Raw genomic sequence first — 144,179 nt, 5'->3', positions numbered from 1 at the left:
ATTAGGCACCTTACGAGGTCCCTTGAAGTCCTTTGGCAACCGTTCATTACGTATGGCCGTCATTAAGCAACGGACACCTCCGGTTCTTGTGGCCACTCCTGCCTCAACCGAGGTTGCTGGATAAGCCGGAAAAGTCTGATGAGCCACCTGCGCCGCTGCCAGTTGAACCGCTCGCTCAACCTCTTGTTGGATCCTCTCCTGATTTGCCAAGTTAAGGGCTCCAGCCTGTACCGGCTCATGCCTATGCGGCCGGTTGCGGCGTTGAGCATTGCTTGACATGTTAGCCGAGTCCATATGGCCTACTATAGTTTGGGCTCCCGCTTGGGCGAGAAGTTGAATGGATCCTGTCTCGACTGTAGGAGTACGCATCCTGCTGTGCCAGAGCTGTTTGAAGAAGTTCTCTCAACCTTCGTGTTTTGATTGCCACCGGCGAGTCGCCTTCCATCGGGAGAGCCGCCAAATGAGCCGACGCTGCAATGAGGTTTTCCAAGGGATTGGAGAAGTGACCCGGCGGTGTTGGTACATAATGAGGCGGAGCGGTATGTACACGAGGTGGTTCCATGGCGCGCGGTTGAACCGGTGCCCCGGGCGTCGTGCTCCGATTTGCCTCCGTCGGGTTGCTTGCTCCAGCCTCGGGTGTATGAAAAAGGTTCCTAGGATCGAGCGTCAGAGGTAGACGTGACTGAGTTTTCTGATGCCTTCTTCTCATGACCTCATTTGACGCATTCAGATCCACCGAGAGCCGGAAAGTCTCCGCTTGAAGCTGTTGCGCAAGAACGTCCAAAGCCGCCCGCTCCGCTGCCATCCTGACCTCCTCTGCCGCTAAATTTTCTTTAGCTTGTACCATCTCTTCACGTACGCGTGCCACCTCTGCGTCATGCTGGGCTCTATCCGCCGGCTCCACCACGGCAGTCAACAGAGTCGTCAATTTATCCGTGAGGTCCATTAGAATCTGAGCCGGGGGGCGCGCAGGGTCTCTGATACGTCTACAACGTATCTACAATTTTTGATTGCTCCATGCTATATTATCTACTGTTTTGGGAAATATTAGGCTTTATTATCCACTTTTATATTATTTTTGGGACTAACCTATTAACTGGAGGCCCGGCCCAGATTTGCTGTTTTATGCCTATTTCAGTGTTTTAAAGAAAAGGAATATCAGACGGTGTCGAAACGGAAAGAAATCAACTGGAGAAGTTATTTTTGGAAGGAAGCACACCTGATGGACTTGGACCCCACGTCAAGGAAGGAACAAGGTGCTCACGAGGGTGGGGGCGCGCCCCCCTAGGGCGCGCCCCCTGTCTTGTGGGGCCCTCGTGGCTCCCCTGACGTACCTCCTGCACCCATATATACCTACGTGACCTAAAACTTCCAGAACGCATATTAGATCGGGAGTTCCGCCGCCAGAAGCCTCCGTATCCACCAAAGTCAATCGGGACCCTATTCCGGCACCCTGCCGGAGGGGGGAACCCTCACCGGTGGCCATCTTCATCATCCCGGCGCTCTCCATGACGAGGAGGGAGTAGTTCTCCCTCGGGGCTGAGGGTATGTACCAGTAGCTATGTGTTTGATCTCTCTCTCTCTCTCGTGTTCTTGAGATGATACGATCTTGATGTATCGCGAGCTTTGCTATTATATTTGGATCCTATGATGTTTCTTCCCCCCTCTACTCTCTTGTAATGAATTGAGTTTCCCCTTTGAAGTAATCTTATCGGACTGACTCTTTAAAGACTTGAGAACACTTGATGTATGTCTTGCCATGGATATCTGTGGTGACAATGGGATACTGCATGCCACTTGATGTATGTTAAGGTGACCAACTTGCGGGTTCATGAGCCTATGCATAGGGGTTGGCACATGTTTTCGTCGTGATTCTCCGGTAGAAACTTTGGGGCACTCTTTGAGGTTCTATGTGTTGGTTGAATAGATGAATTGAGATTGTGTGATGCATATCGTATAATCATGCCCACGGATACTTGAGGTGACATTGGAGTATCTAGGTGACATTAGGGTTTTGGTTGATTTGTATCTTAAGGTGTTATTCTAGTACGAACTCTAGGGCTGTTTGTGACACTTATAGGAATAGCCCAACGGATTGATTGGAAAGAATAACTTTGAGGTGGTTTCGTACCCTACCATAATCTCTTCGTTCGTTCTCCGCTATTAGTGACTTTGTAGTGACTCTTTGTTGCATGTTGAGGGATAGTTATTTGATCCAATTATGTTAGTATTATTGAGGGAACTTACACTAGTGAAAGTATGAACCCTAGGCCTTGTTTCAACACATTGCAATACCGTTTATGCTCACTTTTATCACTTGTTACCTTGCTGTTTTTATTATTTCAGATTACAAATACCTATATCTACTATCCATATACCACTTGTATCACCATCTCTTCGCCGAACTAGTGCACCTATACAATTTACCATTGTATTGGGTGTGTTGGGGACACAAGAGACTCTTTGTTATTTGGTTGCAGGGTTGCTTGAGAGAGACCATCTTCATCCTACGCCTCCTACGGATTGATAAACCTTAGGTCATCCACTTGAGGGAAATTTGCTACTGTCCTACAAACCTGTGCACTTGCAAGCCCAACAATGTCTACAAGAAGAAGGTTGTGTAGTAGACATCAAGCTCTTTTCTGGCGCCGTTGCCGGGGAGGTTAGCGCTTGAAGGTATATCTTTAGATCTTGCAATCGAGCCTTTTAGTTTCTTGTTTCATCACTAGTTTAGTTTATAAAAGAAAATTACAAAAAAAATATGGAATTGAGTTTGTCTCATATGCTTCACCTTTTTAATATCTTTCGTGAGTATGATGGAAAGGATAAGTGTGCTCATGTGCTAGAAGAAGAAATCTATAGAATGTTTGGCACTAAATATTTGAATGATGAGCATGATTTCAATGTTGTTAGTATGAATTCCTTGAATATCCATGATGCAAATTATATGCAAAGCCACAAGCTTGGGGAAGCTATGTTTGATGAAGATGATATTTTTTGTCCCCCAAGTTTTGATGAGCAAATTTATTGTGATGAAAGCATGCCTCCTATCTATTATGATTATTGTGATGACACGTATGCTTTAAATAATAATGATAACCATGAAACTTGTCATCTTGATATTAATTTTCAATCACATGATAGTTATCTTGTTGAGTTAGCTCCCACTATTATTCATGAGAAGAACTTTGATTATGTGGAGAGTAGTAAATTTTGCATGCTTGTAGATCATGAAAACAATGCTTTAGGTGCTGGTTATATTGTTGAATTCATTCACGATGCTACTGAAAATTATTATGAGGGAGGAATATATGCTTGTAGGAATTGCAATAATATCAAGTTTCCTCTCTATGTGTTTAAAATCTTGAAGTTTTGCTTGCTTTACCTTCCTATGCAAGTTGATTATTGTTCCCATAAGTTGTTTGCTTACAAAATCCCTATGCATAGGAAGTGGGTTAGACTTAAATGTGCTAGTCATATTCTTCATGATGCTCTCTCTATATTTCAATTCTTATCCTTTATGTGAGCATCATTGAAATCATCATGCCTAGCTAGGGGCGTTAAACGATAGCGCTTGTTGGGAGGCAACCCAATTTTATTTTAGATACTTGCTTTTTGTTCCTGTTTAATAATAAATAATCCATATAGCCTCTGTTTAGATGTGGTTTTATGCTTTTAATTAGTATTTGTGCCAAGTAGAACCTTTGGGAAGACTTTGGGAAAGTCTTGTTGATCATGCTGTCAAAAACAGAAGCTTGGGGATGCCCATGGCACCCCAAGGTAATATTCAAGGACAACCAAGAGCCTAAGCTTGGGGATGCCCCGGAAGGCATCCCCTCTTTCGTCTTTGTTCATCGGTAACTTTACTTGGAGCTATATTTTTATTCGCCACATGGTATGTGTTTTGCTTGGAGCGTCAATCTATTTTGTTAGGATTTGCTTGCTGTTATTTAGAATAATGTTTTTCATCTTTTATTTCAATAAAAGTGGCATTAATAGTCTTTACTATGCCTATGTTACAAGTATACATGTTGCTGTTTGAAAACAGAAAGTTTACCGCTGTTGCAATAATTCCGTAGAAACGTCAGAATGAGATAAAATGTTGAAACCTTTTGCATATTAAGATCTGGTAAATTTACTACAGTGGGAATTTTATTTCATAATTTTTGGAGCTAGTGAAGTATGGATGTTGCTGCATTCTTTATAGACTATCCTGTTTAGGCAGATTGCTGTTATGTTTGCATTGTTTGCATATGTTTGCTTCTTTAATGATTCTATTTGAGGATAGGACTATTAAATATGCAGAGGCATTTAGTATTCAATGTTGAATGATAATTTTAGTGATTTGCTACAGTAGAGTATAATAAGGTTTTGGCAATGGTTTATACTAACTTATCTCACGAGTCCTTGTTGAGTTTTGTGTGGATGAAGCTTTTGAGATTTAGGGAGACCGTGATATGAGAGGAATTAAGGAGACACAAAAGATCAAGCTTGGGGATGCCCAAGGCACCCCAAGATAATATTTCAAGAATTCTCAAGCATCTAAGCTTGGGGATGCCCCGGTTGGCATCCCACCTTTCTTCTTCAACAACTATCGGTTAGTATCTGTTGATCCTAAGTTTTTGCTTCTTCACATGATGTTTGCTATTCTTAGATATCATTTTATTTTTCTTTGCTTTCTGTTTGAATAGAGTACCAAGATCTGAAATTATTAAATGTTATAGAGTCTTCACATAGTTGCATAATTATTTGACTACTCATTGATCTTCACTTTTATCTTTCGGAGTAGTTTATCATCTGCTCAAGTGCTTCACTTATATCTTTTAGAGCATGGTGGTAGTTATATTTTGAAGAAATAGATGAACTCTCATGCTTCACTTATATTATTTTGAGAGTCTTAAATAGCATGGTAATTTTCTTAAAATCCTAATATGCTAGGTATTCAAGAATAATAAAATTCTCTTATGAGTGTGTTGAATACTAAGAGAAGTTTGATACTTGATAGTTGTTTTGAGATATGGAGATGGTGATATTAGAGTCATGCTAGTTGAGTAGTTGTGAATTTGAGAGATATTTGTGTTGAAGTTTGTGATTCCCGTAGCATGCACGTATGGTGAACCGTTATGTGACGAAGTCGGAGCATGATTTATTTATTGATTGTCTTCCTTATGAGTGGCGGTCGGGGACGAGCGATGGTCTTTTCCTACCAATCTATCCCCCTAGGAGCATGCGCGTAGTACTTTGTTTCGATAACTAATAGATTTTTGCAATAAGTATGTGAGTTCTTTATGACTAATGTTGAGTCCATGGATTATACACACTCTCACCCTTCCACCATTGCTAGCCTCTCTAGTACAGCGCAACTTTCGCCGGTACCATAAACCCACCATATACCTTCCTCAAAACAGCCACCATACCTACCTATTATGGCATTTCCATAGCCATTCCGAGATATATTGCCATGCAACTTTCCACCGTACCGTTCTTCATGACACATTCATCATTGTCATATTTCTTAGCATGATCATGTAGTTGACATTGTATTTGTGGCAAAGCCACCGTTCATAATTCTTTCATACATGTCACTCATGCATCATTGCACATCCGGGTACACCGCCGGAGGCATTCATATAGAGTCATACTTTGTTCTAGTATCGAGTTATCATTGAGTTGTAAATAAATAGAAGTGTGATGATCATCATTCAATAGAGCATTGTCCCAAAAAAAGGCCAAATAAAAAAAGGCCAAATAAAAAATAAAAAAATAAAAAGGGGCAATGCTACTATCCTTTTTTCCACACTTGTGCTTCAAAGTAGCACCATGATATAGCGAGTCTAATATATTGTGCTTCAAAGTAGCACCATGTTCTTCATATAGAGAGTCTCATATGTTGTCACTTTCATATACTAGTGGGAATTTTACATTATAGAACTTGGCTTGTATATTCCAATGATGGGCTTCCTCAAAAATGCCCTAGGTCTTCATGAGCAAGCGAGTTGGATGCACACCCACTAGTTTCTTTTGTTGAGATTTCATACATTTATAGCTCTAGTGCATCCGTTGCATGGCAATCCCTACTCAATCACATTGATATCTATTGATGGGCATCTCCATAGCCCGTTGATACGCCTAGTCGATGTGAGACTATCTTCTCCCTTTTTGTCTTCTCCACAACCACCATTCTATTCCACCTATAGTGTTATATCCATGGCTCACGCTCATGTATTTCGTGAAGATTGAAAAAGTTTGAGAACATCAAAAGTATGAAACAATTTCTTGGCTTGTCATCAGGATTGTGCATGATTTAAATACTTTGTGAGGTGAAGATGGAGCATAGCCAGACTATATGATTTTGAAGGGATAACTTTCTTTGGCCATGTTATTTTGAGAAGACATAATTGCTTAGTTAGTATGCTTGAAGTATTATTGTTTCTATGTCAATATTAAACTTTTGTCTTGAATCTTATGGATCTGAATATTAGTGCCACAATTAAGAAGAATTACATTGAAATTATGCCAACTAGCATTCCACATCAAAAATTATCTTTTTCATCATTTACCTACTTGAGGACGAGCAGGAATTAAGCTTGGGGATGCTTGATACGTCTCCAACGTATGTATAATTTTTGATTGCTCCATGCTATATTATCTACTGTTTTGGGCAATATTGGGCTTTATTATCCACTTTTATATTATTTTTGGGACTAACCTATTAACCGGAGGCCCAGCCCAGATTTGCTGTTTTATGCCTATTTCAGTGTTTTAAAGAAAAGGAATATCAGACGGAGTCGAAACGGAACGAAATCAACTGGAGAAGTTATTTTTGGAAGGAAACACACCTGATGGACTTGAACCCCACATCAAGGAAGGAACGAGGTGCTTACGAGGGTGGGGGGCGCCCCCCCTAGGGCGCGCCCCCTGTCTCATGGGGCCCTCGTGGATCCCCTGACGTACCTCCTGCACCCATATATACCTACGTGACCTAAAACTTCCAGAACGCACAATAGATCAGGAGTTCCGCCGCCAGAAGCCTCCGTAGCCACCAAAAGTCAATCGGGACCCTGTTCCGGCACCCTGCCGGAGGGGGGAACCCTCACCGGTGGCCATCTTCATCATCTCGGCGCTCTCCATGACGAGGAGGGAGTAGTTCTCCCTGGGGCTGAGGGTATGTACCAGTAGCTATGTGTTTGATCTCTCTCTCTCTCTCTCGTGTTCTTGAGATGATACGATCTTGATGTATCGCGAGCTTTGCTATTATATTTGGATCCTATGATGTTTCTTCCCCCCTCTACTCTCTTCTAATGAATCAAGTTTCCCCTTTGAAGTAATCTTATTGGATTGAGTCTTTAAGACATGAGAACACTTGATGTATGTCTTGCCATGGATATCTGTGGTGACAATGGGATACCGTGTGCCACTTGATGTATGTTAAGGTGATCAACTTGCAGGTTCATGAACCTATGCATAGGGGTTGGCACACGTTTTCATCGTGATTCTCCGGTAGAAACTTTGGGGCACTCTTTGAGGTTATGTGTGTTGGTTGAATAGATGAATTGAGATTGTGTGATGCATATCGTATAATCATGCCCACGGATACTTGAGGTGACATTGGAGTATCTGGGTGACATTAGGATTTTGGTTGATTTGTATCTTAAGGTGTTATTCTAGTACGAACTCTAGGGCTGTTTGTGACACTTATAGGAATAGCCCAACGGATTGATTGGAAAGAATAACTTTCAGGTGCTTTCGTACCCTGCCATAATCTCTTCGTTTGTTCTCCGCTATTAGTGACTTTGGAGTGACTCTTTGTTGCATGTTGAGGGATAGTTATGTGATCCATTTATGTTAGTATTGTTGAGGGAACTTACACTAGTGAAAGTATGAACCCTAGGCCTTGTTTCAACACATTGCAATACTGTTTACGCTCACTTTTATCACTTGTTACCTTGCTGTTTTTATTATTTCAGATTACAAATACCTATATCTACTATCCATATACCACTTGTATCACCATCTCTTCACCGAACTAGTGCACCTATACAATTTACCATTGTATTGGGTGTGTTTGGGACACAAGAGACTCTTTGTTATTTGGTTGCAGGGTTGCTTGAGAGAGACCATCTTCATCCTACGCCTCCTACGGATTGATAAACCTTAGGTCATCCACTTGAGGGAAATTTGCTACTGTCGTACAAACCTGTGCACTTGCAGGCCCAACAATGTCTACAAGAAGAAGGTTGTGTAGTAGACACCAGTCTCCTGACCCGGCTGCGGCCGACCCGGTAGTTGTTGTTGCTACTGTGGAGTTCTGCCCGGGCTGTGTTCCTGCCATGAAAACTCTGGCCCAATTCGGCGGCTCAAGGGGGCCCAAAATACAGCTGCCATCGAAACAGCCCCCGAGCATGCCATCCCGCAGCTGATACAAACAGTCCATCTCACCCATTGATGATGTAGCGTCAGAATAGATGGCCGTCTCAGCGCCTTCCACCGATCCTTCAGAGTATTCACCGCCATGGACGCAGCCTACGAAAGCATGCTTCACGACAGATTGAACACGGGTGGTCCTCGCGCGCTGCCGTTTCGACGAGGTTGGTGTGGATGTCCGGCTCAGGGCCCTACTCGCCGATCCGGCCGTTGAAGACATTAATTCCGCCAAAGGAGACCCAGTACCCGTACTCGATTAAGCAGGCCTCGGGTCCCCAGCCTTCGTCGTCGATGTAGAGCTTGTCGCGACGACTCTTGGTCATCCGACCCACAGCGTATCCCTTGAGCCCTTCGAAGTTGCCCTTCAAGAACTCAAATCCACCGTGCGCTGGCCCCACGGTGGGCGCCAACTGTCATGGAATTGTCATGGCAGATGTCCTAGTGGAAGGACATAGTCGTAGGGCCATCGCAACTAGGAAGCTTAAAGGGGTTAATCGGGACAAAGGACACAAGAGGTTTTATACTAGTTTGGCCCCTTACGATGAAGGTAAAAGCCTACGTCTAGTTGTGTTGGTATTGCTGGGGTTTCGATTACCAAGAGGCTAGTTCACCGACTTGGTTCTTGATCTCTTGTTTCTTACCCTAAGCTGCCACCGGGTCGTCCCCTTATATACACGGGTTGACGCCTGGTGGCCTATAGAGTCCCAGCCGGCTCATAAATCGTGTCCGGCTCGGTGACTTCTTTTACATGCCTTTCTTTACAAGTCTTTCCTTACATACGACAGTTTACAATATTGGGCCTTAAGCCGCCTCTAGGCCTTTAGGCCTTCTATAAGATTTGATAAACTATCGCCCTGAATGTTTACTGAGCTTCCTTTGTAACCCGCCATTGAGGCTGACCCGGCCCCTCCTGGGCGGGTCATAACTGATAGCTATATCCCCAACATCCATGGTATAAGATTTATCATAAAGATCAAACAAGACAATTTGAGAATTGCATGATGATGAAAATCCAAACCTTCTCACAAAGGAATCTGTGAGGTAGTGGTACTAACGGGCGACGACACTTATCTTCCATGAAGTTCTCAAGATAGGCATTACGCACATATGCTTCAAATTCCTCCTTGATTCCTGCTTGAACCATGAAGTCCTCTAACGGCCATTCACAAGGCCGCACTTGAGCATCCCTCGATTGTTCATCGTCTAGCTCACTCATTGCGGGCCTGGGTCCTTGCTTCCTTGAAGAACCACCTTGGTACATTTTCCTAAACATATTTCCTCCTCTAAAACATTTCTGAAATTCTTAGTAACTTCAAAATAAAAGTGAACCAAACTCAACAAAATTGATAGCAACTACTCCCACAAGTGCCTAGAGGCCATATCATGCATTAAAACTACTTTTGACCACATAAATTTGACATGCAAGCTCAAGAACAGGGTCACCTAAGCAGAAAAAATTTGCAGTGAATAAAGCACTACAACAAAAACTAATTGGACCATTGGAGGAGTCACATACTGAAGAACAATCCCCCAAAGCAGTTTTGTGAGAGGAGCTTTGAGCAAGGAGATCAAAAATGGCAGCAAGATGAGCAAGAGCTACGGTTTGAGCTGGCTAGTGATTTTTTTGGGAGGAAGGAGTGTGTGGTGGCTGGAATAAGTGGAGGGGGGCCACTAGGGGCCCACGAGGCAGGGGGCGCGCCCAAGGGGGTGGGCGCGCCCTGGACCCTCGTGGCTAGGTGCTGGCTCCCCTTGATGTGTTCTCAGTGCCAGATATTCTCAAATATTCCAGAAAAAATCATATTTAAATTTCAGGGCATTTGGAGAAATTTTATTTTTGAGGTATTTTTATTGCACGGATAACTCAGAAAACCGACAGAAAATACTATTTTTGCTTTATTTAATATAAATAACAGAAAGTAAAAAGAGGGTACACAGAGTTGTGTTTTCTAAGTTCACCCATCTCATGCTCATCAAAAGGAATCCACTAACAAGGTTGATCAGGTCTTGTTAACAAACTCATTTCGAATAACATGAAACCGGAGAATTTTTGAATAACACTAGGTTACCTCAACGGGGATATGCACATCCCAAACAATAAGAATATCATATTTCTTCTTGACAGTAGGAAGAGGAAATTCAAAACCTCCAAAAATAATCGATGAAATTTTCCAATAGAATTCATACTGTGGACTTGAGGTTGTTTCCTCGAAAAGTGTACCATATGCTCATTACCATTAAGATGAAAAGTGACATTGCCTTTGGTGCAATCAATAACAGCCCTTGCAGTATTCAAGAAGGGTCTTCCAATAATAATGGACATACTATCGTCCTCGGGAATATCAAGAATAACAAAGTCTGTTAGAATAGTAACATTTGCAACCACAACAGGCACATCCTCACAAATACCGACAGGTATAGCAGTTGATTTGTCGGCCATTTGCAAAGATATTTCAGTGGGTGTCAACTTATTCAGATCAAGTCTACGATATAAAGAGAGAGGCATAACACTAACACCGGCTCTAAGATCACATAAAGCAGTTTTAACATAGTTTCTTTTAATAGAGCATGGTATAATTGGTACTCCTGGATCTCCAAGTTTCTTTGGTATTCCACCCTTAAAAGTATAATTAGCAAGCATGGTGGAAATTTCATCTTCCGGTATCTTTTTCTTATTAGTCACAATATCTTTCATATATTTAGCATAAGGATTCATTTTAAGCATATCAATCAAACGCATACGCAAAAAGATAGGTCTAATCATTTCAGCAAAGCGCTCAAAATCCTCAACATCCTTTTTCTTGGATGGTTTAGGAGGAAAAGGCATGGGTTTCTGAACCCATGGTTCTCTTTCTTTACCGTGCTTCCTAGCAACAAAGTCTCTCTTATCATAACGTTGATTCTTTGATTGTGGGTTATCAAGATCAACAGCAGGTTCAATCTCTACATCATTATTATTTCTAGGTTGAGTAGCAACATGAACATCATCATTAACATTATCATTGGGTTCATGTTCATTACCTGGTGGTGTTTCAGCATCAGAGATAGAAATATCATTAGGATTCTCAGGTGTGTCAACAACAGGTTCACTAGAAGCATGCAAAGTCCTATCATTTTTCTTTTTCTTCCTTTTAGAAGGACTAGGTGCATCAATGTTATTTCTCTGAGAATCCTGCTCAATTCTCTTAGGGCGGCCCTGAGGATACAAAGGTTCTTGAGTCAATTTACCTCCTCTAGTTGCAACTCTAACAACAAAGTCATTATTCTTACTATTCAATTCATTGAGCAAATCATTTTGAGCTTTAAGTACTTGTTCTACTTGAGTGGTAACCATAGAAGCATGTTTACTAATAAGTTTAAGTTCACCTTTAACACTAGCCATATAATCACTCAAGTGTTCAATCATATAAGCATTATGTTTCAATTGTCTACCAAAATAAGCATTAAAGTTTTCTTGTATAACAATAAAATTATCAAATTCATCCAAACATTGGCTAGCAAACTTAGCAGGAGGGATTTCAGCTTTATCATATCTATAGAGAGAGTTTACCTTTACTACTTGTGTCGGGTTATCGAGACCGTGTGTCTCTTCAATAGGTGATGAATTAAGACCATGTATTTCTTCAGCAAGAAGTAAATTCTTAACATCTTCAGCTTTTATACCCTTTTCTTTCATAGATTTATTTGCCTCTTGCATATCTTCAGGATTGAGAAATAGAATACCCCTTTTCTTTGGAGTTGGCTTAGGAGTTGGTTCAGGAAGTTTCCAGTTATTTTCATTAGTCAACATATTATTCAATAGAATTTCAGCTTGATCAACTGTTCTTTCCCTGAAAACACCACCAACACAACTATCCAGATAATCTCTAGAAGCATCGGTTAGTCCATTATAAAAGATATCAGGTATTTCATTTTTCTTGAGAGGATGATCACGCAAAGCATTAAGTAATTGGAGAAGCCTCCCCAAAGCATGTGGGAGACTCTCTTCTTCAATTTGCACAAAATTATATATTTCCCTTAAAGCAGATTGTTTCTTATGAGCGGGGAAATATTTAGCAGAGAAGTAGTAAATCATATCCTGGGGGCTATGCACACAACCAGGAGCAAGAGAATTAAACCATATCTTAGCATCACCCTTTAATGAGAATGGAAATAATTTAAGTATATAATAGTAGCGAGTTTTCTCATCATTAGTGAACAGGGTAGCTATATCATTTAATTTAGTAAGATGTGCCACAACAGTTTCAGATTCATAGCCATAGAAAGGATCAGATTCAACCAGAGTAATTATCAGGATCAACTAAGAAATCATAATCCTTATTAGTAATAAAGATAGGTGAAGTAGCATAAGCATGATCATATTTCATTCTAGCATTCAAAGACTTTTCTTTAAGGTTAGCTAATAATTTCTTAAGATCACTTCTATCATTGCAGGCAAGAAAGTCTCTAGCAGTTTCTTCATCTTTTGTCCTACCCTCCCGTGGCAGTGGGGTCCTATTGGAAACTTAGGGATATTAAGGCCTCCTTTTAATAGAGTACCGGACCAAAGCATTAACACATGGTGAATACATGAACTCCTCAAATTACGGTCATCACCGGGAGTGGTTCCGATTATTGTCACTTCAGGGTTGTTGGATCATAACACATAGTAGGTGACTATAGACTTGCAAGATAGGATCAAGAACTCACATATATTCATGAAAACATAATAGGTTCAGATCCGAAATCATGGCACTCAGGCCCTAGTGACAAGAATTAAGCATAGCAAAGTCACATCAACATCAATCTCAGAACATAGTGGATACTAGGGATCAAACCCTAACAAAACTAACTCGATTACATGATAAATCTCATCCAACCCATCACCATCCAGCAAGCCTACGATGGAATTACTCACACACGACGGTGAGCATCATTAAATTGGTGATGGAGGAAGGTTGACGATGACGATGGCGACGGATTCCCCTCTCCGGAGCCCCGAACGGACTCCAAATCAGCCTTCCTGAGAGAGTTTAGGACTTGGCAGCGGCTCTATATCGTAAAACACGATGAATCCTTCTCTCTGATTTTTTTCTCCCCGTACACGAATATATGAAGTTGGAGTTGAGGTCGGTGGAGCGTTAGGGGGCCCACGAGGCAGGGGGCGCGGCCAGGGGGGTAGGCGCGCCCCCACCCTCGTGGACAGGGTGTGGGCCCCTTGGCGTGGATTCTTCGTCCAGTATTTTTTATATATTCCAAAAATAATCACCGTTGATTTTTAGGTCATTCCGAGAACTTTTATTTCTGCACAAAATTAACACCATGGCAATTCTGCTGAAAACAACATCAATCCGGGTTAGTTACATTCAAATCATGCAAGTTAGAGGCCAAAACAAGGGCAAAAGTGTTTGGAAAAGTAGATACATTAGAGATGTATCACCTACATATATGCGGTATTTACCTATCATTCCAAGTAAATTTTCATGTGCCAAACTCTAAACCTTCAAATAATAATTTGTTTTGTATGCCCAAACCGCTCATGTAGCGACTGGGGGCTATTAGTATCTTCCATGCTAGGTGGGTTATTTATTCCCACGATGAATGTTTATTCACTTGTCACTCACGAGAAAGTGGCTGGTACTCGGGATGCCCAGTTCCATGCTCAAAATCAAATCAAAATATAATAATCAAACAAAACTCCCCCATGACTATTGTTGGTATGGACGGTACCCGTGGATTCGGCTAGTCGTGGAGTCTGATTGTTGGTGGAGGGGTGATACGTCTCCAATGTATCTATAATTTTTGATTGTTCCATGCTATTATATTATCTGTTTTGGATGTTAATGGGCTTATTTATACACTTTTATATGATTTTTGGGACTAACCTACTAAACCAAGGCCTAGTGCAAATTGCTATTTTTTGCCTATTTCAGTGTTTCGCAGAAAAGGAATATCAAACGGAATCCAAACGGAATAAAACCTTCGGGAGAGTTATTTTTGGAACAAACATGATCCAGGGGACTTGGAGTGGACGTCAAGAAACCAACAAGGAGGCCATGAGGCAGGGAGGCGCTCCTGCCCCCCTGGGCGCGGCCTCCACCCTCGTGGGCCCCTCATGGCTCTACCGACCTACTTCTTCCTCCTATATATATTCATATACCCCGAAAACATCCAGGAGCACCACGAAACACTATTTCCACCGCCGTAACCTTCTGTACCCTATAGATCCTATCTTGGGGCCTTTTCTGGAGCTCCGCTGGAGGGGCAATTGATCACGGAGGGCTTCTACATCAACACCATAGGCTCTCCAATGATGTGTGAGTAGTTTACCGCAGACCTTTGGGTCCATAGTTATTAACTAGATGGCTTCTTCTCTCTCTTTGGATCTCAATACAATGTTCTCCTTGATCTTCTTGGAGACCTATTTGATGTAACTCTTTTTGCGGTGTGTTTGTCAAGATCCGATGAATTGGGGGTTTATGATCAAGTTTATCTATGAACAATATTTGATTCTTCTCTGAAATCTTTTATGTAGGATTGGTTATCTTTGCAAGTCTCTTCAAATTATCAGTTTGGTTTGGCCTACTAGATTGATCTTTCTTGCAATGGGAGAAGTGCTTAGCTTTGGGTTCAATCTTGCGGTGTCCTTTTGTAGCGACCCGACCTTAAACGGTCAAGTCTCCGTGCTTCAGTGTCATCACTGGATAGGTAATGCTGACACACACAGTACTCGAAGGATTTATAACAGAGTAGCAATCACACACTTATTACATCGAATGTCTCCAAAAGAGAACTTATTATAATAAATATGGCTTAAGGCCATCTAATACGTTAATAGCGGAAGGCTTGGAAGATAAAGTGAGTCCATCAACTCCAACGACATAGCTGAGCTGCACAGCAATGACCTAGCGAACCTTACTCCTCGTTTGAAAAGTCTGCAACATGATACGTTGCAGCCTGAAAACGGGTCAGCACATGGAATATGCTGGCAAAATAACATAGTAGAGCAATGAACAGAAATAGGCTATCACTATATGCATATATGGCTGGTGGAGGCTCTATGGTTATATAGTTTTTGCGAAAAGCCAATTTTTCCCTACAACAAAGGAATAAATTTTATTTAACTATCATGGTGGTTGAAACATCATTGAGAAGGTTACTCCAACTCAATACCAATTAAAAGTAATTATCAACCCAACAATTTAATTAAGAGTGATGAGATACAATAGGAAAATCCAAGTACTAGATACTCAAGATGTCCATAACCGGGGACACGGCTAACCATGATTAGATTGTACACTCTGCAGAGGTTTGCGCACTTTTCCCCACAAGACTCGATCTCCTCCGTTGGATTTCTCGCACTACATGGTGTTTGAGAAATGGATGACCGAAACACTAACTCTTTACACTGGGTGGACAGTTACACCTACTTTTCCCTACATCTGCTAGCCCACCACTGAGAGATGTCATGCAACATACTCAGCTATGCCAGAGCCCATAATGGCTTGTGTCTGCACACGGAAGTTTCTAGCATGAATAATCTTATGATCCCTTTGAGCCTGGGTGGAGAACCATAGGATGATCACACGGGTACTCCGGGATATCCTAGGACAACACTGGATTCTCTAGGTGCCCAAACAAGCCAATCCACCCAGATGTGCATTAAAGTTTCCACCTTAAGTTGAACCATTAATTAGCATCTCACATCTGTCATGGATACAGTCAGACCCAATCCACGTCTACGAGCATAGCATGGCAATATAAGCAGAACGTAGAAATAACTCCCAAGGTTTGCTAACAAAACAGGGCATTAGGTTCTACCTCATCAACTACTTCCCAAACCCACAAGTTAATCACATCCTAATCATGCAGTGTTTGTGGATTGGAACTAATGCATAAAAATTGGGTATGAAAAGAGTATGAGCAATGTGTTACTTACCTTGCTGACGATCCGCAAAACCGAGGGACTCGTAGTAGCATGCTTCGCACTCCGGGTGTTCTATCGCAGACAAACAATAGCATACATAAGCAATCAAGCAAAGATGCACAAATAAAACTCAAATAAGAAGAATTAACCAGAAAGTTCAACTTAAGAACTCCGGTTTGCAAAAAGAATCAAATCGAACGGAGCAACGAAACACAAACTGCGAAAGAAACAAGATCCAATTACTAATCTGGACTAAAGTCAAATTTCACAGTACCAAAATCTTGTTCAAGTTGGTTAAATGAAAAGAGGGCTTCGAGACGAAGATCTAGGCGCTTAAATCGCCTGATGCCGATAAACGGGCGAAAAGGAAAACTAAAACGAAAGTCGGTTCAGAAATCGCGATAAAAAATAATCGCAGAAAACCCTAGAAAAAGAAAAATGGACGAATAGGCTAACGAACGAAGTTCATTGTCTGTGACTAACAGGCGAAAACCGTTCATTAAAATGAATGTATAGACGAAGGACCGCTGAATAAACTAAGACGAGAAAACCAACGAACTGGTCTAAAAAACACAACTATGTTTTTTTTAAACGGCGGTTTTTACCTAAACCAAAAAAAACACCAAATGGCGAGATTTTCGAACTCCGGCGCGGCTTCGGTGGCTTCCGGCGAGCGGGCGGCGGTGCGGGCGACGGCGGGGTGCAGCGCGGGGCGGCGAAGGGTGGCGCGGCAACGGCTTGGAGACGGCGCAGCAGCAGGCGGCAAGCGGCGGCGTGCGGCAGCGGCGCGACGCGGCAGGGCTTGCGGCATGACTTGCGGGGCCTGGCGGCGGTGGCGGCTTGGGGCTCCAAGGGGGGCCCAGGTTCGGCTTTGAAAGGGGGGAGGCGGCTTGCAGGAGGGGGCGAGGCCATGGTGGCGGTGGCGGCTCGGACTCCCTCAAGGAGTCCGGCTCGGAGACGACGGCGGCGTGGGGCTGGCTGGGCCAGCTGGGCTGCGGCCCAGTTCGATCCGGCGGGCTTTCCCTTTTTTTAACATATTCCGCCGAAAAGAAATCCAAGAAAAAAAATCTAAGAATACCAAAACAAATTTTCACCATCTAAATAGAATATTTAAAACAAGGTGAACATTTTCTTGGCCTAAAATGTAATTTTTGAAAAATGCGTATTTTTTCCTATGCAAATAAAAATAGCAATAAAATCCGAATAAAATCAAAAAGTTGATTTTAATATTTTCCTCCAATATTTCGTTTATTTTGGAGAAGTCATATTATCTCCTCTCATATATTTTAATATGAAATATTTTCGGAGAGAAAAATAATGAAACAACCGATCCTCGTTTCGATATTTGATAATATTCAAATATGAAAACCGTGAAATCCCCAACTCTCTTCGAGGGTCCTTGAGTTGCTTAGAATTTCGAGGATCGTGAAACGAAAAGTAAATAAAATATGATATGCATGAATGACCTACGTATAACATTCCAAATTGAAAATTTGGGATGTTACAAACCTACCACCCTTAAGATGAATCTCGCCCTCGAGATTCGGGTTCGCTAGGAAATAGGTGTGGGTGGTCTTTGCGAAGATCATCCTCTTGTTCCCAGGTAGCTTCATCCTCGGTATGGTGGCTCCACTGAACTTTGCAAAATTTGATATCCTTGGTGCGAGTAACTCGGCTAGCAAACTCTAGAATCTTGACAGGCTTCTCCTCACACATCAAATCATTGTCCAACTGAATTGCTTCCAGGGGCATTGTATCTCTCAGATGAATATCGGCCATCTCCGCATGACACTTCTTCAACTGGGAAACATGAAACACATCATGTACTCCTGACAGTCCTTCGAGTAACTCCAACTTGTAGGCAACTTCTCCCATGCGTTCCAAAACATGGTACGGTCCCACAAATCTCGGGGCTAATTTCCCCTTAACACCAAAATGTTTAACACCTCGAAGAGGTGATACTCGCAGATACGCTCTGTCTCCGATTTCATAGACTACCTCCTTGCATTTTGAATCTGCATAACTCTTCTGTCGGGACTGAGCTACCTTTAGTCTATCTTGAATTAGCTTAACCTTCTCTTCAGACTCCTTAATCAAATCTGGTCCAAACAACTGGCGGTCTCCAACTTCATCCCACATCAACGGCGTCCTGCACCTTCTTCCATACAGGGCTTCAAATGGTGCCATCTTCAAACTGGCGTGGTAACTGTTGTTGTATGAGAACTCCGCATAGGGCTGATTGTCATCCCAACTAGATCCATAATCTAGCGCACAAGCTCTCAACATGTCCTCCAGAATCTGATTGACTCTCTCGATCTGTCCATCTGTCTGCGGGTGAAAAGTTGTACGGAACTCCAGTCTGGTACCCAAGGTCTGGTGCAACTGATGCCAAAATTTTGAAGTAAACTAAGTTCCTCTATCTGACACGATGGTCCTCGGAACCCCATGCAGACATACGATCCTGGTCATGTATATCATGGCCAACTTCGCACTTGTATACGTGGTTTCTACGGGGATAAGGTGAGCCACTTTCGTCAAGCGATCAACTACTACCCATATAGAATCATATCCTGATTTGGTCCTGGGCAATCCGGTGATAAAATCCATGCGAAGCTTATCCACTTCCATTTGGGTATGACATAGGTTGTAGCAATCCTGCTGGCTTCTGATGTTTTGCCTTCATTCTCTGACATACATCACAGACGGCTACATACTCGGCAATATCCTTCTTCATACCAGTCCACCAGAAACGCTCCTTCAAATTCAAATACATCTTGGTGTTTCCGAGGTGTATTGAGTATGGTGAGTCATGAGCTTCCTGTAGTATCAACTTTCTGATCTCTGCATTATTGGGCACATATATACGGTCCTCAAACCACAAGGTGTCGTGCTCATCCTCACGAAACCCTTTGGCTTTCCCTTCACTCATCTTCTCCTTTATCTCAGTGATATCTTTGTCATCCTTCTGAGCTTCTCGAATCTTTTCCAATAGTGTTGATTTAACCTCCAATGTTGCTAAAAAACCCTTTAGGAACTATTTCCAATCGAAGTTCCCTAAAATCCTCGGCTAACTCCTCTGGCATCCCTCCTCTTACAAGGGTGTTGACATAACTCTTACGACTCAAAGCATTTGCTACGACATTGGCCTTTCCTGGAAGATAATGCAGCTTCATATCATAATCCTTTATGAGTTCTAACCATCTCCTCTGCCTGAGGTTCAGCTCCTTCTGTGTGAAGATGTACTTCAAACTCTTGTGATCTGTGTATACATCGCAACGGTTTCCATGAGAAAATGTCTCGAAGTCTTCAACGCATGCACTACGGCAGCCAACTCCAAATCATGCGTGGCATAATTTAACTCATGCGGTTTCAGTTGTCGTGAGGCATACAGAACAACTCTTCTGTCCTGCATCAGTACTCCTCCAAGTCCTATGCGAGAAGCATTGCAATACACTTGGAAGTCCTTGCGTATATCCGACAGAATCAACACTGGGGCTATAGTCAAAGGTTTCTTCAACTCCTAGAAACTTGCTTCACATTCTTCAGTCCAATGGAATTTGGTGTCCTTCTTCAACAACATAGTCATAGGCTTCAGAATCTTAGAGAAATTTTCAATAAATCTCCGATAATATCCCGCGAGTCCAAGAAAACAGCGGATCTCTCCAACTGAGGTGGGTGCCAACCACTTAGTGACTGACTGAACCTTGGTTGGGTCCAATTCTATACCCTCTCCTGATATAACATGTCCAAGTAATCCAACTTCCTTCAACCAAAACTCACATTTGCTAAACTTGGCATACAACTGATGTTCCCTCAGCTTCTTGAGAACTAAACGTAAATGTTCCTTGTGCTCCTCTTCACTCTTCGAGTATACCAAGATATCATCAATGAACACCAGAACGAACTTATCCAAGAACTCCATGAACACCTTGTTCATCATACTCATGAAATAAGTAGGGGATTTAGTCAATCCAAAAGACATGACCGTATACTCATACAGCCCGTACCTTGTGGTGAAAGCTATCTTAGGTATATCCTTCTCTCGAATCTTCAGCTGGTGATATCCTGATCGCAGATCGATCTTCGAAAACACTTTAGCTCCTTTCAACTGGTCAAATAAATCATTGACCATCGGTAGGGGGTACATGTTCTTAATCGTCACTTCATTCAACGCACGATAATCAACAACCATTCTTAGAGACTTATCCTTCTTCTCAACCAAAAGCACTGGGCTCGCCCTGGTGATGAACTCCTTCAAATATAACCTTTCTCCAACAAATCCTTAATCTGCTTCTTGATCTCTTCTGGATCATTTGCGGGCATTCGGTAGGATCTCTTTGATATTGGCCCGGTACCTGGCAATAGCTCTATCAAAAACTCGATGTCTCGATCAGGTGGCATGCCTGGTAGCTCCTCTGAAAAAACATCTGGGTAATCCTTCACTACAGGCACTTCCTCCTGAACAACTCCCGTGAGGGTATTTACTTGGCTCCTCCTAGGCGCACGCCTAGATACATACTTAATCCTTTTTCCCTCCGGGGTGGTGAGCAAAATTTACTTACTTGCACAATCAATGTTTCCCCCATACATCGATAGCCAATCCATTCCCAGTATCACATCCAATCCTTGTGACTCCAAAATTATCAAGTCTGAGGGGAAAACATGGCTTCCAATGGCTAATGGCATCTGAAAACATCCATTGCTTGCCATATACTCAGCTCCGGGTGAGGTTACTATCATAGGTGTCCTAAGAACTTTAGTGGGCAGTTTATACTTATCCACGAATCCCCTTGATATGTATGAATGTGATGCACCAGTATAAAAAAGAACGATTGTTGTAAGTGACTTAACCAAAAACTTACCGATAACTGCATCAGGCTGCTCCTCAACCTCCTCCACGTTCACGTGGTTCACTTGTCCCCTGTTGAAAGGGTTGGGCTTCTTCCCAGCGCTTCCATTACCATTCCCATTCTTCGCTTCAGGGCACTCGGTGGCGTAGTGTCCAGTCTTCCCGCACTTGAAACAAGTAATGTGACTTAGGTCCTTCTTGGCGGGTGTGGCTGGGTTAGAGCGGTTCTGATTACTACCTGCTCCATTCCCGTTTCCATTCTTGGGGCCACTATGGTTGTGAGAACTCCCTCCATTGTGAGTGTGACCTCCATGGTTATGGACAAGTCCTCCTGAGTTCGGGGTTAAACAAGGCTTCTAATGAGCTCCTGAGCTGTACCTTCCTTGTCCATACTTCCTTTTGCGGCTCTCAATTTGCTGCTGCTTCCCTTCAATCATAAGAGCCTTGTCTACCAACTCCTTGTAGTTGTTAAATGTTGCCACCATCAACTGCATGCTCATCTCATCATTTAGCCCTTCCATAATCTTCTCCTGCTTTGCGACATCTGTGGCCACATCATCAAGGGCATAACGAGATATCTTACTAAATTCATCCACGTACTGCCCCAGAGTATGGTTCCCTTGGCATAAGTTGCAAAACTCTCACTTCTCCATGCTCATAGCTCCTGCTGAGACGTGGGCTGTGCAGAATGCTTGCTGGAACCAGTCCCATGTAACAGTGGCTATGGGATAGGTGACGGTGTAATTCTCCCACCATGAGGCTGCTAGTCCATCCAATTGGTGTGCGGCAAAACGCACCTTCTCTGCATCAGTGCAACCAGTGGTGGTCAACTCCCTTCCTATCCGGCGTAGCCAGTCATCCGCAACTATTGGCTCGGTGCTACTGGAAAACATCGGCGGCTGTAACCTCAGAAAACGAGCCAAGTTGTCAACTGGTGGTGGTGGCGGTGTGTTGTTGTTGTTGTTTTTGTTGTTGTTGTTGTTGTTGTTGCCTTGGTTTTGAACTAACAACTGCATCAAGGTATTCTGCTGCTTGATCAACTAAGTGAGCTCCGGTGGAAAGGTAAATCCGGGGTCACGTCTCGGAGGCATCTGGGGTTTTAGAGGGAAGAGAATAGAATAGAATGAGGTCTAGTGAGGAAACACTACCCATATGCACATGAGACAAACACAATCATATCACTCAATCAATCAAGCAAGAGCATACAATCGGTCTAGAACTATCATTACAAAAGTGGTCGGACTATACTTTATACATGGTGGAATACTACTACTAATATGGTGGTCGACTAGAAATTTTGATCGGTCGAAGACTCCATGATATCTGCTCCAGCTTCGTCTTCAAAGTCATCATCACTGTCGTCGGGGTCGGAGTCAGTGTCGTCGATGATGATGTAGTCTTCAGAACGAATCTCCTTAGGTTCGCCGTCTTCTCCTCCTAGCGCGGTGTCAATACTCCCAGCTTCCTTCTTAGATCGTCATTCATCTCCACTAGTATCGTCATCTCCTCCTCATATCCATCGCATGTAGACTTGAGTTCTTGTTCAAGCTCGGTGATCCTTGTCATTGCCTTCTTCAAATATATCATGCCTGCGCACATCTGATTCTCCTGGCGACGAATGTGCTGGTTTAAGTCCTGGATGAAAGCTGCGATTGATCTATCCTTCCTAGTGTTGATCATCTCCCATTGCTCATCTCGGCGCCCACAAATCTAGTAGATAGTATCCTTAAGCTCCTTATGGTAAACTTCTCCAATGCGTCCCATGGTGATGTGGGCTGCCATACTCTTTCCTAGACTCCAGGTTGGTGCATCAAAGGAAAACTCTATGGGCTTAGTGACAGGTGTGAATGTCCTTCCTAGAACTTGAACTTGAATCATCCATTGCTCCTCTTCTGGTAAAGTGGCATTGTAAGTTCCGGTGAAGCTTGGTATTCCAATGTTCAGGTACTTAGTGACTTCCTTCAAGTGTCGTCCAAAAGGTGCTTCTTCATCCGGTTGTGCAAACTTGTTACTTGCATCCGCCATCCTAATGAGTAGAAAATGGAGAGGTGTCAGAAATATGAAGAGAGTAGTGATCTAGGGCTTTAGCTTAGTGGTCGTGTCCTACACTCAGCGTGTGCTCTGATACCATCTTGTAGCGACCCGACCTTAAATATCAAGTCTCTATGCTTCAGTGTCATCCCTCAATCGGTAATGCTGACACACACAGTACTCGAAGGATTTATAACAGAGTAGCAATCACACACTTATTACATTGAATGTCTCCAAAAGAGAACTTATTACAATTAATATGGCTTAAGGCCATTTAATACAATAACAGCGGAAGGCTTGGAAGATAAAGTGAGTCCATCAACTCCAACGACATAGCTGAGCTACATGGCAACGACCTAGCGAACCTTACTCCTCGTCTGAAAAGTTTGCAACATGATACGTTGCAGCCCGAAAACGGGTCAGCACATGGAATATGCTGGCAAAATAACACAGTAGAGCAATGAACAGAAATAGGCTATCACTATATGCATATATGGCTGGTGGAGGCTCTATGGTTATATAGTTTTTGCGAAAAGCCAATTTTTCCCTACAACAAAGGAATACATTTTATTTAACTATCATTGTGGTTGAAACATCATAGAGAAGGTTCCTCCAACTCAATCCCAATTAAAAGTAATTATCAACCCAACAATTTAATTAAGAGTGATGAGATACAATAGGAAAATCCAAGTACTAAATACTCAAGATGTCCATAACCGGGGACACGGCTAACCATGATTAGATTGTACACTCTGCAGAGGTTTGTGCACTTTCCCCCACAAGACTCGATCTCCTCCATTGGATTTATCGCACTACATGGTGTTTGAGAAACGGATGACCGAGACACAGTCTTTCAGAAACACTAACTCTTTACACTGGGTGGACAGTTACACCTACTTTCCCTACATCTGCTAGCCCACCACTGAAAGAGGTCATGCAACATACTCAACTATGAAAGAGCCCATAATGGCATGTGGCTGCACACGGAAGTTTCTAGCATGAATAATCTTATGATCCCTTTGAGCCTGGGTGGCGAACCATAGGATGATCACAGGGGTACTCCGGGATATCCTAGGACAACACTGGATTCTCCAGGTGCCCAAACAAGCAATCCACCCAGATGTGCATTAAAGTTTCCACCTTAAGTTGAACCATTAATTTGCATCTCACATCTGTCATGGATACACTTAGACCCAATCCACGTCTACGAGCATAGCATGGCAATATAAGCATAACGTAGAAATAACTCCCAAGGTTTGATAACAAAACAGGGCATTAGGTTCTACCTCATCAACTACTTCCCAAACCCACAAGTTAATCACATCCTAATCATGCAGTGTTTGTGGATTGGAACTAATGCATAAAATTTGTGTATGAAAAGAGTATGATCAATGTGTTACTTGCCTTGCCGATGATCCACAAAACCTAGGGACTCGTAGTAGCACGCTTCACACTCCGGGTGTTCTATCGCAGACAAACAATAGCATACATAAGCAATCAAGCAAATATGCATAGATAAAACTCAAATAAGAAGAATTAACCCAAAAGTTCAACTTAAGAACTCCGGTTTGCAAAAAGAATCAAATCAAACGGAGCAACGAAACACAAACTGCGAAAGAAACAAGATCCGATTACTAATCTGGACTAAAGTCAAATTTTACAGTACCAAAATCTTGTTCAAGTTCATTAAATCGAAAGAGGGCTTTGAGACGAAGATCTAGGCGCTTGAATCGCCTGATTCCAACAAACGAGCGAAAATAAAAACTAAAACGAAAATCGGATCAGAAATCGCGATCGAAAATTATCGCGAAAAACCCAAGAAAAAGAAAAACGGACAAACAGGCTAACAAACGAACGTTCATTGTCTGTGACTAATGGGCGAAAACCGTTCTTTAAAACGAACGTACGGACGAACGTCCGCTGAATAAACTAAACCAAGAAAGCCAACGAATCGGTCTAAAAAACGTAACTAGGTTTTTTTTTAAAACGGCGGTTCTTACCTAAACCGAAAAAACCGAACGATGAGATTTGCGAACTCCGGCGCGGCTCCGGTGGCTTTCGGCGAGCGGGCGGTGGTGCGGGCGACGGCGGGGTGCAACGCGGGGCAGCGGAGGGCGGCGCGTCAACGGTTCGGCGACGGCGCACCAGCAGGCGGCGAGCGGCGGCGTGCGGTAGCGGTGCGAGTCGGCGGGGCTGGCGGTGTGGCTTGCGGGGGCTGGCGGCGGTGGCAGCTTGGGGCTCCAAGGGGGGCCCGGGTCCGGCTTTTAAAGGGGGAGGGGAGGCGGCTTGCGGGAGGGGCGAGGCCATGGCGGCGGTGGCTCGGCCTCCCTCGAGGAGTCTGACTCGGAGACGACAGCGGCGCGGGGCTGGCTGGGCCAGTTGGGCCGCGGCCCAGTTCGGTCCGGCGGGCTTTCTCTCTCTTTTATTTACATATTCCGCCGAAAAGAAATCCTAGAAAAATAAAAAAAATCTAAAAATACCAAAACAAATTTTCATCGTATAAATAGAATATTTAGAACAAGGTGAACATTTTCTTGGCCTAAAATGCAATTTTTCGAAAATGCATATTTTTTCCTATGCAAATAAAAATAGCAATAAAATCCGAATAAAATCAAAAAGTTGATTTTAATATTTTTCCTCCAATATTTCGTTTATTTTGGAGAAGTCATATTATGTCCTCTCATATATTTTAATATGAAATATTTTCGGAGAGAAAAACAATAAAACAACTGATCCCCGTTTCGATATTTGATAAAATTCAAATATGAAAACCGTGAAATCCCCAACTCTCTCCGAGGGTCCTTTAGTTGCTTAGAATTTTGAGGATCACGAAACGATAAGCAAATAAAATATGATATGCATGAATGACCTACGTATAACATTCCAAATTGAAAATTTGGGATGTTACACCTTTCCCAGTGAGAGCAGGGGCAGCAAGGCACGTATTGTATTGTTGCCATCGAGGATAAAAAGATGGGGTTTATATCATATTGCTTGAGTTTATCCCCCTACATCATGTCATCTTGCCTAATGCGTTACTCTATTCTTATGAACTTAATACTCTAGATGCATGCTGGATAGCGGTCGATGTGTGGAATAATAGTACTAGATGCAGAATCGTTTCGGTCTACTTGTCGCGGACGTGATGACTATGTACATGATCATGCCTAGATATTCTCATAATTATGCACTTTTCTATCAATTGCTCGACAATAATTTGTTCACCCACCGTAATACTTATGCTATCTTGAGAGAAGCCACTAGTGAAACCTATGGCCCCGGGTCTATTCTCCTTTATATTAATCTCCCGTAAACATGCTATTTCTATTACCGTTTATTTTGCAATCTTTACTTTCAATCTATATCGTAAAATACCAAAAATATTTATCTTATTATTATTATCTCTATCAGATCTTACTCTCGTAAGTGACCATGAAGGGATTGCCAACCCCTTTATCGCGTTGGTTGCGAGGTTCTTATTTGTTTGTGTAGGTATGAGGGACTTGCGTGTAGTCTCCTACTGGATTGATACCTTGGTTCTCAAAAACTGAGGAAAATACTTACGCTACTCTGCTGCATCACCCTTTCCTCTTCAAGGGAAAATCAACACAATGCTCAAGAGGTAGCAAGAAGGATTTCTGGCGCCATTGCCGGGGAGATCTACGCACAAGTCAAGACATATCAAGTACCCATCATAAACTCTTATCCCTTGCATTACATTATTTGTCATTTGCCTCTCGTTTTCCTCTCCCCCACTTCACCCTTACCGTTTTATTCACCCTCTTTTCCGCTTGCCTCTTTTTGTTTGCCTTTTTCTTGCTTGTGTGTTGGCTTGTTTGTCACGATGGCTCAAGATAATACTAAATTGTGTGATTTTTCCAATACCAACAATAATGATTTTATTAGCACTCTGATTGCTCCTCTTACCGATGCTGAATCTTGTGAAATTAATGCTGCTTTGCTGAATCTTGTCATGAAAGATCCGTTTCCGGCCTTCCTAGTGAAGATGTCGCTACCCATCTAAACAACTTTGTTGATTTGTGTGATATGCAAAAGAAGAAAGATGTGGATAATGATATTGTTAAATTGAAGCTATTTCTGTTTTCGCTTAGAGATCGTGCTAAAACTTGGTTTTCATCTTTGCCTAAAAATAGTATCGATTCATGGAATAAGCGCAAAGATGCTTTTATCTCTAAGTATTTTCCTCCAGCTAAGATCATCTCCCTTAGAAACGATATTATGAATTTTAATCAACTTGCTCATGAACATGTTGCACAAGCTTGGGAGAGGATGAAATTAATGATACGTAATTGCCCTACACATGATTTGAATCTTTGGATGATTATACAATTTTTTTATGCCGGATTGAATTTTGCTTCTAGAAATCTTTTAGATTCGACCGTGGGAGGCACTTTTATGGAAATCACCTTAGGAGAAGCTACCAAACTCCTAGATAATATTATGGTTAATTATTCTCAATGGCACACTGAAAGGTCTACTAGTAAAAAGGTGCATGCTATAGAAGAAATCAATGTTTTGAGTGGAAAGATGGATGAACCTATGAAATTGTTTGCTAATAAGAGTGTTTCTTCTGCTCCTAATGATATGCCTTTGTCTACTTTGATAGAGAATAATAATGAATCTATGGATGTGAATTTTGTTGGTAGGAACAATTTTGGTAATAACGCGTATAGAAGTAATTTTAATCCTAGGTCGTTTCCTAGTAATTCCTCTAATAAATATGGTAATTCCTACAACAATTCTTATGGAAATTATAATAAGATTCCCTCTGATTTTGAATCTAATATTAAAGAATTTATTAGTTTGCAAAAGAGTTTCAATGCTTTGTTTGAAGAAAAATTGTCTAAGATTGATGAGTTGGCTAGGAACATGGATAGAATTTCTCTTGATATTAATTCTTTGAAACTTAGATATATTCCACCTAAGCATGATATCAATGAGTCTCTCAAAGATATGAGAATTTCCATTGATGAGTGCAAAGAAAGAACCATTAGGATGCATGCTAGAAAGATTGCTTTGTGAAAGCGTGTTCTTCTAGTTTTGATGATAATAAGGATGAAGATCTAAAAGTGATTGATGTGCCCCCTATTTAATCTTTGTTTTGCAATATGAATCTTGATAATTATGGTACTGGAGATGAGTCAACTTTAGTTAAAAGGCGTCCCAATGATTCGGAGTTTTTAGATCTTGATTCAAAAATTAACAAAAGTGGGATTGGAGAGGTCAAAACATTACATAGCAATGAACCCACTATTTTGGATTTCAAGGAATTTAATTATGATAATTGTTCTTCAATAGATTGTATTTCCTTGTTGCAATCCGTGCTAAATTCTCCGCATGCTTACAATCAAAATAAAGCTTTTACTAAACATATCGTTGATGTTTTCATGCAATCTGATGAAGAAAAGCTTGAATTGGAAGTTTCTATCCCTACAAAACTTTATGATGAGTGGGAACCCACTATTATAATTAAAATTAAAGATCATGAATGCTATGCTTTATGTGATTTGGGTGCTAGCGTTTCCACGATTCCAAAAACTTTGTGTGATGTGTTAGGTTTCCGTGAATTTGATGATCTTTAAATTTGCACCTTGCGGATTCCACTATTAAGAAACCTATGGGAAGGATTAATGATGTTATTATTGTTGCAAATAGGAATTATTTGCCCGTATATTTCATTGTTCTTGATATTGATTGCAATCCTACATGTCCTATTATTCTTGGTAGGCCTTTCCTTAGAACGATTGGTGCAATTATTGATATGAAGGAAGGGAATATTAGATTCCAATTTCCATTAAGCAAAGGCACGGAACACTTTCCTAGAAATAAAATTAAATTACCTTATGAATCTATTATGAGAGCCACTTATGGATTGCATACCAAAGATGATAACACCTAGATCTATTCTTGTTTTTATGCCTAGCTAGGGGCGTTAAACGATAGCGCTTGTTGGGAGGCAACCCAATTTTATTTTATTTTCTTGTTTTTTGGTTCTGGTTAGTAATAAATAATTCATATAGCCTCTGTTTAGATGTGGTTTTATGCTTTTAATTAGTGTTTGTGCCAAGTAGAACCTTTGGGAAGACTTGGGGAAAGCCTTTGCGATCTTGCTGTAAAAAAATAGAAACTTTAGCGCTCACGAGATTTGCTCCATTTTTTACCGGAGAGTGAAATTAGGTTGATTCTTTTTGGAGATGATTAATAGATAAATTCCTCACGTTCAGAAATTTATTTTAGAATTTTTGGGGTTACAGAATTATTCTAAACCTATAGATTACTACAGACTGTTCTGTTTTTGACAGATTCTGTTTTTCGTGTGTTGTTTGCTTATTTTGATGAATCTATGGCCAGTATAGGAGGTTATGAACCATAGAGAAGTTGGAATACAATAGGTTTAACACCAATATAAATAAAGAATGATTTCATTACAGTACCTTGAGTGGTGGTTTGTTTTCTTATACTAACGTAGCTCATGAGATTTTCTGTTTAAGTTTTGTGTTGTGAAGTTTTCAAGTTTTGAGTAAAGATTTGATGGATTATGGAATAAGGGGTGGCAAGAGCCTAAGCTTGTGTATGCCCATGTCACCCCAAGGTAAAATTCATGGAAAACCAAAAGCCTAAGCTTGGGGATGCCCCGGAAGGCATCCCCTCTTTCGTCTTCTTCTATTAGTAACTTTACTTGAGGCTATATTTTTATTCACCACATGATATGTGTTTTGCTTGGAGCGTCTTGTATGATTTGTGTCTTTTCTTTTAGTTTAACACAATCATCCTTTCTGTACACACCTTTTGGTAGAGACACAATGAAACGAAATTTATTAGAATACTCTATGCGCTTCACTTATATCTTTTGAGCTAGATAATTTTTCTCTAGTGCTTCAATTATATCTTTTAGAGCACGGTGGTGATTTTATTTTATAAAAATTATTGATCTCTCATGCTTCACTTATATCATTTTGAGAGTCCCCTTGAACAGCATGGTAATTTTCTTTGGTTATGAAACTAGTCCTAATATGATAGGCATCCAAGATGGGTATAATAAAAACTATCATAGAAAGTGCATTGAATACTATGAGAAGTTTGATACTTGATAATTGTTTTGAGATATAAAGGTGGTGATATTAGAGTGTGCTAGTTGAGTATTGTGAATTTGAGAAATACTTGTGTTGAAGATTGCAAGTCCCGTAGCATGCATGTATGGTAACCGTTGTGTAACAAATTTGAAACATGAGGTGTTCTTTGATTGTCTTCCCTATGAGTGGCGGTCGGGGACGAGCGATGGTCTTTTCCTACCAATCTATCCCCCTAGGAGCATGCGCGTAGTGCTTGGTTTTTGATGACTTGTAGATTTTTGGAATAAGTATGTGAGTTCTTTATGACTAATGTTGAGTCTGTGGATTATATGCACTCTCACCCTTCCATCATTGCTAGCCTCTTCGGTACTGTGCATTGCCCTTTCTCACCTTGAGAGTTGGTGCAAACTTCGCCGGTGCATCCAAACCCCATGATATGATACGCTCTATCACACATAAACCTCCTTATATCCTCCTCAAAACAGCCACCATACCTACCTATTATGGCATTTCCATAGCCATTCCGAGATATATTGCCATGCAACTTTCCACCGTTTCATTTATGACACGCTTCATCATTGTCATATTGCTTTGCATGATCATGTAATTGACATCGTATTTGTGGCAAAGCCACCATGCATAATTTATCATACATGTCACTCTTGATTCATTGCCCTTCCCGGTACACCGCTGGAGGCATTCATATAGAGTCATATTTTGTTCTAGTATCGAGTTGTAATCATTGAGTTGTAAATAAATAGAAGTGTGATGATCATCATTAATAGAGCATTGTCCCAAATAAAAAAGAAGGAGAAAGGCCTAACAAAAAAGAAAGGCCAAAAAAAGGAAAATAAATAAAAGGGGCAATGCTACTGTCTTTTTTTCCACACTTGTGCTTCAAAGTAGCACCATGATCTTTATGATAGAGAGTCTCTTGTTTTGTCACTTTCATATACTAGTAGGAATTTTTCATTATGGAACTTGGCTTGTATATTCCAACAATGGGCTTCCTCAAATGCCTTAGGTCTTCGTGAGCAAGCAAGTTGGATGCACACCCACTTAGTTTCTTTTATTGAGCTTTCATACATTTATAGCTCTAGTGCATCTGTTGCATGGAAATCCCTACTCCTTGCATTGACATCAATTGATGGGCAACTCCCTAGCCCGTTGATTAGCCTCATCGATGTGAGACTTTCTCCTTTTTTTCCTTCTCCACATAACCCCCTATCATTATTCTATTCCACCCATAGTGCTATATCCATGGCTCACGCTCATGTATTGCATGAAAGTTGAAAAAAGTTTGAGATTACTAAAGTATGAAACAATTGCTTGGCTTGTCATCGGGGTTGTGCATGATGAGAGCATTCTTGTGTGATGAAAATGGAGCATGACCAAACTATATGATTTTGTAGGGATGAACTTTCTTTTGCCATGTTATTTTGAGAAGACATGATTACTTAGTTAGTATGCTTGAAGTATTATTATTTTTATGTCAATATTAAACTTTTGTCTTGTATCTCCCGGATCTGAACATTCATGCCATAATAAAGAAAATTACATTGAGAATTGTGCTAGGTATCATTCCACATCAAAAAATCTGTTTTTATCATTTACCTACTCGAAGACGAGCATGAATTAAGCTTGGGGATGCTTGATACGTCTCCAACATATCTATAATTTTTTATTGTTCCATGCTATTATATTATCTGTTTTGGATGTTAATGGGATTATTTATACACTTTTATATTATTTTTGGGAGTAACCTACTAACCCAGGGCCCAGTGCAAATTGTTGTTTTTTTGCCTATTTCAATGTTTTGCAGAAAAGGAATATCAAACGGAATCCAAATGGAATAAAACCTTTGGGAGAGTTATTTTTGGAACAAACGTGATCTAGAGGACTTGGAGTGGACGTCAAGAAACCAACGAGGAGGCCACGAGGTAGGGAGGCGCGCCCTTCACCCTCATGGGCCCCCCCGTGGCTCCACCGCCTACTTCTCCCTCCTATTTATATTCATATACCCCGACAACATCCAGGAGCACCACGAAACCTTATTTCCACCGCCGCAACCTTCTGTACCCAAGAGATCCCATCTTGGGGCCTTTTTCGGAGCTCCGCCGGAGGGGGAGTTGATCCCGGAGGGCTTCTACATCAGCACCATAGCCTCTCCAATGATGTCTGAGTAGTTTACCTCGGACCTTCGGGTCCATAGTTATTAGCTAGATTGCTTCTTTTCTCTCTTTGGATCTCAATACAATGTTCTCCTTAACCTTCTTGGAGATCTATTTGATGTAACTCTTTTTGCAATGTGTTTGTTGAGATCTGATGAATTGTGGGTTTATGATCAAGTTTATCTATGAACAATATTTGATTCTTCTCTGAAATCTTTTATGTATGATTGGTTATCTTTGCAAGTCTCTTTGAATTATCAGTTCGGTTTGGCCTACTAGATTGATCTTTCTTGCAATGGGAGAAGTGCTTAGCTTTGGGTTCAATCTTGCGGTGCTCGATCCCAGTGACAGAAAGGGAAACGACACGTATTGTATTGTTGCCATCGAGGATAAAAAGATGGGGTTTTTATCATATTGCTTGAGTTTATCCCTCTACATCATGTCATCTTGCCTAATGCGTTACTCCGTTCTTATGAACTTAATACTCTAGATGCATGCTGGATAGCGGTTGATGTGTGGAGTAATAGTAGTAGATGCAGAATCGTTTCAGTCTACTTGTCACGGACGTGATGCCTATATACATGATCATGCCTAGATATTCTCATAATTATGCACTTTTCTATCAATTGCTCGACAGTAATTTGTTCACCCACCGTAATACTTATGCTATCTTGAGAGAACCCACTAGTGAAACCTATGCCCCCCGGGTCTATTCTCCTTTATATTAAGCTCCCGTCAACAAGCTATTTCTATTACCGTTTATTTTGCAATCTTTACTTTCAATCTTATATCATAAAAATACCAAAAATATTTATCTTATTATTATTATCTCTATCAGATCTCACTCTCGTAAGTGACCATGAAGGGATTGACAACCCCTTTATCGCGTTGGTTGCGAGGTTCTTATTTGTTTGTGTAGGTATGAGGGACTTGCGTGTAGTCTCCTACTAGATTGATACATTGGTTCTCAAAAACTGAGGGAAATACTTACACTACTTTGCTGCATGACCCTTTCCTCTTCAAGGGAAAACCAACACAGTGCGCAAGAGGTAGCAAGGGGGAGTAAAAAGTTTACCATTCTATTTGGGAACCGCCTATAATGTATCTAGCATGGAAGATAGTGGCATCTCTTGGTTGTTATGTTGACAATGAAAGCATACCTCTCAAAATTATATTCATCTCTGTTTTAAAAGCTCAAGCTCCCGCACCTCTACAAACCCCTGCTCCCATCTGCGAAGGGCCTATCTATTTACTATTGTTGAGTCATCATCCTCTTATAAAAAGCACCAGCTGGAGAGCACCACTGTCATTTATATGCTTTGTTTTTAATTGATGTTGAGTATGAGTGTGACTGGATCTCTTTTTCCATGAATTATAATGTCTAGTCCATCCTTGATCTTCAGGGGTGCTCTGCATTTATGTTTTGCAGTCTTAGAAAGGGCTAGCGAGATACCATTCTGTCATATTATATCATGATTATTTTGAAAAAGTGTTGTCATCCGAGATTTGTTATTATTACTCGCTAGTTGATTATGCCATTGATATGAGTAAAAGTGAGACATAAATGTTATTGTGAACATGGTTAGTTCGTTATCTTTTCTAAAAACCTGAATATTGGCTAGACATATTTGCAACAACAAGATCAAACAGACTTTGTACAAGTTTTTCTTTATCACTTTCAGTTTGTCAACTGAATTTCTTGAGGAAAAGCAATGGGTTAAGCTTGGAGGAGTTGATACATCTCCATCGTATCTACTTTTCCAAAATCTTTTGCCCTTGTTTTGGACTCTAATTTGCATGATTTGAATGGAACTAACCCAGGCTGACGTTGTTTTTAGCAGAATTGGCATGGTGTTATTTTTGTGCAGAAATAGAAGTTCTCGGTTTGACCTGAAAATTTATGAAGAATTTTTGTGGAATATCTAAAAAATACTGGCGCAAGAAGTTACCAGAGGGGGTCCACCCAGAGGCCACAAGCCTGGGGGCGCCCCCTGGAGCGCGCCTAGAGGGCTTGTGGCCCCCCTGGACCTCCTCCGACCCTAACTCCAACTATATATAACCCTATTCGGGGAGAGAAAAACAGAGAGAAGGATTAGTCATGTTTTACGATACGGAGCCACCGCCACCTGCCGTTCTTCATCGAGAGGGCCGATCTGGAGTCCCTTCGGGGCTCCGGAGAGGGGAATTCGTCGCCATCATCATCACCAAGCTTCCTCCATCACCAATATCATGAGGCCCGCCGTCGTGTGTGAGTAATTCCATCGTAGGCTTGTTGGGCGGTGACGGGTTGGATGAGATTTATCATGTAATCGAGTTAGTTTTGTTAGGGTTTGATCCCTAGTATCCACTATGTTCTGAGATTGATGTTGCTATGACTTTGCTATGCTTAATGCTTGTCACTAGGGCCCGAGTTCCATGAATTCAGATCTGAACCTATTATGTTTTCATGAATATATTTGTGTTCTTGATCTGATCTTGCAAGTTGTAGACACCTATTACGATTTCTGATCCGAATACCCCAAGGTGACAATAATTGGGATTCTTTTCGGTGATTGTCGTAGTCTGAGGAGTTCATGTATTCACTAAGTGCTAATGCTTTGGTCTAATTATCTATTAAAGGGAGGCCTTAATATCCCTTAATTTCCATTATGACCCTGCTACCACGGGAGGGTAGGACAGAAGATGCCATGCAAGTTCTTTTCCATAAGCACGTATGACTATATACGGAATACATGCCTACATTATATTGATGAATTGGAGCTAGTTCTGTGTCACCCTAGGTTATGACTACTACATGATGAATATCATCCAACAATATTATCATTGTCGATCCAATGCCTACGATCTTTTCACATATTGATCTTTGCTAAGTTACTTTCGTTGCTACTGTTGTTACAATCACTAAAAACTGCTATTGTCACTTTTGCCACTGTTACTGTTACTTCCATACTACTTTGCTACTAAATACTTTGCTGCAGATATTAAGTCTTTCAGGTGTGGTTGAATTGACAACTCAACTGCTAATACTCGTGAATATTCTTTGGCTCCCCTTGTGTCGAATCAATAAATTTGGGATGAATACTCTAGCGTTGAAAACTGTTGTGATTCCCTATACTTGTGGGTTATCAACGCCCGCGGCCATGCCCACGGCCACACCCGCGCCCTCCTTTGTCGCGGTCGTTGGTTGGAGAAGCGGCTGGGCCTTTGCCCCGGTCGTTGGAGGCGTGATCAGGTACCCACTCAATGGGGACGCCACTAGACCCCTGTCCGATGGTGAGTGCGGTGGTCGTGGCTTTGGGACGACCGTCCAAGCATGCTCGCTCGTTGGCCGATATCTCCTCCATGAGAAACCACGAGCGCGCTTGCACGAAGGTGGGAAAGGGAGATTGCATCGGCAGTAAGGTCACTGTCGGTGTCAAAACCGGAGGATCTCGGGTAGGGGGTCCCGAACTGTGCGTCTAAGGCGGATGGTAACAGGAGGTGGGGGACACGATGTTTACCCAGGTTCGGGCCCTCTCGATGGAGGTAATACCCTAGTTCCTGCTTGATTGATCTTGATGATATGAGTATTACAAGAGTTGATCTACCACGAGATTGTAGAGGCTAAACCCTAGAAGCTAGCCTATGGTATTATTGTATATTGTCCTACGGACTAAACCCTCCGGTTTATATAGACATCGGAGGGGGATAGGGTTACACAGAGTCGGTTACAAGGAAGGAGATCTACATATCCATATTGCCAAGCTTGCCTTCCACGCCAAGGAGAGTCCCATCTGGACATGGGACGAAGTCTTCAATCTTGTATCTTCATAGTACAACAGTCCGACCAAAGGATATAGTCCGGCTGTCCAGAGACCCCCTAATACAGGACTCCCTCAGTAGCCCCTGAACCAGGCTTCAATGACGATGAGTCCGGCGTGCAGATTTGTCTTTGGCATTGCAAGGCGGGTTCTTCCTCCGAATACTCCATAGAAGATTTTGAACACAAGGATAGTGTCCGGCTCTGCAAAACAAGTTCCACATACCATCGTAGAGAGAATAATATCTCCACAAATCTAATCTGCTAACACGTTTAGCAACATGAAATCATGCCATGGCATGTCATTATTCGAACCGTTTTTCTCAACCAGCACTGCACATATCGCGAGGCGGTTTTCTTGACATGTCTTGTTGAAGCAGAGATCGTGTCCCCCTTATTACATGATTCTCATCAATACGGACGTGGGTAACCCAATCGTGCCCGTTGGTATGACTCCTTGATTTTAGGCAAGTCCCAAACGGCCACAAGGGGGGCGCTTGATATTCACCCTCTTTATAAAGAGGCCAAGGCATGTCCTTTTTTCCCGCTCGTACTCAATTGAATCCATCCCCCGCCTCGAGTTCCAACACCCAAGGCTCAGGTCAGGCACTTCGCACCTTCAACCATGTCCGGATCCAACCTTCAAGGTCGGTGGATGCCTTCCTCTGTCACAGAGGAAGACATCAAGAAGCTAAGAGAGGCCAGGTATTTGACCAGCGAAATCTCGCACAGGCTGCCTGCTCGAGGGCAGGTCATTCCCACTCCCGAACCCGGCGAGAGCGTTGTATTCATCTCTCACTTCCTCTGAGGGCTAGGCCTCGCTCTCGATCCCTTTGTTAGGGGGCACATGTTCTATTATGGGCTGGATTTCCATGACCTGGCCCCGGATTCCCTCCTTCACATCTCGTCGTTCATCATCGTGTGTGAGGCCTTCCTCCGCATTACCCCGCACTTCGGCCTGTGGCTCAAGACTTTCAATGTGAAGCCGAAGATGATCGAGGGGTGTCACGCAGAGTGCGGAGATGCCGCAATAAGAAAAAGCGCCGATGTTCCATGCCAGAGGGTTCCTTCCCAGAGGTGTCCTGTTTATGGCAACATGAGTGGTTTTATATCACAGCTCCCTGAAGTACCAAGTGGGTAGCCGCCCCAGCCTTTCACTCGGGCCCCCACCACAACTGACGTCATGGATCAACATGGGGATGGACTGGGGGCCAGTAAATGATGTGCCGACATTGTAGAGTCGCATCCGAGATCTCTTAGAGAGAGATGTCAACCTGGCCACAGTAATGCAAGTCATGCTAGTTCGTCGAGTCCCGCCTTGCAAACGTCGACCCCTCCGTATGTGGGAATTCAACCCGGAAGGACCGCGAACTATTCATCATTTCCTCGGCATGACGCTCGAAGAGAGGTATAAATTATTCTTCAGACCACAAATAAAGTGTCTAGACGCCACCGAATATGCGGGTCTGAGCTGTAATCGCCCGGATACCCCAGTAAGTAATCCCGTGGCCGAACACACTGTCTTTTTATTTATCACAACATCATTATGAAAAGTCGCTCTTTGACCAGGACTGGGTAACAAAGGCGAAGATGATTAGGTGTTCGGCCCCCCTTCCGAAGGCTCGGCCGATCCAGTACTAGCCAAAATGCTTGAGCCGGTGCCTTATCAGGCACCCTCAGGGGAAGATAAAGGGGGGAAGAAGGAGGCTGAAAGCAGGCCTCACTCATTATTCATCCAAACCAGGGGAATTAGCGCCTCCATGAAGGAGGATAGCCAGGGAGAAGAATCTGAAATTCCCTCTCCCCAAGGAAGGAAGAGGACCAACTCTGAAAACCCGGAAACAAAGGTTTCCAAACGAGGGAAGAAATCTTCGCCAGAGGGTCCTGCCTCGGAGGGTACTCCTGCCGCACAGTGCCTGCAAGGGGATCAGCCCTCTACCGAGCTATAAGTAAACAAAAAGTACTTAATAGTAAAAATATCCTACATTACCGAAGCATATAGCTTGTAGTTCGGATCGCAGCCCTTCTCGACAGAGTTTGTCTTCGGGGGATCTTCTTCCGGAGTTGATGGAGAGCGAAACACCTCCCCATGCCACCCCGCCTCATGAGGCGGGCGACACTGAAGTGTCATCGTGGAGGGTTTCTCCTGATCCGCCAAGGCCAGAGCGTAATCCTTCGGGCACCCAAAGTCCTCAGTATTCGGCTCCTAAAGAGATCAACAGAAAGAGTCCGGAACCGTCTGGTGTGCGATCGGACGCACAGAAGGATCTTCTGGAGCAAGCGGCCATCTCAGAAGCGCATCGTACGCTAATGGGTACAGTGATTGAGAGGATTTCATCCACTGAAAGCGGGTTGCATGAAGCTTTTATGAGTCTGCTGAAAGGCTTTGAGGTACGTGAAATAGTGTATGTTTTTGACAGTACCGCACACGTTAGGTGTGCCCTATGCAGATAGTAGCCACTGAGATTCTGGTTGCCGTCGAGAATGGCGGCAAACAGAGGATCATAGTCCCAGGTAATAATCAGGCTGCCTTCATGTACAGGTGGCTAGCCGGACTAGTGAGTTTGCCGAAATGAAGCGGCAACTTGATGTGGCAGATGCCGACATCATGCTTGTCAACAAGCGGCTCAACAAGGCACAGGGTATGTGATTTCTCCGGTGATCGACACATAGTAAGAGGAGCATGATGCTAGTATCTTTAATATGTTGTGACTGTAGATGGAGCTGCCGCCGTGGAGACCCTTCGGGCGGAAGTTGCCCCAGCAAAGGAACAAGCCAGGAATAGTGATGCGGCCGCTCTAAAGGCGGTCGAAGAGCTGAGGGCCGAACAGGCTGCGCATTGCCAAAGCAAGGAAAAATAGCCAAGATGGCCGTTGAGTTGAAAGATGCTGCCGACCATTACCATCTTCTTGAAAAAGAAAGCCGAGCGAAGGGGACGGACTTGGAGAAGGCCATGGTAGCAGCCAAGGAAGCCCGCTCTAAAATCAGAGCGGCGAAGGAGGAGCTGCGTCAAGCTAGAGATATCGCGGCTGGGAAGCCCTTTTTGTTGTGGACGAAGTTTGGAGATCCAAAGTATGCCCCTCTTTGTCAATTATGGAGTTCTGCAGACGCATACGTGGATTTGGCAGCCAGTGCTGCTAATGCGGCCGAGTACTTCAAGGATCAAAAAGATCGTGAAGTGGAAAGGCTATTCTGGTCATAGTTCCATGTTCCAGTGCGTCCGCTGCTGTTGAATGAGCGAATGGCCGAGTGGGCCGAGCTCCATAGGTTGTCCGGGCTTGCCATGAGGTCTGTTGTGGATCATCTGTGGCCGGAAGGGCCAAGGCCGAATAGTTATTTTAGTTTAGTGCAACAGTTCCTTGGTGCTGTGCCGCACATCGACGCTATGAAGAGGTCGGCGTGCATAGAGGGTGCACGTATGGCACTTGCCTGTGTCAAGACATACTGGGCAGAGATGGAGGCCACTGCTATTGCAACCCAGAGTTCGGCCGTAGGCCGAGTATCTTCCAAGCACTACTTTGAAGAAGTCCTTGAAGGCTCTCGTTCAATAGAGGCTCAGTGCTCGAAGAATATTATGTTCTAGTGACATGTATTCCCATTGTAAAAACAATGTTTTATTAAATTATAAAGGTTGTGTTTATACTTTTTCCTAAAAGTATTATGATGCCTCCTGTGCGGCCGTTTATGTATATATGTATATAACCTGAAAGTTTGCAGTCGTCGGCTTCAGCCCCCATGCATATAATGCGGGGGTGTTCGCAAAAAACGCATATTCACACTTGATCCAACGTGGGACTACTATATAGCCCCTGGTACCTCCGCGCTATAGGTGGTGGCGCAGCGAATGAGGCAATCAGACTATATTGCTTTAACACTTTCACTTAGCCATAGGAGTTTGACGGTGGGACTACTATATAGCCCCTGGTACCTCCGCGCTCGTCCGAATATGGTGCACGGACGTACATGACCGGGAAACAGCCCTTCGTTAATGCGGAGGAATCCCGAAGATTCCGCTAAGTCATCGAGTGGTTGACTAGTCTCGCGCTTTATCATGAGAGTCAGTTTTCGGCTTTCTCTACTAAGGTGCTCATCCGGATGAACCAGGGCAAAATCGCAGTAGTTCTCCTTCTGCCGCCTTAGCCGATAGAGCGGAACGTAAGGTAGCAAAACACGGGAGTCGGGCAAACCCAACATTTGACAAAGACATGATTCGAAGCTGATGCATATAAGGCCAAACTCGCGACACCGAACACTCCCTAAGGTATTCGATCTTTATAACATATTCCGGGCTGAACAATGCCCTTAATAATAAACCCCGAGTGTCCAGGTACGTGCAATATTCTGACATGGCAAAATGCCAATAACGCCAGCATCCTTCTCGGTTGTATTGAGTATCCGGAGGATGTGAACAACAAGAGACAGTAAAAAAAGGTTTATGCTAGGTCTTAATCTGAAAAGAAACCTTTGGGCGGGTCCCTGCTGCACGTTTGTGCCTGTGTCTCCATTGTGCCGTGTCCTGGATGGGTGTAGCACAATTGTCATCTGTAAAAGAGAAGAACTTAGGTGAAAGTTGTCGTGCCAAAAAAATTGGTTATTCTCGATAAACCATTAAAATACAAAATAAGTCAAGTTGAGCCGAACTAGCCCTGATTACACGCGGGAAGCCCCTGGTACCATCTATGAGGGTTTAACCATCAAACCAATATCTGGCATATCTAGTGACGCGCCGGACTCGTCTAACCGTGTCCGCGGTCTTGACGACCTGTCGTTTATTCTGGTTGGTGAGGTCGTCTAGTGCTCGGCTGTTAAAGCCACCGCACGTTCTTCCGCGCGTAGAGAACGTTCAATATTTCCACTAACTGTGATGGTGCCACGTGAACCAGGCATCTTAAGCCCAAGATAAGCGTAATGTGGTACCACATTAAAACGAGTGAATGCTGTTCTTCCGAGTAGTGCTTGATAGCCGCTTTGGAATGGAGCAATGTCGAAGTCTAACTTCTCACTTCGGTAGTTGTTGGATGAACCGAATACAACCTCTAGTATTAGAGAGCCCGTGGAGCGGGCCTCTGGGCCTGGTATTACTCCCTTGAAGGTAGTATTACTGTGGCTGATTTTTGTCGGGTCTATCCCCATTTTGCGGACTGTGTCCTGATATATCAGATTTAGACCACTGTCGCCGTCCATAAGGACTCGTGTGAGATGGTATCCGTTTATTATTGGGTCTAACACCAAGGCAGCCAATCCTTCATGCCGGATGCTTGTCGGGTGATCCCTGCGATCAAAAGTGATCGGGCAGGCCAACCAGGGGTTGAACTTAGGGGTGACGGGCTCTACGGCGCGTATGTCTCGGAGTGCATGTTTGCTTCTCCTCTTCGCCACGTGGATCATGTTTACTGTTTTAACCTCTGGTGGGAATTTTTTCGTCCTCTAGTGCTTTGCTGGCGAGGTTCGTCCTTGTCTTCGCTTGGTGTCTCCCTCCCCTTGTGTTTGGCGTTTAGCTTACCGGCCTGCTTGAAGACCCAGCATTCTCTATGGGTGTGATTCGCAGGTTTATCGGGGGTGCCATGAATCTGACATAGTTTGTCTAGAATCTTGTTTAGGCTGGACGGTCCATCTCTGCTGCCTTTGAAAGGATTTTTTCACTGACCTGGTCGAGAGCCCCTGAATCCGGCGTTTACTGTCGTTTTATCTGGGCTATCTTCTTTATTTCGACGCTTGCTTTTATTGCGTCGTGGTTTTCCATTTCCATCCCTGACTTCGCATGTGCTTGGGTCGCTGGTTCTACTGCGGGTTAACCAGCTATCTTCGCCCGCGCAAAAGCGGGTCATGAGGCTTGTCAGGGCTGCCATTGTTCTTGGTTTTTCTTGGCCGAGGTGTCTGGCGAGCCATTCGTCTCGGACGCTGTGCTTGAAAGCTGCTAAGGCTTTGGCGTTTGGGCAGTCGACGATTTGGTTCTTCTTAGTGAGAAACTTGTTCCCAAGCTTTCGGGCTGACTCTCCGGGCTGTTGAATTATATGACTTAAATCGTCTGCATCCGGAGGTCGGACATAGGTCCCTTGAAAATTAGCCCGAAAAGTATCCTCAAGCTCCTCCCAACTTCCAATTGATTTTTCGGGGAGGCTTTTCAGCCAGTGTCGAGCTGGTCCTTTAAGCTTGAGGGGCAAGTACTTGATGGCATGGAGATCGTCTCCACAAGCCATGTGGATATGGAGGATAAAGTCCTCAACCCAGACTCCAGGGTCTGTGCTCCCATCGTACGCCTCTAAGTTCACTGGTTTGAATCCTTCTGGAAATTCGTGGTCCAGCACCTCATCGGTGAAACATAGGGGGTGTGCGGCACCCCTGTATTTGGATGTATCATGGCATTCAGATGGTTGTAGTATTCGGTTTTGATTTTGTGCCGGAGCGCGCTTCCTAGATCCATAGATGGTTCTGGTCATACTTGATTTTTGGCGCAAGTCCTCATGTAGATCGTGTGTTGACTTATGTGCGGCCTCGTTAGCTGCTCTATCACGGCCACAAGGTGGTTGATCCGGCCGGTTGACCATTTTATTTTTCGGTTGTGTGGGCTCAACGGCCTCATCGTCGAATTCAGGTAATAGCTTGCGCTTTGGGTAGCTCTTTGTGTGGTAACTTCCACCATACTTTTCTTCATTGTCGAGCACTTTGTTCCACCTGCCGTTGAGCGTATTTTGTGCGGCCTTAAGCCTTTGCTTCTGCTTCTTCAGACTCCTCACTATGGCAATAAGCCTTTTGCGGAGGTTCTCTTGTTCCAAGTGCCTTTCCGGGAGGATGTGTGCATCTTCGTCCGGACTATTTTCCTCCCAGAGGGGGTTGATTAGGTTTATCCTCGGCATCATCGTGTTCGGACATCGGATCCGTACTATGTTCACCATTTGTAGTTTCATCGTGCTCTGCCGTTGGGTCAGTGTGGTAGTCATTTCCTCTGGAGTCGACTGGAGTGTTATTTTCTCTTGCGCTGTTATCGATGTTTTTGCCGAGGCGGGATTTTGCGCGGCGCCTATGCCGACGCTTTGCTTGCTTCTCGAGGGAGCTATTCTTCGCTGCATCCTGCCGTTCTTCGTCATTGTTTTCTTTGGGTGTATCCACCATGTATATGTCATGTGGTGAAGTGGTTGTCCAGCACCCTGTGGGCACTCGTTCCTGTTCCTCTCCTGCATCGTCGTCCATGCCGTCAATGTCTTCGGAATCGAAATTGAGCATGTCAGTTAAATCGTCAATAGAGGCTACTAAGTGGGTGGTGGGTGGGCAGCGAATTTCTTCGTCATTCGCATCCCATTCTAGCCGGACATAGTTCGGCCAAGGATCTCCTGACAAGGAGAGAGACCTTAATGAATTTAGCCCGTCGTCGAAAGGTGAGTGCTGAAAGATATCCGCAGAGGTGAACTCCATGATCGGCGCCCAATCGGATTCGATAAGCACGGACGCAAGCGGCTCGGAGTCCGTGGCCGGAGGCGAATCCAGTGGTTCGGCAACACGGCTCTTGTGAGGGGTGAAGTCAGTATCCGGCTCCATCGCCACTGAGAGTGCGACCTCCATGGCGGGGTCTATCCCCCCGTCCTCGGATGGTGCAATTTGCTTCGGATAGAGGGCCGGAGTAGTTGCAGGTGTGATCTCCCGAACATTGTCCGACGGTAGAGTTACGTCATGCTCGTCGTGATTGTGCGGCGCACCTGACATGGGCTTGAATCTGTCAAAGATCAAGTCTCCGCGGATGTCGGTGGTGTAGTTTAAGTTTTCGAACCTGACCTGATGGCCAGGGGCGTAGCTCTCGATCTGCTCCAGATGGCCATGCGAGTTGGCCCACAGTGCGAAGTCGTAGAATACGAAGGTCTGTCTGGGGAGGAAAACCTCACCCTGGACCGCATCGCTACCGATGATCGAAGGAGCCATCCAGCCTTACGAGGACGGCACAGTGGAACTCCCAATGAAAGCACCAATGTCGGTGTCAAAACCAGCGGATCTCGGGTAGGGGGTCCCGAACTATGCGTCTAAGGAGGATGGTAACAGGAGGCGGGGGACACGATGTTTACCCAGGTTTGGGCCCTCTCGATGGAGGTAATACCCTACTTCCTGCTTGATTGATCTTGATGATATGAGTATTACAAGAGTTGATCTACCACGAGATCGTAGAGGCTAAACCCTAGAAGCTAGCCCATGGTATGATTGTATATTGTCCTACGGACTAAACCCTCCGGTTTATATAGACACCAGAGGGGGCTAGGGTTACACAGAGTCGGTTACAAGGAAGGAGATCTACATATCCGTATTGCCACGCTTGCCTTCCACGCCAAGGAGAATCCCATCCGGACACGGGATGAAGTCTTCAATCTTGTATCTTCATAGTTCAACAGTTCGGCCAAAGGATGTAGTCCGGCTGTCCGGAGACCCCCTAATCCAGGACTCCCTCAGTCACCATGACATGGTACTTACGGTTGAGCCCACGGATGAGTTGGAGAGTGAGGAACTGGTCGGAGATGTTCTCGTCGACATCCGGTAGTGCGTCGGCAAGGGACTTGATCCGCCTACTATATTCAGTGACGAAGAGGTCGTCTTGGACAATATTGCGGAACTCTGCACCGAGGATGATGGTGCGCCCGGGCTGGTTGTCCATGAAGAGGAGATGAAGCTGCGTCTAGATGTCATGGGCGATGTTGGTCGGAATGGTGACGACGTCCAAGAGATCCTCATCGACCACGCCGTGCATCCAGAGCACCATGGTCAAGTCATCGTTGTGTCGCATGGTGCTCTTACCGAACGGCTCGGTGGCGGTGTCCAGGTGATGCTGGACCTCATACTGGCAGGAGATGGTGTAGAAGAGCTGGCGCTACTGAGTGTAGTTTCCCGCCTCGAGCTAAAGCTTGGAGGTGAAGTAGTGTGCGGTGGAGGGCGGGAGGCTGGCAAGAGAGGAAGGGCCAGCGTCGGAGCTGCTGACCCCGAGATGCGGGACGATAGCACCGCCCAGTGCGGGGTGGGGCACAGGAGTGCTGCAAGCGGTCCGAAGGATTCCTGTGGCAGGTGCATGATACGTCTCCTTCGTATCTACTTTTCCAAACACTTTTGCCCTTGTTTTGGACTCTAACTTGCATGATTTGAATGGAACTAACCCGGATAGACGCTGTTTTCAACAGAATTGCCATGGTGTTATTTTTGTGCATAAATAAAAGTTCTCGGAATGACCTGAAAATCAACAGAGATTATATTTGGAATATATAAAAAATACACCCACACCCTGTCCACGAGGGTGGGGGCGCGCCTACCCCCTGGGCGCGCCCCCTGCCTCGTGGGCCCCCTAACGCTCCACCGACCTCAACTCCAACTCCATATATTCGTGTTCAGGGAGAAAAAAAATTAGAGAGAAGGATTCATCGCGTTTTACGATACGGAGCCGCCGCCAAGCCCTAAGCTTTCTCGGGAGGGCTGATCTGGAGTCCGTTCGGGGCTCCGGAGAGGGGAATCCGTCGCCATCGTCATGATCAACCTTCCTCGATCACCAATTTCATGATGCTCACCGCCGTGCGTGAGTAATTCCATCGTAGGCTTGCTGGACGGTGATGGGTTGGATGAGATTTATCATGTAATCGAGTTAGTTTTGTTAGGGTTTGATCCCTAGTATCCACTATGTTCTGAGATTGATGTTGCTATGACTTTGCTATGCTTAATGCTTGTCACTAGGGCCCAAGTGCCATGATCTCAGATCTGAACCTATTATGTTTTCTTGAATATATGCGAGTTCTTGATCCTATCTTGCAAGTCTATAGTCACCTATTATGTGTTATGATCCGTTAACCCCGAAGTGACAATAATCGGGACCATTACCTGCGTTGACCATAGTTTGAGGCGTTCATGTATTCACTATGTGTTAATGCTTTGGTCCGGTACTCAATTAAAAGGAGGCCTTAATATCCCTTTTTTTCCAATAAGACCCCGCTGCCACTGGAGGGTAGGACAAAAGATGTCATGCAAGTTCTTTTCCATAAGCACGTATGACTATATTCGGAATACATGCCTACATTACATTGATGAACTAGAGCTAGTTCTATGTCACCTATGTTATAGTTGTTGCATGATCGACCGCATCCGACATAAGTGGCATCACCGATCCAATGCCTACGAGCTTTTCATATATTGTTCTTCGCTTATTTACTTTTCCGTTGCTACTGTTACAATCACTATAAAACAAAAAATATTACTTTTACTTCTTTTACCACTACTATCATATTACCTTGCTACTAAACACTTTGCTGCAGATATTAAATTTCCAGGTATGGTTGAATTGACAACTTAGCTGCTAATACTTGGGAATATTCTTTGGCTCCCCTTGTGTCAAATCGATAAATTTGGGTTGAATACTCTACCCTCAAAAACTGTTGCGATCCCCTATACTTGTGGGTTATCAGCTCAGGGGCGAGGTGGACTACACAGGGGGCCGAGGAAGACAAGGAAGGGACCGCCATGACCTCGGGGACGGTCTACTTGCCCCGATCGGTGAGGGGCTTGCGGTGCGGCATGGGGGCATGGGGAGAGGGGCGGCCGCAGGGGGCGGGGGCTGGGTGGTGGAGACGGCCGCGGCTGGTGGGGCTGTGGCAAGGGGACGGGGCCGAACAGGTTGGACGCCAGGGAGTCAAAGTCCGCCGACAAGGTGCTGCAGAGGAGACGGTTCATAAAGGAAGCGAGAGGTGGAAGAGGATCGGAGAGACTCGGCGTCTGATGCTAAGATAGATTATGCACAACTCACACACTGCTATATTCCTTCGAGTAGGGTACATATATACTGTTACACAGGAGGGAGAAGGAGAGCAGAGAGAACATGTGAGAGATTACAACAGCCGTAGCTGGATCAGATCCTGCATGCATGGGCAGGTACGCACGTAGTGTAAGCAGTCGTTGAGGTGCTGGTGAACTGGGCTGCATAGTTAGCCACTAGGTGGTGTGGGCGTTTTCCAACACCCATAAGGCCAGGCCGTGCAGACAAGGGGTGGTCGCGGCCCCCGAGCTTGTGGATCCCACATGCATTGTCTTGACCTGATTCCACTGCCATAATTTCCTATAAATACTGAAACCATCAGTCATTCCCTAGAGAGAATTTTATTGCCGCTGCAAGCCTCTATGCCAAAGAGAGCCCATCTAGAGCCCAATTTCAGAGTTCTGTCAGAGGGGGCACCATTGGAGGGAGCTTATTCTTGAACCTTGCTTCCTCCATGATGATGTGTGAGTAATTCATTTCGGACCTAGGTCCATAGTAGTAGTAGCTAGATGGCTTCTCTCTCTCTCTTCGATCTTCAATACCATGTTATCCTTCGAGATCAATCTGATGTAATTCTTATGGTGTGCTTGTTGGGATCCGATGAATTTTGGAATTATGATCAGATTTTTCATTGAATACATTTGAATACTTTGAAGTTTCTTTGATTTGTAATTGACTAGCTATCTATGCTTTCCTAGTTATTTGTCTTCTCTGGCCAAGATAGATGGGTAATTCTTTAGAGGGAGTGGTGCATAGTGGTGGGTTTAATCTTGCGATGTTCTATATCCTACTGATAGAAAGGGATGAGACACATATTTGTATTGTTGCTGCTAAGGGTAAAAGGATGGGGTTTGATCTTACTGCTAGATTTCTTCCTCTCTACATTATGTCATCTTTCTTACCTCATTGCTCCCTTTTTAATTAAACTTAATACCTTGAGATGCATGCTGGATAGCGGTTTCATGAAGGAGTAAAAGTAGTAGATGCAGTCGGATAATGGTCTACTTATCATGGACATAATGCCTATGAAAGATTATGCTATGAATGATCATAATCATGAATGCCACTTTTCTATCAATTGCCCAACAGTAATTTTTTTACCATGCCATTACCTGCTTCCGAGAGAGATTCCACCAGTGAACCTATGTCCTCTGGGTTCATTCTCTGTTAATACTTTCATTTACATAATTGGTATTTTATTCACTTTCATTAGGTTGCAGTTCCACTATATCATTATCCATCCACTAGTTGCTTTTAATCTTGTAACTAGCAATACGAGAGGATTGACAATACCCTTGCCAACTTGGGTGCAAGCTTTTTTTTTGTGCAGATGTTTCTTGTCATCTTAGCTTATTGACTTCCTACTGGTTCGATTAAACCTTGGTTCTTAACTGAGGGAAATACTTCCTATTGTTGTGATACATCACTGTTCCTCTTCGAGGAAATCCAACAACTGCTACGGGAGTAGCAAGGGCTTGCACCAAGGCGACCCGACAAGCAAGTCGATGACAGGTGGACCAAGGGCATGCGATCGCTATAGTCTACTCATGTCCATGATGGGTGGACCATGGGCGTGTGATTGCTATAGTCAGTAGGAAGGTCGATGGTGGGTGGACTAAGGGAAGGCGATCGCTACAGTCAGTGCATGTCCATGATGAGTGGACCGAGGGAACACGATCACTAAAGTAGGCATGTGTCCATGATGAGTGGGCCGAGACTGTCATGAGGTGGACCTACCTTCCTAGGCACCTCGCGGTCAGATAGAGCCTCTTGGATATATATCCCACGATAACTTCTCATGGGGATACTCTGTTGCGATGTGAGCTATCCAATCTGCCCAGATGGCTCGCACCCGGGCGACCGGGTTGGGCGGTCCATGATGGGTGGACAGCCAGGCTACGCCCAGGGCCACTATCGGTGCAGCAAACATTTATGTTTGCAGTCCGGACTCACACACAGGCGAGATGTCGGTCATACATCAAGTACCTATGCATGAAACAAGATAAGCCAGAAAAACCAATCTTCATGAGATCAAGGGATGCCATAAGAAGATGGAGTCAACATGAATGCACCTCAGGAAAGGCCTCCCTTGCCGGGCAGGCGAGCTCGGCAGGGTCGAAGTCATGCCTGGAGGCCAAGACCAGTTTGCCCCGGCAAGGTTTCTAGGGCCATCGAGCTCAGAGCCCGCCAGGATCCTTGCTCACAAACCCCCGCCAAGATGCCGCCACTCCAACTCACCACATGCCGATCACTAATCAATGCAGTGTCGAGCCCTCAAGTGACAAGGTTGATCATGTCAGGCACATGGTGACACACTGGAGAAGAGATTAGCTTTATTGACACCCATCCAGATGCATGTCACGCTAATAAGGAGAACATGGGTAAGTGGAGCGGCAGGCTTGCCATGCTTCAAGCCCAGCATGACACCTAGCGGGTGCATTTAATGCACTTTGTCCTGCCAGAGTTAGGTATGATAACACTGTTAGCTATCTAATCATACCAAAATGACTATTTTGCCACTGTGGTCGCCCCTTAAGCTATAAAAGGAGGCTTGAGGCAACCTAGCAAAGGGTTCAAACATTTGATCCCTTAACACTTGTACAAGTGCAGCAGCTCCCCCCCACCCCCCGAGGCACCTCTGTCGGGGTAGAGCGCTTCGCTCCTTCGTGTTCCTCCAATGCAATCCGCCATAGCAGGAGTAGGGTTTTACGTTGTTAAGCGGCCCAAACCTAGGTAAAAGAGAGCTCTCCATCGTCGCGCTGCCCTGCTATTTCCGCTCTTTGTGTAACGTGACTATCCCCTTGCCAAACCACAAAGGGGTAGCCCTGCCCCATAGGTGAACGTGCTTCCACACCGACATCTTTGGCGCACCGGGTAGGGGTTTGTCGCTTGTGCGAATCTGAGGCAGTATCTAGCGCGTTGATCTTCATCACCTTAAGCATCATCAATGGATCCCAAGAAGAAAAGCAGTACGACGGTGTACCATTCTTCTACATAGGCTTCCTCGCCAGCGGATGTGGGCGCCGCGGCCACGGCGGGTGGGGCAGGCACTACAGACGGTGCCACCAACACCCTTACCATCATCGGAGCTAGAACCGGTGTCGCCGGATTGGCCCAGCTCCCTCAACCATCCGATGAGTATGCTCACGCTGGCGCGGGCCAAGGCGACACCTAGTTTCCGCCCCCTCGCTGCACCAGCGAGCGTGACAAATGTAGCATCGACACCCGCTCTGGTGCCAGCAAGATCCACTAGTTGCGTTGTCCAAAGGGGCGATGACGGGACGCATGCTCCGTCCGACGCAGGGTGTCGGTGTCAAAACCGGCGGGTCTCCGGTAGGGGGTCCCGAACTATGCGTCAAGGCCGGATGGTAACAGGAGACAAGGGACACGATGTTTTTTACCCAGGTTCGGGCCCTCTCGATGGAGGTAATACCCTACTCCTGCTTGATTAATATTGATGATATAGGTAGTACAAGAGTAGATCTACCACGAGATCAAGGAGGCTAAACCCTAGAAGCTAGCCTATGGTATGATTGTTGTGTATGGAGTTGATCCTCTACGGGCTACAACCCTCCGGTTTATATAGGCACTGGATAGGGTTAGGGTTACACAGAGTCGGTTACAATGGTAGGAGATCTTGAATATCGCATTGCCAACCTTGCCTTCCATGCCAAGGAAAGTCCCATCCGGACACGGGACGAAGTCTTCAATCTTATATCTTCATAGTCCAGGAGTCCGGCTGAAGGTATAGTCCGGCTATCCGAACACCCCCTAATCCAGGACTCCCTCAGTAGCCCCTGAACCAGGCTTCAATGACGATGAGTCCGGTGCGCAAATTGTCTTCGGCATTGCAAGGCGGGTTCCTCCTCCAAGTCCTTCATAGAAGATTGTAATCACCAAGAGTAGTGTCCGGCTCTGTAAAATAAGTTTCCACATATCGCTATAGAGAGAATAATATTAACACAAATCAAATCTGCTGACGTATTCTGCAGTGCGCCATCACACTACAACCAAGTCCTCTACTCGAATTGTTTTTACTTCCCCACCTCAACATGTTTTGCGAGGTGGTTTCCTTGGCACGTCTTGTCAAAGCAGAGATCGTGTACCCTTTTTACGGGATTCCCTTTTTACAGTATGATTGTTGTGTATGGAGTTGATTGCCTACGGACTACAACCCTCCTGTTTATATAGACACCGGATAGGGTTGGGGTTACATAAAGTCGGTTACAATGGTAGGAGATCTTGAATATCCGCATCGCCAAGCTTGCCTTCCACGCCAAGGAAAGTCCCATCCGGACACGGGACGAAGTCTTCAATCTTGTATCTTCATAGTCCAGGAGTCCGGCTGAAGGTATAGTCCGCCTACCCGAACACCCCCTAATCCAGGACTCCCTCAGTAGCCCCTGAACCAGGCTTCAATGACGACGAGTCCGGCGCGCAAATTGTCTTCGGCATTGCAAGGAGGGTTCCTCCTCCAAGTCCTTCGTAGAAGATTGTAAACACCAAGAGTAGTGTCCGGCTCTGCAAAATAAGTTTCCACATATTGCCATAGAGAGAATAATATTGACACAAATCAAATCTGCCGACGTATTCCGCAGTGCGTCATCACACTACGGCCAAGTCCTTTACTCGAATCATTTTTAATTTTCCACCTCAGCATGTTTTGCGAGGCGGTTTCCTTGGCACGTCTTGTCAAAGCAGAGATCGTGTACCCCCTTTACGGGATTCTCATCAATACGGACGTGGGTAACCCAACCGCGCCATTCATCACGGCGCTTGGGAGGCAAGCGAGTTTTACTAGGCTGGTGGGGACGCACAACCGCATCCGCCCATACAAGGGTATAAGGATCCACCCTTTTACCTACGCCTTCTTCCTCTTTTGCCTATCCATCTCCTGCGCACTCGAGCTCCAGCGCCCAAGCCCGCACTTCCCACCTCAACCTTCTCCAGCACTGTCCGGAGCGGGAGGCAAGTGGATGGTCTCCTCTGTCACGGAGGGCCATGTCAAAAAGCTAAGGAAGGCCGGATACTTGTCCAAAGACATCGCGCACCGGCTTCACGAGGAGGGGCAGCTTCTCCCCACCCCTAGGCCCCATGAGAGGGTAGTATTCCTTCCCCACTTCCTCCGCGGACTGGGTTTTCCACTCCACCCATTTGTCCGGGGGCTCATGTTTTACTATGGCCTGGATTTCCACGATCTCGCCCCGAACTTCGTCCTCAACATCTCGGCGTTTATCGTCGTGTGCGAGGCCTTCCTCTGCATCCGCACCCATTTCGTCCTCTGGATCAAGACCTTCAACGTCAAGCCCAAGGTGGTGCGCGGCAGCCAGGCGGAATGCAGAGGCGCCATGGCGGGCAAGATGGCCAACGTACTATGGCTCGAGGGCTCCTTCGTGGAGACCCTGAAGGGGTGGGAATCGTGGTGGTTTTACATCACCGAGCCGCGCGATCCGAAATGGATCGCAACCCCCGAGTTCCGATCTGGACCCCCCACGCGGCTTATGTCCAGGAAAGAGACGGGCCTGTCGTGGGGCGACGAAAAAGAGGTGACCGGACTGCAGACATGCATCCAGTCCCTGGTGAGCAAGCCGATCAAGCTCGTCAATGTAGACCAGGTTATGCTCGTCCGCCGGATCCTCCTGTGTCAACAACGGGGCTTTAATCTGTGGGAGTTCAACCCGGCGCAGCACCAAACCCTTAACAGGCTCTTCGACACGACGTATGAAGACGTCTGGAAGGTGCTAACCAAAGGCGCTGAGGCTCCCACATCCGCTTCTGAGGACCGCGGATACAGCTCGCAGCGTCACGCTAGCGAGGTAAGCTATTTTCACCTTTTATAGGATGTTAAGTTTTTTCATAGTTTGACTCTATGCGGGATCTAAGCTCCCTTACCTTTGACAGGCTTGGCGGGCGAAGTCCGGATCGATTAACTGTCCGGCTCCCTTGCCTGAAGATCCAGCCCCCGCTCTACTAGCAAAGCTGCTGGTTCCGGCACCTTATGTGGTGCCGGAGAAGAAGGCCAAGAAGAAGAAGGCCACGGGGATTCGAAAGAGTTCCCGGCATATGGTGGTGTCGGACTCGTCGTCCGACGAGTCCGAGACGCACTCCCCCCGTGAAGACGACGAGGAGGAAGAAGAAACCTCTCCCCCCAGTGGGGGGAGGAGAGAAGAGGAAGGCCGCCCCAACGGGGGAGGCCGAGGGGTCTAGGAAAAGGAAGACCCCTCCGCTAGACTACTCCCCCAACACCGAAGAGGGCAAAGAGGAGTGACCAAACAGGGCCAAGCGTCCGGTGAAATTGTAAGTTCGGATATCAGAATAACTCATTATGTTCCTTTGTTGCACAGCTTTCCCTAATGTCAAACATAATTATGCAGCCCGCCCCGGGCCGAACTCAACAAGTCGTCGAGCGGCTCCCTGGATTCACCGGACGTGAACTCAGTTCCGCCCGCTGTCTCCCCCCGCACTGCGGACGACGCTGAAGTGGCGTCGCAACGAGCTCCGGGGCAGGAGGAGGTGGTCCTGGAGGAGCCGCAGGGCGACCTCCCGGACCCCAGGAGTAAAGGGGACAAGACCCCCCAGGGCTCCAAGTCCGGCTTTGTGCCGGACACCGCGCCGGAATCTTCAACAGTTCTGGACTGCAGTAGGCGAACTCCTTCCAAGAGGAGCAAGCCTTCTAAGCCGGCGGCCTCCGTCCAACCGGAGGTGCCGGACAATCTGCTCGAGGTGCTTGACGGCGCCTCCATCGACGAGGAGCACCACACTATTATGAGTACAGTGATCCAGAAGGTTCAGTCCGCCAAGAGCGGGCCGAGTGAAGCTTGCGCTAGCCTCCTAATGGGCTTCGAGGTAAGTAAAAATATGTAAAAATATAACCGCATAGACAGTATCCCCTGATGCTCTGTTTGGCGTTCGGGAAGAAAAGCCGAATAGAGGATCTAGTAAATTTCATAGGAGTCTAACAATAAAGAGTCAATATGCGTGTGCAGGCTTCGCTGCTATCCACCGCCGCACTGACTGCGGAGGTGCGTGTCCTGAAACAGGACCTCAAGCGGACCGAGCAAGAGCTCGGCCTTGCTAAGCGGCAGCTCGAGGAAAAAGAAGGTAGGAAATACCTTACAGAAAAAGTGCCTATTGTAGGATCTAGAAGTAGATGTGTCTAGAGGGGGGGGGTGATTAGACACTTAATGCTAAAGTTGCAATTTTTAAGCTTTTTCGGTTTAAGTGGAGTTTAGGCGCAATTTCAACATACACAATACATATCAAGCAAGCATGCAAAGAGTATATGAGCAGCGGAATGTAAAGCATGCAACTTGCAAGAATGTAAAGGGAAGGGTTTGGAGAATTCAAACGCAATTGGAGACACAGATGTTTTTCCCGTGGTTCGGATAGGTGGTGCTATCCTACATCCACGTTGATGGAGACTTCAACCCACAAAGGGTAATGGTTGCGCGAGTCCACGGAGGGCTCCACCCACGAAGGGTAACGGTTGCACGAGTCCACGGAGGGCTCCACCCACAAAGGGTCCATGAAGAAGCAACCACCCACAAAGGGTCCACGAAGAAGCAACCTTGTCTATCCCACCATGGCCATCGCCCACGAAGGACTTGCCTCACTAGCGGTAGATCTTCACGAAGTAGGCGATCTCCTTGCCCTTACAAACTCCTTGGTTCAACTCCACAATCTTGTCGGAGGCTCCCAAGTGACACCTAGCCAATCTAGGAGATACCACTCTCCAAGAAGTAACAAATGGTGTGTAGGTAAGGAACTCCTTGCTCTTGTGCTTCAAATGATAGTCTCCCCAACACTCAACTCTCTCTCATAGGATTTGGATCTTGTGGAAAGAAGATTTGAGTGGAAAGCAACTTGGGAAGGCTAGAGATCAAGATTCATATGGTAGGAATGGAATATCTTGGTCTCAACACATGAGTAGGTGGTTCTCTCTCAGAACATATGAGTTGGAATTGTGTATGTGTTCTGATGGCTCTCTCTACGAATGAAGAGGAGGTGGAGGGGTATATATAGCCTCCACACAAAATCCAACCGTTACACATAGTTTTCCAATCTTGGTGGGACCGACTCAACAAACTCGGTCGGACCGAAAAGGTAAACCTAGTGACCGTTAGAGATTTTCGGTGGGACCGACATGCAACTCGGTAGGACCGATATGGTTAGGGTTTGGGCATAACGTAATCTCGGTGAGACCGATTACACAAACTCGGTGAGACCGATTTTGGTAATTAGCTAACCAGAGAGTTGGTCAGGCAAACTCGGTGGGACCGATTTGCTCTTTCGGTGAGACCGAAAAGTTACAAAAAGGAAACACTGAATTTACATTGCAATCTCGGTGGGGCCGATTGCATATCTCGATGGGACCGAAAATATTGCAATAGGTAACAGAGAGTTTGCAATCCCATCTCGGTGAGACCGAGATCCCTATCGGTAGAACCAAACTGGTAGGGTTTGGCAGTGGCTTATGACAAGTGAAACTCGGTGGCGCCGGATAGAAAGAATCGGTATGACCGAGTTTGGCTTAGGGTTTAGGTCATTTGTGGAAGTGGGAAAGTAGCTGAGGATTTTGGAGCATATCATTAAGCACATGAATCAAGAGGCTCATTAAGCAAGACCTCATCCCTCCTTGATAGTATTGGCTTTTCCTATGGACTCAATGTGATCTGGGATCACTAAAATGTAAAATGAAGAGTCTTGAGCTTGAAGCTTTAGCCAATCCTTTCTCCTTAGCCTCTTGAAGGAGTTCCCACAACCTTTAGTCCATGCCACTCCATTGTTGAACTTATCTGAAACATACTAGATAGAAACATTAGTCCACAGGAGATATGTTGTCATCAATTACCAAAACCACCTAGGGAGCACTTGTGCTTTCAATCTCCCCCTTTTTGGTAATTGATGGTAACATACATCAAAGCTTTAGATAAAGATATAAAGAACAGCAAGTAAAGCTTTGGAAGGACATGTAACAAGCATAGGCTCCCCCTACATGTATGCAATCATGTAAATATGAAATATAGAGGCATGTGAGAGCATAACCATGACAGAGTAGGCAATGCGTTACATGTCTCTTGGCCATATGCATCAGAGCAAAAGATTATCAAGGAAAATACCTTCATGCTCATGAGTCCTTCTTGCAAACAGTATGTACATAAGCAAGAATTTCTCATACACATGATTTTGATGCATACAGTTACCTTGTAGTCTTTGGTTGGCTTAGGATGGAATGAACCTGCACAAACAAGGTTAGATAACACAGGTACATCCACTAGCCAGGGCAAACAAAAGAAACCACAAGAATACCAAGACTGGGATGACATGTAGAGAGTGAGTACAAGGTACCACATTGGATTCAACATGTCCCCAAGAATAAAGATATGCAATGAATTTGACTGATTTCTTTCCCTTAGGTGTCTTGCTCCCCCTGAATCTTACATGGGATATTGGGAGAAGATAGGGAACAGAAAATCAGAGCTGAAAGATACAAATGGATGGAACTTAATGCAAATACATATGAACATGTCTTTCCCCCTAAAAAGACATGTGACATCTCTCCTCATCTCTCCTCTTGAACCTCAAGCATCTGGGATCCTTGAGTATTTTCTCTCCCCCTAGAAATCTCTTTCTCCCCCTTAATACTTTCTCTTGTAGGTTTGGTCCTTGAGACTTTTTCTCTCCCTAGATGTGATCTCTCTCTCCTACAAGCTTTGATGTGATCTCTATCTCCCCCTGTGACATCAATTTCCAAGAAGGGCTTTTTGGAATCCGTCGTATAGGTTTGGTCCTTGAGACTCAGCACAAAGCAATGGATAAAACTGTGATGCTTGCAGAGGACAATATTCATTGAGTAGAGCTGGATCAGAAGAAATATAGAACAAGTGGCAAACTGTTTTTCTGATTGCAAAGTCAGTGGCACCGAGTGGCATATTTCGGTGGTACCGAAAAAATTCGGTTGGACCGAAAATTGTAAGTCGGTGAAACCGAGTTTACACAGAGAAAAACACTTGTCACCTCAGCTCACTAGACATGTAGGATCTCACAAAGATTTGCAATGAATTACCTGAAGGATTTGCAAGGAATTGAATGCAGAAAATGCAGAACAAAAATCAAAAAGAAAAGAATGAAAGTTTCTAGATGAAGTTTTTTTTGTGTGTTTGAAAAAGAAAGAAACAAATATGCAAGGGACAAATGCAATAACTCAGAAGAGAACACAAGAGAACTTCATCTAGAATTGGGCGGTGACATAGTCACCTATGTTAGAGTATATTGACTTAGGAGTCAAGTGAGAACACTTGATCATAGGTCATACTCATCGTTTAAGCTCAAAATGGGGTTACCATTTTTCGTTTAAGCATCTTGATGTTTTCACATCTTGTTGAGTTGCTTTGACTCATGTAGTTGAACTTGTGTGGGTGTTCAAGGTTGATGTAGCTCATCAAGAGTTGGGAGCACCACTTGGAGTTTGAGTTCATCTACCTACATGGGTTAGTTCTTGCAAGGAAGAGCACTTGTGTATCCAAAAATGACAATCATGAAGCTCAATCATAGAATTTGTCAAAGGATATGTTTGAATGGTTTTGTGCTTCCTTGTCTTCAACCACCATTGTGTAGAGTCTTGGTGATGTAGAGATTGCTCATGATGTGAGTGAGTCGCAATCTCATGGAATTAGATTCAACCAAGCACCTACATGGGTTAGACAACATGCAAGGTACAAATATATCCAAGACATAAGATAGTTATCATAAGAGATATATCATGGATTAGTCATAAGCTCATGTCTTGCATGTATCCAATGGAGTTTCTACTCCAAGTTCAAAGCATCAATGATGTTCAATTCACCTCTCAACCTGCAAAATACTTTCTCATCAAGAGGTTTAGTAAATATATCCGCTAATTGCTTATCGGTGCGAACGTGCTTAAGATTAATGTCACCCTTAGCAACATGATCTCGAATGAAATGATGACGAACTTCAATATGCTTAGTTCGAGAATGTTGTACAGGATTATGACCAATTTTGATAGCACTTTCATTGTCACAAAGCAGTGGAACATGTTTCACATAAATCCCATAATCTTTAAGAGTTTGGGTCATCCGAAGTAATTGAGCACAACATGAACCAGCGGCAATGTATTCCGCTTCGGCGGTGGATAAGGATACCGAGTTTTGTATCTTGGAAGACCAAGACACAAGAGATCTACCAAGGAATTGACAAGTACCCGAAGTGGACTTTCTATCAATCTTGTCTCCGGCATAATCTGAGTCGGAATAGCCAACAAGATCAAAATAAGACCTCTTAGGATACCAAATGCCAAAATTTGGTGTATGGATTAAATATCTCACTATCCTTTTCACAGCCTTAAGATGACATTCTTTAGGAGCAGCTTGATATCGTGCACACATGCACACACTTAGCATAATATCGGGACGTGAAGCACATAGGTATAACAATGAACCAATCATAGAGCGATAAACTTTTTGATCAACCGGCTCACCATCTTTGGTTAAATCATTATGTCCACTAGTAGGCATGGGTGTAGACATACCTTTGCATTCTTGCATATTGAACTTCTTGAATAAGTCCTTGGTGTACTTTGTTTGAGAGACAAATGTACCTTCCTTAGTTTGCTTGATTTGCAAACCGAGAAAGAATTTGAGTTCACTCATCATAGACATCTCAAACATCTCTAACATTAACTTTCCAAACTTTTCACTAAAGAGAGGGTTAGTTGAACCAAATATGATATCATCGACATAAATTTGGCATACAAATAGTTCTCCATTAACCCTTTTAGTAAAAAGAGTAGAATCAATTTTTCCAATTTCAAAACCACTTGTAGTAAGGAACTTGGTCAAGCATTTATACCATGCTCTAGGAGCTTGTTTAAGACCATAAAGAGCTTTGTGAAGTTTGTAAACATGATTTGGTTTCTTAGGATTGATAAAGCCGGGAGGTTGTTTGACATAAACTTCCTCCTCTATTTCACCATTTAGAAAAGCACTTTTAATGTCCATTTGGTACAAGGTGATATTATGGTGATTAGCATAGGCAAGTAAGATGCGAATGGACTCAAGTCTAGCAACGGGAGCATACGTCTCACCATAGTCCATACCTTCGACTTGTGTGTACCCTTGGGCGACGAGACGTGCTTTGTTGCGAACCACTTGTCCATCTTCATCTTGCTTGTTGCGAAACACCCATTTGGTACCAATGATGTTGTGGTTGTTGTCGGGCTTCTCAACCAATGTCCAAACTTGGTTTCTCTCAAAATTGTGTAGCTCTTCATGCATAGCGTTTATCTAATCCGGATCTTCCAATGCTTCTTCAACCTTCATAGGTTCAATGCTAGAGATGAATGAATAGTTTTCACAAAAGTTAGCTAAAAGAGTTTTTGAGCGAGTGATTCTCCCGGTTTGTATATCATTGAGGATTTGCTCGACGGGATGATCTTTGGCAATTCTTGCTCGAACTCGTGAGAGCTTTTGCTTGGGTCTTCGTTGAACATCTTCTTCATCTTGTTCTTCTTCTTGGCCTTCTTCATTGTTGACGTCGTCGTTCTCTTGTCGTGGTGGAGAAGGAGGTTGTTGATGTTCGTCTTGATGTATTTCCTCATTTTCTTCATCTTGGTGTGTCCCACTTGTGGATGCTTCCGTGTCGACTCTTGGTTCACCTTGTCGTGAAGTAGAAGCTTCCACTTGGACGGATGAAGTACTCTCCTTCACCTCCGTTGGACGAATTTTGCCAATGGACAAGTCTTGAATTGCTTCTGAAGGGTCTTTGTCTCCTACATCAATTGGCAATTGCTCTACTTGCGAGCCATTAGATTCATCAAACTTCACATCTACCGTCTCTTCAACCTTCCGGGTGAAATTGTTGTAGACACGGTAAGTGTGAGAGTTTGAGCCATAACCAAGTAGAAAACCTTCATGAGATTTAGGAGCAAACTTTGAACGACGATGCTTGTCAAGAATGTAGCACTTTGAGCCGAATACTCGAAAGTGTCCAACTTGGGGTTTGTTACCGGTGAGGAGCTCGTATGCTGTCTTGCCGAGTAGCTTGTGAAGATACAAGCGATTTGTTGCGTGACAAGCTGTCTCAACTGCATCTGCCCAAAAGTGCTTCGGCGTCTTGTATTCATCAAGCATCGTTCTTGCCATTTCGATGAGCGTCCGGTTCTTCCTCTCAACAACTCCATGTTGTTGAGGTGTGTACATAGCCGAGAACTCATGTGAAATCCCTTCTTCGTCAAGGAAGGTGTCCACATTTGTGTTCTTGAACTCCGTTCCGTTGTCACTCCGAACCTTCTTGATCTTCACGTCAAACTGATTTTGGGCCTTCCTAGCGAAGTTTCTGAAGATCTTCTGGACCTGCGACTTGTCATTAAGAAAGAACACCCACGTAAATCTTGAAAAATCATCAACTATAACTAGACCAAAAGAATTTCCACCGAGACTCTTGTAGGCATTGGGACCAAAAAGATCCATATGAAGTAGCTCGAGTGGCCTTCTTGTGGTCATGATGTTCTTCACGGGATGCCTTCCTCCAACCTGTTTACCTGCTTGACAAGCACTGCAAAGTCTATCCTTATCAAATATGACATCGTTAACTCCAAGGATATGATTTCCTTTAATAAGCTTGTCAAGGTTTCTCATGCCAACGTGACCTAGTCGTCTATGCCACAACCAACCTTTTAAGGATTTAGCAACAAAGCAAGTTTTAGGTTGTGCCTTTTTAGAGAAATCGACAATGTAAAGATCACCTCTACGCATACCCGTAAAGACCATTTTATGATTGTCTCGAAGAAATACTTGGCAATCTACCTCAGTAAATAGGACATTCAAACCGAAATCAGCAAGTCTAGATACTGAAAGTAAGTTGTAGCCGAGAGATTCAACGAGCATGACATTTTGAATGGAACTATCATGTGAGATGGCCACTTTACCAAGGCCAACCACTTTACCCTTTGAATTATCACCAAAGGTGGCATATTTTCGAGGGCCGTCATTTTCAGCAAGCTCACGAAACATCGCTTCATCTCCGGTCATATGATCAGTACATCCACTATCAAGAACCCATTCCTTTCCTCTTGATTCATATCCCCAAAGATTTGCCATAAGACCAAAATGTCTCATTGCATCATCAAGACCGAAGTCACTATCATCATCATCATCATCATCATCATAGTATCCATGTTCATCATGATCTTGTGACTCATCATTTCCTAGAGAGGGTAATTCATTAGATAAATGATCATCAAAGTGGTCACTTTTATGAATTCTTATAGCTTTGAATATGATATCATTAATGATTCCAACATCTCCTTTAGCATGCTTAAGATTGGTAAGTTCAAATAGACAATTACCAAAACTAGGATCACTAGAGTTCATCTTACTCAAGGCAATAGATTTATGGAGAATTTCATCCAAAGTTTTCAAGGAATGATCGGGAAATCGTTCCTCCAGAAATTTCCATATAGTATGGGCACAATTAAGAGTAGGCAAACTAGCAATCAAATTTTTGGGCAATCCTCTAATGATGAGCTCAATAGTTCTAAGATTGCGAATCATGTCAATATCTTCATCTAGGGTAGAATGCAAAGGATCAATATGAGGAGCACAAGAACTAGCAATATACTTGTTCAAATGATATTGATTGAAGATTACAAGCATCTCATTTTTCCACTCATGAAAATACTCTCCATCAAGAATAGGCACTCTATGTCTAAGACTCCCTAAGGTAGACACATCCATCTTCCTCCAATGGTGATTAAACCAAGGCAATGGAGACCAAAGCTCTGATACCACTTGTAGGATCTAGAAGTAGATGTGTCTAGAGGGGGGGGGGTGATTAGACACTTAATGCTAAAGTTGCAATTTTTAAGATTTTTCGGTTTAAGTGGAGTTTAGGCGCAATTTCAACATACACAATACATATCAAGCAAGCATGCAAAGAGTATATGAGCAGCGGAATGTAAAGCATGCAACTTGCAAGAATGTAAAGGGAAGGGTTTGGAGAATTCAAACGCAATTGGAGACACGGATGTTTTTCCCGTGGTTCGGATAGGTGGTGCTATCCTACATCCACGTTGATGGAGACTTCAACCCACAAAGGGTAACGGTTGCGCGAGTCCACGGAGGGCTCCATCCATGAAGGGTAACGGTTGCGCGAGTCCACGGAGGGCTCCACCCACAAAGGGTCCACGAAGAAGCAACCACCCACAAAGGGTCCACGAAGAAGCAACCTTGTCTATCCCACCATGGCCATCACCCACGAAGGACTTGCCTCACTAGCGGTAGATCTTCACGAAGTAGGCGATCTCCTTGCCCTTACAAACTCCTTGGTTCAACTCCACAATCTTGTCGGAGGCTCCCAAGTGACACCTAGCCAATCTAGGAGACACCACTCTCCAAGAAGTAACAAATGGTGTGTAGGTAATGAACTCCTTGCTCTTGTGCTTCAAATTATAGTCTCCCCAACACTCAACTCTCTCTCATAGGATTTGGATCTTGTGGAAAGAAGATTTGAGTGGAAAGCAACTTGGGAAGGCTAGAGATCAAGATTCATATGGTAGGAATGCAATATCTTGGTCTCAACACATGAGTAGGTGGTTCTCTCTCAGAACATATGAGTTGGAATTGTGTATGTGTTCTGATGGCTCTCTCTACGAATGAAGAGGAGGTGGAGGGGTATATATAGCCTCCACACAAAATCCAACCGTTACACATAGTTTTCCAATCTCGGTGGGACCGACTCAACAAACTCGGTCGGACCGAAAAGGTAAACCTAGTGACCGTTAGAGATTTTCGGTGGGACCGACATGCAACTTGGTAGGACCGATATGGTTAGGGTTTGGGCATAACGTAATCCCGGTGAGACCGATTACACAAACTCGGTGAGACCGATTTTGGTAATTAGCTAACCAGAGAGTTGGTCAGGCAAACTCGGTAGGACCGTTTTGCTCTTTCGGTGAGACCGAAAAGTTACAAAAAGGAAACACTGAATTTACATTGCAATCTCGGTGGGGCTGATTGCATATCTCGGTGGGACCGAAAATATTGCAATAGGTAATAGAGAGTTTGCAATCCCATCTCGGTGAGACCGAGATCCCTATCGGTAGAACCGAATTGCTAGGGTTTGGCAGTGGCTTATGACAAGTGAAACTCGGTGGCGCCGGATAGAAAGAATCGGTATGACCGAGTTTGGCTTAGGGTTTAGGTCATTTGTGGAAGTGGGAAAGTAGCTGAGTATTTTGGAGCATATCATTAAGCACATGAAGCAAGAGGCTCATTAAGCAACACCTCATCCCTCCTTGATAGTATTGGCTTTTCCTATGGACTCAATGTGATCTTGGATCACTAAAATGTAAAACGAAGAGTCTTGAGCTTGAAGCTTTAGCCAATCCTTTGTCCTTAGCCTCTTGAAGGAGTTCCCACAACCTTTAGTCCATGCCACTCCATTGTTGAACTTATCTAAAACATACTAGATAGAAACATTAGTCCACAGGAGATATGTTGTCATCAATTACCAAAACCACCTAGGGAGCACTTGTGGTTTCACCTATAGAGAGGCATGATTGCAAAAAATAACAGGATTGCACTGCTTATTATAGGGGCCACGACTGAGGTGGCGACCCTCAAGCGGGCATTATTCGAGGCCGAAAAGAAAACGGCCGCGGAGCGCACCAAGCGAGAGAAACTTGGGGCTCAGGTTGGAGAGGTGCAGCAAGAGCTTCAGGCTCTCATGAAAAAACATGAGAGTTTGGAGCTTGAGTCAAAGACCCAAGCGTCTGAGCTCGCGGTGGCCCTTGAGACTGCCAAGTCTGCCAAGGCCGAAGCCCAAAAGGCCCTCCAAGAGTTGGAGGATATGAAGAAGATAGCAGCGGGTAAGGCATCTTTATGCAAAGCAGAAATATAAAAGTAAACTACCTGTTACTTACCCGAATCCGGAGTTCTCCAGGGGCATTCACAGATCTTCCCCGCAGCGTATCCGACTCCGCCGCATTCTACCGAGCTGAAGAGGTCAGCCCGACGGAGAAGGTGTTCTGGTCTCAGTATGCTGAGGCCGGACACCCTGTGCCCTTGAGCGACCAGCTGAAACAGCTGGTCGAGCTCCACAAGGCGGCCGAACAGGCCATGAAAGGCTTCATAGTTCGGCTGTGGCCCGGAGAGGCCCTGCGTGGGACCTACTTCGAGCTGGTGCGACGGCTGGTGGATGCCTGTCCAAGGCTCGAGGTCATCAAGCGCTCCGTCTGCATCGAAGGTGCCCGTAGGGCCCTTGCCCGTGCAAAGTTGCACTGGGGTAAGCTAGATGGTGAAAAGCTTGTGAGGGACGGGCCGCCGCCGAGGAAGGAGCATCGCAAGCCCGAGAACTATTACAAGGATGTTCTTGCAGGTGCCCGCCTTGTGGCGGATGAATGTACCAAGGATGTAATTTTTGAATAAACTCGCTCGTTTTTATCCTGTGCGCTGAAAACTTGTTCATATGCGCTAAGCAATGCTTATTGAATTTAAAATATTATTTTCTGTGCGGCCGTTTATCAAAAATTGAGAGATGGCCAGTCATCGGCTTCTGCCCCCATGCCACTAGTGCTGGGGTGTTCGGTGATAAACCTGAGCGCTCTTTTTCCCATGGTTGTGTCCTTCGAGGGAGGCGCTCAGCACGACGAACCAGACAATCGGACTATAATGCTTGAACACTCTCACTTAGCCATAGAACTTTATAATTTTAAATTTCGGTGAAGCCCCTAGTTCGGAAGACCGAGTTCGGGGCGCTATCCACGCCTTGGCCGGACAAATCCGGCTCCTTGCTCGAAGCGGCATAAGTCTTTAGGGACTCGAAAAACCTCTCGAATAGTGACCAGTCTCTCGCCTCATCATGACAGTCAGTTTTAGCTTTCTCCACTGAGGTGCTTAACCCAGCTCAACCGGGGCACAATCGCAGTGGTTCTCCTAGTGCTACCTTAGCCGATAGAGCAGAACGTAAGGCACCAAAACATAGGAGCCAGGAAAACCCAACTATTGACCCAAATCATGATTCGGAGCCGATGCATATAGTGCTATAAGTTTGAGGTGCCGCACTTGTGAAAGTGTACGAACTTCTCACACCATATTAAAGGGTACTGAAGCCCCTGGCGTACTTGCCGTACCACAGTGTACGGGTGCAACATGTCATTAATGAACATATATAAAAGAGAGTAATGCAGAAAAAAAATAGACAAAAGCTATGCATTGTTTATATAAAGGCTATTTATCAAAGCCGAACGATACAAATAGTGCGGTAAGCAAAAGATATTGGACTATTCAGTATGTCCTGACCGGGGGGCAGGCCGCGGAATTGTATTTAAAACAGGTATACCGCTCGTAACAGAGACCACCTGGGAGTTCCATAGTGCGGCACGGCTTGTCTGCCTCCTTGGATCTTGCATCGTTTGTGCGGCAGTCGAATTGCCGAACAGGTCATCCGAAGTATGGAGTCCTGAAGGTAAGAAAAAAATTAAAAAGAGAATCCGGCAGCCCCTAGTACGTTTTAAGCCGTATTCTGGGCATGCCGTTATTGTGCCCCTTCCCCTGTGCCCATGGTATTTCAAGGGCGTAGTTATGTACGCGAGGTACTGGTTTCGCTATGACGCGATAGTTGGGGGGCTGCATTGCTACGCTTGCTCAGAGTGTGCCAGGCGGTCCTGCTGTGGGTTACTCCGGGCGCGCTTGGCAATGTCTGGCTTTTTAATGGCCGGACTGGAGAATTGCCTGAGAAGGCTACTTTGTACCTCCGCTGCGAGAGCCACCGTATGCTCCTCCGTACGGAGGGAGCGTTCGGTGTTTTTGTTGACCATAATTACTTCTCGAGGGCCTGGCATCTTGAGCTTGAGATATGCGTAGTGCGGCACCGCATTGAACTTTGCGAATGTGGTTCGTCCGAGCAGGGCGTGATAGCCACTGTAAAACGGGACTATATCGAAGATTAACTCTTCGCTTCGAAAATTGTCCGGGGATCCGAAGACCACGTCAAGTGTTACTGAGCCTGTACAGTTGGCTTCTACACCTGGTATAACGCCTTTAAAGGTCGTTCTTGTGGGCTTAATCCTTGAGGGATCTATGCCCATTTTCCGCACTGTATCCTGATAAAGCAGGTTCAGGCTACTGCCGCCGTCCATGAGGACTCTTGTGAGATGAAATCCGTTGATGATTGGGTCGAGAACCAATGCGGCGAAGCCGCCATGACGGATGCTAGTGGGATGGTCCCTTCGATCAAAAGTGATCGGGCAGGAGGACCATGTGTTGAACTTTGGGGCGGCTGGCTCTATCGCGTATACGTCCCGTAGCGCACGCTTCCGCTCCCGCTTGGGAATGTGGGTTGCATATATCATGTTCACCGTCTGCACTTGTGGGGGAAAGCCCTTCTGTCCATTGTTGTTTGGCAGCTTGGGCTCCTCGTCGTCGCTGTTCAGCCCCTTGTTTCTGTTTTCGGCCCTTAACTTGCCTGCCTGCTTGAACACCCAACAATCCCTGTTAGTGTGATTGGCTGGCCTTTTGGGAGTGCCATGTATTTGGCACAAGCGATCGAGTATTCGGTCCAAACTGGATGGGCCCTGAGTATTCTTTTTGAATGGCTTTTTCCGCTGACCGGATTTATAGCCTTTGAATCCGGCATTGACTGCCATGTCTTCATTGCTGTCGCTGTTAACGCGGCATTTTTGCTTATTCCAACGTGTCCTGCCACTTTTTTCCTTGGTATCCGAATTACCAGGGTTCTTCGATAAGTTGTTACTGTGAGCTAGCCAGCTGTCTTCTCCCGCACAAAAGCGGGTCATGAGTGTCGTGAGGGCTGCCATGGATTTCGGCTTTTCCTGTCCCAGGTGCCGGGCAAGCCACTCGTCGTGGATGTTATGCTTCAAGGCTGCTAGGGCCTCTGCGTCCGGACAGTCGACTATTTGGTTTTTCTTTGTTAGGAACCGTGTCCAGAATTGTCTGGCTGATTCCTCTGGCTGCTGAATTATGTGGCTTAAGTCGTCGGCATCCGGCGGTCGCACGTAAGTGCCCTGGAAGTTGTCGAGGAATGCGGCTTCCAGGTCCTCCTAAGAACCAATTGAGTCTGCTAGCAAGCTGTTAAGCCAATGCCGGGCCGGTCCTTTAAGTTTGAGCGGGAGGTATTTGATGGCGTGTAGATCATCGCCGTGTGCCATCTGGATGTGAAGGAGATAATCCTCGATCCATACCGCCGGGTCTGTTGTGCCATCGTATGATTCGATGTTTACGGGTTTGAAACTCTCTGGGATTTTATGATCCATTACTTCATTCATGAAGCATAGCGGGTGTGCGGCGCCTCTGTACTGGGCTATATCATGACGTAGCTCGGAAGCGCTATGTCTGTTGTGTTCGGCCCGGCCGGACTTGTTGTATCCGGAGTGGAGATCATTGTCACATGCAGTAGGGCGCTTGCGATCCGTAGATCGATCTTGTTTGTCTTGCCTTATCCTCCAGTATGTCTCGCAGGTCGGGCGCATTTTCACGTGCCATAGTTGAGCGGCGTCGGGGCATGGCTTGGGTGGAGGGCCGAGGGGCCTCTCTGTCGTGGCCGCGAGGTGGCCGGTCTGCCATGTCATGCGCTGGTGATGTAGGTGCTTCCTCCTCTGATCGGGGTAGCGGCCTGCGCTTTGGGTAACTCTTGGAGGGTCGTTCGAGTTCATACTCTTCGGCCGTAAGGACTTCAGTCCATCTGTCAGCTAGTAAATCTTGGGCAGTTTTTGTTGTTGCTGCTTTTTCTTGAGGCTGCTTACCATGGCTAAAAGCCTGCATCTAAAGCGCTCTTGTTCGGCGGGGTATGATGGTATGACGAATTCGTCGTCATCGAGGCTTGCCTCGTCTTCGGAGGGAGGCGTATAGTTATCATCCTCGACCTCTCGGTCTGCCGCTCTCTCATGAGGGCTGGCTTCTCCATCTTCCTGTGCCGAATCTTGCTGAGGTGGGTGTTCTTCGGTGTTATCCGGGGTAGTATTATCTCCCGTGCCGGAATCACCGTTTTTGCTTTGGCGGGATTTAGAGCGGCGCCGTTGACGCCGGCACTTTTGCTGTTTCTTGGGGGCGTCATCCCCCACTGTTCCATCGCCATCTCCATCTTTTGGAGTATCCACCATATATATATGTCATATGACGAGGTGGCCTTCCAGCGCCCTACAGGTGCTGGTTCCTGTTCGTCTCCTACATCGTCGTCCATGCCGTCGATATCTTCGGAGCTGAAGTCAAGCATGTCGGTTAGATCGTCGACAGTGGCTACAAAGTGGGTGGTGGGTGGGCTTTGAATTTCCTTATCGTCCGTATCCCACCCTCGCTGACCGTAGTCCGGCCAGGGCTCTCTTGATAAAGAGAGAGACTTAAGAGAGTTCAGGATGTCGCCAAAAGGCGAATGCTGAAAGATGTCTGCAGCGGTGAACTCCATTATCGGCGCCCAATCAGATTCGATTGGCAGGGGCGCGGGGGTTCGGAGTCCGGGGAGGAGTCCGGATCCTCGGAGTCACGGGCCATGCGGAGTGCGGGGCTGGAGTTCGGCTCGATCGCCTCTGAGATCGTAGCCCCTGAGGCAGCGTCTAACCGTTGCTCCTCGATCGGCGCAGTATGCTCCGAATCAATGGTCGAAACCGATGCGTATGCGGCCTCCACGGCGCTGTTCGGCGGTAGAGCTATATCATGCCCATCGAGTCAGTGCGCCGCGCTTGGCTGTGGCTCGAATCCGTCGAAGATCAAGTCCCCGTGGATGTCAGCCATGTAGTTTAGGCTTCCAAACCTGACCTGATGGCCAGGGGCGTAGCTTTCGATCTGCTCCAGGTGGCTGAGTGAATTGGACCGTAGAGAGAAGCCGCCGAAGATGAAGATCTGTCCGGGGAGAAAAGTTTCACCCTGGACCGTATCGTTGTTGATGATCAAAGGAGCCATCGGGCCTAAAGGTGACGACACAGAGGAACTCTCAATGAAAGCACCAATGTCGGTGTCAAAACCGGCGGATCTCAGGTAGGGGGTCCCGAACTGTGCGTCAAGGCCGGATGGTAACAGGAGACAAGGGACACGATGTTTTTTACCCAGGTTCGGGCCCTCTAGATGGAGGTAATACCCTACTCCTGCTTGATTAATATTGATGATATAGGTAGTACAAGAGTAGATCTACCACGAGATCAAGGAGGCTAAACTCTAGAAGCTAGCCTACGGTATGATTGTTGTGTATGGAGTTGATTGCCTACGGACTACAACCCTCCGGTTTATATAGACACCGGATAGGGTTAGGGTTACATAAAGTCGGTTACAATGGTAGGAGATCTTGAATATCCGCATCGCCAAGCTTGCCTTCCACACCAAGGAAAGTCCCATCCGGACACGGGTCGAAGTCTTCAATCTTGTATCTTCATAGTCCAGGAGTCCGGCTGAAGGTATAGTCCGGCTACCCGAACACCCCCTAATCCAGGACTCCCTCACAGGGCGAACGTGAAAAGACCCCGAGTGGCGCCGTTGATCCTCCACAACCGCGTTCGCATGGGAAGGGCCCGGCTGACCAGGACATTGGCCATCAAGAACAACTTCAACTATGCCAGACTGATGATACGTCTCCGTCATATCTACTTTTCCAAACACTTTTGCCCTTGTTTTGGACTCTAACTTGCATGATTTGAATGGAACTAACCCGGACTGACGCTGTTTTCAGCAGAATTACCATGGTGTTATTTATGTGCAAGAACAAACATTCTCGGAATGAGCTGAAACTTCACGGAGCAACTTTTTCAGAAAATATGAAAAATACCTGCAAAAGATGAAGGCTAGGGGGCCCACCACCTCTCCACGAGGGTGGGGGCGCGCCCCCTACCTCGCGGCCCCCCTGTTGCATCTCCGACTCCAACTCCAACTCCATATATTGTGTTTTGGGGAGAAAAAATCAGAGAGAAGAAATCATCGCGTTTTACGATACAGAGCCGCCGCCAAGCCCTAAAACCTCTCGGAGGGCTGATTTGGAGTCCGTTCGGGGCTTCGGAGAGGGGAATCCATCGCCATCGTCATCATCAACCATCCTCCATCACCAATTTCATGATGCTCACCGCCGTGCGTGAGTAATTCCATCAGGCTTGCTGGACGGTGATGGGTTGGATGGGATCTATCATGTAATTGAGTTAGTTTTGTTAGGGTTTGATCCCTAGTATCCACTATGTTCTGAGCTTGATGTTGCCATGACTTTGCTATGCTTAATGCTCGTCACTAGGGCCCGAGTGCCATGATTTCAGATCTGAACCTATTATGTTTTCATCAATATATGAGTGTTCTTGATCCTATCTTGCAAGTCTATAGTCACCTATTATGTGTTATGATCCATTAACCCCGAGGTGACAATAATCGGGATACTTACCGGTGATGACCGCAGTTTGACGAGTTCATGTATTCACTATGTGTTAATGCTTTGTTTCGTTTCTCTATTAAAAGGAGACCTTAATATCCCTTAGTTTCCGTAAGGACCCCGCTGCCATGGGAGGGTAGGACAAAAGATGTCATGCAAGTTCTTTTCCATAAGCACGTATGACTATATTCGGAATACATGCCTACATTACATTGACGAACTGGAGCTAGTTCTGTGTCACCCTAGGATATGATTGTTACATGATGAACCACATCCGGCATAATTCTCCATCACCGATCCATTGCCTACGAGTTTTCCACATATTGTTCTTCGCTTATTTACTTTTCTGTTGCTATTGCTATCATCACTACAAAATACCAAAAATAATTGCTTTTACTACCGTTACCTTTTGTTACATTACCACTACTATCATATTACTTTGCTACTAAATACTTTGCTGTAGATACTAAGTTTCCAGGTGTGGTTGAATTGACAACTCAGCTGCTAATACTTAAGAATATTCTTTGGCTCCCCTTGTGTCGAATCAATAAATTTGGGTTGAATACTCTACCCTCGAAAACTATTGCGATCCCCTATACTTGTGGGTTATCAACTACCCTGGTGATTGGTCCAAGACGGAAGGAGCACGATAATGCTCCTTCTGGCTCGTCCAGGAATCGAGCGGTGTCGTGCTCTGCCTCCCGCACCATCCCAGAAACGGTGGCCGAAGCAATGGCGAGGGCTCGGCTATTATTGAACTTTCCCCTAGCGGCTGACAAGATGATGAGAGCTACCACTCAAATCCTCATTGGGTTTGTTGAAGCCAACAAGTCACAGCGCACGGAACTTTCACGCCGCCCACATGCTACGTCGGCAGCCCCCGCTGGTGGCCAAGTTGAGAGGACCACATCCACAGTGTTGTCCCCTCCGCGGCAGCCCACCCAAGGGAAACCATGGCGGGTTTAGCAACCGCAGAATGTCGATGAGCCTGATGAAGCGTCAATGACCTCGTTCGTGTTGGATTCAGACCTCCGCGGACCCAAGAAAGGTTCAAACTCTGGGGCGTGTGCAAAGAACTCAACCTACCCGGCCTACCAGCCCGTCGCCCCACGGCCTAGCTCGATTCGCGTGAGCAAGGAAGGAAATGAACACGGCAGTTTACCCAGGTTCGGGCCACCTTGTGGTGTAAGACCCTACTCCTGCTTTGTGGTGGATTGGCCTCACAAGGGGTTGAGGATGAACTAGTATAAGGGATGAACAACCTCGCGAGGTCTACGGGTGAGGGAATGAGTTGACCAGGGTCGGATTCTTTCTATGGTTGTGGCTAACCTATATTTATAGTGGCCCCGGTCCTCTTCCCCCAAAACATAGGCGGGAAGGGATCCCACAGTGTCCAATTTGAAAGGAGACAAGTAGTACATCTTATCCTGACGAAAGGTGGTCTTCGCCTGCAAAGCTTCTGGTCATGACGCAGCGGTGGGCTCGGCAATGACATCCGTCCTGCCGCACTGGCGGTCTTGGTCTCGTTGCACCAGAATGCAAAACCTTTGCCTGATTCCTCGGGAACCCACGCCTGTCCTTGCCTCCTTAGCACCAAAGAGGAAACTGCCTTCTCTGCGCCTGCTGGCACTCGCTTACCTTGGTCGTCATGGCTTGTGTCATGGTAGCCTCATGAGGCTAGGTACCTGCATAGAAATCTCCGCTGCTCGGGAGGCTTCCTCGGGACGTCTTGATGTCGTCCCCCTCGTGAGGCTTGGCCCCTTGCGAGGGTCTTGTCTTGGTGGCCTTGTAGATGGGCTGTACTAGGCCGTTGATGGAGCCACGTAGTGGGCCGCTGGTAGGCAAGTCTGGTTACCCTGGTTCCTAGAACGCCGACTATAACCCTCGGGCCCAAGGCACGCTCGGACTTAGCTTCGACACGAAGCCAACGGGCAAGGGCGAAGCGCCATGGGCCCAAATCGCCTGCAGGCCGGGCCGACGTGTGGCGCTTGACGGGATGTGGGCACCTCCACTTCCCCACGCCACATCGGCAACTGCTCGGACCTGACAATTGCCTGGCGCACGCACCCGAGCCATCATTGCTCCACTGTGAGCTTGCCTTCTGCTTCCTCTTCCTCGTGAACTTGCGTCCTCTTTGCCAGGTTCCACGATAGATTCAATCCACCTTGTCGCCATGGCTCCCAAGAAGAAGAAGGGTAAGACCCCTATGGCCGTGAGGCCCTAATCAGGGCCGAAACCAGCGCTAGGCCGGTCCACGGTGATCAACCAAGAGGGGCTAGATAAGATACGGCACGCCATCACCACCGATTCGAACGAGTGGAAGGCAATGAAGATCTAGCCTGCCTCCCGGACTTTGGCTGACATGAAGGCCACTAAGATCCCTCTTCATCTCCACGCCCATCTCGCCGGCATGCTGCCTCCATTCTCCGATTTCTTCAATGACATGCTCTCGCACTACCAAATCCATGCGCTGCATTTGGATCCCGGATCCATCATCCCCCTCTCTGCTTTTGCATTTCTGTGTGAGGCCTTCGTGGGCATTGCCCCGTCCCTGGCCTTGCTCCGCCACTTCTTCTCGCTCCAGTTGGTTGACGGCGAGCAACGCTCGAGGTGCGTGTCGCTACAGGCGGTGGCGGCGACCATTCGCTCCGGCATCAACTCCAAGGTCCACCCGGACACGAGGGGGTTTCGGAGGTAGTGGGTGTACGTAGACACCACCGTGTATAGCCCCCTAATCCTGATCCCCTTCGCCCCCGCGAAGCTGAGCTCCTGGTGGGGGAACGCAAGGCTGTTCAACCCGCGGCTCGCCCGAGTCATGACTAGGATGGCCAGCCCGAAGGAGGCGGGGGTGACGATGGCGATGGTGGTGAGGGAGTTCACCCGACAGAGTATCACCCTGCTTCAGCGCCATTCCCGCCCGATGTGGGCTTTTTCAAGCCCCGCGGACGATATGAGGCTCCAGCAGCCTCCTCTTCCTTCCAGCACCCTGCGCGTAGTGCTCCGCCTCCTGACCGGTGAAGAACCCATCGTGCTCCCTCCAGACGGATTCCCTCTTTACGATCACCTGAAGGGGGAGCCTTCGCCAAAAACATGCCATGCTTTGATGAGTGGGGGCTGCTCCTAGAGGGCCACGAGGGGCCTCGCGACAACCCCCTCTTGGTGACTCCCATGCACGTAGGCTCTGAGGTGCGTGCTCCAGAGGTGGTTGCAGGGGAGCGGGCACCACCAAGCGCTCCTGAGGTGGTAGTCATGGAGCAGGCGCCACCATGCGCTCCTGAGGTAGCCGCCGGGGAGCGGGCGCCACCATGCCCTCCTGAGGTAGCCGTCGGGGAGTGGGTGCCACCATGCGCTCCTGAGGTGGCCGCTCCTAGACCCGCAGGCGGCGGGGGAGGAGTCCCGCCTGTGGATGCAGTTGCTGTACTCGCCATGGAGGGCTACGTGCCAGCCCCCAGCGCGTCTCCTTTGGATCCTGGGGCATCCCGCAAGAGGAAGGGGCTCTGGAGCCGCTACAATCTTGCCCCAAGGACCCTAAAAAGGAGGAAGTGGATAGTTGTGGACGAGTAAGTACCTTACCCTTCTCTTGACTCCTACATATTGCGTTTCCATCTGACTTTTGCCCCTCGGGATCTCTCCCATTACGGGAGGGAGCACATCCCGAGCACGACCTCCGGAGGGCACCGGTCCTGCCGCGACCTTAGGGCTTACGAGCCGGGCGGTTGCGCACGAGGTAGCATCTGGACACGAGCCAAGGCGGCCCCCGTGGGGCGCATGCTTGCACTCCTGGTGTCCTTCTTCCGGAGCAACCTCCAGGGCATGGGGGCCATGCCAAGGGCTCCCCCGCTGATCCTCATCAGAAGCCTGGCACTCTGCGTGATGGCGCCATCACCAAGCAGCAGGGCCAGTCCGCATGGGGCCTCATCTCGGGCCACAAGAGCGGGCGAGGGAGGCTTAGCCCCCGAGTTCCTGCCGGAGGCGGGTGAGGTGTCGTGCGCCTCTCCGACTAACTGGGGCACAGAGGAAAGCCTAGGCCAGGAGTTGGAGATCACACGCGGGTGCGGCACCATCTAGCACGGCCTTCTTCGGGAGGCATCGAGCATGCTGGGGCGCCTCGTGGTGGAGCTTGGTGATATTGATGCCTGCCTCGAGGTGGAGCGCCTGCATCTGGCGTGCGAATATCGCTAGCTACATGTTGCCATCAACTTCAGGCGCCTGTAGCGCGAGCATGGCCGAGCGGAGGCGGAGGGTCCCCTAGCTGCGGTGAGGGAGGCTCACGGTCGCACCTTGGAGGAGGCCCGAGCTGCAGACTGCCGGTGTGAAGCGACGAAGCCGTGTGAGAGGGAGCTCCAAGCTTCCAACGCCATCCTTGAGCAACAAGTCCAGGCGCGCACGGCCGTGCTCGCGCCCCGACGGTCGGGCTGCCCACGAGCGAGGCGAGGTCCCGCATGCTTGAAGACACACTGGCGCTAGAGGCGATGGAGCTAAGCCTAGAGCGCGACTGGCTACAAGTGAAGGAGCGCCAAGCAGCCACTATCGAGGATGCCCTCGCTTCTCGGGAGGCGAAGATCTAGCAAGAGGTCGACAAGAAGGTGGCGGGGATCCGCAGGGCCCTTGTTGAGACGGAAGTTGGAGCTCCAGGAGGTTCGCTTCCGCATGCGGTGCGACGAGCTGTGGGGTAAGGCCTAGGCCCTCAAGGAGAAGCTAGCTGCGGCGGAGCAGCGCGAGAAAGCCGATGAGGCAGCTCGGACTACTTCCGAGGCCGAGCTGTCCTTCCTCCATCAGCAGGTTGAAGGCATTTCGTCCCTTGTAGAGAAAGCCTCAGATGAAGCGGGTCGCCGCTGAGTGCTGCAGCGTGAGCACTCCTTGATGTTCGAGGCCCTCGGGCGCAGGGCCAACTAGGCCCTGAGCAACATTTGCGACAAGAACGTCTCCCGCCCGCTCAAAGCCGACGACGCCGGCTACCTCGGCTTCTTCACCCAGGTTGTGTCTCACCTCAAAGGCGGCGGCGCGAGGGCCTACCAACTCGTCGTAGAGAAGAGCCGCAACCTTCTTGGGCGCGCGTTCTCACGCATCTTCAGCCACCTTCTTCGCTCCAATCCCGACTTAGATTTCGATGCCGCGATAGCCCCCGTACCTAGAGCAATCCAAGGCGTCCTGGTGAGCTGGGTGGAAGATCACATGGACGACCTGATCGCGAAACTCGCCCATGCCGATGACGTGGTTGCGCCCACAGACGAAGAGGGCGAGGCTGACGATGATGATGATGGCAACGATGACGATGATAGTGCATCTCGCTAGGCTTGTATTTCCCTGTTTTCCTGTCAAAATTTTGAATGTGACCCCGCGGGGATGTGAAAGTATTTTTGGAAGAACTTTTTCTGCAATGTATTGAGTGGTATTTGCACTCCCTATTGTCTCCCCTCTTTTACTTTTCATGCATTCGTGACTCCTGAGTAGGGGCGACCCCTGAGCAAGGGTGGCCGTCATTGTCGTTCCTGGTCACGGTGCCCGATTCAAGGTCTGGAAGAGGCCGCATGTCGACAGCCCTGGGCAATGCGCACCTGCCAGCTCGCTCGAGAGCACCGCGCGAGGATCCAGAGAGGTGTGCGCGCGGGCAAGGCCACAGCTGCTATGGCCTGGGACCTTAGGGCGTCTTTAGCGCCGCCGGGCGACCCATGCATGCGCACCATGCCCAGCCCCCGCTCACGGGGTGCGATGGAGTGAGCCACAGGTGCCCTCCATATTTCACAAAAACGAAAAGCAAGCAAAGGTAAAACAACTAGAAGAAGAAAAACCAGGAACCCTCCCTTTTTCAATAAAAACGCAAGAGCTGCAAGTTTATTCCAAGAAATAGCAAATTCGGCTACAAGAGAAGGCAAAACACAGTCGCGTCTGGCACCCATGCTAGTCATCTAGTTACTAGTATGGACCCGTAGGTCCTAAAAGAACTACTCACACATCATCATGATGCAACAAGGTTAATAAAGATGGCCTCCCCAAGGATTCCCCCCTCCAGCAGAGTGCCAGAACAAGGCTCTAGTTGGGATCGCACTGGAACAGAGCCTTGTAGCAATGATAAAATTGTTTTGCGTCTCGCTATGAGGGTTTTGGAATATATGTGAATTTATAGGATAGAGATTAGAGAAAACAGACCAGGAGGGGGCCACAAGCCTGTTGGATGTGCCCTAGCCCCAGGGGGTGCCCCTAGGCTTGTGCCCCCCTAGTCCATCTCCTGGTCACCTCTCGAAGCTTCTATGGTCTTTTTTTCAAGAAAAAATCATCAAAAAGTTTCGTCATGTTTGGACCTTCGTAGGCATCAATTTTCTGTAAAACCAAAAATAAGCAAAAAAACATCAACTGGCATTGGGCATTGGATTAACTAGAAGATGCCCCGCGCGTTACTGTGGGACCATTTGCTACAACTATATTGTCATATAAAGAAACAACAAAAAAGATATCATATAAAGTTCAGATAATCTAGCATGATGTTCACAACGATTAAATGATGTGGAACATTGATAGTAAGATAACAATACGTACTGGAAATGAAATCCACAACCAATTAGTGAATTGGAGCACACATGCAAATGAGCCACTAAATGTTGTTCTCTCTAAATTCCTGAAGCCAAGCTTTTGAATGACAAAAGTGAAGCACTGAAATTAGTACTGGACTCAATGTCCGAAGGAGGAAAAAAGTGATAGCAATGGCATGGTTCCCTGACCATTCCAACTCGCGATGTTTTGGTCCACCAAAACTTGAAAAATCACAAAAAATTAGGGTGCATCTACTGAGTAATAATTATCTAAATGACATTATCAGGATCTGCTAAAAGAACGCAGTGTGGAAGCCTGGACGTGTAATAGAGGACAGAAGAAGTCCTTGGCCACTCGCATGGACTCCAGTAAAATGCTGATCCAAATCGGCCAAGCTTAGTGGCGTGTGTCGTGTAGAATCGCCGAGATGCCGCAGCAATGAATGTGCAGCAAGCGGATGGGTCTGTCACCATTTCTCTGCTGATGTGTATGTCCACACTGCAGGAAAATGAAATTATGGAAACAAAATAGTTGCCTCACATATATGCCTACCTGAATTCATTCAAGCCTGATTGAGTGACAATTATGACTTACATGAATAATAGGGATAATGGGGTTTAGTCCTGGGTTGTAGTAGATGATTTGTTCCAACCAATGCATTGCATGGAATGAAGGGGATCATTTGCATGTGATCAGTAATGTACTGACAAAAATATAAGATGCATGTCATGTGTTCATCTAGTTCAGATAATAAATTTTACAGATGGGATGATTATCTACTAACTCAAGCGGTAAGAAACCTAGACAAGAAGAAAGCACAAATAGCCATCGCAATCTCCAACAAATCATGGAGCAACTTGCAGCCAAATCTAACAAAATAAGAAATTAGATAAAACATCAGATTAGAAGAAGTAAGGAAGGCTAGAAAGGGACCAAATCACTCACCAAGTTCATGTTGGGAAGAGTAATCAAATATCCGAGTCTAGTTGTGGTGGAAGACGATTCTCTTCTTTCAGACAATAAGATCCATATACACTTGTGCGCTCCAGGCTGATATTTAAATGATATAAGCGGGTGGCTCAGTTACCTCCTCCGCATTTTTTGCCACCGTTCATTTCTGGCATATTTGCAGGAAAGGAGATTGTGCGGAAGAGGAGCCGATTAGGCAGAGTCAAGAGCGGACCATGCACATGAAAGAGAGAAGACAGCAGTCCAACGTCGTGCCATAGTGGGCATTTATTTTCGCATGTACTCACAGATGGGCCTACTATGACCTTGTATACGCAGCAGACCATGTGGGCCACGTAGGAAGGCAACATGCAGGTACAACATGTAGGGTTACAGAGAGGAGTATGTAGTTTTTGTTGGTGGGACCTACTTGATGATGTGCACATGCTGCATGTTAAGATAAATATACTAGTGGGGATGAACTTTTTAGATATATAGTATATGTTAGTCTAGAAAAGTAATATAAAATGATAAAAAATGGCCAAAGTATGTAAGAATGATAATATAATACTCCCTCTGTTCCAAAATAAGTGACTCGACTTTGTACTAACTTTAGTACAAAGTCAGTACAAAGTTGAGTCACTTATTTTAGGGCGGAGGGAGTAGAATTTAATGATGTCTACTACACAACCTTTTTCTTGTAGACGTTGTTGGGCCTCCAAGTGCAGAGGTTTGTAGGACAGTAGCAAATTTCCCTCAAGTGGATAACCTAAGGTTTATCAATCCTTAGGAGGCGTAGGATGAAGATGGTCTCTCTCAAGCAACCCAGCAACCAAATAACATAGAGTCTCTTGTGTCCCCAACACACCCAATACAATGGTAAATTGTATAGGTGCACTAGTTCGGCGAAGAGATGGTGATACAAGTGGTATATGGATAGTAGATATGGGTATTTGTAATCTGAAAATATAAAAAATAGCAAGGTAACTAATGATAAAAGTGAGCACAAACGGTATTGCAATGCGTTGAAACAAGGCCTAGGGTTCATACTTGCGCTAGTGCAAGTTCCCTCAACAATAATAACATAATTGGATCATATAACTATCCCTCAACATGCAACAAAGAGTCACTCCAAAGTCACTAATAGCGGAGAACAAACGAAGAGATTATGGTAGGGTACGAAACCACCTCAAAGTTATTCTTTCCAATCAATCCGTTGGGCTATTCCTATAAGTTTCACAAACAGCCCTAGAGTTCATACTAGAATAACACCTTGAGACACAAATCAACCAAAACCCTAATGTCACCTAGATACTCCAATATCACCTCAAGTATCCATGGGTATGATTATATGATATGCGTCACACAATCTCAGATTCATCTATTCAACCAACACATAGAACCTCAAAGAGTGCCCCAAAGTTTCTCCCGGAGAATCACGACGAAAACATGTGCCAACCCCTATGCATAGGTTCATGAGCGGAACCCGCAAGTTGATCACCAAAACATACATCAAGTGAATCACGTGATATCCCATTGTCACCACAGATACGCACGGCAAGACATACATCAAGTGTTCTCAAATCTTTAAAGACTCAATCTGATAAGATAACCTCAAAGGGGATACTCAATCTATTACAAGAGAGTAGAGGGGGCGGAGAAACATCATAAGATCCAACTATAATAGCAAAGCTCGCGATACATCAAGATCGTACCACCTCAATAACATGAGAGAGAGAGATCAAACACATAGCTGCTGGTACATACCCTCAGCCCCGAGGGATAACTACTCCCTCCTCGTCATGGAGAGCACCGGGATGATGAAGATGGCCACCGGAGAGGGGTTCCCCCTCCGGCAGGGTGCCAGAACGGGTCTAGATTGGTTTTCGGTGGCTACGGAGGCTTCTGGCGGCGGAACTCCCGATCTATTGTGCTCCCCGGTAGTTTTAGGGTATATGGAGATATATAGGCGGAAGAAGTACGTCAGGGGGGCCACGAGGGGCCCACGAGGGTAGAGGGCGCGCCCTAGGGGGGTGGGCGCGCCCCCCTACCTCGTGGCCTCCTCGAAGCTTCCTTGACGTAGACTCCAAGTCTCCCGGGTTGCTTTCCTTCCAAAAATGAGTTCCGTGAAGTTTCAGGTCAATTGGACTCCGTTTGATTTTCCTTTTCTTCGAAACCCTAAAACAGGCAAAAAAACAGAAACTGGCACTGGGCTCTGGGTTAATAGGTTAGTCCCAAAAATGATATAAAAGTGTATAATAAAGCCCATAAACATCCAAAACAGTAGATAATATAGCATGGAGCAATCAAAAATTATAGATACATTGGAGACGTATCATTTAACAATCAAAAATTATAGATACATTTAATGCGTATCAATTCTACATTCTGAAGAGAAGCTTGAATAACTTCGCCGGGAAATATCTGCGTTGCAGAGAAGAGAGATCTATGCTTTGAGAAGAAACTATATCGAGAAGATTGTGTCAAAGAATTGACCCTTAAACTATTGCTGACACAAATCAATTGTCATTCAGTGTGTCCGAAGAAGAATTATTGCAGTCAAGAAGAATGAAGGTGAAGTGACGATGAGTGGATTTTATGCATGCTTTTCAGAGTATATTCTAGTGCCAAAATCCCGCATATCATATCCATCTAGCACTCATTCATGTCCTCAATGCATAGTTTTTGGTGTTTGCTTGTTCTACAAAGATCGTTGCACACTTTTTTTATTTAATTTTTATTAGTTTGCCTTTGTTTTGTGGTGTTTGTAGGTGTGTTGACATGTTCATGGACTTGGTACATCAAAAGAACCAAGTTGGGGTCAAACCGAAGAAGTTTCAGGCGCTAGATCAAAGCCCTTTGGAGAGTTTGATGATTTGACATTTATCAAATTATCCAAAATGAATATTCAAGGCGTCTGGCATATCGGAATTTTTTCTAGCAATCCAACAAGCCCAAGAATGTCAAAATCAGAGTTTGTATGAAGAAATGGTGACCAAAATACGAAGCCACCCAGAAGTTCCACACTGAAGGATGGCCTTCCATACAAGCGGAGTTGTTCGTATGGATGGTCGTATGACCTCCTAACAGCCCGTTTTTCCCAATGGGATCCTTGACAACCAAGGGCAGTATTCACTACAAAAAAAGACACATCCGTGACATTTTGCGCCAAACAAATTTTTTTCCTGTCATACTTATGACACTTCTATGACAATAATTGTGACAAAACACGGTATCATCATAGATGTGGTGGGGTCCTACTTCTATGACAAAAAATCATGACAGAAAATGGGCTTTTCGTCCTGGGCGGGCCAGAGACGCAACTGCATGACATTCTTTGGGCCGTCCATGAAGGAAAAAACCGTGGTAGAAGCGAGGGCGAGGAAAATATTGGGGTGTTCCCGGTTACGGTGGGTGGTCGGGGCCGAGCGATGCGCGTTTCTCTCGTACACGCACGCGCATGGGTGCGACGCGTTGGGCTCTAACTGAACCCGAGCGATTGCACTGCAGGCTACGCGTTACTGAACCCGAGCGATCGATCAATGGCTATTAACTGAACCCGATCGAGTGATTCCTTCGCTACTGCTGCTAACTGAAGCCGATCAATGCTGCCTCTGGATGAACAATGAGCGTTGTTGGGGGGTTCGGATGAACATTTCCCGGTGGGGGTGGATGAACAGGACCCCGTGGTGTTGCCTCTGGATGAACAGGACCCCGATCGATCGAGCCGGTTGGGGCTAGATGAACAGGACCCCGTGGAGGGATGGATGAACAGGACCACCCCGTGGAGGGCAGGATGAACAGTAGACGGTGGAGGGCTGGATGAACAGTAGCCCGTGGAGGGGTGGTTGAATAGGAGCCCGTGGAGAGGGCTAGTTGAACAGTAGCCGGTGGAGTAGCGCGTGGTGGAGGCTGGATGAACAGGAGCCCGTCGATGAACAGTCGCAGGTGGAGGCTGGAGGAGGTCGACGGTGGACGAACAGTAGCTCGTGGAGGCTGGAGGGGGTCGACGGTGGAGATGAACAGTATCTCGTGGAGTCCTGTTTTGCGGTTCGCCACACCCCTCCCGATGAACAGGACCCCCGTTTCGACCGTAGTGCTCCAACACAAGTTCGTTTCCTCCGTTTTGTGGTACGCCACACCCCTCCCGATCAATAGGACCCCCGTTTCGACCATAGGAGGTCTGTTTTCTCTGTTTTACGGTACGCCAGACCCCTCCTGATGAACAGGATCCCGTTTCGAACATGATCGGTCGAACACAAGGCCGTTTCCTATGTTTTGCGGTACGCCAGGCCTCGTTTCCATCGGCTATTCCGTCCAAGCCCTCCCGATGAACACAACAACACATTCCGTTCCGACCCAGCCGGTTGGCTCCCCACGAACATGACGACGATGCAGTTTCTTTGTTCCGACCCAGCCATGTACATGAGCCCTGGCCGTACGTATGCGCGAGTAGGCATTGGAGACCCGATGACCCACAAGTATAGGGGATCTATCGTAGTCCTTTCGATAAGTAAGAGTGTCGAACCCAACGAGGAGCAGAAGGAAATGATAAGCGGTTTTCAGCAAGGTATTCTCTGCAAGTACTGAAATAAGTGGTAACAGATAGTTTTATGATAGGATAAATTGTAACGAGCAACAAGTAACAAAAGTAAATAAAGTGCAGCAAGGTGGCCCAATCCTTTTTGTAGCAAAGGACAAGTCGGAACAAACTCTTATAATAGGAAAAGCGCTCCCGAGGACACATGGGAATATCGTCAAGCTAGTTTTCATCACGTTCATATGATTCACGTTCGATACTTTGATAGTTTGATATGTGGGTGGACCAGTGCTTGGGTGTTGTTCTTACTTGAACAAGCATCCCACTTATGATTAACCTCTATTGCAAGCATCCGCAACTACAACAAAAGTATTAAGGTAAACCTAACCATAGCATGAAACAACTGGATCCAAATCAGCCCCTTGCGAAGCAACGCATAAACTAGGGTTTAAGCTTCTGTCACTCTAGCAACCCATCATCTACTTATTACTTCCCAATGCCTTCCTCTAGGCCCAAATAATGGTGAAGTGTTATGTAGTCGACGTTCACATAACACCACTAGAGGCTAGACAACATACATCTTATCAAAATATCAAACGAATACCAAATTCACATGACTACTAATAGCAAGACTTCTCCCTTGTCCTCAGAAATGAACATAATTACTCACAAAGCATATTCATGTTCTTAATCAGAGGGGTAATAATATGCATATAGGATTTGAACATATGATCTTCCACCAAATAAACCAACTAGCATCAACTACAAGGAGTAATCAACACTACTAGCAACCTACTAGCACCAATCCCGGACTTTGAGACAAGAATTGGATACAAGAAATGAACTAGGGTTTGGAGATGAGATGGTGCTGGTGAAGATGTTGATGGAGATCGCCATCTCCCGATGAGAGGAGCGTTGGTGATGACGATGGTGATGATTTCCCCCTCCCGGAGGGAAGTATCCCCGGTAGAACAGCTCTGCCGGAGCACTAGATTGGTTCCGCCAAGGTTCCGCCTCGTGGCAGCGTAGTCTTGTCCCAAAAAGTTCCTCCCTTATTTTTTCTCATCGAAATACTTCATATAGGAGAAGATGGACGTCGGAGAGTCACCAGGGGGCCCACGAGGTAGGGGGCGCGCCCTAGGGGGGGAGCCCCCACCCTCATAGCAGGGTGTGGGCCCCCTGACCTTCATCTTTGACGAGGATTTTTCTTTATTTATTTTAAGATGTTCCGTGGAGTTTCAGGACTTTTGGAGTTGCGCAGAATAGGTCTCTAATATTTGCTCCTTTTCCAGCCCAGAATTCCAGCTGCCGGCATTCTCCCTCCTTATGTAAACCTTGTAAAATAAGAGAGAATAGCCATAAGTATTGTGACATAAAGTGAAATAATAGTGCATAATGCGATAAATATCGATGTAAAAGCATGATGCAAAATGGACGTATCAACTCCCCCAAGCTTAGACCTCGCTTGTCCTCAAGCGAAAAGCCGATAACAATAAATATGTCCTCATGTTTAGAGGTAGATGCGTCGATAAAAATAAAATACGGACATGAAGGCATCATGATTATTCTCATAACAGCAACATATATAGATTTTGTCATATGATTACTTATGTTCAAGTGATGATCTATTCATAATGCAAAAGTATAAATCATAAACCTTATTGGGTTCCAACAAACTATAATCTCAGTCATTGAAGCAATTGCAATTTAACATAACATCGGAAAGAGTCTATGTGAGAGCTAAAAAGCAAGTCCACATACTCAACTATCATTTAGTCCTCCATAATTGCTAACACTCACGCAATACTTGTGGTTACAGAGTTTTAATCGGACAAAGAGAAATATAGGGGCTTATAGTTTTGCCCCACAACCTTTTACCACAAGGGTAATGTCAACAATAATGGTTCATGCTCCCCTACATCCAATTAGATATATATATCATGTTCTTTCCAACATGCTGGGCTTGCCAAAGGATAAAATGAAAAAGAAAAGGTGAAGATCACCATGACTCTTGCATAAGGTAGAAGATAATAATAAAGGATAGGCCCTTTGCAAAGGGAAGCAGAGGTTGCCATGCGCTTTTATGGTTGGATGCATAAAATCTCAATGCGAAAGAACGTCACTTTATATTGCCCCTTGTGAAATGAACCTTTATTATGAAGTCCGTCGCTTTTATTACTTCCACATCACAAGATCGTATAAAGCATATTTCTTCCACACCAATCAATCATACATATTTAGAGCAATTTTTATTGCTTTGCACCGATGACAACTTACTTGAAGGATCTTACTCAATCCATAGGTAGATATAGTGGACTCTCATGGCAAAACTGGTTTCAGGGTATTTGGAAGCACAAGTAGTATTTCTACTTGGTGCTGAGAATTTGTCTAGCATGAGGGGGAAAGGCAAGCTCAACAAGTTAGAGGATCCATGACAACATACTTTATCTCAGATATAAGAAAGACATAACTCATTACATTGTCTTCCTTGTCCAACATCAACCCTTTAGCATGTCATATTTTGATGAGTGCTCCCAATCATAAAAGATGTCAATGGTAATATATCTATATGTGAAAACCTCTCTTTCCTTATTACTTCCTATTAATTGCAACAATGACCAAAGCTATGTCTGCCAAGTCCCAACAACTTTTAATCATCATACTCTTTCTATGTGAAGTCATTACTCTCAATAAAATCAATATGAACTTTTTGTTTCTTTTTATTCTTTTTCTCTTTTCTTTTATTCACCCAAGATCATGGTAAAATTATCAAGCCCTTGACTCAACACTAATCTTTATTATATATAGCTCACGGACTCGATTACATAGAGAGATCATAAAGCAAAACTCAAAACTAGATCATGCCATAAACTTTATTCTACTAAATCAAGATACTACTAATAGGATCAAACTAAGAAAAACGGTAAAGATAGGAGTTGTGATTGTGATACGATACCGGGGCACCTCCCCCAAGCTTGGCAGTTGCCAAGGGGAGTGCCCATACCCATGTGATTATATCTCCTTTGTCGGTGAAGAAGGTGGAGGTGACGGATAATCGCACATCGAACGTAACAGGTCCTCCAGCTTGCGAATAATGCCCTTGAGTGCGACAATATGCTCCTTCAACAAAATATTTTCTTGTGTGAGATACTTGTTTTGAACACGAGCTAACTCAATCATCTTGAAAGCTTCAATCTCAGTTGGGGTAAGAAGGTTATGATCAATTTGAAGGGTGTCTTTTGCTGCTGGAGCTTGATCCTTCGTGGCCTTCTTGATCCTTTCATCCTTGTTGACCCTCGTGGGTTCTTCCCTCTTCAGATCTATCTTCATTAGCCAAGCAACGTTGTCACCATTGTTGGAGGAGGGAGATGACATGATGCCTAGCCTGGAAAACCCTAACAGAAAACAGCTCGAAACAAGAACAGAGGAGGTTTGCGTGATACGGGAGTCAAAACCTTCGGGAGAATATATAATGAATTTTTACCGACCAAAATACGAATTATGCAAGAAAACGGAGTCCGGAAGGCACACGAGGTAGGGGGCGCTCCCAGGGGGTAGGGCGCGCCCGCCACCCACGTGGGGCCCTCGTGTCCTTCCCGGACTGCTACTTATTTTTCTATTTTTCTAAATATTCCAAAACGGAGAAATATTGCCTTAAAAATTGTTTTGGAGTCGGTTTACTTACTGTACCACATACCTATTCCTTTTCGGAGTTTGAAACATTCCGGAAAGTGTCTCTTATGTATTCCTCCGGGGTTACGGTTTCAATAATATTGGTTTCAACATTTATGGGATTACCTGAGATATAACGTTTGATTCTTTGACCATTTACCACCTTCGGATTTGTGCCCTCGAAGTTGTTGATCTTTATGGCACCAGAACGATAGACCTCTTCGATAACATAGGGGCCTTCCCATTTAGAGAGAAGTTTTCCTGCAAAAACTCTTAAACGAGAGTTGTATAGCAATACATAATCACCTACATTAAACTCACGCTTTTGTATCCTTTTGTCATGCCATATTTTAACTATTTCTTTAAACAACTTGGCATTTTCATAAGCTTGGGTTCTCCATTCATCAAGTGAGCTAATATCAAATAACCTCTTCTCACCGGAAAGTTAATCATAGTTGAGCTCTTTAATAGCCCAATATGCCTTATGTTCTAGTTCGAGAGGTAAGTGACATGCTTTTCCATAAACCATTTTATATGGAGACATACCCATAGGATTTTTATATGCAGTTCTATAAGCCCATAATGCATCATCAGGTTTCTTGGACCAATTATTTCTAGACCTATTAACAGTCTTTTGAAAAATTAATTTGAGCTCTCTATTGCTCAACTCTACCTGACCACTAGACTGTGGGTGATAAGGAGATGCAATTCTATGATTAACATCATATTCAGCAAGCATTTTACAGAAAGCACCAGGAATAAAATGTGAACCACCATCAGTCATTAAATATCTAGGGACTCCAAAACTCGGGAAAATAACTTCCTTAAGCATTTTAATAGAAGTGTTATGATCAGCACTACTAGTTGGAATAGCTTCTACCCACTTAGTAACGTAATCAACAGCAACTAGAATATGTGTGTATCCATTAGAGGCAGGAAAAGGTCCCATATAATCAAAGCCCCAAACATCAAACGGTTTAATAACAAGTGAATAATTCATAGGCATTTCTTGATGTCTACTAATATTACCAATTCTTTGACATTCATCACAAGACAAGACAAACTTACGGGCATCCTTGAAGAGAGTAGGCCAATAAAAACCAGATTGCAATACCTTATGTGCAGTTCTATCTCCAGCATGGTGTCCTTCATAAGCCTCGGAATGACACTTGCGTAGGATCTATTCCTGTTCATGCTCAGGTACACAACATCTAATAACACCATCCACTCCTTCTTTATAAAGATGTGGGTCATCCGAAAAGTAATGTCTTAAATCATAGAAAAACTTTTTCTTTTGTTGGTATGTGAAGCTAGGTGGTATAAATTTAGCAATAATATAATTAGCATACCATGGAGTACTACGAGAAATACTTATAACATTTAATCGTTCATCACAAAAGCTATCATTAATAGGTAGTGGGTCATAAAGAATATTTTCTAACCTAGACAAGTTGTCTGCAACGGGGTTCTCAGCTCCCTTTCTATCAACAATATGCAAATCAAATTATTGTAGCAAGAGAACCCATCTAATAAGTCTAGGTTTAGCATCTTTCTTTTCCATAAGATATTTAATAGCAGCATGATCAGTTTGAATAGTTACTTCAGAATCAACCATATAAGATCTGAACTTATCACAAGCAAATACAACTGCTAAAAGCTCTTTTTCAGTAGTAGCATAATTTCTTTGAGCATTGTCTAGAGTCTTACTAGCATAATGAATAATATTTAATTTCTTATCAACTCTTTGCCCTAGAACAACATCTACAGCATAATCACTAGCATCACACATAATTTCAAAGCGTAAATTCCAATCAGGTGGCTGAACAACAGCTGTAGAGACTAATGCTTTCTTAAGTATTTCAAATGCTTCTACACAATCATCATCAAAGACAAATGGTATATGTTTTTGCAATAAATTAGTCAGAGGCCGAGAAATTTTTGAGAAGTCCTTAATGAACCTCCTGTAAAATCCGGCGTGACCAAGGAAACTTCTTATACCTTTGATGTCCTTGGGACATGGCATCTTTTCAATAGCATCAACCTTGGCTTTATCAACTTCAATACCTCTTTCAGAAACTTTGTGCCCCAAGACAATACCTTCATTAACCATAAAGTGGCACTTTTCCCAATTCAAGACAAGATTAGTTTCTTCACATCTCTGCAAAACTCGATCAAGATTGCTCAAGCAATCATCAAAAGAGGAACCATAGATGGAAAAGTCATCCACGAAAACCTCACAAATCTTTTCACAAAAGTCAGAGAATATAGCCATGATGCATCTTTGAAAGGTAGCAGGTGCATTACATAAACCAAAAGGCATACGTCTATAAGCAAAAGTACCAAAAGGGCATGTAAAAGTAGTCTTTGATTGATCCCTAGCCGACATAGGTGTTGACAACTGATTTTGGCAAGATATAGATTGCAATGAAGATGGTCTCGAGTGAACGGGTTTTCAGCATGAAAAGATTCACGTCGCCGAGTGGAACAACTTTGATGTTTCGGTTATATTCATTCGACCTTATCTTACGGACCGAAACTATACTCCGAGTGTCATAATTCAATGGTTCCAGTGGTTTTTGGCCAATCACGTCTTCAAGATGACCTCGGATGAAGGAACACTCTTAAGGAATTGTCTTCGTCTCGTCGAGCCAATCGATTTTGATAAATAAGTCATCTCAATCCGAGTTCATATGCAAAAGTTAGAGGCAATACACTGCAGACCGAACCTCAACGGAAATATGGCGCGAGGTGCCACACACTTGTCTGATAGGTTGCGCGAGTAATTCGGCCATCAAGGAGGCCTTGAATCGAAAAACCTTCAACAAAAAGAAGTTTTTTCTTGTCGAGCCAATCGTTTTTCATATAAAATTCGTCTCAATCTGAGATCGTATGGAACCTGGAGAGGCAAATCAAGATCAGGTTGTGTTTTCAGTTGGGAAATCCGAGTGAAAAGTTTACCATCCGAGTGAAAACCTACCGATCGAGTAAACGGTCGAGTGAAAACTTATCGATCAAGTAAAAGATTGGCTTCCAAGTGAAAATATAGTAATCCGAGTGAAAAGATTACCGTCGGAATGAAAACTTGACGTTCGAGTAAGATATTGCCTTCCGAGTGAAATATAGTCATCCGAGTGAAAGATTGTCTTCCGAGTGAAATTATAGTCATCCGAGTGAAAGATTGTCTTCCGAGTGAAAGACTCTAACATCCGAGTGAAAAGGTCCAGTCAGACGAAAAACTCTAATATCTGAGTGGATGAGCTCGGATCCGAGTGAAAGTGAAGATATGCCCGAAAGGTAATCCAGATGACCTCGGATGGAAAAGTGATCAACACGGAAGTTGTGCGCATCGTCAAAACAGTGAACTTTGGTTTGGAGTCATTATCATCTGAGATAGTATACGGCCTGTAAGTTCACTATGAGACTCAGATAATCCAGTCCGTTACATGACCGAGTCCGACTGGATATTAAAGATGGCTTCATAGAATATTTAAGATGGTCTTATTTGGAAAAGTGTTCAACATAAGAATTGTTCGTCTCGTCGAGGCACACAAGTTTCATATTTGGGCTGTCTTGATCGGAGGTCATATGCAAGCTCATCGGCCAGCGCATGGAGGAAGACAGAAGTTGGGCCAGATTCAGACTGAATCCGAGTTGGAATAGAATTAGGACTCTAGGACGTGAATTGATGTAATTTTTTGTAAGGAAAGCCTAGATGAATCCTTTGCTTGCACGGGAAGTCCAGCCGCCTCTTATGTATGTTGGGGGTGATTGCCGATTGAACAACACCAATCGAACCAATCAATCTATTACACTCTTGTGTTCATCTATCTTTATCCCCTACCCTTGTATCTTTCTTTCTCGTTATTTGTTCATTCTTCGCATTGGAGGGCAGCAATCCACGAGGCTCTAGCGGCGAGCGAATCGACCTAGGGAAGCCCATAGCCGCCGCACTCCCTGACGGGGTCCCTCCCAGGCGTGTGGGGTTTCGGGTCTTCAAAAGCGCCCGCTGACAGTCTTGCGTATCACGCTGTCGGTCGGGTCTCCTTCGACGTGAGCTGCGGTGCATCACCCCCGGCATCGAGGGTACACGCGATGTGTTCGTGTGTCAACACACTTTTTGGCCACTCCGCTGGGAACGAAGCTTTGAACAGTCTCCAGCCTATTCTTGCTACGAGAGAGCGTCATCGAGCGGCTGCAATCTACAATATCCTTACGTAGATGCAAATAGCCATTATGTTGATGTTGCTAGATCTTTCAATGGACATGTCATGTCGGCTAGCCCTAACGAGCAAAGGTCGACTAGTTATTCCGTTGGAGAAACTTGGAATTTACATAATCGCGACATGCAACTTATGAATCTGAACTTTCATGCATCGACAACATCTTTCAATATGCCGATGAACAACACAATTTGTTCGAGTGATCAATATATGACACCTCATGTGCAGGAGGGCATCTCACAGTTTTATCCATCGGCAGCCAACTCGCAATATGCGGGTTTATCCCCAAACATGCCGATGAATGAGGCAATCGGCCATGCTTCCATTAGCTATTTGGCCGGTTATCCTCAGTCATTATATAATACACCTCATGATATTAATTGTTCAACAGCATATGCAACTAAAAGTATTCATGACTCGGCTCACTTTTATGGCCGAGTGAATGGAGATACTACAGGAGTGTATGTGTCTAATATTGCAGGAGATGAGGTGACTTTGGCTGCGTTAAAAAGCTTAGCGCAAAATAAGAAGACTACCACTTTTTGCCTTGAGAAACATGATAAAGGTTTGGTTCCTGATTATGAGGCAATAAAAGCTAGGGTTTTGAAAGAAGATGAAGTGTTACCGATTGATCAAATTGGCATGAGAAAATATTCAACAATAGTGCACATGTCTTCACCTATCATTGCAGCATGTTATACACCCCCTATACAATTGCAAAATTTCGGCAACATCAATTCATTGCCAAAAGATCATAAAAGTATTGGGGGGGCAAGCTGATCCAAGCAGGGCTCAGTTTAAAGAAAAACATGTGGCCCAAGTGGACAAGATCAAGCCAAAGCTCACAGGGAATAGCGTCAACGAATTTACTACGCCAACTCTTGAGGAATTACCAGCAGAATATCGACATGCTTATGAAGCACTCAAGAAGAAACGTGGAGTGGAATATTTGCAAAAGTACGTCAAGTGCCTTCCTCCATGTAGCAACCATGTTGGCTCCTTAGCAATTTTGGGGCAAGATAAAAAAGAAGCTTTGCAAGAAAATCTTCAAGAAAGGGTTCACTCGGCTAATACGGTTGATTCGGTTGAAACTGAGTCAAATATGACTAAGTCGTCTACAACTGAGTTGAACAGTTCCTTTTGTGACAAGACAATGGTGGATTCAATTGAAACCAAATTGACCACTGAGACGTTTAAGTCCGAGTGCGTTGCGTCGAGCCAGCCGAGCGCATCGTGTTAGCCGAGTGCATCATTGGCTAAAGCCGCTAGAGCCGAGTGCATCAAGCCGGTTATTGCTGTGTGTACCAAAATAGAAGATGCAAGCTTCACCGAGCAAAAGAATGGTAAACGCAACAAATTGGCCGTGCTCGATTTTTCTGGATGTGAGGGAGCTTACATGCTGCCCTATGAGTTCCGTGCCAAAGAAATTGATGAGCATCAAGAGCAAAGTTATATGGCCAAACAAAGTTTGACTAGTGACTAAGACCAAGAACCAGAGTGTGAAGCTGAACGAAGTATAGCTGACGAAGAGCGGCCAAGTGGAATCGATTCGGGTAATCCAAGTGAAATCTACTCGGAAAATCCAAGTCAAATCTATTCAGGCAATCCGAGTGATGACGCACAAGATCTAGAAAAAGAGGAATATGCATTCGAGAATTATTCAGAAGTGGAGCAAGGTATTGTTCCAGTGGTGCAACCATCTTCTCATTCCAACGACTTCACAAAGGTACACCTAGCCGAGAGTTTACTCAGTTTTCGATTCGGTCAAAATCATATTGTTGATGCACCCGTTAGTAAGATTCTAATTAATTTTGAAAGCCCGATCGAGATGAGTAATCTGTTTGTTTCGAATTATCTTGTTACTAATCATGCTGATCAACACATGGCACCATTCATAGAGGCTAATAGTGACAACTTATCGCAACCAAAGTTGTTCCCGTCATGCCGACTGAACTTTATATTCATATGGGCAACTTTGTTTGTTTCATGCCTGGCTAACATTTGGTCTCAGATGAGATGTATATTCTGTAATTATTTTGGTTGCAGGAGTATAAAGCCAGGTTCAAAGTTCTCTAGGATAGCCGATTCAAGAGCATCAGGAATGGAGGACGAAAGTCAATGCATAGACGAGTCGGATGATGTTAAACTGACACCGCTCGGTTGTATTGTATCGAAGCCGGTATCACAATATCGGTTAATGGACCAGGACTGTACGTCCAGTGCAGTCATAGTGGATCACATCATCGGTACATTGCTGACTAATCTTATTATTATAATTGATCACAATGTCGAGCCGTCAAGACAAGAGCCAACACAATGTTCGTTCAAGCAAAATGTCAAAGATTGCAACATGATCCATCAAGTCAAGCAATCGGACAAGATAGGAAGATTGGAGTTTGTTGAGGCACGATCATTTGGACAGTCGGATCATTTTGACGGCCATCAAATGTTGACTCGGCTATCTTCAGCTGATTTATCTAAAAGTGGACATGTACACGTCAATGATGATGGGGTCAAGTCTTCGAGCAAGGATATTGTTAAAAAGTGCATCAAGAACAATCTTGAAGACGGAAATTCCATCAAAGCTACAATGATAACATCTAGCACTGGGGGGCAACAAGAGAATTCAAAGACCGGTGCACGCACAACCAAAGAAAGCAAATGCCATGGTAAGCACAAAAGCAAAAAACCAAAAGTCACTTTCGCACAGTTATTAGAAAAGTACCAAAAGATAAGTGAGGCAAAGAGTGCTTATCAGCCGAGTGAAGCAAAAGCTTTGAAGTCACCCCCAAGGCATAAATCTGAAGACTTGGATTGGCAAAGGAAGACGTTGAGCAAGCAGACTTCATATCCTGCTTTTGGGCCGCCAATGCCAATGTCGTGGATGCCTCCCTACGCTCATGTAAATCCATATCCATCATGGGGCACGTATGATACAAGGGCAAATTATCCATCTTATTTTAGATCATCTCGCCAACATTATGCAGCTCCAAAAAGATCAACATTTGATGAACAATCACACGTCAAAGACCGTTTCAAGCATAAGGAATCGGTCAAGAGCTCAAGGAACAAGAAAGAGGTGGTCAAGCAAGTGTACCAGGTCAAGAAAGATGGTCGTAAGTGTGCTACTTCAGATTTGTTCTCAAATAACAAAGAGCCAGTTAAGGTATTGACATTGGCTACAAAAGGCAACGAGGCAAGTCAATCAAGTGCCAAATCTGAAGGGAGGAAGTTGAGAGTGCACAAGGCCAAAAAAGAGTTGGCATTGGTTGAAACAAAATCACAGCCGATGTGCTCACTCGGCTTAGCACATTGGCAAGAGAAGGAATTACAAAGACTTAGTGCACATGAGTTGAGAAAGAAGAACATGGCATGGGTTCCCAAGAGGAGCAGTCAAAATAGAAATGATGCCCGACCTTCTATTGCAACAAGTGTTTAAAAGGTGAAGAAAGAAAAGGATGGCCACAAGAGTGCTATTTCAGATCCGACTCCAAATGACAAAAAGCCAGCCGGGCCTATGTTGGCTGCAAAGGACAAGAAAGTGAAGCAAGTAAAATTCAAGGATCCAATAGTCAAGTTTGGACAGGCCAAGCCAGAGATGCCCACAGTCAGGAAGAATTTGCCAATGCATAAACCAAAGTCCCAGCCGGGACGCCCACTCGGCTTACCATATTCGCAACAGAAGAAGCTAAAACGTCTTAGGGCCAAAGAGCTGGAGAAGAGGAACATGGCCTGGGTCAAGAGCGGCTTCACATCTCCTGTTATGAAGCCAGCAAAAATAAGGGAGTACAAGTGTAAAGCCCATAGGCGAGGACGACAATTTTCATATAGGAGACTCTAGGAGGCGTCTCATCCATATTCCATAGCGTTGATTTTGACGGTACGATTGAAGAATATGGATGAGACGCCTCCTAGAGTCTCCTATATGAAAATTGTCGTCCTCGCCTATGGTCTTTACACTTGTACTCCCTTATTTTTGCTGGCACCAGCGACGTCTTACTGGTTCACACAATGATAAGCCACCCGTTGGCATATGTCGCACCTACCACCCGACATTTGGCGCCCACCTTGGGGCCAGGTGCACCATCGCCCGGAGACCTGTTCTGGACGGGAACCCTCTTCCTCCCCAGCGAGCGTAGCCAGCCCGGCACGCCCGATGGCGCTTGCCACGAGGCGCTACAAGGCATCACCAATGTCTGCGCAGCGAGTGGCCTCGCCGATCTCCTTGACAAGACCCTCATCTCCGACGAGCTCGCCTCTGACGCGGGCACCGACCACCTCGCCAACCTCCTCGGCCAGCTCCACGTCTCCGGCGAGCCTGCTGTGGACTTGGAGTCGGTTGGCTCCACCGATCCGATGCCTATCGACTCCGACACGGCCTCACTCGACACTTTCCCCACCGACGTCACGATCTACAACGACCCGCTTCCCCGGGCCGATGGCTGCGATGCTGTCACCACCGAGGTGATGGTCATCGGCCATGGCGACGCTTCTCACGAGAGCGCCCATGATGCCCCGCATGCGGCGGTCCACGACTTGACCATCCCCCTCCCGACCGATGCCGATGCTGAAGCACTGGAGGCTCGCCGCCTCGCCCTCCTCGCGGAGGGCCGGAAGTTGGCTTCCATGAGATGCCTCACTGAGGCCCACCGGCGCGAAGCCGACCGCGCCGCCTTTGGCACGCCGCCCCCAAGTGGGCCCAACCAGGCCGGCGTTGTTAGGCAGCGCGGCGCTGTCGTCGCCGACACGCTAGGAGTCGGCCGCCCAGTCTACGCCACTCCACTCGAGAACCTGCGTGCCGCCCAGGCGGCCGTAGACGAGCTAGACGGATTGGGGGCCGAAGAACTCCCCCACATGACCAGACGCATCCAGCAGCTAATCAATGCGGCCGCGCAGCGGCACGAAGCCAACACCCCCGCGGGAAGCCCTCCCCCACGCCGAGATCACAGCGCGACGTCCCGGATGTCGACTGCGGGTAAAACCCGCGCGCGGCACGAGAAAGAGCCGGCTGCCAGCCAAAGCCGAACCCGAATCTCCATCGAGTGAGACGCAGAAGGCCATCCCCGGGCCGTGGAGTGGCGGGGCAACCCGCCTCTGCCTCGACCCCGTGGGGAGAGATATCCCACCCCACCACCTGTTGCGCATCCGACTCTCAGCGGCCGACTAGGCCGCCGCGAAGGAGTCGGCGAGAACGACGCCCGCCATCGGATCGACCGCCTAGCGCGATCCTTGGCGCTGGAAGAAGAAGATGATGTTGGCCCGCCTTGCTTCGGCCCCCGCATCCGCGACGAGCCTTTCCCCAAAGGGTTCTCGCTCCCAAGAGACACACCCAAGCACAACGGCTCTGTGAAGCCGGAAGATTGGTTGATCGACTACTCCACGGCAGTTAGCATAGCAAACGGTAACAGGCGCGTTGCCGTGAAGTACGTGCCCCTCATGCTGCAAGGCACGGCATGGACTGGCTCAACAACCTCAAGCCATACAGCATCAACAGCTGGCTAGACTTCACAGAAGCCTTCGTCCGCAACTTCACCAGCACCTACAAGCGGGCTTCCAAGCCCAGACAGCTCTCCTTGTGTGTACAAGGCCCCGCCGAGTCCACTCGCGACTACCTCACGCGTTGGGCCGAGCTCCGCAACTCTTGCGAAGGGGTGCACGAGGTGCAAGCCATAGAATGCTTCACTGCCGGGTGCCGAGAAGGCACCCTCCTCAAGCACAAGCTTCTCTGTGACGAGCCGACTACCCTCGACGAGCTTCTGGACATAGCGGACAAGTACGCCACCGCCGACTCCTCAATGAAGACCGAGCTCCGGGTAGACGCGTTCGGGAAAGTACTCAACCCGGCGCCCAAGACGCCGGCTGGGGACTCCGACCGACGCCCACACCAGAACGACCACAAGCGCAAGGGCCCCGTGCCGCCCTCCACCAGTCGGCAGGTGGCCACAGTCGAAGACGTGCAGCCCGAATGGCAGCCCGCACCCAAGAAGCAGAGGGGCGGCAAGCCGGCTTGGCAGCCGGCCTTCTCCTACGAGCAAACTCTCGATGCCCCATGCAAGTTCCACAGCGGCGCGAAGCCGTCCAACCACACAACCCGGAAGTGCCACTGGCTCACCCGAATCTCCAAAGGCGAAGGGCTCGCGCCGCCTCTGCCTGCCGGTCCTCCGCCTCCGGCTCCGCAGCCACCGACCGCTCGGCCTGCAGTCGGAGCCGTGCACGATGAGTTCCCCGACGAGCATGCCACCTATGTCTTCTTTACAAGCCAGCCCGAAGACCGGCACGGCAGACGCCGAGAGCACCAAGAGGTCCGCATGGTCGCTGCCAACCCTGCCGAGCACATGCACTGGTCAGAAAAACCTATCAGCTGGAGCCAGGCCGACCACCCAGAGGTGATGCCATCTCCCGGCTCTTATGCGTTGGTTCTAGATGCCACCCTTGCAAAGGACAGACGTGCCGCCCGTTTCTCCCGCGTGCTCTTAGACGGCGGGAGCAGCATCAACATCCTGTACCGTGACACCCTGGAGAAGCTGAACGTCAAGACGAAGCAACTCATGCCTACTCGGACTGTGTTCCATGGCATCGTACCCGGCCTGTCCCGCCCCCATTGCCAAGATCAAGATTGATGTACTCTTTGGGGACAAGGAGCATTTCTGCTGGGAGGCGATCTGGTTTGAAGTGGTGGACCTGGAGAGCCCCTACCATGCATTGCTTGGCCGACCTTCCTTGGCCAGGTTCATGGCTGTTCCCCACTATGCTTACCTCAAGATGAAGATGCCGAGCACCAAAGGCATCATCACCATAGCCGGCGATTACAAGAAATCTTCCGAGTGCACATCAGCTAGCAGCCCGCTGGCCGAGTCCCTTGTGATTGCCAAAGAAAAGAAGATGTTGGACCGAGTCGTGGCCATGGCCGGCAAACAGTCGGCCTTGTCCCCCGATCCCAAGGAGTATGATGCCCAAGGATCTTTCCAGCCGGCCAAGGAGATGAAGAAGATACCTCTTGACCCCGAGCACCCAGAGAGGTTTGCCGTCATCGGGGCAAACCTAAACAGCAAATAGGAAGGCGAGCTCGCCGATTTCCTCCGTAAGAATCGGGACACCTTTGCATGGTCCCCCAAGGACATGCCGGGTGTTCCGAAGGAATTCGCCGAGCACAAGCTACACGTCCGAGAAGACGCAAAACCAGTCAAACAACCCCTCCGCCGACTGTCGGAGGAGAAAAGAAGAATCGTAGGAGAAGAGATAGCCCGGCTTCTGGCAGCCGGCTTCATTATGGAAGTTTTCTTTCCAGAATGGCTCGCCAACCCGGTCCTCGTGCTAAAGAAGAACAACAAGTGGCGCATGTGCATAGACTACACGAGCCTCAACAAGGCCTGCCCCAAAGATCCCTTTGCCCTACCAAGGATTGATCAAGTGATAGACTCCACGGTCGGATGCGAGCTGTTGAGTTTCATGGACGCTTACTCAGGATACCACCAGATAAAGTTAGATCCGGCAGACCGCCTAAAGACCGCCTTCGTCACGCCATTCGGAGCCTTCTGCTACCTGACTATGACATTCGGCTTGAGAAATGCCGGTGCCACTTTTCAGCGTTGCATGCAGAAGTGCCTCCTCAAGCAGCTCCGCAGAAATGCCCACGTCTACGTAGACGACATTGTGGTGAAGACGGAGAAGCGCGACACCTTGCTGGAAGACCTCAAGGAAATATTTGAGAACCTACGCCGGTTCCAAATCAAGCTCAACCCCGAGAAATGCGTGTTCGGAGTGCCAGCCGGCCAACTCCTAGGATTCCTGGTTTCCGAACGCGGGATCGAATGCAACCCAGTAAAGATCAAGGCCATTGAGAGAATGGCGATTCCTACCAAACTTCGAGACATCCAGAAGTTCACCGGATGCTTGGCCTCCCTTAACCGCTTCATCAGCCGGCTCGGAGAGAAAGCACTCCCCCTCTACCGCCTCATGAAGAAGACCACTCACTTCGAGTGGAATGACCAAGCCGACCCAGCTTTTCACGAGTTGAAGAAGATGCTGGCCATGCCGCCTGTCCTGGCAGCACCGACTGAGAAAGAGACCATGCTCCTCTACATTGCCGCAACCAGCCGGGTGGTCAGCACTGTCATCGTAGTCCAACACCCAGAAGAGGGCCGAGCCCAGCCGGTCCAGAGGCCGGTGTACTATTTGAGTGAGGTGTTGTCTACCTCGAAGCAGAACTACCCGCACTACCAGAAGATGTGCTACGGCATGTACTTCGCCGCCAAGAAGCTGAAGCCCTACTTCCAAGAGCATCCCATCACAGTTGTATGCACCGCCCCGCTGGCCGAGATCATAGGCAGCCGGGATGCATCCGGCCGGGTGGCGAAATGGGCCATCGAGCTGGCCCCGTACATGATTTTCTACCAGCCTCGCACCGCCATCAAGTCCCAAGCATTGGCCGACTTCCTCGTCGACTGGGCTGAGACCCAGTACCTGCCACCAGCTCCCGACTCCACTCATTGGCGCATGCACTTCGATGGGTTCAAGATGCGCACCGGCTTGGGAGCCGGCGTCATCCTCACCTCTCCCAAAGGCGACAAGCTCAGATACACGCTGCAAATTCACTTTGCCGCCTCCAACAACATGGCCGAGTATGAGGCGCTCATACACAGGCTCCGGCTTGCCAAAGAGCTCGGCATTCGCCGGATCCTATGTTATGGCAACTCGGACTTGGTGGTCCAGCAATCATCCGGCGACTGGGATGCCAAGGACGCAAATATGGCAAGCTACCGCTTCCTCGTTCAGTAGATCAGTGGGTACTTTGAAGGATGCGAGTTCCTCCACGTACCGCGAGCCGACAACGAGCCAGCTGATGCCCTGGCTCGAATAGGCTCCACTCGGCAAGCAATACCAACCGGTGTCTCTCTACAACGCCTCCTCAAGTCGTCTATCAAGCCGTCTCCAGAGTCCGATTCCATCTTCGTGCCGCCTGACCCCGATATAGCCGGGTCCGGCTCGAAGAACCAAGTGGGTGACCCGGGGACTTCGATAGTCGGCCCGGGGACATCAGCAGGCGGCTCGGGGACTTCCATAGTTACGCCCGACCTGGGGACTGCCACACCCGGCTTGGTGTGGGGACCCCGACTCATAAGTCGAGATCACCGAATGCACGTGTACAGTGATCCCAGAGATCAATGCTCACTGAACACACAGAAGCTGAATAACAAGAGTCTTACATCCATACATACCGTCTTACACAAATCATGACCATTATGGTCAAGTCTTACATAGATAAAGCCTTAAGGGCTGAACACCAAATGAAACACAAGCAGCGGAAATCTTCGTCAATAAGTAGAACCCATGCCATCTGCCTTAACCCTACAGGCATTCTGACTGGGAAGCGTCCTAGTTCGCATGTTCGTCTCCAAAGAATTCTTCTTTGAACTCCTGTTCTTCCATGCCTGGCCAATTAAATAACCAGTGGCAAGCCAATGAGTACTTTGAATGTACTCGCAAGCAACCCATGTTTTGGTTCAAGATACAACAATGCATGATATAGGTAAATTTTTGCGGAAAGCTAGTTTTGAGTGCAATGACATGTTCAACAACATGTAAGACATGCATCAGGAGAATTTAAGTAACCATGAGGACAGGTTACAGATATCAACATAAATAGAGTGGTCACCAACCCAACTCAATCATGTCAAGTCCTTGGGTTTGACCCGAGTAGTTCTTCCCACTTATCCAACACACAAACTGGTTTGTAAACACATGGACGTAGTTTAAGCAGCACCGCCCAACTGTCCTTGACCGTGGACACGGCTATTCGAATAGTTTTACACTCTGCAGAGGTTGCACACTTTACCCACAAGATCCGGGGAACTTCCGTGTCATCCACGACCCGCGATACCTCAAGTACCCGGGGTAAGCACCCGATCATTATCTTTCCCTAGACGACACTAACAAGGAGTCCACTCGTTGTTCCATATCCTCACGATGTACATCATGTGAGACTCACTTGAGATCGTAACATCCGAGAGGGGACACAACGGTGTATCCGGTGCCCTATAAAAACAGTCATGGCCGCCCTACCTGGCACGACCCCGTCCCGAGAGAGAGCACCAACTCTCCCCCGTCACTAGTAATGCGGGCTCCAAGCTAGTATCGACCTAAGTAATCAATAATGCCCTTTCCCATATAAGGGCAGAATGGTTGCGCATGTAAGGTTGGGGCAGTCGACAAATCTTAAATCTAATCCGTTTTCGAAAACAACACACACTTGCCTCGGTACACCACTTCGTCATCAAGTGGTTACCCATCTCATTGTCTCCCTCGGGCATAAGTGGCACCCGATGGGGTTTTCGAAAAGTCTTTTGAAAATAATGTGTCTCCATCACCATGCATATACCCGTCCCTTTGCGTAGCACTACTTAGCATCCTATCTACTCCCACCGGCATAACCCTCATAAGAAGGTAGGGTCATGCACAATGCAGGTATCAATGAGGAAGTAACGAAGGCAATCCACCAAAGTGGTTACCCTCTCATCATGATTTCGAAGCAACACTAATAAAGTGCTATATGACATGCATAAAAAGGGTTTCATAGACATGGTCAAAGGGCTGCTTGCCTGGCTCAGCAAAGTCTTCTGGGTCTTCAAAGTCTTCTGGTCCAACTCCTTCGTCAGCAACGCAATCTATCGTCACAAAATAATAACGAGAAAATAAGGCAATAATTAAACAGAAAAACCAAAGTGCTCAGAAAAATGTCAACTTATTTTTGTAAAATACTAAGTTGAAAACTAAGAAGGGGAAAATTCCTAGTTTTGGACTTGGTGTAGCAGAATAGGAGAAATGGATTTACAAAGGCATATTTAAATGCTTAAAATCACATTTAAATATTTATAGTGAAGAAAAGGTTGCTGGATTTGAATGAAAGTTGCACCATCAAATAGCTTCCAATATTCTAGGAATTTAGGAATTGGAATTAATTTATTTGGACATATATCTTGTCCTGTGGAATTTTTGGAAAAATGATAGAAAAGAAAAAGAAAAAGGGCCCTGTGCCTGCTGGCCTAGAACAGCCGCAGGGCAGCAGGCCCAGCCACAGAGGCGGCCCAGCGCACTGGTGCACACGCACGCGCCATGTTCAAACCTGACGGGCGGGGCCCAGGCGTCAGGGCGAGAGGCTGACGGACGGGCCCCATGGCCGTCGTCGTCAACCCTAGGTCAGAGGGGACGGCGAGCTCACCGGCGACAATGTAGGCCACGGCAAGGTCGGGCGAGGGTACGACTAGACTCAGCGTCGAGTCGCCATTTGGGTGGAGGTGGTGGACGTCACCGGAGTTGCCTGGCTCGCCGGCGACGAGGTCCCGTGGTGGAGAAGCTTCGGGCGTCGACGGCTCTGGCCGTTTCCGGCTACAAAAGAGGCGGGGAAGAAGGGGGAAATGGTCAGGGGTGCTCGGGGGTTCCAGATCGAGGCAGAGGAGGAGCAGGGGAGGCCTGTACCGTGGGATCGACGGCGACCCGAGGCGGCGGAGCTCGAGCTCGGGCTCGTTTGGAGAGGGGCGAGTGGTGTATAGGGGTGTTTAGGGGAGTGAGAGAGCGAGTGGTGAGGAGATAAGGGCTCGGGGAGGCCTTGAAATAGGCGAACAGCGAGGTCTAATAGACCCATGTGCCGGCGAGTTCACGCTCATTGCTGCAGGGCTCGAGAGGAGCTGGCGCCGTGTCTGGGGTGTTCTTGGGCGTGGACTACGCCGAGGGGAGCTAAGGGAGAGAGCGGGGAGAGGTCAGAGACGCGCGCGTGTGAGCCGCTCCATTGGCGCACTCGGGCGGCCTCTGTTCGCTAGCGCGGAGGCACGGGGAGGAGGAGAGAGGAGGGGGCCGACCGTGTAGCGTGCTGCGGACGCTGAGGCACATCGGCAGGCGCGCGGGGGAGGCCCGAGGTGGCCGGAGGTGGTTGGAAGGGGGCGGCTACAGTCCGGGAGCGCACTGTAGCGCGCTCCAGAGCGCCCAAATGGCATGCCATGGCATTTTATATGCCTTGTGGGCGCGGCCACTAATGTCTGGTAGCTCTAGGAGGGAGTAAAGAAAGGGGAGGAAGCATTGGATGCCATGGATGGCCACTGGGGTGAGGGGAGAGGAAGAAGAAGTGTGCAAATGGGCTGTCCAGAGAGAGAAAGTGGGGTATTACCCATACAATAAGTGAGCTGTGGATTTGCCCTTGTTACTGGAGGTGAAAGGGGACTAGGAGGAGCTGTGGTAAAAAGTTGAGCTCAAGGAGATTAGTGGAAGGGGTCAAAATGGTGTTTTTGAAAAAAATGGCAGAAGGTGTTTGATAAAGGTTTTGGCAAGCAAATGAACTCCAATTGCCATGATACTTAACAGGATGGAATGCCACTTAGAAATAGGGTGTGCCACCAAATTTGAGCTCATTTGTGAAAAGTTGCCTGTGTAACTTTGGTAAACCCTAGAAATTAGCAGAAATAGACTTGTGTAGATCTAGTTGAGCATAACACTTCTCCTTGATGCACTACTTGGTGTGGTGGCCTCATTTGGCCATGTGAACATGCTCACAAAAGTTGGGGTCAAAGAGAGAAAGTTGGTAGTACAAACTTGTTCAAATTGGTTCTGGTCAGAGAGGGTTTTGGGGCATTTTGGTGAACCAAAATGACTTTAATTGACGTGAGGCTTTGCAAGGTCATCACAACATGCATTTGTGACTCGCTAGATTTTTCTTGGATTTTTATGAAAATATTTCCTATAGAAATATTTCAAATCCTTGAAATGGGCAGAAATGGTTTTGGGAGGTTTTGTCCAATATTTTGATCATGACCATATGTTGAAACTCTTGTATATGGGAAATATATGCCCACTGAGTTTCCCTGATTTTTGTCAAATATTTTTCAAGCAATAAAATAATTTTTCCCTATTAAAGACCTTTTCTGGCCTTAAGAAAAAGCCTTTAAATAAAATAGGAAATTAACTTTTAAAATTATCTGTTTGTGGTTTCTAGGTATCCTATATCTAATAGGAGTCAAACATATTTTTGGAAATATTTTTGCTGCCCTTAATTAAGTACTCATAGTGCAAATCTCAATTCAAGGGTTTTTGGAAATCTAATTTTAGAAAATACTTTTTGGCCAAATTATTTTTGTAAGAATATACTACATTGCACTATACACATGGCATGATCATTGAGCAGAAGTTTGGGGCAAGGAGATGAAATATAGAGGGTGAAATTGTTGACTTTGTAGAGCACTTGAAAATCACAGAGAGAAAAACCAACTCCAAAATAAAAAGCCAAATAATGCAAAAGTCTTTGTTGGTCCAAATTTTCATGCTTTGCAAATAAAGTGTTACAAAATGCAGGGTGTGACAGACCTACCCCCCTTACAAGAATCTCGTCCCCGAGATTCCTAAACTAGGCTTTAAAGAGATATGGAAACTTGGATCTAAGGTAGTCTTCACGTTCCCAGGTTGCTTCTGCTTCAGTGTGGTTGCTCCACTGGACCTTGAGGTACTTGATCGTGCGGCTTCGAGTGCGTCGCTCAGCCTCATCCAAAATGCAGATGGGTCTCTCGCGGTAGGTCAAATTGGGCTGAAGGTCAATGGCTTGGTGATTGACGTCCTTGTAAAGATCAAGTTTGTCTGGAACTTGGAGACACTTCCGGAGTTGTGACACCTGGAATACGTTGTGCACATCGGATAGATCAGGTGGCAGTTCCAACTGGTAAGCCACTTCTCCACATCGTGCGGTGATCTCGAAGGGGCCGATAAATCTTGGTGCGAGCTTTCCCTTAACGTGGAAACGCTTGGTTCCCTTAAGAGGAGTTACTCGCAGGTATACATGGTCTCCGACTTGGAAGTCTACATGCCAGCGACGGGTGTCGGCATAGCTCTTTTGTCTGGACTTAGCGGTCTTCAGTTGCTCTCTGACTAGCTGAACTTGCTCTTCTACTTCACGGAGGATATCGGGCCCAAATACTTGTCCTTCTCCGGTTTCTAACCAATTGAGGGGTGTGCGGCACTTCCGACCGTACAATACCTCAAATGGTGCCATCTGGAGGCTTGACTGATAACTGTTGTTGTAGGAGAACTCGGCAAAAGGGAGGCAATCTTCCCACCTAGCTCCATATGCTAAGACACAGGCTCGGAGCATGTCTTCGAGTATCTGATTCACTCGTTCTGTCTGACCTCCGGTCTGTGGGTGGAAAGCAGTGCTGAAAGATAACTTGGTCCCCATGGCCCCTTGGAACTTTTTCCAGAACCTAGAGGTAAACTGGGTTCCTCGGTCTGACACGATCTCCTTGGGAACACCATGAAGGCTTACGATTCTGTTGATGTATAGAGTTGCCAGCTGGTTGCCATCATAGTAGTCTTCACAGGAATGAAATGGGCTACTTTAGTCAAATGATCGACTATGACCCAAATGGAGTCATGTCCCTTGTTTGACCTAGGTAGTCCAGTGATGAAATCCATTCCGACTTTATCCCATTTCCACTCGGGAACCTTGAGTGGTTGGAGCAATCCAGCAGGTCACTGATATTCAGCTTTGACCCTTTGGCATACATCACACTTTGCAACATAGGTGGCAATCTCCCTTTTCATCCCGTGCCACCAAAATCTTTCCTTCAGGTCTTGATACATCTTGGTTCCTCCGGGGTGGATGGAATACGGGGTGTCATGAGCTTCTTGCAAGATCAAATTCTTGAGCTCAATCTTGTTGGGTACGCAAATGCGATTCCCAAACCACACAATTCCTTGCTCATCCTCTGAGAATCCTGGGGCCTTGCCTGCCTTGATCTTCCTCTTGATGCCTTCAATACTCTCGTGTCCCTTCTGAGCTTCCTTAATATCATCCATCAGGGTAGGCTTGACTTCAAGGTTGGCTAAGAATCCTGGTGCAACTAGTTCCAACTCGAAGCTTTCAAGTTCTTCATACAAGGCGGGTAGCCTTCCCTTAAGCATAGCATTCAAGGAACAAGCCTTCCTGCTTAATGCATCTGCTACCACATTAGCCTTTCCAGGGTGGTATTGAACACTGAGGTCATAATCCTTGATCAACTCTAGCCATCTTCTTTGCCTCATCTTCAATTCCTTCTGAGTGAAAATATACTTCAGACTTTTGTGATCTGTATATATCTCACACCGCTTCCCTAGGAGGTAATGTCGCCATGTTTTCAGGGCATGAACTACAGCTGCCAACTCGAGGTCATGAGTAGCATAGTTATCTTCATGAGGCCGTAGTTGCCTTGAAAGGTAAGATACGACTCTGCCTTCTTGCGTCAGAACACCTCCCAGTCCGGTTCTTGGCGCATCACAATATATCACAAACTCCTTGTGTATATCTGGTGTGTCCAGAACTGGGGCGGTGGTCAGTCTCTTCTTCAGCTCCTGGAAGCTCTCTTCACACTTCGGCGTCCATTCAAACTTCTTGTCCTTCTTCAAGAGTTGAGTCATGGGTCGGACAATGCTTGAGAATCCTTCAACGAACTTGCGGTAATATCCCGTGAGTCCGAGGAAGCTTCTGACTTCCTTCACATTGCTTGGGGATTGCCATTCAGTCACGGCTTCAATCTTAGTGGGATCGATCGACAATCCCTCTTCAGTCAAAACATGACCCAAGAATCCAACTTCACGCAGCCAAAATTCGCACTTGCTGAACTTGGCATACAGTTGGTGCTCTCGAATCTTGTCTAGGACCATCCTCAAGTGTTGCTCGTGCTCTTCTTCCGTCTTCGAAAAGACAAGAATGTCATCAATGAAGACAACGACAAACTTGTCCAAATATTCCATGAAGACCTTATTCATGAGATACATGAAGTAAGCTGGGGCATTGGTCAATCCAAAGGACATGACCGTGCACTCGTACAGGCCATATCTGGTTACAAATGCCGTCTTCGGAATATCTTGGGGTCTGATTTTCAGCTGGTAATACCCAGATCTGAGGTCGATCTTGGAGAACACCTTGGCCCCATTGAGTTTATCAAACAGATCTTCAATCTTAGGAAGTGGATACTTGTTCTTGATTGTAACTTCACTGAGGGAGCGGTAGTCAATGCATAAGCGGATGGTACCGTCCTTCTTTGCCACAAACAGAACAGGTGATCCCCAAGGGGAGGCACTAGGGCGGATAAATCCCTTCCTCAACTGCTCTTCCAGTTGCTTCTTTAACTCTGCTAACTCTTCCGATCCCATTATATAAGGCTTCTTATAGATGGGTCCTGCTCCGGGCATGAGCTCGATGATGAACTCAATGTCTCGGTCAGGAGGCATTCCCGGTAGCTCATCAGGAAAGACATCGGGGTATTCGCATACTACCGGTACTTGCTCCAATCCAACTTCTGACAGACAGTTGACTTGGGCGCCTTGAGAAGAGGAAGGGTTGGGAGCAAACTTAACTTCGACTCCTTGGTCATTGGTCACTGTGACGGTCCGGTTGGCACAATCTAACAAGCCTTGGTGCTTGATGAGCCAATTCATTCCTAAGATCACATCCAAGCCTTGTCATCTTAAGATGATAAGGTCTGCTTGGAAGTCTACCCCGTTAATGACAATCCCGACTCCTTTACATCCTATCTTGGCTCTCATCTCTGCTCCGGGGGTTTGTACCACCATAGGGTTATTCAGGGGTGTAGGGGTCATGCCACTTTTTAATGCAAACCTTTGGGTGACAAATGAATGCGTGGCTCCAGAATCAAACAAGACAGTAGCAGGTGTTGAGTTGACAAAGAACGTACCTAGCATGACGTCCGGGTCTTCCTGGGCTTCTTCAGCAGTGACATGATTCACACGACCCCTGCCGTTGTTGGGCGGGTTGCGGGGAGCTTGATTCCTTAGTGGCATTCCATGGCCTTGTCCTAGGTCCTGCGCATTGGGGCACGGGGCGTCGGCTTCTTGTTGGGGCAATTCTTGGAGTAGTGTCCTGGCTGACCACATCCAAAGCAAGTGACTTGGTTGGGGTTGCTGCTCTTGCCGGCATTGTTATTGGGATTGTTGTAAGCTGGCCTGGGGTTGGCATACTGCTGGGGTGGATAGTTGGTGCGGGGTGCAGGAGCTCTTGGCTGCTGATAGCTTGGCTTGACCGGGGCTGGCTGCCACGGGCGAGGCTTCTGGTTGCTGGAGCTACCCTTGCTGATCATCTTGCGCTTACGGGTGTCATCCAAAGCATGTCGCTTATCTTCAAGCATGAGTGCCTTGTTCACCAGATCAGGAAAGGTCGGGCAGTCACACACAACAAGCGAGTACTGCAGAGTCTGGTTAAGGCCTTCCATGAAGCGCTCCCTTTTGGCAGCATCAGTGCTGACATCTTCAGGGGCATACCTTGAGAGAACACTGAACTTCTGCATGTACTCCTTGACAGTGCTACTACCTTGCTTCAGGGCTCGGAACTCACGCTTCTTGATGGCCATGATTCCGGAAGGAATGTTGGCTTTGCGGAATTCTGCCTTGAAATCATTCCAAGTGATGTTTCTCTCAGCATGCATGGCCTTGAATCCATCCCACCAAGCTCTAGAAGTTTCCCCGAGACAGTGAGCAGCATATGCCACCTTCTCACGGTCCTCAGTGCATCCGACTAGTTCCAGCAGATCCTCAATGGTGCGGACCCAGTCATCTGCATCCAGGGGTTCAGCAGTCTCGATGAAGGTGGGTGGTGCATGCTTCTTGAACTCCACTAACGTGGAACGTCCATTGCCATTTCCCGCCGGCTGGCGGTTGACAGCTTGAGCAATCATCTGGAGGGCTGCATTGTTGGCTTGGCGTTCCTTTCGGAAGGCTTGGAGAAGCTGAGCCATGTCCATGTTTGGAGGTGGTGGCGGTGGTGGAACTTGTCCTTGGGTTTTGTCCTGACTGGGTCCTTCTCCGGCTTCTTGCTACTGGGTAGAGGTACCAGTACGAGTTACAACAGGCATCATGTTGGAGCGGTCAAGGTCTCATGATTGGGAAAGAAGGGAAAAACAATTTACATGGGATGCCTAGTAAGGGGGTTGGTATGACACCAATTGTTTTCATGCAAGGGCCAAAAGGCCAAACACATTCATTGAAATCCAAATGGGTGATGTAGTCGCTTACAAGTTCCCGAAGGAAAGCACGACGTCCATCAAACACATCAAAGCAAACACAACACTACATGGTTTCATATGAACCATTACAAGGACTCGACTTCGCATAGGGGTACACGACCTATCCTACCATAGGGGTTGCTAACGGGCATATCCTGGTTGCGAATGATGCCTAAGTGGTGGAATGCTCGGTCGCGTAGTCTGGCTCTTCTGGGTCTTCATCCTCGTCATCGGTGGCCTGACTTTCCTCTTCACTTGAAGGGGTGGGGGAGTGAAGGATCTCAACACGGTGTTGCTTTGCCGGTGGTGCGAAGAGCTTGCGGTATTCCTTTGCGCTCATCTGGTGTTGCTGTGGTGGTTCTCCATCCTTTGGGGGTCTTCCACCTCTGTATGCGATTGCGGGTTGACCAGGGGAAGCACCTTCCTTCTTGATCCTATCCGTCTTCTCTTGTGCTTGGCGAAGAAGTGCCTTGGTCTCATGAAGTTCCTTTCGGAGCTTCATCGGTTCCGAGGCCAAGTGTTGTGCCAAACTATCGGCACAAAGGCTGAAGTAGGTCTGGAATCGGAGTGGGAGTCCTTCTTCTAATGGTGGAGCTGGTGCACTGCTCTCATCCTCACCTTCCTTGCGATAAGGCAAGAAGCGGGTTGCCAACTCGTTTGCCATCTCTGAAAGGAGGTCTCGGAGGCGGGTGAGTGCCTTGAGGGTTGCCGTCTCGACGGCAAGAACCAGTGTTGCCATCTGGGGTCCCTCGAAGAACCAGCTTGTTGGAGAGTCATTAGCCTTCACGATCACTTCCACATGATACTCCGTCTCGGTGTCATTGATCCAATGCTCATGGTAGGTGAAAATGGGGGCTTGGTGAAACTGGCACTTCTTGAGGCTATCCTCGAGAAACACGGGAAATCCGGTGGTCAGGAAGTCTTCGGGTACGGCAACCATCTACAAAGGTTGAATGGGAGAGGTCAATAAGGGAAATATATCTTGGGTGGGGTAAGCTTTAGAATAGAAGAGAAGTTTAGATGGTCTCAAGCTAACTAACGCCCACGCTAACTAAGGCTTCCTACAGTCAGGATGGCTCTGATACCAGCTCTGTGGGGACCCCGACTCATAAGTCAAGATCACCGAATGCACGTGTATAGTGATCCCAGAGATCAATGCTCACTGAACACGCAGAAGCTGAATAACAAGAGTCTTACATCCATACATACCGTCTTACACAAATCATGACCATTATGGTCAAGTCTTACATAGATAAAGCCTTAAGGGTTGAACACCAAATGGAACACAAGCAGCGGAAATCTTCGTCGATAAGTAGAACCCATGCCATCTGCCTTAACCCTACAGGAATTCTAACTGGGAAGCGTCCTAGTTCGCATGTTCGTCTCCAAAGAATTCTTCTTCGAACTCCTGTTCTTCCATGCCTGGCCAATTAAATAACCAGTGGCAAGCCAATGAGTACTTTGAATGTACTCGCAAGCAACCCATGTTTTGGTTCAAGATACAACAATGCATGATATAGGTAAATTTTTGTGGAAAGCTAGTTTGAGTGCAATGACAAGTTCAACAACATGTAAGACATGCATCAGGAGAATTTAAGTAACCATGAGGACAGGTTACAGATATCAACATAAATAGAGTGGTCACCAACCCAACTCAATCATGTCAAGTCCTTGGGTTTGACCCGAGTAGTTCTTCCCACTTATCCAACACACAAACTGGTTTGTAAACACATGGACGTAGTTTAAGCAGCACCGCCCAACTGTCCTTGACCGTGGACACGGCTATTCGAATAGTTTTACACTCTGCAGAGGTTGCACACTTTACCCACAAGATCCGGGGAACTTCCGTGTCATCCACGACCCGCGATACCTCAAGTACCCGGGGTAAGCACCCGATCATTATCTTTCCCTAGACGACACTAACAAGGAGTCCACTCGTTGTTCCATATCCTCACGATGTACATCATGTGAGACTCACTTGAGATCGTAACATCCGAGAGGGGACACAACGGTGTATCTGGTGCCCTATAAAAACAGTCATGGCCGCCCTACCTGGCACGACCCCGTCCCGAGAGAGAGCACCAACTCTCCCCCGTCACTAGTAATGCGGGCTCCAAGCTAGTATCGACCTAAGTAATCAATAATGCCCTTTCCCATATAAGGGCAGAGTGGTTGCGCATGTAAGGTTGGGGCAGTCGACAAATCTTAAATCTAATCCGTTTTCGAAAACAACACACACTTGCCTCGGTACACCACTTCGTCATCAAGTGGTTACTCATCTCATTGTCTCCCTCGGGCATAAGTGGCACCCGATGGGGTTTTCGAAAAGTCTTTTGAAAATACTGTGTCTCCATCACCATGCATATACCCGTCCCGTTGCGTAGCACTACTTAGCATCCTATCTACTCCCACCGGCCTAACCCTCATAAGAAGGTAGGGTCATGCACAATGCAGGTATCAACGAGGAAGTAACGAAGGCAATCCACCAAAGTGGTTACCCTCTCATCATGATTCCGAAGCAACACTAATAAAGTGCTATATGACATGCATAAAAAGGGTTTCATAGACATGGTCAAAGGGTTGCTTGCCTGGCTCAGCAAAGTCTTCTAGGTCTTCAAAGTCTTCTGGTCCAACTCCTTCGTCAGCAACGCAATCTATCGTCGCAAAATAATAACGAGAAAATAAGGCAATAATTAAACAGAAAAACCAAAGTGCTCAGAAAAATGTCAACTTATTTTTGTAAAATACTAAGTTGAAAACTAAGAAGGGGAAAATTCCTAGTTTTGGACTTGGTGTAGCAAAATAGGAGAAATGGATTTACAAAGGCATATTTAAATGCTTAAAATCACATTTAAATATTTACAGTGAAGAAAAGGTTGCTGGATTTGAATGAAAGTTGCACCATCAAATAGGTTGCAATATTCTAGGAATTTAGGAATTGGAATTAATTTATTCGGACATATATTTTGTCCTGTGGAATTTTTGGAAAAATGACAGAAAAGAAAAAGAAAAAGGGCCTTGTGCCTGCTGGGCCAGAACAGCCGCAGGGCAGCAGGCCCAGCCAGAGAGGCGGCCTAGCGCACTAGTGCACGCGCGCGCGCCAGGTTCAAACCTGACAGGTGGGGCCCAGGCGTCAGGGCGAGAGGCTGACGGACGGGCCCCACGGCCGTCGTCGTCAACCCTAGGTTAGAGGGGACGGCGAGCTCACTGGCGACGACGTAGGCCACGGCGAGGTCGGGCGAGGGTACGGCTGGACTCAGCGTCGAGTCTCCGTTCGGGTGGAGGTGGTGGACGTCACCGGAGTTACCTGGCTCGCCGGCGACAAGGTCCCGCGGCGGAAAAGCTTCAGGCGTCGACGGCTCCGGCCGTTTCTGGCTGCAAAAGAGGCGGGGAAGAAGGGGGAAATGGTCAGGGGTGCTCGGGGGTTCCAGATCGAGGCAGAGGAGGAGCAGGGGAGGCCTATACCATGGGATCGACGGCGACCTGAGGCGGCGGAGCTCGAGCTCGATCTCGAGCTCGGGCTCATCTGGAGAGGGGCAAGTGGTGTACGGGGGTGTTTAGGGGAGTGAGAGAGCGAGTGATGAGGAGAGAAGGGCTCGGGGAGGCCTTTAAATAGGCGAACAGCGAGGTCTAGTAGACCCATGCGCCGGCGACCTCACGCTCATCGTTGCAGGGCTCGCGAGGAGCTGGCGCCATGTCTGGGGTGTTCCTGGGCGTGGACTACGATGAGGGGAGCTAAGGGAGAGAGCGGGGAGAGGTCAGAGACACGCGCGTGTGAGCCGCTCCATTGGCACGCTCGGGCGGCCTCTGTTCGCTAGCGAGGAGGCGCGAGGAGGAGGAGAGAGGAGGGGGCCGACCGTGTAGCGTGCTGCGGACGCCGAGGCGCATCGGCAGGCGCGCGGGGGAGGCCCGAGGTGGCCGGAGGTGGATGGAAGGGGGCGGCTACAGTGCGGGAGCGCACTGTAGCGCGCTCCAGAGCGCCCAAATGGCATGCCATTGCATTTTATATGCCTTGTGGGTGCAGCCACTAATGTCTGGTAGCTCTAGGAGGGAGTAAAGAAAGGGGAGGAAGCATTGGATGCCATGGATGGCCACTGGGGTGAGGGAAGAGGAAGAAGAAGTGTGCAAATGGGCTGTCCAGAGAGAGAAAGCGGGGTTTTACCCATACAATAAGTGAGCTGTGGATTTGCCCTTGTTACTGGAGGTGAAAGGGGACTAGGAGGAGCTGTGGTAAAAAGTTGAGCTCAAGGAGATTAGTGGAAGGGGTCAAAATGGTGTTTTTGAAAAAATGGCAGAAGGTGTTTGATAAAGGTTTTGGCAAGCAAATGAACTCCAATTGCCATGATACTTAACAGGATGGAATGCCACTTAGAAATAGGGTGTGCCACCAAATTTGAGCTCATTTGGGAAAAGTTGCCTGTGTAACTTTGGTAAACCCTAGAAATTAGCAGAAATAGACTTGTGTAGATCTAGTTGAGCATAACACTTCTCCTTGATGCAATACTTGGTGTGGTGGCCTCATTTGGCCATGTGAACATGCTCACAAAAGTTGGGGTCAAAGAGAGAAAGTTGGTAGTACAAACTTGTTCAAATTGGTTCTGGTCAGAGAGGGTTTTGGGGCATTTTGGTGAACCAAAATGACTTTAATTGACTTGAGGCTTTGCAAGGTTATCACAACATGCATTTGTGACTTGCTGGAGTTTTCTTGGATTTTTATGAAAATATTTCCTGTAGAAATATTTCAAATCCTTGAAATGGGCAGAAATGGTTTTGGGAGGTTTTGTCCAATATTTTGATCATGACCATATGTTGAAACTCTTATATATGGGAAATATATGCCCACTGAGTTTCCCTGATTTTTGTCAAATATTTTTGAATCAATAAAATAATTTTTCCCTATTAAAGACCATTTCTGGCCTTAAGAAAAAGCCTTTAAATAAAATAGGAAATTAACTTTTAAAATTATCTGTTTGTGGTTTCTGGGTATCCTATATCTAATAGGAGTCAAACATATTTTTGGAAATATTTTTGCTGCCCTTAATTAAGTACTTGCAGTGCAAATCTCAATTCAAGGGTTTTTGGAAATCTAATTTTAGAAAATACTTTTTGGCCAAATTATTTTTGTAAGAATATACTACATTGCACTATACACATGGCATGATCATTGGGCAGAAGATTGGGGTAAGGAGATGAAATATAAAGGGTGAAATTGTTGACTTTATAGAGCACTTGAAAATCACAGAGAGAAAAACCAACTCCAAAATAAAAAGCCAAATAATGCAAAAGTCTTTGTTGGTCCAAATTTTCATGCTTTGCAAATGAAGTGTTACAAAATGCAGGGTGTGACACTCGGGGACTGCGGTAGTTGGCCTGGAGGCTGCACCAACACAGCAGGCGGCGGCCGACTCCAACATTTCACCACCCAGCCCGCCCGCCTTGGTCGCAGTAGCCGTGTTGGCAATAGAAGAAGTCGCAGCTCCATCATGGGCTCAGTCCATCCTCAACTTCCTAATAAACCAAGATCTGCCGGCTGACGAAACAGAGGCAAGACAAGTCCAACGCCGAGCCGGAGCATACACAATCGTCAACAGAGAGCTCGTCAAGCGCAGTGTCACTGGAGTCCTCCAGCGATGTGTCGAGCAAGAGAAGGGCATTGCAATCCTCAGAGACATCCACCAAGGAGAATGCAGCCACCATGCGGCCTCAAGATCACTCGTTGCCAAAGCTTTCCGCCATGGTTTCTTTTGGCCGACTGCTTTGGATGACGCCAATGAGTTAGTTAAACATTGCAAAGGGTGCCAACTCTTCAGATCCAAGCAACACATGCCGGCTTCAGCACTCAAGACCATTCCCCTCACTTGGCCCTTCGCCGTTTGGGGACTGGACATGGTGGGCCCATTCAAGACGGCGCGCGGCGGCATGACACATCTGCTTGTCGCTGTGGACAAATTCACCAAATGGATTGAGGCAAAGCCGATCAAGAAGCTGAATGGGCCGACTACCGTGACATTTATCGCAGAAATAACAACTCGGTACGGTGTGCCACACAGCATCATCACCGACAATGGCACGAATTTCGCCAAGGGAGCCTTGGCACATTTCTGCGCGAAGCAAGGCATCCGGTTGGACTTGGCGTCCGTTTCCCACCCGCAGTCAAACGGCCAGGTCGAGCAAGCCAACGGCCTCATCCTTTCCGGCATCAAACCCCGACTGGTCGTACCACTGGAGCGTTCGGCCGGCTGTTGGCTCGATGAGCTGCCGGTCGTCCTCTGGAGTCTGCGCACTACCCCAAACAAGTCAACCGGCTTCACTCCTTTCTTCCTCGTGTATGGTGCCGAGGCGGTCATCCCAACTGACATCGAGTTCGACTCGCCTCGGGTAACCATGTACACGGAGGCGGAGGCCAAGGAAGCACGAGAAGACGGCGTCGACCTACTAGAAGAAGGCTGGTTGTTAGCCCTCAGCCGGTCCGCCATCTATCAGCAGGGCCTGCGCCGCTACCACAGCCGGAAGGTCAAGCCAAGATTCTTCCAAGAGGGCGATCTTGTGCTCCGGCTGATCGAGCGAACAGCCGGCCAGCACAAGCTCTCGGCCCCTTGGGAGGGCCCCTTCATCATCAGCAGAGCTTTAGGCAACGACTCCTACTACCTGATCGATGCGCAGAAGCCGAAGGCACGAAAGAGAGATGACTCCGGCAAGGAGTCGGAATGACCATGGAACGCCAACCTCCTCCGAAGATTTTACAGTTGAAATGCAGTATGTATCACGCTAACTTTTGTACTAAGTACGAGACAATAGGCCCCCCGAGGAGAGCTCGAGGACTGCCATCTTTTATCTATGAATGAAGAATATCATGCTTATGACCTTGTCATTACATTTACTTTTTTCATCCGGCACCGGGTTCGACTAGTCGGCCCGGGGACTGGCCGCCTAGAGTTATATTAAAAGTCCTACCCGCAGCCAGACAAGTAGTGTGCCGGCACCCAAGCCTTCTCTTGCCAAAAGTCGCAGTTCGAAGAACCGGCTGTCCGGCTGGCAAGATTTAAAGGTAGGAAAGGACGCCCACATGAAAAACGGCTAGGGACTAACGGACTAATATAACAAAAGCCGGTTTTTCTCCCCCCACCGACCGACTAACAGAGTAGCCGGCCGGCCGGCTTCCATTCGCCTCGCTTCAATCTAAGAAAGCTCGAGTACTTGCCTTCCCAAAAGGGGAAGGCAGCAAAGGAAACAGCCTAAGGATAAAAAGCATACACGAATGGAAACCAAACACGCACACGATCATATTTACACAAAAGACCTTCAAAAGGCCAGCATTCAACACAATCCGAATACACCCCCAGTGGCTGGAACTGTGCAAGTTTAATAAAAAATGTTCAAAGGGTAACAAGCAGGAAAAGCAAGGACAACAGATTAAGCCAGGGGAGCGACTGGCGAGTCGGGCAGGTCGGTGGAGACGGCAGTGCCGGCTGGAGGAGTGGCCGGCTGGCGAACCTCGGCATGATCACCGCCTCCCGCAGAGGACGCACTAGCACGCGCCTCGTTGCTGGAAGCACGGTCAGGCTGAGGCTGGCTGGCCGCTTCACCGGCCGGCTCAACGTCTTCGCCCTCCTCTCCTTCGTCGTCTTCGCCTTCATCGCTGGAGGCGATCTCCTCTGCCGAGTCCTCACCTACTGCCGGGTCCAGTCCGAACCACTCCTCCGGCTGGGCAACGCCATCATCATTTATTTCAGGAGCGAAGACGCTGATGTCAGTGCACTCGGCGATCGTCGAGGCACGCTGAGCGATAGCCGGCCGCACCTCCTCCATCTCCTCGTCGGCCTCCAGCCGCCAGGTGTGCAGCTGGTCCAGGTTCAACCCGGGATACCAGGCTCGGACGAACTCCAGCGCCCACCCAGCTCCAAGCCGGGCCGCCGATGCCTTCCAGGCCTCGAAGCGGCCAACTGCAACCTCCAGCCAGTCGGCAGTCTGACTCGGGGTGCGGGGAATTGTCTCGCCTGGCCAGAGGGCGGCCAACACCTGCGCCCCGGCGCGCTGGAGGCGGCGGAGCATACGGTGAGCCGGATGCAGCCGGGCTTGGACCGCCAAGAGTTGCTCCTCAAGCGTCCGGCTCGCGTCCGACGCGATTTCAGCCCCGCCTGCCAGCACGCCTCACGATGGGCCTCGATGGTTTGGGTGGCGAAGATGGAGTAGCTGGGAAAGTAGTCTGCACAGAGAACAAAAAGCAGCACAAGTCAGAACACAAATCAGGGGCAAGGGGCAAGCAAGGAGTGAGGAAGGCGGCTTACCATCGATCAAATCCTCGATACGACCGAAGCCCTCGCTCAGTGCTTGTTTTGCCTCAGCCCAGCCCGCCGCTTCGGTCTCGAACTCGGCCTTCAGGGCATCCTTGCTGTCCTGCGCCTTCTTCAGGGCCGCCTTGTGGCTCTCCTCCTGGTTGGCCAACTTCTTGGCCAGGCAGTCATGCTCCAGGACCAAGGCGTTGTACTCGGCTTCCTTGGCATGAAGGGCATCCTGGGCCCCGCTGAGCTGCCCCCTCAAGTCGGCATTGGCCCCTGCAAGCATGAAGAAAAAGGAAAATCAATAAGGAAGAAGTCGTCAAGGAAGATCCAACCCGACTGCTCAGCAGCCGGCCCGAATCTCGGGGACTACACCCAGTGGGTGCGCTGACGCGCCCCCACAGGAGGTGAACGAAACAAAGAACGCACTCCGACTGTTGGTCAGGTCTTCGGTTCTTCGGCCCAGCTCCTGAGCCTGGGAGTTGAAGGCAGCAGCGCGGAGGTTATGATACTCCTGGAAGATCAGACAGGAGGCGAGAATAAGATAGTTGTCAGGACCTAGTAAGTTCCAAGCCGCCTGCGCAGCAGCCGACTCGGAACTCGGGGACTACACCCAGTGGGTGCGCTGACGCGCCCCCATGGAAGAAATCAAAAGAGCAAAACAACCAAGGCCAGAAGACTCACCCGGATGACAGCCCGCGTCGCGAGGAACTCTTGGGTGTATCGCTGTAGCGAGGCGGCTTGGGCTTGAAGTCGGTTCCGGACCTCCTGGGCCGCCGCATTCAGCTCGCCCGTCCCCCCGCTGGGAGTCCACTCGGACGTGCTGACGCTGGCCGCCTCCAGGGCCTCCGCTGTCTGGCTGGCGCCCGTAGCTCGGTGCGTCTCCGGTGCGGAGGTGCCTCCCCCTGCGCGCCGGCGCAATGCCGGCTGCACCTCGAGGCCGGCCCTTGCCTCCGGCTCGCACCAGTCGGCGCCGTCTGCGGCGCCCCCTCCATGAAGACCACGTGGTCCTCCCTCCTCTCCACCATCGGCGGGTCTTGGTCGACCTCCTCCGACGGGGGCACGGGGATGTCGGGGGCCACGGCGCGGAGGGGAACGACGAGCAACGGAGGCTGGTTGTGTGAGGCCTCCGCCTCCGTCTCCACGGCTGCCGCCTCCGCCCGGGCCTTGGCCGCTGCATCGGCCTGCTCCTTCACCGCCTGGGCGGTCCTTCGCTATGCCGCCTCCCGCTCCTCCCGCGCCTCCCGTGCGTTCCGCTCTGTGGCCTCCCTAAGGTCGGCGCGGGGATCCACGCAACGGGAGCCGGAGGACCCTCCAGTCGGCCCGACTACGGAGCCGCCAGGACCTCGCTCAACGGAAAGCGGTGCCCTGCCCGGCGAGCAAAGAAGGGTTCAGAAGAGCTTCAATCGAAAAGGACAACAATATATATATATATATATATACAAGACGTTTGACGACTTACGCCGAGATTGCCTGCGGCTGTTTCACCGCCTTGCAGAAGCGGGCCGCCTTCACGGCCGCCTCATCCCGCTTGGTCGCCACCGCGGAAGCCTCGGATTTTTTTGGCTGGCTGCCGAAGAAGGTCGACGCGGCCCGGCGCTTCTGCGCGCCACCCCGAGCAGCCGGCACGGCAGACGGGCCCACACCTTGATGATCAAGCGCCGGCTAGCGGTGCGGGGCGGCTTCGACCTCATCATCGTCCGGCCAGTCCTCAAAGCCGGCTCCGGGCCCCGCGCCTCCTGCCTCGCCGCCTTCCCCCACGATGGAGTCTTCCATGGCGGCCGCTCCCAGGTCCGGGTCATCGGCGTCGTCCACCGTGCGGTCGGGGAGGAGCTGGCGCTCTACCCCTGCGGCCCCGGCTGTCGGCGGAAGAAGAGGGTTCTGCTAAGGGCAAACCAACTGATCAAAGGTCGGCTATCACGAGGCCGTCTACAAAAAGGAAGAAAAGAAGAAAAACTTACGGCAGGCGAAGGGTTGGCGCGAGAATACGGCTCCTTGCTGTATCGCCAATCCTCAGCGAGCTTGCAGTTGGAGATGTAGTTCACCATGTAAGACACCTCTACATGAGGCATCTCCCTGGTGCTCAGCTGGCACGGGTCGAAGCGGACGCTCATCTGGCAAATCATGTGAGGCCGGCCTTGGAGCGGAAGTACCTGGTGCTCCACAAAGGCGGCCACTAAGTTGGCTCCAGTCAGGCCCTCCGACTGGATCATCACCCGGAGCCGGGAGACGGCTGCGTTCCTGGCCTGAGACAGCGACCTGGCCCGGTAGCTCCATGAAGGTTGCCTCCCAGCCGGCGGGCCGGCTACGTAAGCCGGCAGGTTGACATAGTCGCCTTGCGGCGATGTTCTTCACGTAAAAGTAGGACTTCTGCCAGAGCTTCACCGACTGGATCAGCGGGATGGGCGGGAACGGATTGTTCTCGCCCGTCCGCCTCATGGCAATGAAGGCTCCACAAGGGGCGGGCACGCCCGCGACGACGGTGCCGAGCTTGCTCTGGAAGAATTCCCCCCAGAGCTCGAGAGTGGGGAGAACCCCAAGAAAGCCCTCACACAGGGTGACGAAAGCTGACAGCAGCATCACCGTGTTGGGCGTGAGGTGATGCGGCTGGAGGTGGTAGAATTCAAGTAAAGCTCGAAGGAATCCGCTCATCGGGAGGCCGAAGCCGCGCAGGCAGTGCGAGCGGAAGATCACCCACTCGCCCTCCTCCGGTGCCGGCGAGATCTCCCTCGCCGGCGCCTGACGAACCCGCACGAAGTTCTCGCCCGGCAGGCGCCGCGTCCGGCGGAGGAACTCAACGTGGTCCTCATGGACGTTGGAGCCATCCCACGAGCTCGAGCGCGCCATGGGAGCGATGCGGCGGGGAGCAAGACGAAGCGACGGCGTAGACGCGCATGACCCCGCTACGGCGGAACCAAAGGAACCGAGAGGTCCGACGGTGGAACGACACGGCAATGGGTTGCTGCGGCGGCGGAGGGAAGAAGAAGGAAGGCGAGAAGGAGCGGAGCGAGGGAGAGCGTGCGAGCCTCTGCAGCTCCCCCTCCTCCCCCTACTTATAGACCCGTGCGGAGGAGCCGAGGAGGCGTGGCGTGGGGAAACGTGGGGATCAACTGCGCCTACTCCCCCACGTCCCGTGATTATTGCGCCCTGATGGCGTAATAAAACCACCGCGGGAAGGCGAGCGGTCCGTGTGGGCCGCAGAAGATCCGTGCTCAGGCTGAGGCCTGGGAGTGGCGTGCCCGGGCCTGCGGCGGCGTCCCGTCGCGCGCGTGCGTTGGCAGGATTTCCTTGCCACATGGCCCGGGGGATGGCGCGCGGTCAGCTCACAGGCCGACCCGCGTTCCCGCCTACGAGGAACGGGGCTTTCTGAAGACGGCACGCACAAGCAAAGCCGGCCCCTCAGGATAGGAAGCTGACCAAGCTTCTCGTCCCTTTGTCAGCCTCGAAGCTCGATCAGCTTCGGGGACTACTACCGGAGTAAATGACCACGGGTAGCCTAGCCGGCGCCCCCTGACTCTTCTGAAAAATTACAAGCCGATCCGGCCCTCAAGAATCCAAGACGTGGGGCCGCCTTCCCCTTGCCGGCTGTCTCCCAGGCCGGCTATTGGAAGGCGACCCGACTTTATCCCTCATGAAGAAAGCCGCCGGAGGGCCGGCTCCGAGAAGCCGGCCGCGGGAAGGCCGACTCCAAGAAGCCGGCTCCCACAAAGCGGTCAAGATCGTACCCTCGAAGTCTGCATCCACATAACGGCGATGTGACGGGGCGTGGCTACAGTAAAGCCTGCCACCCCTGAATCCCAGAGCACGCCTGGCATAGTGCGTCGTACGGGTGGCCATGGCCTGTCCAGCACGGCACTGTTGCCACGTTGACCCTGATGTCATCCACGACGGGCTGCCAGTGTGTCCCACGGGTGGTGGGCCCCTTCGGGCAGAGAGACGCCCGAAGACGGCCAGGCCTCCCCCAGTCGGCCCAAGACAGAGCCGGCTCTCCACAGCCGGCTTGCCACCTCCCTCGAAGGAGACGCCCCATTAAGGAGATAAGACGCGGTGAGGCTACAGCGATCACCCGCCGGACGGCGGCACTGTAGGCACGCCCACCTCGATGAAGCCCTCGTCACCAAGATTGAGCAACAGTAACCAGCCACCGACAAGGCCCTGGACAGTGGGGCCTGCCTGTCGACCAAGAGCCGGCAGCCGGCGGGAACCACCAACCGGCGGGCCCCAGCAGCCGGCGCAGAAGCCGGCGAGTGTAGTCACAAACGGCTGGGCCCCACGCCCAGCCGGATTACCATTGTACCTCCGGGGGGTAGGCCTATATAAACCCCCCAGGACACCCATGCAAAGGGTTGATCCAAGCTAGTTCTAGACACCACATAGAGAGAGGAGGAGGGCTAGCCGTGCTCTACTTCTTCTCCTCACAAAACAGCTCAAGGAGCATCGTGTAGCTACTTGTTCATCTAGTGATCATGCGGAGACCCCGCAGAGCAGCAGTAGGGGTGTTATCTCCACGGAGAGCTCCAAAGCTGGGTAAGATTCGCTGGCGTGCATGTCTTCGCCTCATCCCGCTTCCAGGCACCGGCGACGTCTTACTGGTTCCCACAATGATAAGCCACCCGTTGGCATATGTCGCACCTACCACCCGACAGCTGGCATTCTCCCTCCTTATGTAAACCTTGTAAAATAAGAGAGAATAGCCATAAGTATTGTGACATAAAGTGAAATAATAGTCCATAATGCGATAAATATCGATATAAAAGCATGATGCCAAATGGACGTATCAAGACCCTGCCCGTATGTACGTACGTGGTCGTATTTTCTTTCTTGCACACTGGTCGTTGTACGTACGTGTACAAGCTACATGCGTGCCTCTACTACGACACGTGCACCTCTACATTGACCAGTATGTACGTACACCTTCGCGACCAGAATGACAACGTTACGTACGATTCGACCAGGTGGGTCCCGACTGTCAGGCACTTCCTTGCGTGCGAAGATGTAGCTTGTGGGTCCCAGCAGTCAAGGGGCGAATCGCTTTTTTTCCTAGACGCACTTCATTGTGTGCGAAGATGTAGCTGGTGGGTCCCAGCAGTCAGGGGGAAACATTTTTTTCGTGAAATGCGGTGGCTCGTCCGGTGGGTCCCCACTGTCAGGTGGAGGAATAATTATTTTGTGCGTAATAAGGAGGCACTTCCTTGCTACGGCCGTGGACCCAGCTGTCAGCCTCTCCACGTATAGTCGACATCCGATGGAAGCCGTTCCTTGACCATGTTGACCATGCCGCGCCGAGAGCACCAGGGCGGTGGACGACGGTGAGCCCTAGGAAGGGGACGACGCGGAGCCAGGGAAGACGCGGCAGTGGAAACCCGCGCGGAGAGGAGTACGAGGGTTCACTAGTTCGGCTGCGGTGTGAGGCTGCCGTCGCTGCATGGCTTGGCCAGCGGTGCAAATAGTAGGGGGCGGTGAGGCCTCTGCGGAAGCACAGCCGGCCACGGGAGGCAGGAGCATGCGACACGACCAGCGCTGCTTTGGGCGGCTGAATCAACAAGACCAGAGGTTGAAGAAGCACTACAGCCGTTGGATGAACATCGTACGGTCACTTGAGCTAGAATCGTTCATATTGACTAAGTTGAAAAAGCACTTCTTCCCCGTCAACATAGTAGGCCCACAAGTCAGCCTCCCACCAAGGTGGGTCCCGACCAGCAGGGGGAGTATTCATTTTTTTGTGCGTAATAAGGAGGCACTTCCAGTGGGTCCGAGTTGACAGCGGGGGGAACGTTTTTTTGCACAATACGGTGGCCTGTCCGGTGGGTCCCAGTAGTCAGGGGGGAAACCTTTTTTTCGCAAAATACAGTGGCACGTCCGGTGGGTCCCTGCAGTCAGGTGGAGGAATCATTATTTTCCGCATAATAATGAGGCACTTCCTTGCTGCCATCGTGGACCCAGCTGTCAGCCTCTCCACATACAGTCCACGTCCGATGGAAGCCGTTCCTTGACCACGTTGACCACGCCGTGCTGAGAGCACCATGGCAGCGTACGACGACGAGGCCTAGGAAGGGGACGACGTGGAGCCGAGGAAGACGCGGCAGTGGAAGCCCACACGGAGAGGAGTACGAGGGTTCACTAGTTTGGCTGTGGTGTGAGGTTGCCGTCGCCATAGAATAACAGGGGGTGTGGGTGAGTAGAGGGATGGCCTGGCCAGAGGTGGGAATAGTAGGGGGCGGTGAGGCCTCCGCGGCATCACAGCCGGCCATGGGAGGCAGGAGCACGCGGCACGACCGATGCTGCTTTGGGCGGCTGGAGCAAGAAGACAATGGGTTGAAGAAGCACTACGGCCGTTGGATGGACATCGTACGGTCACTGCAGCTAGAATCGTTTATATTGACTAAGTTGACAAAGCCCTTGGTACGCGTCAACTTAGTAGGCCGACAGGTCAGCCTCCGAAATGGTGCGCCCAGATGTCAGGGGGAGGAATCATTTTTTGGGCGGCTGAAGCAAGAATATCCAAGATTGAAGAAGAAGCATGACATCTGTTGGATGGACATCCAACGGCCACAGCTGCCAAAATCGTGTGTTGTTGACAAAGCCTTGCATACGCGTCAACTTAGTTTTTTAGGGGACGCGTCAACTTAGAAGGCCCACAAGTGTGTGGCAGAGAACATATAGCCCATTTGCGATTTGTAAGAATGTACAATCCATTTTTTAATTCTAATGGAATTTACTACAGCCCATTTACAGTTTGTTAAAAGTACAACCCATATTCTAGCTAGGACAACGATTAATAATTTCAACCAACCGCTCAAAACAGAATTCAAAAAAAATTCCCACATTTTTATGGGATCCGAAATATTTTTATCCGAAATTTCTACTCAGATTAAATATAATTTCAAAATAAAGTTGTATTATGTTAAAATCCAACGAAATATTGCGCATGCAACAAGTAATGAAATTAAAATTTTCAAATTCCAAAAATAATATATTTTTTAAACTAATTACGCGTTTGGTGCATTTTTATAGTTACTGCCCAGTTATTATAATTACATCTCATTTATTATTTCTTAAAGTTCATTTGCTTGTTAAGCCTAATGTATACCTCCTAGGAAAGTTTACAGCCCAGCGGGGCAGAAAATAACAAGTTGACCCAGATATTGTGTACAACTGTCATCCCAGTTGCATTGCTGATGTTGAAAAAAGGCCTGTGTAGTACAGTACAACCTAACATGGCTAGTCAGCCCACATTCAGCGACGCCAGAAAGGCCCAAACAAGGCTTCTGTACAACTTTTTCAAGTCACTAAGGTCAAATAATAACTTATTAAAAAGTTAGATTACGGTGGAACCTAATTAAAAGCTGTCACGAGCAAAGAAATAATTCAACGGGTCCCACTTGTGCGTGTGTGCGTGTGTTTGTGTGTGTGAGAGAGAGACCCATCGGTCGATGCTCGTAAATACATCTTTTAGCCATATGCATTGCTGATGCACAATAAAAACTTATATAGTTCACACAATCATATAGAACATCGTAGAACACTGAACTTGCATACAAAAATTTCACGCAGGCGACACAATCAGGATGGAAGCAGTGGATCGCTATGGGTAGGGCTATGTTGAAACCAACGAACTCGTACATAACGGTTCGTCGTCTTTATCAATGACAGGGAAATATGTTGAATGCTGTGCAAAGAAAACAAACAGACAACACAATAATCATCTTCACATCCTCCTGGAGTAATTCGGAAGCCCCTATAAATAATCATCTTCTTTAGTTAGACTAGCCATCTAATCCTAATTCTCCAAACCATAGACCTCCGGTCCAGCGGTTCCAAACGGCGAAAGAGATCGAGATGCAGGTTTTTAGCATCCAACATGATCTCGTCGAAGGCTCGTTTGGCATAGTTGCCACAGTCACCAACCACCCAAGGGTTGTTCGGAAGTGGATCAACAATGTATCCAACTCCCTCCAAAAGGTGGAGATGAATGTCATCGGTCTCGACGCAGAGTACACGGAGCGTGCCACTGGGAAGATCCAACGCGCCGCTGTCCTTCAGCTGTGCCTCGAAGATGATGTTTTGGTGTACCACATCATACACGCGCCCTCCATACCAGGTAAAATTCATGATTTCTTGTCTCGGGAGGACATATACTTCTGTGGGGCAGCCATCGCAAGGGACAACCAGATGTTGGAGTCGTACAACCTTGATTTGAAAAGCATCGCTGACCTACAAACCAGAATAAAAATTCCTGTAGAAGATTATGATAAACCGGCAACATCCCTATTCGACGTAGCAAATTTTGTGCTCGGAACAAATCTTCAGAAGGGTGACAAGATGCTGGCATTAAGGTCTTCTGGATGGGAGAATTATCCCTTGACGTACGAGCAGATCATGTTGGGTTTCGTAGTAATTTCAAAAAAATTCCTACGCACACGCAAGATCATGGTGATGCATAGCAACGAGAGGGGAGAGTGCTGTCTACATACCCACGCAGACTGACTGCGGAAGCATTGACACAACATAGAGGAAGTAGTCGTACGTCTTTGCGATCCAACCGATCAAGCACCGAAACTACGGCACCTCCGAGTTCGAGCACACGTTAAGCTCGATGACGATCCCCGGACTCCGATCCAGCAAAGTGTCGGGGAAGAATTCCGTCAGCATGACGGCGTGGTGACGATCTTGATGCACTACAGCAGCAGGGCTTCGCCTAAACTCCGCTATAGTATTATCGAGGAATATGGTGGCTGGGGGCACCGCACACGGCTAAGGAATATATCACATGGATCAACTTGTGTGTTTCTGGGGTGCCTCTGCCTCAGTATATAAAGGAGCCAAGGGGGAGGGGGGCGCCGGCCAGGAGGAGGGCGCAGGAGGAGTCCTTCTCCTTCCGGGACTAGGACTCCCCCCCCCCAATCCTAGTTGGACTAGGATTCCCCGAGGTGGAAAGAGAGAGAAGGGGGGCCGGCCACCTCTCCTAGTCCTAATAGGACTAGGGGGAGGGGGAGGCGTGCAGACACCTTGGGCTGCCCCTTTCTCCTTTCCACTAAAGCCCATCTAGGCCCATATGGTTCCCGGGGGGTTCCGGTAACCTCCCGGTACTCCGGTAAAATCCCGATTTCACCCGGAACACTTCCGATATCCAAACATAGGCTTCCAATATATCAATATTTACGTCTCGACCATTTCGAGACTCCTCGTCATGTCCGTGATCACATCCGGGACTCCGAACAACCTTCGGTACATCAAAATGCATAAACTCATAATATAACTGTCATCGTAACCTTAAGCGTGCGGACCCTACGGGTTCGAGAACAATGTAGACATGACCGAGACACATCTCCGGTCAATAACCAATAGCAGGACCTGGATGCCCATATTGGCTCCTACATATTCTACGAAGATCTTTATCGGTCAAACGGCATAACAACATACGTTGTTCCCTTTGTCACCGGTATGTTACTTGCCCGAGATTCGATCGTCGGTATCCAATACCTAGTTCAATCTTGTTACCGGCAAGTCTCTTTACTCGTTCTGTAATACATTAGCTCGCAAATAACTCATTAGTTGCAATGCTTGCAAGGCTTATGTGATGTGCATTACCGAGAGGGCCCAGAGATACCTCTCCGACAATCGGAGTGACAAATCCTAATCTCGAAATACGCCAACCCAACATCTCCCTTTGGAGACACCTGTAATGCTCCTTTATAATCACCCAGTTACGTTGTGACGTTTGGTAGCACCCAAAGTGTTCCTCCAGCAAACGGGAGTTGCATAATCTCATAGTTATAGGAACATGTATAATTCATGAAGAAAGCAATAGCAACATACTAAACGATCGGGTGCTAACCTAATGGAATGGGTCATGTCAATCAGATCATTCAACTAATGATGTGACCTCGTTAATCAAATAACATCTCATTGTTCATGGTTAGGAAACATAACCATCTTTGATTAACGAGCTAGTCAAGTAGAGGCATACTAGTGACACTTTGGTTGTCTATGTATTCACACATGTATTATGTTTCTGGTTAATACAATTCTAGCATGAATAATAAACATTTATCATGATATAAGGAAATAAATAATAACTTTATTATTGCCTCTAGGGCATATTTCCTTCAGTCTCCCACTTGCACTAGAGTCAATAATCTAGACCACATCACCATGTGATTAACATCGATAGTTCACATCATCATGTGATTAACACCTATAGTTCACATCGTCATGTGACCAACACCCAAAGGGTTTACTAGATTCGGTAATCTAGTTCACATCGCTATGTGATTAACACCCAAAGAGTACTAAGGTGTGATCATGTTTTGCTTGTGAGAGAATCTTAGTCAACGGTCTTGCACATTCAGATCCGTTATGTATTTTGCAATTTTCTATGTCTACAATGCTCTGCAAGGAGCTACTCTAGCTAATTGCTCCCACTTTCAATATGTATCTAGATCGAGACTTAGAGTCATCCAGATCCATGACAAAACTTGCATCGACGTAACTTTTTACGACAAACCTTTTGTCACCTCCATAATCGAGAAATATTTCCTTATTCTACTAAGGATAATCTTGACCGCTGTCCAGTGATCTACTCCTAGATCACTATTGTACTCCCTTGCCAAATCAGTGCAGGGTATACAATAGATCTGGTACACAGCATGGCATACTTTATAGAATCTATGACTGAGGCATAGGGAATGACTTTCATTCTCTTTCTATCTTCTGCCGTGGTCGGGCTTTGAGTCTTACTCAACTTCACACCTTGTAATACAGGCAAGAACTTTTTCTTTGACTGCTCCATTCTTGAACTACTTCAAAATCTTGTCAAGGTATGTACTCATTGAAAAAACTTATCAAGCGTCTTGATCTATCTCTATAGATATTGAAGCTCAATATGTAAGCAGCTTCACCGAAGTCTTTCTTTTGAAAAACTCTTATTCAAGTATCCCTTTATGCTATCCAGAAATTCTATGTCATTTCCAATCAGAAATATGTCATCCACATATAATATCAGAAATGCTACAAAGCTCCCACTCACTTTCTTGTAAATACAGGCTTCTCCGAAAGTATGTATAAAACCAAATGCTTTGATCACACTATCAAAGCATTTATTCCAACTCCGAGAGGCTTGCACCAGTCCATAAATGGATCGCTGGAGCTTGCACACTTTGTTAGCTCCTTTTGGATCGACAAAACCTTCTGGTTGCATCATATACAACTCTTCTTCCAGAAATCCATTCAGGAATGCAGTTTTGACATCCATTTGCCAAATTTCATAATCATAAAATGCGGAAATTGCTAACATGATTCGGACAGACTTAAGCATCGCTACGGGTGAGAAGGTCTCATCGTAGTCAACCCCTTGAACTTGTCGAAAACCTTTTGTGACAAGTCGAGCTTTGTAGACAGTAACATTACAGTCAGCGTCAGTCTTCTTCTTGAAGATCCATTTATTCTCAATTGCTTGCCGATCATCGGGCAAGTCAACCAAAGTCCATACTTTATTCTCATACATGGATCCCATCTTAGATTTCATGGCTTCAAGCCATTTTGCGGAATCTGGGCTCACCATCGTTTCTTCATAGTTCGCAGGTTCATCATGATCTAGTAGCATGACTTCCAGAACAGTATTACCGTACCACTCTGGTGCGGATCTTACTCTGGTTGATCTACGAGGTTCAGCAGTATCTTGATCTGAAGTTTCATGATCATTATCATTAGCTTCCTCACTAACTGGTGTAGGTGTCACTGAAACAGTTTTCTGTGATGTACTACTTTCCAATAAGGGAGCAGGTACAGTTACCTCGTCAAGTTCTACTTTCCTCCCACTCACTTCTTTCGAGATAAAGTCCTTCTCTGGAAGGTGTACCCAACATTTTTCTTTTGGGTATCCTATGAAGATGCACTTCTCCGATTTGGGTTTGAGCTTATCAGGTTGAAACTTTTTCACATAAGCATTGCAACCTCAAACTTTAAGAAACGACAACTTTGTTTTCTTGCCAAACCACAGTTCATAAGGCGTTGTCTCAACGGATTTTGATGGTGCCCTATTTAACGTGAATGCAGCTGTCTCTAATGCATAACCCCAAAACGATAGTGGTAGATCGGTAAGGTACATCATGGATTGCACTATATCCAATAAAGTACGGTTATGACATTCGGACACACCATTACATTGTGGTGTTCCACGTGGCATGAGTAGTGAAACTATTTCACATTGTTTTTAACTGAAGGCCAAACTCGTAACTCAAATACTCTTCTATACGATCAGATCGTAGAAACTTTATTTTCTTGTTACGATGATTTTTCACTTCACTCTGAAATTCTTTGAACTTTTCAAACGTTTCAGAATTATGTTTCATCAAGTAGATATACTCATATCTACTCAAATCATCTATGAAGGTGAGAAAATAACGATATCCGCCACGAGCCTCAATATTCATCGGACCACATACATCTGTATGTATGATTTCCAACAAATCTGTTGCTCTCTCCATAGTACCGGAGAACGGTGTTTTGGTCATCTTGCCCATAAGGCACGTTTCGCAAGTACCAAGTGATTCATAATCAAGTGGTTCCAAAAGTCCATCAGAATGGAGTTTCTTCATGCGCTTTACACCGATATGACCTAAACGGCAGTGCCACAAATAAGTTGCACTCTCATTATTAACTTTGCATCTTTCGGTTTCAATATTATGATTATGTGTATCACTACGATCGAGATCCAATGAACTATTTTCATTGGGTGTGTAACCATATAAAGTTTTATTCATATAAACAGAACAACAATTTATTCTCTTACTTAAATGAATAACCGTATTATAATAAACATGATCAAATCATATTCATGCTCAACGCAAACACCAAATAACACTTATTTAGGTTCAACACTAATCTCAAAATTATAGGGAGTGTGCGATGATGATCATATCAATCTTGGAACCACTTCCAACACACATCATCACTTCACCCTTAACTAGTCTCTGTTTATTCTGCAACTCCAGTTTCGAGTTACTAATCTTAGCAACTGAGCTAGTATCAAATACTGAGGGGTTGCTATAAACACTAGTAAAGTACACATCAATAACATGTATATCAAATATACTTATGTTCACTTCGCCATCCTTTTTATCCGCCAATCACTTGGGGTAGTTCTGCTTCCAGTGACCAGTCCCTTTGCAGTAGAAGCACTTAGTCTCAGGCTTAGGATTAGACTTGGGCTTCTTCACTTGAGCAGCAACTTGCTTGCCGTTCTTCTTGAAGTTCCCCTTCTTCCCTATGCCCTTTTCTTGAAACTAGTGATCTTCTCAACCATCAACACTTGATGTTTTCCTTGATTTCTACCTTCGTTCATTTCAGCATCACGAAGAGCTTGGGAGTTGTTTCCATTATCCCTTGCATATTATAGTTCATCACGAAGTTCTACTAACTTGGTGATGGTGACTAGAGAATTCTATCAATCACTATCTTATCTGGAAGATTAACTCCCACTTGATTCAAGCGATTGTAGTACCCAGACAATCTGAGCACATGCTCACTAGTTGAGCGATTCTCCTCCATCTTGTGGCTATAGAACTTGTTGGAGACTTCATATCTCTCAACTCGGGTATTTGCTTGAAATATTAACTTCAACTCCTGGAACATCTCATATGGTCCATGATGTTCAAAATGCCTTTGAAGTCCCGATTCTAAGCCGTTAAGCATGGTGCACTTAAACTATCAAGTAGTCATCATATTGAGCTAGCCAAACGTTCATAACGTCTGTATCTGCTCCTGCAATAGGTCTGTCACCTAGCGGTGCATCAAGGACATAATTCTTCTGTGCAGCAATGAGGATAAACCTCAGATCACGGATCCAGTCCGCATCATTGCTACTAACATCTTTCAACACAATTTTCTCTAGGAACATATCAAAATAAACATATGAAAGCAACAACGCGAGCTATTGATCTACAACATAGATATGCTAATACTACCAGGACTAAGTTCATGATAAATTAAAGTTCAATTAATCATATTACTTAAGAACTCCCACTTAGATAGACATCCCTCTAATCCTCTAAGTGATTACGTGATCCAAATCAACTAAACCATGTCCGATCATCACGTGAGATGGAGTAGTTTCATTGGTGAACATCATTATGTTGATCATATCTACTATATCATTCACGCTCGACCTTTCGGTCTCCGTGTTCCGGGGCCATATCTGTATATGCTTGGCTCGTCAAGTATAACCTGAGTATTCCGCGTGTGCAACTGTTTTGCACCCATTGTATTTGAACGTAGAACCTATCACACCCGATCATCACGTGGTGTCTCAGCACGAAGAACTTTCGCAACGGTGCATACTCAGGGAGAACACTTCTTGATAATTTAGTGAGAGATCATCTTATAATGCTACCGTCAATCATAGCAAGATAAGATGCATAAAAGGATAAACATCACATGCAATCAATATAAGTGATATGATATGGCCATCATCATCTTGTGCTTGTGATCTCCATCTCCGAAGCACCGTCGTGATCACCATCGTCACCGGCGTGACACCTTGATCTCCATCGTAGCATCATTGTCATCTCGCCAAGTTTATGCTTCCACGACTATCACTACCGCTTAGTAATAAAGTAAATCATTACATCGCGATTTCATTGCATACAATAAAACGACAACCATAAGGCTCCTGCCAGTTGCCGATAACTCGGTTACAAAACATGATCATCTCATACAATAAAATTCAGCATCATGTCTTGACCATATCACATCACAACATGCCCTGCAAAAACAAGTTAGACGTCCTCTACTTTGTTGTTGCAAGTTTTACGTGGCTGCTACGGGCTTAAGCAAGAACCAATCTCACCTACGCATCAAAACCACAACGATAGTTTGTGAAATAGACTCCGTTTTAACCTTCGCAAGGACCGGGCGTAGCCATACTTGGTTCAACTAAAGTTTGAGAGACAGTCGCCCGCAAGCCACCTGTGTGCAAAGCACGTCGGGGGAACCGGTCTCGCGTAAGCGTACGCGTAAGGTTGGTCCGGGTCGTCTCGTCCAACAATGCCGCCGAACCAAAGTATGACATGCTGGTAGGCAGTATGACTTATATCGCCTGCAACTCACTTGTGTTCTACTCGTGCATATAACATCAACATAAATAACCTAGGCTCGGATGCCACTATTGGGTTTCGTAGTAATTTCAAAAAATTTCCTATGCACACGCAAGATCATGGTGATGCATAGCAACAAGAGGGGAGAGTGCTGTCTACGTACCCACGCAGACCGACTGCGGAAGCGTTGACACAACATAGAGGAAGTAGTCGTACGTCTTCGCGATCCAACCGATCAAGCACCGAAACTACGGCACCTCCGAGTTCGAGCACACGTTCAGCTCGATGACGATCCCCGAACTCCGATCCAGCAAAGTGTCGGGGAAGAATTCCGTCAGCACGACGGCGTGGTGACGATCTTGATGCACTACAGCAGCAGGGCTTCGCCTAAACTCCGCTACAGTATTATTGAGGAATATGGTGGCTGGGGGCACCGCACACGGCTAAGGAATAGATCACGTGGATCAACTTGTGTGTTTCTGGGGTGCCTCTGCCTCAGTATATAAAGGAGCCAAGGGGGAGGGGGGCGCCGGCCAGGAGGAGGGCGCAGGAGGAGTCCTTCTCCTTCCGGGAGTAGGACTCCCCCCCCCCCCAATCCTAGTTGGACTAGGATTCCCCGAGGGGGAAAGAGAGAGAAGGGGGGCCGGCCACCTCTCCTAGTCCTAATAGGACTAGGGGGAGGGGGGAGGCGCGCGGCCACCTTGGGCTGCCCCTTTCTCCTTTCCACTAAAGCCCATCTAGGCCCATATGGTTCCCGGGGGGTTCCGGTAACCTCCCGGTACTCCGGTAAAATCCCGATTTCACCCGGAACACTTCCAATATCCAAACATAGGCTTCCAATATATCAATCTTTACGTCTCGATCATTTCGAGACTCCTCGTCATGTCCGTGATCACACCCGGGACTCCGAACAACCTTCGGTACATCAAAATGCATAAACTCATAATATAACTGTCATCGTAACCTTAAGCGTGCGGACCCTACGGGTTCGAGAACAATGTAGACATGACCGAGACACGTCTCCGGTCAATAACCAATAGCGGGACCTGGATGCCCATATTGGCTCCTACATATTCTACGAAGATCTTTATTGGTCAGACTGCATAACAACATACGTTGTTCCCATTGTCATCGGTATGTTACTTGCCCGAGATTCGATCGTCGGTATCCAATACCTAGTTCAATCTCGTTACCGGCAAGTCTCTTTACTCGTTCTGTAATACATTATCTCGCAACTTACTCATTAGTTGCAATGCTTGCAAGGCTTATGTGATGTGCATTACTGAGAGGGCCCAGAGATACCTCTCCGACAATCGGAGTGACAAATCCTAATCTCGAAATACGCCAACCCAACATCTCCCTTTGGAGACACCTGTAATGCTCCTTTATAATCACCCAGTTATGTCGTGACGTTTGGTAGCACCCAAAGTGTTCCTCTGGCAAACGGGAGTTGCATAATCTCATAGTTATAGGAACATGTACAAGTCATGAAGAAAGCAATAGCGACATACTAAACGATCGGGTGCTAAGCTAATGGAATGGGTCATGTCAATCAGATCATTCAACTAATGATGTGACCTCGTTAATCAAATAACAACTCATTGTTCTATGACACTCCAAAAAAATTTATTTGGTCTTCAGCAAAAACTTTGTGGTTTTTTTGAAAAGAGGCCATTTAAATTTTTTTTCCAGAAAACATTCCTCTTAAAAACTTCCTTTGCTTTGGCAAGGATTTTATTTTTTTCAAACTTTGGTGTTTGATCTTTTGAAACTTCTTCTCTGTTGGTTCCCTCTCAAATTTATTTTGGGAGTTTAATCTTTTTCTTTTAAAAAGAAATTCTATGAAAAACTTGGGATTTTCATATCTTGAAAACCACCCATGACTTTGTATTTTGCCCATGTGGTAAAACCCCTCCAAAACCTCCCCTCCTCCTTGTAATCAACCTAAGTTCTCTGTCCCAACTAATCCAAGCAAGTTTTGGATTTTATTCTAATTATTTTTCCCCTCAAATCATTTCTGAAAATTATTTGGAGCCTGAGTGATTTTCAAAGCAAGTACCCTTTTGCATTTGAGTTTTGACCTCAAACCAACTCTCCTGGATAGTCCTTTGTACCCACAACCCAGAACCATCTTGATCCACTCCTCTTTTCAAATTTTTCAAAATTCAGTCTCTGCAAGTTTGGACCAGATTTGCCAAATTTGGTGAAATTCATATCTACACTGCTCCAAAAATTCCACCAAAATTCAGGCAGCCTACTTGAGCAATGAGAAGCCACTCCACCAAAAATCAGCTCAAGGAAAAATCACCAGAGGCTAAATTCATTCTGTCGAACACCTTGCATGCACTGTTGCTGTTCAAAATTCAGAAAGATTCAGAGTTCAGTGTCGACCTTCGACAGAGGTTCAGTCACATGCCCACAGTGCCCTTGGCACGTTCCTCGCCGCCTCTTCCTCCTGTCTGGAGCATCCCGCACGCGCGCTTGGCGTCTTCCCGGCATCGGTGGCGCCCCTGGCCGCCCGCGCCGGCGTGTCTTGCGGCGGCCGAGACCCCGTTACAGCCGACAGGGGACAAGAACGGCGGCTTAACGCCGTTCCACGCAGCCCATCGCCCCTCTGCTCTCCGCGTGGCCTCATGCGTGCCAGCGCACGCCCGTGGCACCGCCATCGTGGCCGGCAAGCACGGGACGCGCTCCCTGCCGCCGACGGGCCCGCGCCACCCCGTTCTGTCGAACTCACCCCCAAAGCACCAAACTCCAGCTCGATTAGCACCTAAACGGAACCGTGGACTTCCACGATGACGCACAACGTCCTAATTACCCCGACCAAGCCCTGCGCCGCCGTAATCATCACCGGAGACCCCCGTTCATGGCCACCCCCTCGGACCGCCTATATAAAGGGCCCCCGAGCTCACCCTCGTGCACGCATCATCACCACACCTCACCAACGCCCCGCCAGGCCACTAGGAGGACCTCGAGGAGGTCTCCTCTCCAACTCCGGCCGCCCCGATCCGCCTCGGCCTCCACCACGATTCGCTCCGGTGAGGCCATCTCCGGCGCTCTAACCCCATCAATTACTCCCTCTAGCTACCAGGAGCCTAACCCCCTCCTCAATTTGATCTCTGCAGCCCTCTCCGATGAGTCCCTCGACCACCCGAGCCGCCGTCCGCCGGAGCAAAGCTCGCCGTCGACGTGGTACTCGTCGGCGACCACCACCACCACCAACCGACGCGGAAGGGTGCCCTGAACACGGAGGTACCCTCTGATCCCCCTGCCTCGCCGTGGATCGCCGCCGGCGACCACCGCGGCTCTCGGGCGCCGACGAGCTTCGTCCCCCCCCCCATTTGAAAGTTTAAACCTGACGAGTGGGACCCCACCGTCAGCCTCTCTGTCACTTCTAAGTGAATCGTTTTCTGGAAGCGCCTTCGGGCAAAATGCGCTTTCCCCTCTGGGCTGGCGTATTCAACACTGGAACGCTTTCTGTTTTTATAAGCTAGCCCCTGGGAACTTTCTGTTTCATTACAGATGAGTCCCTGGACAAAAACCTTTATAACTTTTAAATAGAAAGGTATTTTTGATTGATTCTTTTTCTGTTCTCTTTAAAATTTTGTCTAGTTTTTTATCAGATTTATTTGAAAAATATTTGAAATACTTTTTGTGCACCCCTTGGTATTTACGATAGCGCATATATTTTCTTTATACCGTAGATACCGAAGGAGGTGACGGAGCCGCGAACTTCACGGAGCTAGGCTCCGACTACTCTGAACCAGGCAAGCATGTTTGAACTTTTGATATGATGAGTGTCTTGGCATGTTTTGCATTTAGTTAGTTTCATGGCATGTTGATGAGCATATCGATGAACGTTATTTTATGAAATGTTGAGGTAAGTGAGTTCGATGATCCATAAGTGGATGGATGTGAGTATGAATGGCCATGTGTTGGCATGAGGATGGGTAAGATGGCAGTGTCGTAGCATGCCAGTCTTATGCCAGACTATGTGACTTCAGTGTCAAACCGTATCAGTCCAGTTCCTCTCATTTCCTTCCCTATACTACCACATGTTTTCCACAAGGAATATGGTTTAGTAAGTTGCAAACCGCTTTCCTGGTACACACCAAAAGGAGAGGCCGTGATGATGGTTCCATGGCCCTGGATTAAAGCCAGTCATCCGGTCAGGGGGCATGGGTGTTTCCGGTTGGGACCGAGAGGGGGGCACCCCTTAGAGCGCGCGTATATAAATTTGATCCCATGCTATTCGAGATTGTGATCTCCCCATCTCAAAATTTTTTCTTGGACGGTGTCTAGGGTGATTCCTAGCATCGAGATGTAGGATGGGTGTGTACTGGTTAGCTGTGTTTTCTCCCGAAAAACCGTAAACGGAACTAGTCCTTCGGGACTACGGAAATCCGTTGGCTGTGGGAAAAATTTTGTACAAACTCTGCAGAGTCATATATTCCTTGAATCATCTATTCCATGTCCAAATTCATATTATCTTGTCCTAACAATATCAGTTTGATGACAGAGACTCCGGTGAATCGCATGAGTGCTAAGTCCGGTTAAATGATTATTCCCGTGGATGGACTAACCCATTTATTCTCATGAATTAAATGTTTATTATGAGTATTATTTACTTATGAATAAAAGCCCTTTCTGCGATGTCGCTCAGACGTCCGACTGTGGCATTGTTGTATTTTACTTTCTTTTAAAGCCCTTTCTGTGATGTCGCCCCGACGTCCGACTGTGGCATTTCTTTTAAAGCTCTTTCTGTGATGTCGCCCGACGTCCGACTGTGGCATTTCTTTTAAAAGCCCTTTATGTGGTGTCGCTAAGACGCCCGACTGTGGCATTTCTTTTAAAGCCCTTTCTGTGATGTCGCCCCAACGTCCGACTGTGGCATTTCTTTTAAAGCTCTTTCTGTGATGTCGCCCCGATGTCCGACTGTGGCATTTCTTTTAAAAGCCCTTTATGTGGTGTCGCTAAGACGCCCGACTGTGGCATTTCTTTTAAAGCCCTTTCTGTGATGTCGCCCCGACGTCCGACTGTGGCATTTCTTTTAAAGCTCTTTCTGTGATGTCGCCCCGACGTCCGATTGTACCATTTCTTTTAAAGCCCTTTATGTGGTGTCGCTAAGACGCCCGACTGTGGTATCATTTCCTTATATTTATTTGCTCACCTTTCGAGGCGTCGCTTCAGACACCCGATCGGTCTTCATTTATGTTTTGTGGGATTTCAGGCGGACTACCGCCGTTTCCCTTTTACTTACCTCATTATGCTAATTTTTGAATATACATTGGTGAATTAATCATGACGCATTCATGCATGCATTTGTTATATCTTACGTCCGAACTGTCTTGCGAGTACTTTCAAAGTACTCACTGGCTTGTTGATTTGGCCAGATGCTGACGAAGGCGATCTCATGGATGAAGAATTTGATAGCGAGTCCGACACCTAGAGGAGTCCCAGTCAGTCTCGTGCGACCCTGGATTTGGTCACTGTATTATATCCGCTTCCGCTACCAAATAAATTCATCGAGCCTCACCTCGATGCTCGATGAGACGACAGACGTGGAGTCTTGTATCTCTCTCCCCGCTGTGTTTCTCCACCACCGCCCTATCCTCGAGTCAGTAGTATGCCTCCACACCACTGTGTCATGTCCGCCATTATGTATAATTATTGGCGTGCTTGTAATAATTTGGTTGAGCAACCGTAGTTCAACCCTGTAATATATTTTATGCTACTGGCTTATTGTATCAAGAATTTGTCTACCAGTGAGGAGGATTTCTCTCATACTGGACTCAAAAGATTGGTTGCTCAATAAATATTTTTATTGAAAAACCGGTCGTGACAAGCTTGGTACCAGAGCCAGGCTGACTGTAGGAAGCCACTAGGTGCGATCGCTAATTGGTTATTAGCATGATTGAGCCTTTTCTTATTTTCTTGATTGTAGTCATTTTCTGTCAGTCAGCATAAATTTATGATCTGACCATGCAGAATTTTTGCCTACTTTTGTAGATGGCCGACAACAGCTGCGAGTCTCAGACCTTCGCCAACGTGCCCGATAGGTTCGTCAAGCTTCTTTCCTTCATCGTTCAGGTCGCGATGGGGCCATCTGTGCGCCCAGTTTTCACACTCTGCCAGCACCGAGTCAACGACAGTCTGACCATGCACCAGGCCGCGGTGCAGTTCAAGGGAGGGCGTGGTGAGTTACGCCGCTTCCGGTTCTTGGGAAGAGCCATGCCTACGGAGAGGCATGCTATGCAGATGGCAGCCCGCGAGGCGATAGCTCGTCTCAGGGATGTCCTTCCCGTGATGAAGACTCGTCGTTACCGTTATCTTCCGTGCCATGTGCCTTACACCTGTCACTACGCATACTCCTGCCCTAGAGGAGAACGAGACGAGGCTTTTGAGATGCTCATTGAGTATCTCCGGGCCCTGGAGGCAGCCTTCGACAACCTGGCGGACGACTTCGTGGCTGCCCGCATGGACTCAGTTCATGGTTGTGCTGCCAATAGGAGGGAGCTCCTACCCACCGCACCACCACTAACTTTGGTCTCGTCCTCAGCATCTTATACGCCTACTCGTCGCCTGCCTTCTATCGAAGAATTCAACCAAGTCATTGCACCCACTCCAGCGCGCGCTGCACCACCCTTTGCGCCCACTCCTGTACGTGTTGCTTCGCCCCTGGCAACCGCTCCGTCCACTCTGCGCAACACTACACGTATGGAGCCTATTAGCGAGGAGGAAGTCGAGTCCCCAACCTCGCTACGCCTCGCCCTCGGCAGGGCAAAGGAGGTCGTCAACATCTCCGCCTGAGTACGCATAGCCGCCATGTAATGTATCGCCTGGCATGATATGTTTATATGTGCATAGGTTGTGAGAAGTAGCCTGTTTGCGCATCATGTAGGATCTGGAGAAGTGCACTAGCCTAAATAACATGTCAGGATTATGTACGCATGTCCTGAGTGATGTATTGTATAATTACCGCCCGCGTGTAAGATATGTAATGAGCAGTCCTTCTCTGTGCGCAAGTCGATTTGTTTTTCTTAAGTAAGCTTGGTTATTTAATTGTATTTGCCAGCTTTATGCATTTATGGATTTGTTTTTGCGACTCTTTCCACTTTTCTTATGGGTTTTACAAATATATCCCCAGAGTGAAAAATGTCTCGTCCTTGGACTCGCTCCATGCCAATTCCACCAGAGGAAAGTTATGATACACAACCCAGCAACGAGTTCACTCAGGGACAGTCAAGCCAACAGGGCAGTGAATCGGCACTTTCACGAATGTGCCGCCTTTATGAGCAGAGTCAGCAACAACATCGGGAAATGATGAACCAAGTCATCAACATGGGAAATCACCATGGACAGTATCAGCAGCATTCCAAGTTATCTGAGCTACAGAAGACACGTCCCCAAACATTTTCTCATACTGACAAGCCTCTTGAGGCCGAGGATTGGCTTCGAGATATGGAGAGAAAATTAATTATTGCAAAATGTTCAGACCCCGAAAAGGTATTGTATGCTCCGCACTATCTCACAGGAGCAGCCGCATCGTGGTGGGAGAATTTTCTGCACATGCATCCCAACGAAAATGACATAACCTGGGATGATTTCAAGGAAGGTTTCCGTGGTGCACACATTCCTAAGAGTATTATGAAAATCAAGAAGAGAGAGTTCGATGACCTCAAACAAAGGAACATGACAATGTCAGATTACAACAGTCAATTTACTCTATTGTCCCGCTACGCCAATGAAGAGCGTATGACTGAAATCAAGAAGATGGAGAAATTCCTTGATGGTCTGGCGCCCGCGCTTAAATGCCAACTGGTCGTGCACACTTTTCCTAATTTTAAAACACTGGTGGACAAAGCCATTACTCTGGAAAATGAGAGACACAGTCTGGAAGACATCCGCAAGCGAAAAAGGGACCAGACTAACCATGCTCGCAATCACCGAAGCAAGACAGATTTTCAAAAGGGTGGGACACACAAATCCTCATCCAATGTCTCACGCCCAATCAAGAATTTTCATGCAAGGGACAAGGAATTCACCTATCGCCCCGGCGTTACTTGTTACGCTTGTGGAGAAGAAGGGCACTATGCCAAACAGTGCCCCAAGCCAAGGAATTCAACCCCAAAGCCGAACAACGGCGGCAACAATTCCGCGCCCAAGCGAAACAATTTCAATCCCAACAATAACCACAGGACGGGTCATCTGAACCACGTAACCAAAGAGGAGGCACAAAATGCTCCGGATATCGTACTCGGTACGTTTCCTGTCAACACAATACCTGCAATGGTTTTGTTTGATTCTGGAGCTTCTCACTCTTTCATTTCGAAAAGTTTTGCTTTGCAAAATAATTTTTCGATGCTTCCCTTGGAGAAATCCATGATCATCAAGTCCCCTGGGATTCAGCAAGTTACTCAGAATTACTGTCAGAATGTGGTCATTGAGTTCGAAGGATTGGAGTTTCACGCAAATCTTATTGTGTTGGAAAATAAAGGACTGGATGTCATCCTAGGGATGGATTGGCTAACCACCAACAAGGGGTTTATCGACTGTTTCAACAGGACCGTTATTCTCACACACCACCAAGGGAAGACAATAAGAGTATCAGCCAAGGAAGGAAAAATAACCCGGCAACCGAGATTGAATAAGGTGGACGTTTCTGAGCTAAACAAGGTTCCAGTAGTGTGTGAATTTCCAAATGTATTCCCTGAAGAACTACCAGGCATGCCACCAGACCGAGAAATAGAATTCCGCATTGAGCTAGCACCAGGAACCACCCCCATATACAAGAAACCATACAGAATGGCACCATCCGAGTTGATCGAGTTGAAGAAACAAATAAAGGAATTACTGGAAAAAGGATACATTCGAGCCAGCTCCTCACCTTGGGGATCACCAATTTTATTTGCCAAAAGGAATTTTATTGTGTATTGACTATCGAGCACTTAACATGGTCACAGTCAAAAACAAATACCCGATGCCAAGGATAAATGATTTGTTTGATCAACTCGCTCAGGCCAAGGTATTCTCAAAAATTGACTTAAGGTCAGGATACCATCAATTGAAGGTACGAACGGAAGATATCCCCAAAACAGCCTTCACCTCCAGATATGGACTATACGAGTTCACAGTGATGCCTTTTGGATTAACTAACGCCCCAGCATATTTTGTTCACCTCATGAACAAAGTATTTATGAAGTTTATGGACAAGTTTGTCGTGGTATTCATCGACAATATTCTGGTATACTCCAAGACACCAGAAGAGCACGCAGAACATCTCAGGATTGTGCTAGGAGAGCTCAGAAAACACCAATTGTATGCCAAGTTCAGCAAGTGCGAATTTTGGCTAAGACAAGTAGGCTTTCTAGGCCACGTACTGACCCAAGACGGTATCGCAGTGGACCCAGAGAAAGTCAAGGCCGTACTTGGCTGGAAGTCACCAGCCAGCGTAACAGACATACGGAGTTTCTTGGGAATGGCAGGATATTACCGCGGATTTATTGAAGGATTTTCCACCATAGCCAAGCCTATGACGCAGTTACTCAAGAAAGATAAGAAGTTTGAATGGACAGAAGCCTGCGAGAAGAGTTTCCAAGAACTAAAACGGAAGTTAACGACAGCACCGGTATTAATTGTCCCCGACATACACAAGAATTTTGAAGTATATTGTGACGCGTCCAGAAAGGGTCTCGGATGCGTGTTGATGCAGGAAGGCAAGGTTGTCGCCTACGCTTCAAGGAAACTTCGCAAGCATGAGGAAAACTATCCCACTCATGACTTAGAAATGGCAGCAGTTATTCATGCACTCAAGGAATGGAGGCATTTCTTACTTGGGAATCGATGTGAAATATATACGGATCACAAAAGTCTCAAATATATTTTCACGCAGCCAGAACTAAATTTACGGCAACGACGCTGGTTGGAATTGGTAAAGGATTATGATGTTGGTATCCATTACCATCCAGGAAAATCAAATGTAGTGGCCGATGCTCTTACTCGGAACCCCAGCTCCGACGAAAACAATCTGTGCAGCTTGAGGCCCGAATTCCAACAAGAATTTGCCGAGCTCAACTTGATAATGGTAGCAGAAGGCACCATATCAAACTTGAAAATACAACCCGACCTTGTGGGGAAAATTAAAGGAGCTCAGCCCAGTCACACCAGCATCGAAGGCATCAAAAGAAAGTTGAGTATGGGCAAGGCCTCGGAATTCGTCATAGACAATGAAGGAATATTATGGTATGGAGAAAGGCTCTGCATGCCAAACATAGAAGACCTTAAACAGCAAATTTTAGCTGAAGCCCACACCGCCCCGTACTCGATCCACCCTGGAGGAACCAAAATGTATAAAGATATTCAGGAAAGATTTTGGTGGCACGGTATGAAGAGGGACATAGCCACCTTCATTGCATGTTGCGACTCATGTCAACGCATAAAAGCCGAGCATCAGAGACCAGCCGGACTACTGCAACCGAACAAAATACCTGAGTGGAAATGGGATGAAATAGGGATGGATTTCATTGTCGGACTACCTCGGTCACGACACGGGAATGATGCCATATGGGTCATCACTGACAGGTTAACCCAAGTGGCACACTTTATTCCAATAAAGACGACCCACACCACTCAGAGGCTTGCCAGGATTTATCTTTCCCGCATAGTTTGTCTGCACGGTGTCCCGAAGACTATAATATCCGACAGAGGCACTCAGTTCGTCTCAAGATTTTGGGAGCATTTACAACAGGCTCTGGGAACCCAACTAGCCTTCAGTACCGCATACCACCCACAGACTGGTGGACAAATAGAACGCGTAAACCAGGTTTTAGAAGACATGCTGAGAGCATGTGTCCTCACATATGGAACCAGTTGGGAAGAAAGCCTGCCATACGCCGAGTTCGCGTACAACAATAGCTACCAGGCCAGCCTACAAATGGCACCATTTGAGGCTTTATACGGACGAAGATGTCGTACCCCGTTAAATTGGTCAGAGACTGGAGATAGCCGCATCTTCGGACCAGGCATGCTCAAAGAAGCCGAGGAAAAAGTCAAGCTAATCAGGGACCGACTCAAGACCGCTCAAAGCCGACAGAAGAGTTATTACGATCAGAAACATCGTGGGGTAAATTTTGAACCCGGTGAATTCGTGTACCTACGAGTATCACCTATGAGGGGACTGCAACGGTTTAAGATTAAAGGAAAGTTAGCACCAAGATTCACTGGACCATTCTGCATAGTGGCACGAAGAGGCACTGTAGCCTACCAGCTAGACTTACCCGAAGACTTGTCCGACATTCACGACGTGTTCCACGTCTCTCAATTAAGGAAGTGCGTAAGCAAACCAGAGAAACAAGTATCCCATGAAAACATTGACGTGCAGCCATACCTCACTTATCGGGAACGTCCCGTAAGAATATTAGAGGAGTCTGAAAGGAGGACCCGACAGAAGACCATCAAGTTTTTCAAAGTCCAGTGGAGCAATCACACCGACAGTGAAGCAACTTGGGAAAGAGAGGATTTTCTTCGGACAGAGCATCCACACTTATTTGAGGAACAGTTCAAATCTCGGGGACGAGATTTTTCCTAAGGGGGTAGGTGTTGTGACACTCCAAAATTTTTTATTTGGTCTTCAGCAAAAACTTTGTGGTTTTTTTGAAAAGAGGCCATTTAAATTTTTTTTCCAGAAAACCTTCCTCTTAAAAACTTCCTTTGCTTTGGCAAGGATTTTTTTTTCCAAACTTTGGTGTTTGATCTTTTGAAACTTCTTCTCTGTTGGTTCCCTCTCAAATTTATTTTGGGAGTTTAATCTTTTTCTTTTAAAAAGAAACTCTATGAAAAACTTGGGATTTTCATATCTTGAAAACCACCCATGACTTTGTATTTTGCCCATGTGGTAAAACCCCTCCAAAACCTCCCCTCCTCCTTGTAATCAACCTAAGTTCTCTGTCCCAACTAATCCAAGCAAGTTTTGGATTTTATTCTAATTATTTTTTCCCTCAAATCATTTCTGAAAATTATTTGGAGCCTGAGTGATTTTCAAAGCAAGTACCCTTTTGCATTTGAGTTTTGACCTCAAACCAACTCTCCTGGATAGTCCTTTGTACCCACAACCCAGAACCATCTTGATCCACTCCTTCTCTTTTCAAATTTTTCAAAATTCAGTCTCTGCAAGTTTGGACCAGATTTGCCAAATTTGGTGAAATTCATATCTACACTGCTCCAAAAATTCCACCAAAATTCAGGCAGCCTACTTGAGCAATGAGAAGCCACTCCACCAAAAATCAGCTCAAGGAAAAATCACCAGAGGCCAAATTCATTCTGTCGAACACCTTGCATGCACTGTTGCTGTTCAAAATTCAGAAAGATTCAGAGTTCAGTGTCGACCTTCGACAGAGGTTCAGTCACATGCCCACAGTGCCCTTGGCACGTTCCTCGCCGCCTCTTCCT

Source organism: Triticum aestivum, chromosome 7A, assembly GCF_018294505.1.
Source record: "Triticum aestivum cultivar Chinese Spring chromosome 7A, IWGSC CS RefSeq v2.1, whole genome shotgun sequence".
NCBI lineage: Eukaryota > Viridiplantae > Streptophyta > Magnoliopsida > Poales > Poaceae > Triticum > Triticum aestivum.
The sequence above is the reverse complement of the archived record's forward strand: the minus strand, read 5'-3'. Positions refer to the sequence as shown.